Consider the following 132,671-nt stretch of genomic DNA (forward strand, 5'->3'; position numbering starts at 1 on the left):
ACACTCCATTCATGAAGCCCTGTTCCTCATGTCTGCATGTGGGACAGCCATGTCGGAGTGGGAAGAGCATGCTATCTGAAATTCCAGATTTGCGTTTGTGGCTTGCTTCTTTTTCTCTTTTTTGATCAGGCTTCAGTCTCCAGAAAATCATCGGCTGTGGTTGGGTACATTCATTCCTGAGCTTCTGTAGGTGCTCAGGTGATTTTCAGGAATGGGAGCCATGGTGCAGATTCAGAGGAAGTGGGGTGTCAGGGGAAGTCATCTTAGGGGGCCCCAAAGCAGGTCCCTGGAGAACAGGAATAATGACACTCTGGGTATGCTCCTAGCACTGAAGCCTCTTACACCAGACGGTCTTTCACGGGTGCGTGGCCACCATCACATCCAAGTGGTTCACAGCGGCATCTGGCTCGGGCCCAGATCCCGTGTCCAATCAGCTGCAGTAAGGTTGGCAGGCCTAGCCTCACTGGATTTACATGACCCACGTCCCACTGATTTCATGAAGCAAGGTCAGCTGAGGTCTGCCAGCCCTGGGAGATGGCAGACAGAGGTGCAGGCCCTCAGCGTCAAGGTTTTTGTGTCTTCCTCCTTGTGTCTCCATTTCCTTCCAGTGTTTGACAAACGAAGGGTTCGGACCAGTCGATCTTCAAAGGTGTTTCCAACTTTGACTTTCCAGGAATGTATTATTATTATAGTTTGGCTGTACATCAGCTCCTACAAAATGACATATCACATCTCTGCTCGAAGGTTTCAAGTTGTGAGATTTATTAACCAGAGAGCAGCTGCAGGAAACAGAAACCTATTTTAAGCAGAAAAGGCTTTGATACAGGGAATCAGATGTTTAAAAAAAATAGTTGGGAGGGCTGGAGGAGTGGGCTCCAGGGATGAGCCCCAGAAAAAGACCCCAAAAGAGCTGCCAATTGGTGCAATCATGAAGTTGGTGAGACAGGAGGCCGCTTCTAGAATTCTTGTGTTAAAGAACGCACCAAGTAAAAAGACAACCCACAGAATGAAAGCATTTGCAAATCATATATCTATCAAGGGACTCATAACCAGAATATATAAAGAAGTCTTTATAAATCAACAATACAAAAATCCAAATTAAAAATGAGCAAAGGATTTGAATAGATATTTCTTAAAAAAAACTTTTTCTTTCTTTATGTTTCTCTTTGGCTGTGCTGGGTCTCATTGCTTTGTGCAGGCTTTCTCTAGTTGCGGTGGGCAGGCTTCTCATTTCGGGGCTTCTCTTGCTGCAGAGCATAGGCTCTAGGTGCACAGGCTCAGTAGCTGCAGCAAGCAGGCTTAGTTGCCCTGAGGCATGTGGAATCTTTCTGGGTCAGGGGTCAAATGGTGTCCACTGCATTGGCAGATGGAATCTTATCCACTGCACCACCAGGGAAGTCCTGAATAGATATTTCTTCAAAAAAAGATATACAAATAGCCAAGGAGTACATGAAAAGATGTCAACATTATTAGTCATTAGGGAAATGTAAATAAAAATCACAGTGAGGTACCACTTCATGCCCAGTAGGATGGTTATGATGAAAAAGACAATAACAAGTGTTGACAAGGATGTGGAGAAATTGCTGTACTGCTGCTGGGTAAAATGGTATAGCCCCTGTGGAAACAGGATGGTGGTTCCTCAAAAAAATAAACATAGAATTTCCCTCTGATCCAGCAACTCCACTTCTGGGGTACATACCTGTAAGAACTGAGAGCAGGGTTGAACAGATGTCTGTGTACCCATATTCATAGCAGCATTATACACAATAGCCAAAAAGTGGAAACAAACTAAATGTCCATCAACCGATGAACGGATAAGCAAAATGTGATGTATACATACAATAACTTTACGATATCCAATGGAGTATTACTCAGCCAAAAAAGAAATGAAGTACTGATAAGTGCTACAGTGTGGATGAACCTTGAAAACCTATGCCAAGTGAAAGAAGTCATACACAAAAAGCTACCTAATGTGATTATATGAAATGCCCAGAATAGGCAAATTCACAGAGAAAGTAGACTAGCTGTTGCCAGGCCTGGAAAGAGGGGGGAAATGGGACTGACTAATAGCAAGCTACTTCAGGGGGTGATGGCAATGATCGGGAATTAGTAATGATTGTTGTACAACTTTCTGAATACATTTAAAATCTGAGTTGCACACTTTAAAATGGTGAATTTCAGACCTTCCTTGGCAGACCAGTTAAGCCTCTGTGCTTATACTGCAGGGGCCTTGGGTCCCATCCCTGGTCAGGGAACTAAGATCCCGCATGCTGTGCCAAAAAAAAGTAAAGTGGTGAATTTCATGTTAGGTGAGTAATATCTCCATCGAGAAATAGGATGGTTAGCAAACACACACGGCACTGTGGCTGCAACCCGAGGATCAGGGGTCAGAAAGCTACCTCTGCTGCCGCCGCCGCTGCTTCCCAACGTCACGAAGCTAGTGTTTGGACATCAGGATGCTCTGTCGTTACTCAAGGTTGCCACAAACACGAAGCAACAACCACACAGCTGGGAGATGGCCTTCGCCTTACTTTTTCCTCCCAGCTCTTATATAAGTGGATGCAATTTATAGACCCTAATTTGCATGTAAAATGTTAACTGCAAGGGATTCTGGGAAGTGCAGCATTTAACTCTGTGGCTTTGGCAGTATGAGAAAAAGATTGGAATGCATGCTGATAACCAACTCACCACATCTACACAAATTCATCCTTTGACCAGTTAGGAGTCTAAACACCCTTCCTAGAAGGAGAGATCCAAAATTCCGTTAGTCCTGTATCCAGCTCTGGGTGATAGTCATTCTAGCTCTGTTACAATCCTGCCTCGTCAATCTGTAACCTAGGGCTTCCCTGGTGGTCCAGAGGTTAAGAGTTTGCCTTGTAAAGCAGGGGAAAGAGGTTCAATCCCTGGTCTGGGAAGATCCCACTTGCTGCAGGGCAATGAAGTCCATGTGCCACAACTACTGACCCCGTGCTCTAGAGCCCGTGCTTCGCAACAAGAAAAGCCTCTGCAATGAGAAGACCCCGCACCACAGTGAAGTGTAACCCCTGCTCACTGCAACTAGAGAAAGCCTGTGTGTAACAACAAGGAGCCAGCGCAGCCAGAAACTGACTTAAAAAGAAACAAGCTGCAACCTAAAGACTAACTGATCAAGTTACCAACACACTTGATGATACTAGGCAAAATGTGGTGGGAGTTGGGGGGAGAGAAATGGGTGGATATCTATAAATATATATATGCCAGAGAAAGGTAAAAATGTGAAATGCTAATATAGTCCTCACTTCTCTACCTTTCATGAATTCTTTACATTCATAAATATCTTTCTTTACTACTTACGAAGTTCCTTTTCCCACAGTCAGTACCTCAGCTGGATGAGGCTCTTTATCTGGTGTGGTGACCCAAGTCTTCATTTCTAAGGGACTTAAGCCCTCACTGGAATAGCCTTTTAACCTTGACTCCTGAATACAGCAGTACTAGAAGTAGCCCTAGTGGCTCAGTTGGTAAAGAATCTGCCTGCAATGAAGGAGACCACTTGCAATGCAGGAGATAAGGGTTCGATCTCTAGGTCGGGAAGATCCCCTGGAGAAGGAAATGACAACCCACTCTACTATTCTTGCCTAGGAAATCCCATGGACAGAGGAGCCTGGCAGGCCCCAGTCCATGGGGTAACAAGAGTTGGACACGACTTAGCAACTAAACCACCAGAAGTAGCCCAGAGGGCCCTTTAAATTCTAGACATAATCCTTCCTGCCCTCACCGAGCAACAACAAACCTATCTCTCTTGATAATCAGGATCAATGACTGCATCTAACACAATTGTCCTTTTTTAGGCTATTAGTTCAGTGGATGAGGAGCACAGATTTGCCAAAAAAACTTACAGTTCAGTGGACTCATTATTATTAGCCCTGGTGGAAGTATTTCCCCTCTGGGGATTAAGACATCTTAAACTAACAAAGACCAAAGTCACAGGGGCAAGAAGCAACTTCCGTGAAGGGGTTATACGTAGATCACTGTTTCAGAACACATACCACATTCTATAGGACAGAACTTCCTTCACAAAGTCTTGTCTTTCAGTAGTGCCATAAATGAGTCTTTAGTAAACCATTTAACTGTTGTGTGAGGCCAGCTGCTTTGGGGTGATCACATGGGTCTTAGCCCATTGCCTCACTTGATGAGAGGAGGTGTTATGTGGAATACAGGATGAATAGACATTCAGTAAATTCATGGATAGTGATGATGATGACGATGATAAGCATGGTAATAATAAGTGAAAAGAATGACACTAGCTAATGTATATAGCTCTTACTACAGGCTGTGCCTGCTGCATGCTAAGTCACTTCAGTCGAGTCCGACTCTTTTCGACCCTATGGACCATAGCCCAGTAGTTGACTCCTCTGTTCATGGGGATTCTCCAGGCAAGAATACTGGAGTGGGCTGCCATGCCCTCCTCCAGAAGATCTTCCCAACTCAGGGATTGAATCCATGTCTTTTCTATCTTCTGCATTGGCAGGCAGATTCTTGACCATTAGCTTCATCTGGGAAGCCTACAAGCAAGGCATTGCTATTTGCATTCATTTAATCCTCATAGTTCCAAATGAAGACATGGAGATAGGAAGAGTTAACAATATGCCCAAGGTCATAAGCTACTACCCTGGAGAAGGAAATGGTAACCCACTCTGATAGTCTTACCTGGAAAATCCCATGGCCAGAGGAGCCTGATGGGCTATAGTCCATGGGGCTACAGAGAGTTGGACACAACTGAGTGATTGAACATGCATGAGCATAAGCTGTTTAAGTAAATGGTGGAGTTAGAATTCCTACCCAGGCATTCTGGCTCTGGCATCTATCCTCTTAACCACTGTGCTTGTCAAAGTTAACAAATAATCAAATTTAGAATAATTGGGGTGGGAGGTCTTTGGTTTGATAATAATTGGTATTTTTCTCATGTAGGATTTTTTCTTTATATTTGAGGCTCGGTATACATGGAAACAATTCATATCTTGAGTGTCTTTTCCAGTGAGGACAAATCCCTGACTACTCTGTGATGGAAGGGAGCTGATCTGATATTAAGTGCCCAGCTGGTCCCTCCAGAGCTTGGAGCAGGGCTCAGTTGTGAGCCAACATCAGCTTCTCAAAAGGAGAATTGCCAAAAATAGCCTGGCTTGACTCCAGAATCTGAAAGCCCTGTGCTGTTTTTCTCTTATGTTTGCCACGGTGTATATAAAGTAGCCCCATTTGCCAAGGCATGCGCACACTACTGGATGTGCTAGATCATAAAATTCAAACTGCTTACACAGCACCCTATACCAACTGGCGACCATCCTCTTTTTCTGGGCCCATTGAAGTTAGTAGCCCTCATGGGTTACTTGGAAATTGGGTCAGTGCAGCATAATCAAACGTGGTATGCTACCTCCAAAACACAGAAATCCACCAAATGCTTGGGATTTTTCTTAGTGGGAGGCGATGTACAATGCAACAGCTTATCTTTCACTTTAGATAAATTGTGATCACCTAGGATTTCCCTGGTGGTCCAGTGGCTAAGAATCTGCCTTCTAGTGTGGGGGATGTGGGTTTGATCTGATCCCTGGTCTGGGGGGAATTAAGATCCAGCATGCTGTGGGGCAGCTAAGCCCATTTGCTGCAACTAGAGATGGCAAGGAAGACCCAGTGCAGCAAAAATAAAAAACAACAACAAAACTAAAAAACCAACAAATAAAAACTGCCATCCTCCAGATTTCTGTTCTGGATTCCTAAAAATTTCATGGAGGTAGAAGTGCCCTTAAATGTCTCTTATCCTCCAGAACACATGTGTTTTCCATGGCATTTAGATATCTGCTACTTCTTGCTTATTAGGTCCAAAAACACATCATCACATAACAGAGTGATGTTCTGGGAAATGTGAAATGATTAAAATGCCTGCACATTAGATTTCAGCAGAGCTGGAAGGAAAGTTATGACCAACCTAGACAGCATATTAAAAAGCAGAGACATTACTTTGCCAATAAAGGTCCATCTAGTCAAGGCTATGGTTTTTCCAGTAGTCATGTATGGATGTGAGAGTTGGACTATAAAGAAAGCTGAGCGCCAAAGAATTGATGCTTTTGAACTGCGGTGTTGGAGAAGACTCAGGAGTCCCTTGGACTGCAAGGAGATCCAACCAGTCCATCCTAAAGGAAATCTCCTGAATATTCATTGGAAGGACTGACGTGGAAGCTGAAACTCCAATCCTTTGGCCCCCTGATGCGAAGAGCTGACTCATTTGAAAAGACCCTGATGCTGGGAAAGATTGAAGGCAGGAGGAGAAGGGGACAACAGAGGATGAGATGGTTGGATAGCATCACTGACTCAATGGACATGAGTTTGAGTAAGCTCCAGGAGTTGCTGATGGACAGGGAAGCCTGGCGTGCTGCAGTCCATGGGACTGCAGAGTTGGACACAACTGAGCGACTGAACTGAACTGAACTGGAGAGGTGCTACTACCCAGAGGTATGGCAGTAAGCAGTACTGTTGACTTTGACAGGTAAAAGTAATCTGCTTTTCACAATTTCTATTCTTTGGGTGAGAGAAAAACATCATATTCCAGGTCAATAGCTGTATGGCTGCAGGTGCTGGGGCAGGTATTGATTTGCTTCAAAGTGATTATATCTGAAATAACAGCTACAAGTCAAGTCTTGCAAATAATTTAAATATAGATAAGATTTTCCAGGCAAGAGTTCTGGAGTGGGTTGCCATTTCCCACTCCAGGGGATCTTCCTGACCCAGGGATCAAACCCAGGTCTCCCACATTGTAGGCAGAAGCTTTACTGTCTGAGCCACTGGGGAAGTACCACAGATAAGATAGGGATCACCTTTGGAATTTCTCAAGTCTTTGATAGTGGTGGTAGTATTTATCATGCCCTCAGGGATACACTATTGCTTTTGGCTTATAGTTCTGGTGGAGGAGAGTTCCAGGGGCTTTCCTTTGCTTTTCTTCTCACAATAACTTGCACTCTATAGGTCAATGTGAAGATTCTGCCCGGTGCCAAATACACCCATTACAACTGTGCTTATAGGAACTGGGAAATAACCAGGGTGGATATGTGAGATAGATCCAGGCTGAGATTCCTTATAAATTACATGATCCTTGTGTATTACTTTGCTAGGTATGCAACAAAGGACTACAAATTGACTGACTTAAGCAACACGAATTTATTGTCTCACAGATCTGGAGACTAGAAATCCAAGATCAAACTGTCGACAGGGCTGGTTCCTGCCGAGGGCTGTTAGGAGGAATCTGTTCCATGCCTCTCCCTAGCTTCTGGTGGTTTGCAGGCAATCTTTGGAATTTGGTGGCTGGTTCCACCACATCATCCCGATCTCTGCCTTCATCTTCACATGGCATTCTCCTGGTGTGAGTGACTCTTTGTCCAAAGTTCCCCTTTGGCCCAATCATATTGGATTAGGGGCCCACTCTGCTGCTGCTGCTACTGCTGCTGCTACTGCTGCTAAGTCGATTCAGTCATGTCCGACTCTGTGCGACCCCATAGACGGCAGCCCACCAGGTCCCACCGTCCCTGGGATTCTCCAGGCAAGAACACTGGAGTGGGTTGCCATTTCCTCCTCCAATGCATGAAAGTGAAAAGTGAAAGTGAAGTCGCCCAGTCGTGTCCGACTCTTAGCGACCCCATGGACTGCAGCCTATCAGGCTCCTCCATCCATGGGATTTTCCAGGCAAGAGTACTGGAGTGGGTTGCCATTGCCTTCTCCATAATTATATCTACAACAACCCAATTTTCAAATAGGGTAACACTCTGAGGTATTGGAGATTAGGACTCCTACATATGAATTTTCAACCCATAATACCTCATAAGGATAAATATATATATATGGCTCAGACGGTAAAGCGTCTGCCTACAACGTGGGAGACCTGGGTTTGAGCCCTGGGTCAGGAAGTTCCCCTGGAGAAGGAAATGGCAACCCACTCCAGTATTCTTGCCTGGAAAATCCTATGGACGGAGGAGCCTGATGGGCTACAGTCCATGGGGCTGCAAAGAGTCGGACACAACTGGGCGACTTCACTTTCACTTTTCACTTTCATGCATTGGAGGAGGAAATGGCAACCCACTCCAGTGTTCTTGCCTGGAAAATCCCATGAACGGAGGAGCCTGGTGGGCTACAGTCCATGGGGTTGCAAAGAGTCGGACACGACTGAGCGACTTCACTTCATGTTTGCTTGCACCGTATGACTTGCAGGATCTTAGTTCCCAGACCAGGGATTAAACCTGTGCCCCTGCAGTTGGCTTACCTCATAGCTCAGTTGGTAAAGAATCCGCCTGCAATGCAGGAGACCCTGGTTCGATTCCTAAGGGCTAGTCTACCCACTCCAGTATTTTGGGGCTTCCCTTATGGCTTAGCTGGTGAAGAATCCGCTTGCAATGCAGGAGACCTAGGTTCGATCCCTGGGTTGAGAAGATCCCCTGGAGAAGGGAAAGGCTACCCACTCCAGTATTCTGGCCTGAAGAATTCCATGGACTATACAGTCTATGGGGTCACGGAGTCGGACACGACTGAGCAACTTTCACTTCACCTGCAGTGGAAACTCAGTCTTAACCACTGGAATGCCAGGAAGTCCCAAGCCTCTATTTTAAACTAGTGGTCCACAAAGACCTTTTAGTTTCTTTGAGATTAGTACTGGTTTAGGGTTTATAGTTTCCAAGTATTTCCTAAAGGCTTGGGTATTTTCATTTCCTTAAGCACAGCACATAGTTAATTGACTTAAGATTCCTTTGGGGAAGACTAGAAGATTAACAGTTTAGTTACGGTAATAGTGCTGGGTGCTTCCCTCAGAGCTTTGGTCTGAGAATTCAGTGAGTGTCTGTGACCCTCCACTTAGTGACTTAAAACAGGCCTCCCTTTGCCAGACTTCTGCTTTGTGTTCAGCACACCGAGTAGGACCTTGGTAGGTTATATTTCCTCACTCCTGCTCTGCTGCCTTTGCACTGCTTCTTGGCCCCTGCCGCTCTAGGATCCTGTCATCTCTACTGATATCAAGGATTCCATTTCAATGGCAACATCTCTAAGCTTCATCCCCGGCCAATAGGGGATATACACTACAGCATTTTCAAGGTGAAGTGTCCCCTTACCTATGTACTTTGTGTGTGTGTGTGTGTGTAAGAAATGTCCTCTGAGCAATTCTGGAGGCAAAATTAGGAGACGAGTAGGTACACATGATAAACCTCCACCAACTCTACTATCGCTATGTTTCTGCATTCATCTTCTAATACTATAGTAAGAAATTTTTAGTAAGTGTTCAGTTCAGTTCAGTTCACTCAGTTGTGTCCGACTCTTTGTGACCCCATGAAGTACAGCACTCCAGGCCTCCCTGTCCATCACCAACTCCCGGAGTCCACCCAAATGTCCATTGAGTCGGTGATGCCATCCAACCATCTCATCCTCTGTGTCCCTTCACCTCCCGCCTTCAATCTTTCCCAGTATCAGGGTCTTTTCAAATGAGTCAGCTCTTAGCAAGTGTAGACCCCTCTTAAGTCCAGGTTTCATCCAACCAACCAGCTAAGAGCCACTTTTAGCTGCCAACGCCAATATACTAATTCCAGAATCTCTAGAATGCCCATATTAATAAACTCAACCAGATGAAAATAAAATTATGTTAGTTTCTTCCTGGTCTAATACCTTTAGAATCCAGTCCACACACGTTCATTCCCCAGGTTTCTACTGATTCAAATGAGCAAAATCTTATAATTCTGTAACCTTTCCTTCTCTAAGGTCAGATTTTGTGGTTACCCACTCCAGTATTCTGGCCTGGAGAATTCCATGGACTGTATAGTCCAGGGGGTTGCAGAGTTGGACACGACTGAGTGACTTTCACTTCAATATGCTTCAGAAGCATATTGGGATCTGACTATAGCCACAGATCTGATAGCAATAAGGGGCAGCAATAAGCATTTCCTTTCAACTCAACTACCCAAGGTCTCCAAGTAAGATAGCACTAGCCCTATCAACAGGGGAAAGAAGGGCTGCTTCTGCTGGTAAGAGAAGCAAAGTGTAGAGTTTGTGGGTTCAGAACACTAGGATTTATCCAAATCTACTCAAATGTCCCGATTTTCACTTTACTCTTTCCCAAACAGGATCCTAATTTTCACCTAAGAGACCTGGTAAGCTAAGAATTTAACTTATGTTGTAATTCAATAACCCAGAATCTCGCCTTGATTTTTCATGTACATCAGCCTTGTGGCTACAAGACAGCCCTGAGCTGAAAATTTAAAAGCACTTGAGACTTTCATTTTCTTTTTTTAACCTCTCTAGCAAAAGCACCGCCATTTAAGTCTTCATTTCTTACACAGTGGTCCATTCTGGCAGCCACTTGGTCTATCAAAGTCTTTTATCCATGACAGTTCATTTAACATGACCACAAGTGTAAATAATCTTTACCAGTTTACCATTTTCCAATGACAACTAGATTCTCACTTCCTTCAAATCCAACTTAGTCATAACTATGCAAAAATCTCATTTTTTAGGGCCTGTTATCTATAACCAGTTTTGGAACCAAATACTGTATCAGTTAGGGTTCTGAAACTTCAGGAAACAAAACTGTTCCACCTCTTTTAAGTAGAAGAGAATGCAATACAGGTAAATTAGGCGCTTACAGAAGAACTGGAAAGCTGGGCAAGTGGGCTCTAGGCTGGGCGTCCAGGAGACTCCCAGATTGGTCCACTACGGGAACTGCTCCCTTTGCCACCACCGGGAAGAGGAGGAACCAGGAGGCGAGCACTGGCCCACTGTGAGGACATACATCACAAATGGTTATTTATGGGTCAGGAAGCCCTTTGACACCCACACAGATACTGATGGATACTGGTGTACCGCTGGAGGGAAACCTGTCTTCTGTGTCTTTGCAGGAGCAATAAGGTTGCTAAAGATCCCTGAATCACTTCCTCCTTCAGCATCCTTGTTTGTACATCTAACTGGCAAAACAGATTACATTCAGAACCTTGGTTTCAAGGAAGTGTAAGACGTGCAGTTTTATACAAAAAAGTACATTAGAAAGTGGTCAGAGTGAATAAGTACCCATTTATCATTTCCATAAATTTCTTTCATTGACCCATCCAAGTAGGGTTGGTGACCAGACATGCCCTCTCCCAGTTTTAGCCTTTTAAAGTTGACCACAAGCACCCCATCTGTCTGGCTTTGAAGATGACTTCTCCTGGCCTCAGAGGAACCTAAAATGTCCTTGTCTACACAATCTTGTCCTCAGCCACCTTTTCAACCTTTTACTACCCTCCTCCTTGGTCCACTCTGTTCCATTCATTTAGGCCTCTATGCTGTAGGTGTGTGTATGTGTTTAAACAGACTAAGGATGTTTCATCAAAAGGTGTTTGTACTTTATTCTTCATGTCCGGTATATTCTTGCCTAGACACATGGTTCTTTCTCATTCAAGCCTCTAACAAAATGTACCTTTATCAAAGAGGCCCGCAGTACCTACCTAATGTAGCGCCATCTACTACTCTTTTTGCTTTCCCTGCTTTCTTCACTGCATTTATCCTCATCCAGACATTATATCGATTGCCCTTTCCCACTACAGGGTGAGTTTCACAAGGTCAGGCATTTTTGTGTTTTCCTTATTGCTGCATCCTGCACCTGAAACAGGTATTTCAGAATGAGTGAACACTGCTGTACAAAGAAATTCAGCTTTCCCCATTTTCTAAGCCGAGCATCAACTTTTCCCACGCATTACTCATGTTCTCCTCCAGGTGGTGCTGAGGGGTCTTTTTGTCTGCTAATGTCTAGGAGATACAACAACGTTCCAAAGGATTAGAATAAGCTTGGTTTTTCATGGCCTCTGGTCTAGAGTTGTGAGCTTTTTTTAGATGGCATCCATAATCTCCCTTAATTTTTTTCTTCTTATTCCTACCAGAGGAAAAAAAATACACATGGGCCTTTAACAAAAGCCATTTTTGGTACTCCATCTAACAATCTTTACAACTCCCCACTTTGGCTAAGTGAAAACACACTCACACAACTCACACAGCAGTAAGAACTGGAATCTGGGTAAGAATACAGCTGTGGCTGCAAACTCCTGCCCCTTCAAAAGACTTTCTTGATCTTATCCTGTTAATTGCTCCCTTGATGAGGCTCTGAGAGAAATACAAGTCTTTGAGTTGATAATTTGCATTTCAGAGATTCCCATACTGTCTGCCTTTTTCCCAACAAGCTCCCTTTTTCACACAGACACCCTCTCGGGCATTCTTTCAGAGACCCAAAGTCCGCCAACAGCACTTCCCGGCCCAGGTGCAGGGCAATGTGCTAAGAGCTAAGAATCTTCCAAGCTGGCTGTGGTCCAGACTCATCCTCATCGTAGTAAAGCACAGGCCAGGAAGACAAAGAGCAGGTGCATCTGTGAAAGGAAACAGAAAGCCATCTGGTCCTCGGGGAAAGGATGTTTTCAATTCTTCCTCTGGGCCCAGGGTTAAAGTGACAGAGAAGTTTGGCACTGGAAGCTCCTTAAATACTCACTTACTGTCTGAGAGTCAGTAAATTAGGGGCATGAGAGTAACTGATTCAAACAGTCACAAAGTAAATTACTGCCAGATTTGGAAACTCACATCAGGTCTCATGAATCTTTTAATTTTTCTGCTATACTATGTATGAACATTCATTTCTAAGACCATTATTCTCGACAGAGCCAAAACCAAGGAGTAGCTCAATTCTGACAAATTTATAAGATGAGATAAAATTAAATATGCTGTGATTTTGATGGCATGTCTCCTCTCTCCTTTCATTACAAGTTCTAGTCAGATTCCTTTGTCCCTTACTTAAAACTAGATTGGCAAAACTAGAAAGTTGTTTTTTGCAACAGGGAATGTGTACTGGAAAGCGTAACAAACACCTAGGTATTGCTTGGTGATTAAGCAGAATAGGTACATTTCTTCATCTAGGAAGAATCCTCTGTTCCCCAACGTACAACCATGCAACATTCACTGGGATTTCTGAAGAGCCAGTAGAACTGACACCCCTTCCCTCCTTGGAAGCACATTTCTAACAGTGAGTATAATGCAAAAAGGGGTAAATACAGCTTAACAGGAAAACTGCACAGCTGCCTCTAGAGGGCATCTGACTGACTCCAGCTAATTCTTCAGTCTGACTACACAGTCCAAGACAATCTTGGCTTTGCTTTCTGTCATGCTAGGAGTCGTGGGTTTATATATGAATGGCACCCCACTCCAGTACTTTCGCCTGGAAAATCCCATGGACAGAGGAGCCTGGGAGGCTGCAGTCCGTGGGGTCACAAAGAATCGGACACGACTGAGCGACTTTACTTCCTTCCAGTCTGGTTAGAATACCATCTTTCTTCCCTGGGATTAGGAAAGTTCAGATTTATAGACTGTTAAAGATGTAGTGGTCTGTTTCAATCAAACACTTGGCTCTGGAGGACTATCCAAGCCAAGGAAAATGAGAGGAGCTGAATTACGACAGAAATTTTTATTTATTAAAATGTGTCCTTCAGTAATATGTTAGCATACATACAATATACACACATACATCTGTACACTCTTTGACACACCTCACGGATTGCCACCATAAGTTTAACCAATAAATTAAAACTAAAAAAGGGTAGGGGGGGCGGAGATGTGGGGATGCATGGAACTAAGGGCAAAATTTCCATGTTTCATCTGGTAAGAAACTGCAAATTTCTCAGAATTTCCCTGGGGAAAACCTGTGACCAGAGAATCTCTGAAATAAAAGTACAGAAATCCCTGCCCCCCAAAAAGATTCCAAAAGATGCAGTTACAAGTGTGCTTCTCAAAACAGGAGCATTCATTCCACTTCATACTCTGGCTTCTGCATCTTCTGGCCTCAAGATAGTCTTGCCCTCAGCTGGGGCAGAGAGGTTCATATGGGCACTTGGGCTTGGTGCACTGGGGGCTCTGGGTGTTGAGGGGCAGGCTGCGGCTTGGGAGCGAGGGGAGCCACACTCATCTGAGGTGATGTCTGGCACGTCATCTGACTGTGTATCAGAGCTCTCAAGGTCACTGCGGATGCTCTCGGGCTGGGCCAGGCTGATGTCCCAAGGTTTGCTGGCCAGGCAGTCTTTCTGTTCACAGCTTTGGTGTTTGCAGGGGGGGTCCTCTTCACCGTTGCCACTGCTGCCGGAACTACCACCGCCGCCTTCTTCTTCATTCTCTGCCATCTGTGCATGAACATGGAGTGAGTCCTCTGTACTGCTGCCACTCACTAGCTGATAGTGACTTGGTTTGGCTTCAATGTCCACTTGGATTTCCATATTGTTGCATTCTCTGTGGAGACAAAATCCACTTTGCTGAATCATGCATGGGTCATGCTACACCTGTTGGTAAAAGCAGTTTGTGGGTTCAGGATTAGAAAGTCCAAAAAAATAGGTAAATAGTAGACTAGAGCTCACTTTTAGAGAAAATAAAATTTAATCTAGTACTCAAATAAGATGGAGAAGAACAATGAGATCTCCTTGCTGATTTAAAATACGCACACAAACATCTCTGACAATTTATTTCTTTTAAAATTTTTATTGGAGTATAGCTGATTTACAATGTTGCATTAGTTTCTGCTGTACTGCAAAGTGAATCAGTTATACCTATACACATAGCCACTCTTTTTAAAGATTCTTTCCCCACATAGGTCATTACAGAATATTGAAAAGAGTTTCCTGTGCTATATATCCTTATTAGTTATTCTGCCAATTTCTTTAAACAACTAAAAATGAGCTTCCAAAATTCAAGTAAGGATCAGAACCTCACACTATCTTCCTCAAAATATGAAAGTGAAAGAGTCACAGCTTTTTACTTCTCCGCTACAATGAGAAGAAACCAGAATCTCTCCAGTAGGGAGTGCTGTAATCACACCATACCAGATACACGAGCTTCTCAAAAATAGAGAAATAGGCTACAAGGAGCCACGTCAAGCAAGGATCAACGTAAGAGCAGAAACCATAGAGCCACAGACATCAGTGAATACCCATCTAGCCTGTTAAGTTCCATGTGAATAATTACACTGTTAAAACAGCCAAAAAAAAAAAGAAAAAGGAAGAAAAAACCTCTAAAAATCAAGTGCTAACAAGAAGAATCAATCAAGAGATGCCAAACACTCCCATACCAAGAATGTGCTCAATGAATTCACAGGGTATACACACCATGTATCCCACTGTATGGTACACAGAGCCCTAACATGAGGCATTGAGCTTCTAGGGCCAAAACTCAACCAAAAAATGCAACTTCTCCTAGGCATCTGACTGTTCACATACCTGTCCTGTGGGTTGTAGGAACTGATTATGGAACCGGCCATGGCACGAGTGCTTGCGTTGTCACTAATTGCACCAAGACTGGCTGTGTCTTTAGGGAAAATTTCCTTTTGGACATCGGCTTGGACTTCTAACCTGTGTAAAGAGGGGACGTTTAAGTTAATATGAGACCTGGGTATTCCAAGACAGTCTGCTTCCTGGCACATACCTCTTACATTATTCTCTTGCAAATTGAGTTGATCTGATCTTCTCCAAATGCCAAATAGCTCAAAGAGATGCCCACACATTTTCTCTCTTAAAGTTATCTTTTGAAATCGTCCCCTCCTTTCCATCCCCACTGCTACTGCTTAACTTCAGGCTCTTAACAGCTCCCGCGTGGGTAACTGCAATTGTGCTGTCTCCAGTAGCCATAAGTTCAAGTCAAACAACTTTCAGATCAGTGCCAAAGTGGATAATAACCTAATCACTCTAAGAGCCCCTCTCTTGGCTCCCTCTTACCATTGGGCATTTAAGGTCTACCTGATCTGCCTCCAAGCTCTGTTTCCAGTTCCACCTCTAACCACAGATCCTAAATCCTAATCACATTGGATTTTTTCCCCTTACACACCTATACACATTGTATACCTCTCTGACTTTGCATATGCTAGTCCCTCTCTTTGAAGTTTCCTTTCTCTATGTGACAAATTCATACTCAGTTCTTAACAACAAAGGAACCATTATCTCCCTCCCTTCTTCCGTCAAACCACTTTCTGCAAAGTGCTTCACAGCAACTACCTATGTATTAAATCAATTTACACATCTCTCTCACACTCAGTTGTGAGCTCCAAGAGGAGAGGCCACATCTCATTTACACTTTACCCTCCATGTCTTCCATGTACTAGGAACTTAAACATTCAGCTTCAAGGACACGTAAGAGTCAGCCTCCAACAACGGCAGCAAACTTTCCCAATGGTGTCTCAGAGGACCCATAGCTTTTCCTATCTTGGCTCCAATATCATTTGGTTGCACATTTAAGTATTTCCTCATAATGGGTTTCACAGTCAAACCCATCTGACTCATTCACTTCCTATAAAAGGCTTTCACAGAACTGGAACAGCTGGCCTGGCTAAGCTGCAGTTTCAGCAAGTCAGTCCCCAATTATGTCTGCTTATTTACAGGGGTGTTGGTTTTAACAAAGCACAGCAGTGAATTCTCCAGCATGTGGAGGCGGGATCCCCTAACAAGAGAGAACCACAGTCAGGAGACACCAACAGGTCAGCAGCAGCCTACAGCTGCACATTCAGTCAACCTCCATCCTGCTGTCTGAGTCTCTGCTCTGCTCCTCCAGCCTTAGATGCCCTTCAGGAATGTGCCTTAGTCCAGGAAAATGAAGCAGTGTAGTGGGAAGTGCATTGAGTCAGAGACCTGGGTCCTAGTTTCAGCTCTGCCATAGATCACTCTCAGAACTGGAAGAGGCCTTTCACAAAGGCCATCTCCTTGGGTGGTTCCCAGAAGCTGGTCTGTGCAATGGTTATGCTAGAATCAGCTGGGGAGAATTTTCAAAACAGAGATTCCTAGGTCCCACTCTGGGAGATTCTAATTTATTAATTCTGGGATAGGGCACTGCAATCTATTTTTAAAAGGCTCTCAAGCGAGTGACACGCATTCAGGTGTGGGATCCAGCCCATCTGCCAACTGCTGCTTGACCTCCTAATAGCCAGTTGGCCCTCTGGTCTCACTTCAAATACTTCCAGAGGTACAGAGCTCAGTATCTACTGATATAATCCATTCCTTCTTTGGACTTTATACAGATTTTTCCTACAGTCACTGTAATGAAACAAAATTTGTTTCCCTCTAGCCTCTGCCGAATCATCTTAATCTATCTCTTGGCATGAGGCAGAAGTCTTAATCCTTCTTTCCACTTCAAGGCCCTTCCGATACCTGAAGGTAAGCATCTCCTCTACCTCTGTACCTTGTTCTGTATCACCTTTACCCCTCCTCAGGCCTCTCTTCTCCAGTGCATTCAAATAACTGCTTCTCACGTAACATCTGCTATGCTCCTCTGAATGTGTTCTGTTTTATCTACCTGGTGAAACAACCAACCAAGTCACAACCATTTTAGTCATAAAGACTTACATATTCTGAACACAAGTGTATAGAATTGATTTTTCTTATCAAATGGGAATCAGAACAGGAAGGTTATAAGGTCACAGTACCAATAAGCCAACAAGATACAGCATAAATGCTGTTCAACTAAAAGCCAGTGACAAGCCTAATGGAGGGCACAGTCTTGGGAATTCTACAAAAATGCATGCTTCCCCTTCCTAAAAGAGGCAGCCTAACACAGTAGAGGGAGGATCTGAAGTCAAGATTATTCTTTATATGGAGTCACTATGGTACAGTGGGAAGAAAAACAGAATTTTTATGTTGTGTCACTCAACCTTTTTAGCCTGTTTTCTAATTGCAAAAGTTAAAAAAAAAACCAAAACCCCATTGATGATTAGATTAAAATGAGATGCTATATGAGACGTGCCTGGTACAGAGAAATGGCTCAACATGATATGTTACTTCTTATAATTCCAACTAGTTCTGTCAGAAATCGCTTACCTGCTGTATTTTCCCTTGCCACTGGAAAGAATGCCACCACTCAGTGTGCCCCCTGAGAGGGCTGCAAAGCTGGCTGTTTCGCTGTATGGACCTTGCATAACGCTGAGTCCATCGGTAGGGCTTCCACTGGTGCTCAGTACGCTAGTTAGACCTTCAATGCTGCTTTCCCCAATGCTGGGATTCTTGAGGGCTCGCCAGGCATCTGCCACTGGGGATGGAACCAAACATCACAATTGAAGATAGCACAACATCAAAACAGGGTCTGGCATCTTCTTGCAATGACTCTTTAGAGTAGAGAACAGTCATATAGAAAAACACTCGTTTATTCACTTAATGAATAGCATCTACATGCAGCCACCATGTATCAGGTATTTTAACATATGCTCACATTTAATTTTCCCAAGAAATAGGGACTAGTAACCTCAATTTTAGATGAGGAAATGAAAGCTTAGAACTAAATGCCTTGTCTATGGTCAGTCACACAATACTACCATGTGATTCTGAGTCCACTATTCTTTCCATTATGCTACAGATGCCACCTAATCAAACATAAATATTTCCAAATACATTTAGGTCATGTGCTGATTCTAGTAGGAAGTCTGAAAAATCTCTGGGGATCTCTGTGTCTCAGGCTAGTTAATATGGTAAAGTGGAAACAATATCAAAGCATAAGTCAGAAGACCTGCTACAGTTCCAGCTCTTCAGAAGTTCTTAAACCCATTTAACAGATGTTGAGACAAAGGCATAAAGAAGTTCCAGTTAATCGGGGATAATAACAGCCCTAGTCCTCTCTCTTCAGAGCTATTGTAAAAACCAAGTGAAATAATAACTGTGTAAAGTCTTCTGAAAATTATAAAGTATTGTGCAGATATAAGACTTTATTATACTTATATAATTTACTATTACCAGCATATTTAAGAGTTACTTGGAGTACCTGCCACACAGAGGCAAGTACCAGAGGAATTAACCTAATAACTCTGGAACAAAGAAATTAAAAGCTAAAAATACTTTACCTCCTATAAAGCTCATTATCCAAAGTAATCCAATGTCAATCTCTCTGTAAAATGTGCTGAATTTCACTGACTTTTATCTTGTGTCCCATAAATTCAAAGGGAAATGAAAATTCTTTTACCTGTGATTGGACCATCATCTTCATCAAACTCAATTTTCACTCCCTTTCCATTGGCTGTACTAACTCCACAGCCACCTCCTCGACAGAGAGAAATAGGCACAACCCCATAGACATAAGCCAGCATGATAGGGACGCCAATACCTGGGAAGAGAAGGAAACACGTCAGCAAGCCATCGGGTTGCAGCTGTCCTGAATTCTCCTTCCCATAGGTGAAGACGGACAAACCACTTTATAAAGGGTCAAAGAAAGAATATGACTGTGCTAAAGACGCAGCCTGGTCTAACAGAATGATGACTGGACTTGGAATCAGAAAGGCCTGGGTTACCATCCTGGATTCAATTTACCAGCCATTACAACCTTGGACATGTCTTCCTTGGGCTGCCAACGATCAATGCATGCATAGGGCCCAGCACAGCACATATATGTTGCTTTCGTTTCCCCACTTCCCTTCATTGCTGAGATGCTAATCCCAGAACAAATTAATAATCAAACATGAAATAAGTGACTGAGGGTTTAGGATCCCTGCCCCACCCCTGAGTGTTAATTCTAAAATCTTACTGCTGTGGAAGGCAGAAAGGCTTAATTGTTAAGAGCCCAGACTCTGAAATCAGACTGCCCTGATTCATGTCCCAGCTAACGGGACAACTTACTATACCTTCTGTCACAACTATGCTGTTGTGAGGATTAAATGAATTAATACAGGCAAACCCTCAGACCTGCTCCTGGCAAATGGAGTTATCTTATTATTATTCTAAAACAAACCCTCATGCCTCCCAAAATACTATGAGGCATTAAGTATATAAAAATTTTGTTTTGTGGGTTTTATGGCAAGTGGAGAGGGAAGAGAAAAGGTGAAAACCTAGGCCTTAAAGTAATATCCTTTAATTCAACCTTTTTTTATGTGCCAGATGGAGTTCTAGGTACTAACTTAAGAATAAAAGATCCCAAACTCTGATACTTTAGCGTGGCTGATAATAATAACGAAAGTGAAGTGTTATTTGCTCAGTCATGTCCGACTCTTTGAGACCCCTTGGACGGTAGCCTTCTAGGCCCTTCTGTCCATGGAATTCTCTAGGCAAACATACTGGAGTAGGTTGCCATTCTCTTCTCCAGGAGATCTTCCCGACGCGAGGATCAAACCCAGGTCTCCCACATTGTAGGCAGGTTCTGTACCATCTGAGCCACCAGGGAAGCTTGATAATAATAATAATAACAGTGCCTACAAGAGTTAACTCCCAAGGTGGGTCTGACATAAAAATGTAGGAGCCTCCAGAGGTGAAACATCTGGCCAGCTGGCTAAACTGTGAGGCCAGAAAGCTGATTGGAGTAGGTGGGGTGGGGTGAGGCCAGGTGGTAGAGGGAGTCGTAATCTTGGCTAGCTTCTTACCAACGCTAACCGCAGCAATGACAGGGGATGCGATGACCGACAAAGTCACTCCTCCTGTGATCGCCAAATTCCTCTTATGTTTGGAGGTTTTCCTTCCCTCATACCTGCTATGAATCTAAGAAGAAAGAAAATACCTGTCAGTGAGTTAGGACATCAATCTTTTTGCTGGGGAGAAAAAGGATAAGTAAATATTCCCTTATAAGTTATCTATATTAAAACATAGTCCCTCATCTCAAAGAGACATCTTTCTCACATTTTAATCTAACTCAGACCAGGAAGGTATAGTTAAGTTGCTCAGTCGTGTCTGACTCTTTGTGACCCCGTGGACTGTAGCCCACCACGCTCCTCTGTCCATGGGATTCTCCAGGCAAGAATACTGGAGTGGGTTGCCATTTCTTCTCCAGAGGATCTTCCAGACCCAGGGATCGAACCCAGGTCTCCCGCAATAGAGGCAGACGCTTTAACCTCTGAGCCACCAGGGAAGCCCCAGGAAGGTATAAACTAATATGAAAAAGTTAATACAAGAGACAATGTAGGGGAATGAAGTAAGCATTTCAACCTTTAAGTCACTGAGACAAACCAGGCCCAGGATGTTAAAAAGAACTTTTAGATCTCTTGGGGGTTTATGAAAATCCATCTAAGAAATTAATGTTATTATTCAAGAACCAGTTGGCTTTTAGGCAGCTCTGAAATATAAGCTCCTCCCCATTTCCTTCAAAACTCTACCAACAGATCTGAAGATGGAAGAGGGACAGAACTCAACATCTTACCTTCCTACCAACATAAACAGGAATGCCGATGACCATGGCAGGAATGGCAATGCCAGCAATGAGGGAAATCCCCACTGGAGCACCAATCAATGTGCCCAGCTGCCACAGAATTTTCTTCTTACGGCTCCATGGCTTCTTGCCCCAGAATGTACAGCCAGAGGGGCTGCAGAGGAAATATGCCAAAGTTAATGTCAATATTACAAATGCTGCTGTTGTTACCAGAGAGTTTGATAAGAGCAAGAGTTAATAGTTATAGAAGGTTATAAGAAATGAATATATTGCATGAGGGGAAACTATTTAGAGTTCTGGCTCTTTATTTTTTTTGTAAAGGCAGGTCTCTAAACTTGAAACCTCTTTTCCATTCTTTTCTGCTGAACTCCATCCTCTCTAACCCACCAAAATGAACCTACTTCTTTGTGTGATACTACACAGGAACCTGTAAGTCTATACACTTGACATCTCATCCAAACATTTTGTATTCTGCAGTGAAGGAACTCTCTTTGATTTGCATAGTTTTCTTGGCATATATAGATACTGCAAATCATGTTCCTGGGATAAGATATAAAAATATTTCATCACACCCTTTACAGCAGTTTCATACTCTGAGTTTGCCCACTTTTACACTTAGTCGTTCTGAGTCCAGCCATTTTTGTTTACTCCCTTTGTGCTGTCTTTTCTACTAGACAGGGTAAGCAATTTTGAAAGTTAGGGGTCACGTCTTATGTACTCCTAGGTCCGTAATAACTGGTATACTGTAAGTACTCAAATGTTTGCTAAATTGGAAATGAAAGTGTTTCATCTACACAATGAATGTTAAATTTGTAAATATTACCTCCTTCAGGACAATATTTCAATGACTACTACATCCAAGGTACTGTAAAAAGGTTAACATCGGCCTAAGATTCATAATATAGCTTAACAAAATTAGACATGTAAACGAAGTAACAGTCATAGTGTTTATAAAGGAACATGTAAAGAATGTCAGTAAAGAAGAATGAGGCAGAAGAAGCTGGGGGAAGGCATCACAGATGGAATGGCATTTAAAGTGGCTCTTGAAGACTTGATAAGAACTGAACAGGTTGAGATAAAATGGGGTTGCTGGGAGGTGAGGTGATTAGAAGGCATTCCAGGCAAAGGAAAGAACATGAACGGTCAGGGAGCTAAGAGCACAGAAGAGACACAGATAATCTGGGATACAGTATGTATGAAAGCAAAATGGAAAAAAGTAAAAAGTATATTGGGGCCAGACTGTAAAAAAAACCTTAAAAACCATCCTAAGGAAGTTGAACTCTATCTGGAAGGTAAGGGAAAACAGTCACTGGAAGTTGCTGAGCTGGAGAAAAACATGATTGGAAGGGTGTTTCAGAGGAAGTTTTTATAGCTTCCTTATGCTGTAATGGCATCTGGTCCCATCACTTCATGGGAAATAGATGGGGAAACAGTGGAAACAGTGTCAGACTTTATTTTTTTGGGCTCCAAAATCACTGCAGATGGTGACTGCAGCCATGAAATTAAAAGACGCTTACTCCTTGGAAGGAAAGTTATGACCAACCTAGATAGCATATTAAAAAGCAGAGACATTACTTTGCCAACAAAGGTCTGTCTAGTCAAGGCTATGGTTTTTCCAGTAGTCATGCATGGATGTGAGAGTTGGACTGTGAAGAAAGCTGAGCGCCAAAGAATTGATGCTTTTGAACTGTGGTGTTGGAGAAGACTCTTGAGAGTCCCTTGGACTGCAAGGAGATCCAACCAGTCCATTCTAAAGGAGATCAGTCCTGGGTGTTCTTTGGAAGGAATGATGCTAAAGCTGAAACTCCAGTACTTTGGCCACCTCATGCAAAGAGATGACTCACTGGAAAAGACTCTGATGCTGCGAGGGATTGGGGGCAGAAGAGAAGGGGACGCAGAGGATGAGATGGCTGGATGGCATCACCGACTCGATGGATGTGGGTCTGAGTGAATTCCAGGAGTTGGTGATGGACAGGGAGGCCTGGTGTGCTGCAATTCATGGGGTCGCGAAGAGTCAGACATGACTGAGCGACTGAACTGAACTGAATGCTGTAATGAGAGGACAGATGATGTCTCTTTGACATCCTTTACCCTCAATCAGTAAGAGATGAAGATTATAAATAAAAACAATGGACCTACTGTTTTTATGGTCTTGTTCTCTTACTGATTTACGTAAAAGGATGTCAGAGGGAAGGGTGAGATGAACTGGGAGAGTAGGACTGACATACATACACTACTGTGTGTAAAGCAGAGAGCTAGTGAGAAACAGCAGTATAGCACAGGGAGCTCAGCTTGGTGCTCTGTGATGACCTAGATGGGTGGGACGGTGGAGGCAGAAGGGAGGTTCAAGAGGGAGGAGATATAAGTGTACATTTTAGCTGATTTATTTACTTCATTGTACAGCAGAGACTAACACATTGTAAAGCAATTATACTCAAAAAAAAAAAAAATTATTCTCATCTCACCTGAGGTAATGCAAATCTGAGATCTCTTTCATACAAAGCCAACAGAATTCACAGCCACACACTGCACAGGTCATATGATTACAGCTTCCATCATTCATCTTGATAATGTAAGCACTGCATCGTGGGCATGGCTTGATGTCATCTGCTGAGGGGAGGGAAGAAGAATGGGTAGAAAAATACCCCTATTTAAACCTAGTTTGGTTTTATTATTCCCAGGAGTATGCATAAGAAATGAGACAGTCAAGAATTTCTGACTGAGGATTCCAGATTGTGCAAACCCACTTCGCTGGAAGGCTGGCTACGTCTAGACCTCAGGAAATTTCATAAAATGGATCCTGTCTCATATTGAGCTGCCTATCCCCCAAACTGGCATCTTACACAGCACGTGAGCCACACTCTGAGCAAAGAGACTTCCCTAGGGAGAAAGATGGTTCCAAGAAAAATGGAATTTCAGCAGTCAATAGGCTGGCAAATTAAAAGCACAGTTCTACAGGAAGAACAGTCTGTAGCCTGCATTTGGCTTTAAGTCTTGAAAAATCTTAGTTCAGGAAACTCCTTTCACAGGTTCAACAAGTATTACTGTGGTTTGTTGTTAACACACTCCACAGCCTCTTGCCATGATACTTTAAAATTCAAAACCTAAAAACACTGTGTGTGCTAAGTAGCATACACCTGGTAATTTTCACAGCAAGCTAGGAACTAACCTATTAAAAACAAAAAGGAGATTAGGTTGTGCCAGGAAAAAGTGATTGGTAAATCTTTCCTACTAGCTTTTCCCAAATGACATCAGTGAAATAAAGCACATTTATAAAAGTTAGTAAGCCCACTGACATTTTAAAACAGGTTTCCTTTGACATGGCAAGGTTGAAACTGAATGTGTGATATTCCTCCTTTTAAGGTTAATCATTAATCCATACTAACATCATTTGCTTTCCTCAAATCTGTACCCTACTTCCAAAAACAGTGATGTACTTAAAGCTAGTAGGAAAACAGGATAGGTCTAATACTAAATGTCTTTCTGCTCATGATGAAAGGACTGAAAATGCCCCTAGCAAAAGTACCTAACTGCTCTCCAATTTGAGACATATTACTAAGAAGGTAGAAACTACAGAATTCAGTTTTGCTTTATTCCAATTCACCTGGGTTGGACAGCCTATAAACGGCCAGAGAGAGAAGCTACATATTAAATATAGTATTGAGAGTATTAGCAAATAGTTTCTGCTTTCTAATCCTTGAATCATACATTAAGGTAATCTCTCCCAACTTTGGGCTCACATTATGAAATATCAAATAAAGAGACAAATGAGACTACGCCAACTTATACCTGGTCCAGATTCTTGTCCATAACTGAGACCTGAAGTGTGCTTGGTGCGGACTCGCAATGTCTGTGCCCTCTGCTGACGGGCCATATCGCATGTCTGATTTGGATGCCATATTTGCTTGCAGTGGTAACAGAACTCAGTCTGGCAGCCTTCCCTCTCACAGGTCAGCTTTGGGCAGCTGGCACAGCCATAGGCAATAACTGCATACCTGGGTAAGGAAATAGGACAAGATATAAATAAGCTAAGACATTATGCATTGGTTCCAGTGGGGTAACACTGTTTGGTGTACCCCACAGTTCATATGATATAGAGGAAAGAACACACATATGTGTAACACGCACGCATATTCTGTGTGAGAAAGTTCCAACCAGAGTTTGAACCCATGTCCCCTGCAGTGGAAGCACAGAGTCTTAACAACTGGACTTTCAGCCTGAATTCCTAGCATGTATTCAGTCATAGTTTAAGCTGCTTTGGGAACAGTTTGTCATAGCAAGTTTCATAAATAAGGGTACAAAACTATTTCCTTTCGATGGTTTGCTATATTTAGAGAAATCAGAATTTATTTAAAGGACAGAACATTTGTATAATCAAGAACAATAGAAAAAACTAAAGCAAGTATACTTTTAAAAAAACTGTGGTATAGTTCATGTACAATATTATATGTTTCAGGGGTACAACAATGATTCACAACTTTTAAGCTGTATTCCATTTATAGTTATAAAATTTTGGCTATATTCCCTGTGTTGTACTATGTATCCCTGTAACATTTTAAGACATAGTAGTTTGTACCTCTTAATGCCCTGCCCCTATCCTGTCTGTCCCATATCCCTCCCCTCTCCCCCAAGGGTAACCGCTAGTTTGTTCTCTATATCTGTGTGTCTGTTTTTTAATAGTCACTAGTTTATTTTTTAGATTGCACATATAAGTAATATCATCTATATTTTTCTTTCTCTGGCTTATTTCATTTAGCATAATATCTTCTGGGTCCAACAATGTTGTTGAAAATGGCAAAATTTCATTTTTTATGGCTGAGTAGCATTCTATTGTATATGTACACCATATTTTTAAAATCCATTCATCTGTTGATGGACACTTACGTTGTTTTCATATCTTAAAAGTGAAAGTCAAAGTCACTCATTCATGTCCGACTCTTTGTGACCCCATGGACTATACAGTTCACAGAATTCTCCAAGTCAGAATACCAGAGTGGGTAGTCCTTCCCTTCTGCAGGGATCTTCCTAACCCAGGGGTCGAATCCAGGTCTCCTGAATTGCAGGCAAATTCTTTACCAGCTGAGCCACAAGGGAAACCCAAGAATACTGGAGTGGGTAGCCTATCCCTTCTGCAGCAGATCTTTCCAATCCAGGAATTGAACTGGGGTCTCCTGCATTGCAGGCAGATTCTTTACCAGCTGGGCTATCAGGGAAGTCTTATATCTCGGCAACTGCATATCTTGGCAACTTTCATATTTTGGCAACAGCAAATAATGCTGTTATAAATGCTGCTATAAAGGTGCATGTATCTTTTTCAACTGGTGTTGGGTTTTTTTTTTTTTTTTTTCAGATAAATACCCAGGAATGGAATTGCTGGGTTCCAGGGGCTTCGCAGGTGGCACTAGTGGTAAAGAACCTGCCTGCCAATGCAGGAAACATAAGAGACACAGGCTCCATCCCTGGATTGGGACGATCCCCTGGAGGAGGGCAGGACAACCCACTCCAGTATTCTTGCCTGGAGAATCCCATAGACAGAGGAGCCTGGCAGGCTACAGTACACAGGGTAGCAAAGAGTTGGACATGACTGAAGCAATTTAGCACGCATGCACACATGGTAATTCTATTTTTAATTTTTGGAGAAATCTCCATACTGTTTTTCATAATAGTGACACAATTTACATTGCCACCAACGGTGTATGAGGGTTCCCTTTTCTCTGCATCCTTGCCGGCATTTGTTATTTGTGGCCATGTTGATGATAGCCATTCTGAGAGGTGTAGGTAACATCTCACTGATTTTAATTTGCATTTCTCTGATGATTAATGAATGATGCTGAGCATCTCTTCATGTGACTGTTGGTCATTTGTATGTCTTCTCTGGAAAAATGTCTATTCAAGTCTGCCCATTTTTCAACTGGACTGTTTTTGTTTTTTTGATGTTGATTTGTATGAGCTGCTTATATATTTTGGATATTAACTCCTTATCACTCATATCATTAGAAAATATTTTCTCTCATTCAGTAGGTTGTCTTTTTGTTTTGTCAATGGTTTCCTTTGTGGTACAGAAGCTTTTAAGTTTAATCAGGTCTCATTTATTTTTTTTAAGAAATACTTTTTAAAAAAATTACTTATTTTTTTTTTGGCTGTGCTGAGTCTTTGTTGCTGTGCACAAGCTTTCTCTAGTTGCAGTGAGTAGAGGCTCCTCTTTACTGCGGTTCGGGGCTTCTCACTGTGGCGGCTTCTTTTACTGCAGAGTACACTCTCCAGAGCATGGGCTTCAGGAGTTGTGGTATGCGGACTCAATAGATGCAGCTCATGGGCTCAAGAGCTTGGGCTCAGTAGTTGTAACAAGTGGGCTTAGTTGCTCCCGGGCATGTGGAATTTTCCAGAACCAGGGATCGAACCCATGTCCCCTGCATTGGCAGCTAGATTCTTATCCACTGGACCACCAGGGAAGTCCAAGGATCATTTATTTTTGCTATTGCCTCTGCTTTAGGAGACAGATGAAAAAAAAAATACTGCTACAATTTATGTCAAACAGTGTTCTTCCTATATTTTCTTCTGGGAGTTTTATGATTTCAATACTTTTTCGTTTTTAGGTTTCACAGTGAAATTGACCTGATGACAGACTGAAAGACAATTGAAAGCTCATTTTATCTTTCCATAATTTTTTCCAACTTGAATGTACACCTTGAAATATCTTCTTTCTTGACAGGTTCCAGAATCCAAGAATACCACTCATCAGTCTTATTAATCAACATGGAATATGGCGATTATTTCCTCCTAATCCCTTCTGATAAAATATTCTTAGTTATGAAACACAATTCAGAATCTATCAGCACCAACCAGAATTAACTGTTTCTTACAATTCATGTTTATTTAGCAAGAATTATTTTCCTACAAACAATCCAATGTATTTACAACTATTAGCCTTTCTAACTCTAAAAATCTCAACTAAATGCACGGGCTACCCTAGTAAGTGGATGCATTTAAAATAAGAATTTTAAAAAAAAAGTAATTTAAACAAACGAAGAAGGGAAGACAGCAGTAGTGAAAGTTCAAACAATTTTTTTTTTTTTCAAACAATTTTTAAACAAGTCAACGATTGCAGGCTTGGTGTTGTCATCCCCTATTCCATGCTCTCCTCCAACAGCCAAAGACCTCAAACAACTTAAACAAAAGAATAATAGCATTTTCTTAGATCTATTTTACAGTTTGCTTATTTGATTGTACACTAGATATTTATGACAGCAACTTAAGTTCCAGGCTTATCATAGATTTTGCAAGTTGATTTGAGAATGACACTGAAAATATCAATGACAAGGTTTCATCTATGTTACACAATACAGGCTGTATTAAAACACTTTTCAAAAAGAGCAAAGTGAGTTCAATGTATAAATGCAAATGATTCATATCCTGTAGGAGTTCTGAGCAAATTTATCCCACCTAGTTGCAAAATAACTACTAAAGATAAACAACATTTTTCTTGAAGAAAGTGATTTGCTTGCTATTTTGTGTTAAATAAGAAAGGTACTAGGTGATCTCAGAAAAAAGTATTAAGTCAACTTCAGACAAGACAATACAAATTAGACAGATTGCCAGTCAGGAAGCCTTTGAACATTTCATGATACATTTCTACCTCACATAGTGGAAGTAATATTTATTAACAGATTTTTCTTTTTCTTTTTTTTTAAAGAACATTTGATAGGACTGACAATATCAATTTTGGGTGTGGAATTCTGAAGGAAGTAAAATAACCTCAAATACTCATGAACCTACAGCAACCATTATTGTGACACAGAATTACTCAGGGCACGAGACTTGGCATTCCGGTTTTTGGGTGCCTGGTCTAGGCTCTTTGCCCCTGACTCATACTGCATGACACTGAGCTAATTAAAATCTCCCAACTTTAGATTCTATCCCTAAAATGGAAGTATAGGTGCTTGCCGCTTTCAAGTGTAACTAAACATGTTTTAAAACTGCATTTGAGATCTTGCCCTGAAAGTTATGGTATAAATACACAGCACATGTTGTCGTACTTCCTGGCCTTTGCATATTCTATTCCTTTCTGCCTTGAAATGCCCTTTGCTTACTTCTTGCCCTGGCAAATACTAATCTGTTTAAGAACCAGCTCAAATGTCATCCTTTCTATAAAATCCACTTAACCTCTCCAGGCAGTTGGTTGCCCACTTCCTGTCTGTGCATAATTACTTCACAATACTTAACACATTATACAGTAAATATCTGTTTTTATGTATGCTTCTTCCAACCAGACTAAGCAAGAAAAAATACCAACCATTTTTTAATCTCCAGGGTCTAGCACACTGATTCATGCTTAAAACACCTGTTTTGAAGGAATGATATAGAGACCCTCTCCTCTTTGGGTTTTTTATTTTACCCAGGTCTCTTCTCTTGGGCCATTACATTTCCCTAAAGCAATCTTTTAAACTTATCTATGTATCTATTGGCTTTCTATATGCCAATTATTGTAACTTAATCCTAAAATTCTGTATAAGCCCTTTTGAGGAGTAAATTCCTATATTCTGAATAGGGCAATCTCCTACTCTAGGTAGTCAAAAAAAGAAAAGAAAAAAAAAACTGTTTTGTTCTTTCTCTTCTCTGGCCTACATTGGATCTCTCTCCTACTCTGCTTTCTTAGCTCAACAGAGCATTCAGGTTTGCTAATTAGAAGCTAAATGTAAGGTCTAGGAAATTACATGATGCCAAGAAAACAGAAGCATCCTTTCTCCCTCTTAAGTTCATACAACTTATTAATTCTGTCAATTTGCCATCTTCAGAAACATTATAATGTGACAGGCTAGACCACAATACCTTACTCTAGCCTGGGGGATGGAAATCCCATTAGTATAAATTTGATTAAGTGCCAACAAATCCTGGTAGTTAAAGAAATGTGTTCCTATATTATGTCTATACTTCACTGTTCCAGGCCATGTAACTTCTTTACAAACAGACTCTGAACATATATAAGGGTGGATGACACAGGCCGAGTGAGCCATACTATCACTACCTTCCTTTTTACTGCCCTAGTTCAAAACCATGTCATCTCTTGAACAGACAACTGTAAGACTATCTGGTCTGCTTATTCCCTACTCCAATCCAAATTCCAATGCCAAAAGTTTATCTATCATAATGTTACTCTTTTGCTTAAAATCCTTCAAAAAAAAAAAAGAAAGAAAGAAAAAATTCCTTCAAATCTATACTTCTTTGCATGGCATACTTAGACCTACCAATTTGAATCCAGTCTACCTTTTCAGATCAATCTCAAGTCACTTCCCAGATCATGCTCCCCACACTGCACATCCAGAGGCAAACCAAATTAGACCGCAGACTTAGTCCTGAATTTACATACCTCCACGCATTTGCTTGTAACATTCTGGTTTAAGACGCCTAATTTTCTCTACCCTCATCTTTGTTTGAAGTGAAGTGAAATGAAGTCGCTCAGCCGTGTCCAACTGTTTGCGACCCCATGGATTGTAGCCTACCAGGGTCTTCCATCCATGGGATTCTCCAGGCAAGAGTACTGGAGTGGGTTGCCATTTCCTTCTCCAGGGGATCTTCCTGATACAGGGATCGAACCCGGGTCTCCCACATTGTAGACAGACACTTTTACCGTCTGAGCCACCATAAATTTCTACTCATATTCTTCAAGCCCTGATTAGGTATCACCTCCTCCATGAAGTCTTTAGTGACACAATCATGCAAAACCTTTCATTCATCTTCTAAGAACACTTGTATTTTCTTCAATATCTATTACACTGCATTTATAACTATCTGTCTGTCTCCTCCACCAGGCCAAACATCCTGTCAAGAGGACCATGTCTAAGTTCTTTTTGCAATACTCAGACCTCACCTAAGGTTCAACACCATATGATTCCGAAAAGGACCGCTGATTACCTGTCTGTCCTCTTCTTGCCCACCCTTCTCTTATCTGTTTCTCCTCTCAAAACTGTGGTGTTTGTATTCTTTACCTCCATTATCAAAAATTTAACTACTCATACCATTCTTTTGGGACCTAATTGAAAGACTTTGTTCAGAGTTGTAGAAAAAGTTGGAACATAGATATCTTAGTCTAGAAGAGCTCTCAATTTACTCAGAGCACAAGATTTAGTGTTAAATAAGGACACTAACAGAAGACAGGCCAGAATAACTGTTAAAGGAGCTCAGAGAACTACAAACAACCAAAGTTTCAGGTCTGCTTTAAAGATGTCATCAAAAAACAAAAACAAACATGTTTCTTTACCCTGCATATTAGCATTAACAAGATTTACAGTGTATATCAGAATTGTTTAAAGGGTCTAAGGAGCTCAGAAATAAGGGTTGCTTTATTTTGTTCAATCCAACATTTCCCAAGCTTATTCAATCCCAACACATTTTTCTTTTCAATAATACCTATACCCTGAGGAAATACTGATGTAGGTGAAAAATAGAAAATAAGATCAAAAGATGGTTGGAAACCATAAAGGCTCTTAAATCATAAGGATAGATCATATAAATAATATGTTCTTAAAGACATAAGAAGTCATCTTATAGGTTAGGTATGAGCAGTTTTAAGCAGGCGACTGATATAAAATGTTCTGTTTTAGAATGAATACTTCGGCAAATATGAGAAAGATACATTGGGCTGGAAGATGATGTAAATGGTGGATTGTAGGGGATACAGAGGTGCAAAAATGAAGCTAAAGAGCTAAATTAAGAGAAAAGATTCAAGAAAGCTTCAGAAAGGAAAAATCCTCCTTCACTGACTGAGAAATCTGTCTAGCTCAGGGAGCTTACTCTTCTCTCATAAATGTATTAGGGACAAACAGAAGCTTCCTGTTTTTAAGATAATTCAGTCCAGTTGTCTAGGAAGGCCAATAGACAATACTACCTTCTGGGAACAGGTATGCAGGGGGACTCTGCAGGAGACAAAGGCAGCAATGAGAGGCTGAAGTGGTGGACTGCACAAAGAATTTAGGTCAAGACAGTCTTATCTCCTATTCATCTGTACAGAAGATCTGCCCCCTGTATGCCAGGAAATATTCTGTTGTCTCCTTTGCCAAACCCTCAAGTCTTCTAGGACAAACCTAGATAGTGTATAGTCGAAAAAGGTCCATATAGTCAAAGCTGTGGTTTTTCTAGTAGTCATGTATAGATGTGAGAGTTGGACCATAAAGAAACCCAAGCCCTGAAGATTTGATGCTTTCCAACTGTGGTGCTGGAGAAGACTCTTGAGAGTCCCTCGGACAGTAAGGAGATCAAACCAATCAATCCCAAAGGAAATCAACCCTGAATATTCATTGGAAGGACTGGTGCTGAAGCTGAAGCTCCAATATTTTGGCCACCTGATGCAAAGAGTTGACTCAATGGAAAAGACCCTGATGCTGCGAAAGACTGAGGGCAAGAGAAAAAGGCGGGTGACAGAGGATGAGAAGGTTGGATAGCATCACTGATTCAATGGACTTGAGTCTGAGCAAACTCAGGGAGCTAGTGAAGGACGGGGAAGCCTGGCGTGGTGCAGTTCATGGAGTCGCAAAGACCTGGACATGACTTAGTGACTGAACAACAACAACAATCTAGAGCTTCTGAAAGATTTAAAGACAGGGCACTTGAGAGGAAAACATTACATGTTTACATGATTTGGAGGTTTCTGAAAAGACCCTGTGCTTAAGTAGAGACTCTAAAGGATAGCAGATCAGTTGTACTATTTATCAACTGTGAGACACTGGGTCCCACACTTAAACTTCTCTGAACTGCCTTCTCCTTTATCAAATGAGTTTACCACCATCTACCTGCATAAAACAGTTACAGTCTGAAGATTATAAAGGACTATAAAAATGTCAGTTAACTGTATTCTGAATGAATTTTATCTCATTTGAAAGCATGTTTTAAAGGTTATACTTGGTGGGAATTGCCTGGTGGTCCAGTGGTTAAGACTCAGCAGCTTTCACTGCCATGGCCTGGGGTTCGATCCCTGGTCTGAGAACTAAGATCCCACAAACTGTGCATGCACAGTAAAAAAAGAAAAGAAAGATTACCTTCAGTAATACTGTACTTAATAATATTAATGTGAAAGTTTTCCCACAGAAATTGGTTTCCTTATTTATGAATATAATAAAATTGTATTCAAGTATAGGAAAAGAAAAATTCAAGACTTTTTTCTATGTTCCAAAAATATTCATAAGCAAATAATCTTTTAACATATAGTGCTTTTATCATGAGCAATCACAGAGAAACTAGTGATCAGAACTCTGTAAGATCACTCATATGCTCCCCTCACCCCACCAAATAGACACACACACACACACACAGAGTAAAGAACTTGATAAATTTGGCTGACAGAAACTTGATCTGTGGTCAGTAAGATGATCAGGTATGAGAAGAAATAACTGGGGTCTTAGGCTTCTCTTCTAGTTCTCATCCATGACTTTTATCTGACCCAAAAGAACAACAGTTTGATTAAAACAAAACAACTATTTTTCTCATGACATTAAAAAGAGATGGCAAAACCACTGGCCACATCCCCACCTATTTGAGAAGTGATAGAAATACAAAGTTACTCCCTGTTTATCTAATATCTTCACCTGAATTCTCAAAACACTCTGAAAATATCAATTAGGCCTCTCAAGGAAGGAAAAGATTAGGCCTATATTAGATAAGAAAAATAAAAGTAGGTAAGAGGCAGTTAACAAGAAGAATCAGAAAAGAAACCAGATTCTAGCCTCTTTGGCTCTCTCAATGTTGTAGGCCACACTTGATGAAATGACCCAAACAGTAGCATCCCCAATAATGCTGATAAGCTTGTGCTTTCTAAAGCTTTGAGAGAAAAGCATACTGGCCTTGGTTGGAATTAACACCAGTGTTCCAAGCCTGGTTCCACCACCCACTAGTTGTATGACCCTAAGTAAGTCACTCAATTCATTTAAACTTCAGTTTCCTTATCTGTAAAACTAGATCAAATGTATCTTATTATGTTGCAAGGAGCAAATTAAATTATGTATGCCTGGCACATGGATACTCAGATGCTAGTTTGCTTGCTCTCCCTACACTTCACCTTCTTTAAACCCACAGATTTAAAAGTTATATTAAAATTGTTATAATTTTTTAACTAATTAAAAAAAAACTCTGGATGATAATATGATAGTAATTCAATACTTGATTAATATAAAAATGGCCTAATACTTTAATAACTTCCAAGTCAGGAATGGTGTAGAGTTATCATCAAGATTGTAAGTTAATTCCTGTCCATTTTAATTGATGTGAGCAAAGACAGAGATTGACTCAGAGAAATAAACAAAAAGAGAACTTTCCCAGAAATAAAATGTCAGTGATCCCACATTTCTCAGTTAAAATTCAAGGAAATTCACATCTCAAAAAGGAGATAATATGAACCAAATTTGGTTCCAAAATGAACCAAATAGTGTTCTCTTAAGTAAATATTCCCTTAGTTCAGAAAATAGATCAATACTGTCTGTAAAACTTCAATACCCCATAAATTAACCTCTTAAGGCTAGGAAGACTACCAGATCTCCAGATAAAAGCAAACTTTTCCAAGGGCCTACAAGGTTTTTTTCTGATACTTATTATTAATAACTGAAAGTGAAAGTGACCTACCATAGACAAACACCTCAACCTTTGACCACCACATTTCAAAGTAATTTAGAAACCTCATCTCAGTGAGCTTAAATAACACATACATTCTAAATAAGTTTGGCAGAATAGAAAAATAATAAGAAATTAACTCATCTTACCCCCCTAGACATGGGCTTCCCTGGTGGCTCAGACGATAAAGCGCCCGCCTGCAATGCGGGAGACCCGGGTTCGATCCCTGGGTTGGGAAGATCCCCTGGAGAAGGAAATGGCAACCCACTCCAGTATTCTTCCCTGGAGAATTCCATGGACAGAGGACCCTGATAGGCTACAGTCCATGGGGTTCCAAAGAGTTGGAAACGACTGAGCAACTTCACTTTCACTTTCACCCCGCCTAAACACTCTATGACAGCTTCTTCTGAAGGAGACAAATAGCAGCATCATGGAAATCATGAAAGAGCCTTGATATATAGGCTATGATTAAAAGCCCTTAGTTCTTTTGAAAGAAAAGAACATACAGCTTTTTACTAGGAGTCCCTAGCCCCTTTCTGTCCTCAAGACATGACACACAAGAATAAAATGATCCGGCCAAGGTCACAGAGCAGGTAATGACACACTCTGATGTCCCTCTTTCCTGCAGGCAACCATTTATGGGATGTTATTATTAACTTACTATTACTGACAGTAACACAATCAGATTTTTAAAAGTAAAGGGTGGGGGCGGGAGGCGCCGGGGGTGGGGTGGGGGGCTTTCCACTGAATTCTCTAGATGGCAAAATCTGGTGGTATTAAGTCTCTGCATCTACACAGTGCAACATCAAGAACTCAAGATCGGAGGAGTTGGGAAACCACATTTTCTCTTAATCATATCAATCTCTGGGCATCCTTCTCAGTGCCCCCATTGCCTCTCTGGACAAAGAAAGGGTCTGTCCACTCCACACCCTGCCCAAGGCAGCAGTGTAAGGACCACTGGGGTGGCCACACAATAGCCAGGCACAGAAGACACACCACAATGCCCAGGTTGCCCCCAGAGCGCTGCCAGTGAGCTGTCCTTTCCCGCTAGAGCCATTTCAGTCACCTGCATCCCAACTTTCAGCAGTGGTGGTCTCAGCAAGAGCACACCTTCTCCTGCAACGCTGCGAAGTTTGCCCCTAGTCAATTGGACACACCCCTCCAAAGCGCTGCCCTTTCAGAATGATGTTCTTATTCCGTCCTTTGCCAGATATCCCCTCCCTGTCCTCATTCAGAGATACCCGCTTCCTCTGGAGAGGGGCGTTCGCCGGACCAAAAACAGCCTCTGGCTGCCTCCTGACTTGATGGACAGCTCCCTTCTTACCCACTGCTCGACCCCCACCTCAAGTCCTCAGGCAGGGGTTGGGTACTGGGTGCGTTCACCTCACCCGTCTGGGCTTGCCAATGGTTACCGGTTACCCGCCGTAACTGCCGCCTGGCCTCCCTTCCTCTGGTCATCCCTCACCTCTCCCTCCACGCTGGGACACGGACACACACACACACGGTGCGTGGAGGACCGCCCCTCACGTCCGGCCACACGCAGGGTCTAGCCTTCGGCCCCAGGTCCCCTCCGCCGCGGCCACCGCCCCAGGGCCACGCCCCCGCGCTCACCCGCAGTCCGGGGCTGGGCACCAGCGGCAGTCGGGGTCCGAGGCCAGGTAGCGGCGCAGCATGAACTCCTCGTACTTGTGCATGAGCGGCGGGTCGGCGAGCAGCAGGCGGATGTCGTGCGGGTTGAGTCGCTCGCTGCACTCGGGGCAGCTGATGGGGACCCGGCTCTCGCTGATCTCCAGGCGCAGGTAGTGGCGGAGGCAGTCCCGGCACGAGCGGTGCGGGCAGCTGAGGAGGCGCGGGGCCCGCTCGGGCGGCAGCCGCACCAGGCACAGCGGGCACTCCACCTCCTCCGGGCCCGAGCCACCGCCCTCCGCCGCCTCCTCATCGTCTAACCCGGGCCCCACTGTCGCCGCGGCCTCCGCCTCGGCCTCGGCGGCTGGCTCGGCGGGCAGCGCCTCGGGCGGCGAGGCTTGGGCCGGGGTGGGCGGCGGCGGCGCGGCCGGGGGCGGCGGCTCGGCCTGCGGTTTGGCTCGGGCGCGGCGGCCACGGGCCGAGGAGGAGAAGACGCTGTGGAAGGTGAGGCGCCGGCGCCGGCCGCCGCTGCGGCACTTGGGGTCGGGCGCAGCCGCGTGTAGCGATGTAGAGCGCGGCGACTCGGAGTCTTTCTCAGAGCCCATGGTCCCCAGAGGCCGAGGGGCGAGGGGCGCCCAGCGCCACCACAGCTCCCGCCTCAGCGCCCCCACAGCCGGCGCCCCGGCCGCCGCCGCCTCAGCCGCCCTCCCAGAGATAAAAACCGAGCAGTACCGACGAAGTGGTTATAAAGCCTCCGCCCCGCGCGCCGATGCCCACTGCGCAGGCGCTTCGCGGAGACACCTCACAACCCGCACCGCCCATGCCGGAGGGGGGGCGCTGGGCGGGGCCGAGCCGGGTGGGGCGTGCTGGGCGTGCTGGGGCCGAGCCCCGCCTCCTCGGAGGGCAGGTGACTCCAGGGCCGCCATCTTGAGAAGATGGTAACTCAAATAGTTTACTCGGCCTCTTTCGTCAAGATCATCTCCCTTAGCGGCATCGAACCTGCGGCAGAGTTTTCGGTTTGCCTTTCCTCGAGGTTGGGCCGACTGCTGCTTCCAGCAAATGATATTTCATTTACTCCATCTGTAAAAAGCTGATGAGGGTAAATCAGATAGTGATTCCCAACTGGTCTACCTTCCAATACATCTTTTGATGTATATTAAGCAGTAATTAATAAAGAATATATTCATTGAGCTTCTATTAAATGGAGGCATTACTAGGTGAAACAGACAGGATCTCCCTATCTGCGAGAGGTTTACAAAATCCAAATCCCTCCAATCTAGCATTCAGTACTTTCTGTGAGCTACTAAACTATTCCTAGGTCCACAGCCCATTCTAACCTTCTGGTAGTTTGGTTACTTACAAATTGTGGACGGATGCCCAGCATTTTGGGGGGTGCCTGGAAGTGCCTTTCTTCTGACCCCCCACTGGTCTGACTGGGGAAAGATACGGAATCAGCCTTACAAATGGGAGACATGGGAGACAAGCAAGCCGCTTTAACAGCAATGGGAAGGTGTCAGGTTAGGATTAGACTCAGTTGCAAATACCAAAAATAAATAAATAAATAAATAAAGGCTTATGATAGAAATTTATTTCTCAATTCATGAGAAATAATTCATAGAAGTTCAAGGCTGCTCTGCCATTCTCAGCAATTAGTTTCTAATCTTAAGGTCGACACATTATGGCCCACATTCCAGACAGTGGGGAGGGAAAAGAGAAGAAAGGTACACTTTTCCTTTTAAGAAGACTGCCTTGAAAGCCCGGCACATATTTGCTTACATCTCATTAGCCAATGCGTAGTCACATGGCCATACTGGGATATGTAGCACAATCCCAGTGGGGATTTTAACTGGGCACAATGTGTCCCTAAAAATAGGTTCTCTGTTATTAATAAAGATTGGTAGAAATTGTACTAAAAGATAACCAGCTGTCTTTCATGGGTGGTATTTAAAACCGTGAGAAAGGTCCCTAGGAATAAACCCTGGGAAACTTCAAACTTTTGAGGTAAAACAGTGGAAGAAAAGCCAGCGAAAGAAACTGAGACGCAGGGGCTGTGACACAGGAGAAAATTCAAGCTGGCATGATGTCACAGACACCTAGATAAAAGGTTTCCAGGGGGAGTGGTCAATTATGACAAATCCCACTGAGAAATCAACGCAGATAAGAACAGGGAAGTGATCACTGGATTTAGCAATACCAAAGAGGTCCATAAGGAGGCGAAATGTTCCTCCTCAAGGAGGAAGGAGATTTGATGCTAAATGGCTAAAACAACAATTGATTTCTGTATACTGGTCAAAGTATGCTGGGCTCTGCTGTGGTAACAACCCGTATATCTCAATGCTTCAACACATTGGTATATTTCTCCCACTCATACAAAGCCTGCCTATTGGGGCAAGGCACTCTTCCAGTCACTCAGGGAGGTCCATGGCACTTTCTTCCTGGGCTCAGAGAAGGCAATGGCACCCCACTCCAGTACTCTTGCCTGGAAAATCCCATGGACAGAGGAGCCTGGTAGGCTGCAGTCCATGGGGTCGCTAAGAGTCCGACACGACTGAGCAACTTCACTTTCACTTTTCACTTTCCTACATTGGAGAAAGAAATGGCAACCCACTCCAGTGTTCTTGCCTGGAGAATCCCAGGGATGGGAGAGCCTGGTGGGCTGCCGTCTATGGGGTCGCACAGAGTCAGACACGACTGAAGCGACTTAGCAGCAGCAGCAGCTACCATCTCAACCCAAGGTCTTAAGGATGGCCTCAATAGGGGAAAGAGAGCTGGAGGGTGTGTGTGTGTGTGTGTGTGTGTGTGTACACACGCGTGTTCAGTCATGTCCAACACTTTGCAACCCCATGGACTGTAGCCCATCTGGCTCCTCTGTCCATGAGCTTTTCCAGGCAAGAATACTGGAATGGGTTGCCATTTCCTACTCCAGGGGATCTTCCCAACCCAGGGATCGAACCTGCATCTCTTGTGTCTCTGGCATTGGCAGGCTGATTCTTTACCACTGCGCCTCCTGGGAAGCAGGAGGGTTGTGCACCAGCAATTAAATACTTCAGCCTGGAAATGACATATGTAACTTCCACTCATAGACTATTAGAACTTGTGACACAGGCTCAATTTAATTGCAAAGGAGGCTGAGAAATGTAGGGGGGAGGCACGGACTATTTATAATAGTAAGTGACCTTATCTCAGCCACAGTTCCCTATAATCATCATTGACTCTCTTCTTGGTGACCAATGTTCTGAGCAGTTGCTTGGAGGAGATGTGTGCCTGTTGTAGGGATGAAAGATGGGGGAGAAGGCTGCTTTGTTCCTTGGGTTAGAGTGTGCTGAAGGACCTGGGGACCTGTGATTCCAGACAGACCCAGCTGGCTTTGAGATGCTTCCTCCTGTGCAGCTGACAGAAACAACTGTCAGAATTGTTGAATAGCTTGCTGAAAAGCTCAACACACCAAATGCTTGCTTGTCTTGGCTCTGGTTCTCAAACAAACCCTGCCTCAGCTCAAAGCTGCCACCACCAGTGCTTTGGCAGGAAAGTGACCTCTCATAAATATCACTGGACTTTGCTATGACCCCATTTCTTCTGGGTTTTGTCTCCTGAACCCATCACCCTTGAAGCAAGGGACTAAAGCAATTCCTGTCACTTTTTCCTCTGTGTCTCCACTTGATACAAGCAGAGCAGTGACTCAGGAAGATGACAGGAAAGAGAAGGACTCTCATCTGTTCATTCAGTAAACATTTATTATACTTACTTTGTGGAAGGCTGTTTGCCAAGCACTAGGGTCATGGAGAGGAACAGTCTAATGGAGTTGTAGATAAGAAAGCTTGTGTCAGCCCTTCCTCAAAACTTTCTACAGTTCCCACAACCAGCTGCATCTCCTTCCATGCATCTTGCTTCTTTGCAAATGCTAATCCCTCTGCTTGTAATCCCATGCATGCTTTCAGGTTCATTTTCATGGTCATCACCCTCCTTTCTACTTTCAGACTCACCTCCTCTCATGTCCCCAGGACATGATGTAGATAATCCCAGTGTCAGTCAAACCTATTACCAGGATGACCACGTGATTTACTGTCCAAACCCAGGACACTTTTGAGAATGAAAAGTGAAACATGAAAGTGAAAGTGGTTCAGTCATGTTCAACTCTTTGTGACCCCATGGACTATAGTCCATGGAATTCTCCAGGCCAGAATACTGGAGTTTGGTAGCCTTTCCCTTCTCCAGGGGATCTTCCCAACACAGGGATCGAACCCAGGTCTCTCGCATTGCAGGCGGATTCTTCACCAGCTGAGCTATGAGGGAAAAAGCCCCATTTGAGAATGAAAGGGAATGCTATCATCAATTGCTTCAGCTCAACAGGTGTCAATCAATCTGTTCCAGGCAAACTAAAAATTATGGTCACCCACACCTATACCCAACGTCATAAAACCTGACACTTGATGCTTTCATGTCTCAGCCCTTTGAGATGATATTGCTATCCATATATTTCTAATTTTTTTTAAATGTGGACCATTTTTAAGGTCTTTATCAAATTTGTTACAGTATTGTTTCTGTTTTATGTTTTGATTTTTGGCCGTGAGATATGTGGAATCTTAGCTCCCGAGACCCTGGGTTGAACCCACACCCCCTGCATTGGATGGTGAAGTCTTACCCACTGGACTGACAGAGATGTCCCATTGTTATCCCCATTTTTAAGATGAGGAGATAGAGCCTCAGACAGAGAAGAGACTTATGGTCTCACACCAAGAAGGCAGCAAAACTGGCCTGGGAAGTTAGAACATCAGATTTCAAATCTTGGGCTCTTCTGACTCTAGAGATCGGTAGGTACCACCACACCCGACTCCCTAGTACCACAGAGTCTTACTAAGTTAGTCATGTGTGGTTCTCCTCCAGATCCAAGATGTAGAGGGAAGGTAGAAATGCAGTCTTACTTATCTTGTGCACCAGTTCCCCCCAGCCCTTGGTGTAGAAAAGGTCTTAGGGCATGTTTGTTGGAAAGATGACTTCTTGAGGTTAGAGCTTTATGTTTCATCTTTTAAAAAATATTTATTTGTTTGACTGTGCTGGGTTGTAGTTGCAGCATGCGGGATCTTCCTTGTGGCACAAGGGATCTTGAGTTGCAGCATGTGGGATCTAGTTCCTTGGCCAGGGATCAAACCCGAGCCCTCTGCATTGGGAGCTCAGATTCTTAGCCACTGGATGACCAGGGAACTCTCTGTGTAGTTTCTTCTTAAAATCTGAGCCCCTTTTTCACACCTGGTACCTAGCACAGTGCTTGCTATGCATCTGTTCATTCCAGTAACACCTATTAATCACCTACCACGTGCCTGGTACTGTGCTGGTGATGCAGCAATGAACAAAATAGACAAGGTCCTGGTTCCCATGGGGCTTACAGTCCTGTGGGGGAAAACGTACAATCACAAATAAACACAGTTACAAATCAAGATAAATGCTAAGGAAAAATACTAGATACTGAATTTTAAGAGCTATTTTGGAGGTACATTTTGTAGGTTTTTATCATAGATTGGATGGCTGAAATAGATGAAGACAAAAAGAAGACGCAGTTTGGAAAGAGAAAAATGTCGGTTTGGATGTGTGGGGCTGGACGTGCCTGTGGGGTTTCTGTTTTAATCTTCCCACGTCTAGCCAGGTTAACTGATTTGCTCCAAACTGAAAAATTGTGGCAAGGGAAAGAAACCCCCTTCAGCCAGCCCAAAGAGAGCTGGCCTCCAGCTAGCATGGTGGTTCTAAGAGGGGCAGAAGGCAGAAGATAAGCAGAGAAAGGATGTGCTCACGGAAACAATAATCAGACCTCCCAAGCTGCAGTGAAGAAGACCGCGGCAAGCAGCCAAGGACCGGGCTGCGTTACATCCAACGGAGAGAGCAGGATCGCCGCGCCACCCTCCTCCTCTAGGGGCCAGCGCACCCCCGGGCGCTCTAACGAGGGGAGGGGACTGCTCCGTGCCTGGAAACCCGAGCCGTGCGGCTGGCTCCGCGGCAGGACCCGCCAATCGGGCTGTGCCTGGTGGCGGCACCACGTGACTCGCCTCCCCATCTCCTCCCCTCCTCGCTTTCCAGGGAAGACGGGCATCCCCGTCATGGTGCCACCCCGGCCATCCCGCCCCCCACCCCTCGCGTGCCGCAGCCGCGCGGGCGTGAGCTCCCGCGAGCCTCAGGGATTCCGCCGCAGTCCGCTGCGGCGCGGGGGAGGGGCGGGGAGGAGAGCAAGCTGCAGCCGCAGCGCACGCAATTTTTTCCCATCAAGGTCAAGCGTACCCACTTCCCGGCAAGGCTGCCTCGGGAATCCCTCCCAGCCATTACCGCCACTGCAGCCACGCAGGCGGGCCGCAGCATCCCTGGACCATCTGGACCACTGCCGCAGGCTCTCACTGGGCTTCCTGCAGGAACAGCGGGGAACAAGAGGGTCTCAATCTATCCTGCCCCACTAGCTTCCCAGTCACACACCTCATGTTGTGTCACCCAGCTTTAAACCCTAAACTGGCTCCCGATAACCCTATAGGGGAGCATTAAGGCCCCTCATAGCCAAGCCCGGGGTAACCCTTTCCAGTCCCACGGCCCCCTTGCATTAGAGACCCAGTCCCTCTGGATCTCCTGCCCTTTCAGGTCCAGCCATCACTTACATACTCAAGTGACTACTCTTACTGTACCTCGTGCCTAGGGTGCCCTTTGCGAACACAGCACATTTACAAGACCCAGCTTTATTATGTTGGAGAAGACTCTTGAGAGGCCCTTGGACTGCCAGGAAATCCAACCAGTCCATCCTAAAGGAAATCAGTCCTGAATATTCATTGGAAGCACTGATGCTGAAGCTGAAACTCCCAATACTTAGACCACCTGATGCAAAGAACCAACTCATTAGAAAAGACGCTGATGCTGGGAAAGATTGAAGGCGGGAGGTGAAGGGGACGACAGAGGATGAGATGGTTGGATGGCATCCCTGACGCGATGGACATGAGTTTGAGTAGACTCCGGGAGCTGGTGATGGACAGGGAGGCCTGGCATGATGCAGTCCATGGGGTCGCAAAGAATCGGATACGACTGAGCGACTGAACTGAACTTTATTATAATTCTATGGAGGGTGGGAACTGGTGCTGAAATGTCTCAACAAAGATCACAAAGTTGAAAGACTACAGGGTTAAGTAGGAGAAATAAACAGGGCCAGTGGGCAGAGGCATAAGAAAATCTTATGCCTAAAGGGCAGGGACCCAGCCCTCCACTGAGGCCAACACGTTCCTTGGGGGACTGTGGACCCTATGATGCCAGATATTATGAGTTTGCAGGAAAAACCACAAACCCAGATTTTTATGTGTAATCACTCACTTTTAAAATATTAATTTAAAATTTTTTAAACATCCCGTGGACCAGATGCAGCTCATAGACCTCAGTGTATGACCTCTTCTCTTTAGGAAAGAGGATGCCTTTCGCTGGGAAAATACTTTGAAAAACTCTTTAAGAAGGTGTGATTCTTGAAGCTTTCAGAGGCAGCTGTTGTGGAGGCAATGAGGAAGAGGATTTGGATTTGAATTTGTTCCTAAAATGATTCTAGATGTTTTAAGCTACTGAGGACTCAGAGAATCTATCAGAAACTGTAGCACTGAGTTTGGGAAATGGGCAGGAACCAAGAGTAGGGGTCAGGATTGTGGGAGGTAGAAGTGAGACAGCAGGAAGCCACCCTGGGGGACCCACCCACCAGCATCAACCGCTGTGAATGATAGCAAACATTTCCTCCCATCCTCATGGGGGCCCGCTTGAGGGCCAGGGAGGGGCCCTGCCAGGGAGGGGCTTGGACTTGCAAAGGGTGGGGTGAAGGGGGTGACCTGAAGACAGGAGGGGAAGCCAACTCCCCAACTCCTAAGGCTTCACACAGTGGGGTAATGCCTGGAAGGGAAATTGGAGCTTTCTTCGGAGCTCCATACGGCAGATACCCATGACCAGGAGATAGGAGTTGGCCACAGCTGAGGAATAGTGTGGAGGGAAGCAGAAGAGCTGTTAAGGCTGTCTTGGGAACCAGTGTATTACTAGTTCACCCCAAGATCTTTTTTTTTTAATCATTTCTTAAAAACCATTTATTTGGGCACTAAGTGATGGTCCAGTGATTAAGAATCCACCTTGCGAAAAAAAAAAAAAAGAATCCACCTTGCAATGCAAGGGACACTGGTTCAATCCGTGGTCTGAGAAGATCCCACATGCCATGGAGCAACTAAGCCTGCGTGCCACAATTACTGAGCCTGTGTTCTAGAGCCTGTGAGCTGAAACTACTGAGCCCCCGTGCTGCAACTGTTGAAGCCTGTGCACCTAGAGCCTGTGTTCTGCAACAGGAGAAGCCACTGCTATGAGAAGTCCACACACTGCAATGAAGAGTAGCCTCCCTCACTGCAACTAGAGAAAGCCCAAGTGATGCAATGAGGACCCACCACAGCCTTGGCTGTGCTGGGTCTTAGTTTCGGCATGGAGGATTTAGTTTCCTGACCAAGGACTGAACCCAGGCCCCCTGCATTGTGATTGTGGAGTATTAGCTACTGGACCACCAGGGAAGTCCACCCTGAGGTCTTTTGTTGATATAACTATGATGTGGTCTCTTCCTCTGTCTCCCATTCCTGGAAATCTTCAAAAAATCTCCTGTATTCAGAGGCTGCCTCAACTGGAGTGTTTGTGAAAAGGGCTGAAGGGGCCAAGTTCTCCATCTGTTTTGGTATCGTGCTGACCAAACACAGTACAGGCTGAATCAATAGCTGGACCACAAGACATAAAGCCTCCCAGGAATTTGCAGTAATCTTGGAGAGGGTTTTGGAATAGGTACTTGGATTCGTCCCATGATCTCAAGGGGTCAGGAGATCCCTGGCTGACATCTAGGTTACAGTAATAACGAACCAGCTATAATTTACTAAGTGGTTACTTGCACCGGACATTGTGCACGTACATACATTATCTCTACAATCCTCACAGTGACTGTATGAGATATTATCATAATCTTCATTTTACTGATGAAGAAATTAAAGCACAGAAAGATGAAGTGAGTTGCCCAAAGTCACAGAGATAGGAAATGGTAGGCTGGACTTGCTCTCCAGCCGATTGCCCTGAGCAGAAGAAATAATCATCTTCTTTGGGGTTTTTCTGGACGGCACTTAGTATGCAGAGTTATAATTATTGTTTTAATTTGTGTGTCTGTCCTTCTCATTCATCTATAAGGGGACAGGAGCCAAGCCAGTAATTTCAAGTGCCTGACACACAGAGGGGGTGTTGAGTACACGTTAAATCAATTAGTTTAAGGAAGACCAAAAGCAGCGCCCTCAAGTCTAAGGTGTTCGTGCTCTTAAGGAAGTGATTCACCCTTTCTAGGTCTCAGTTTTCTTGCCTGTGGAATGGGGATTATAGATCTCACAGGTTTATTGTGAGATTTAAATAAGACCAGGTCATGGAATTTCCATACAACTAGCAGCTGATGATAATGATAACATGAGGATGATGCTGGAAAAAGGAGCAGGGAAAGAAGTTATCCAGAAATGATTTTGATAGATAAAGAAACTATTCAGAAAAAAAAAAATCCAGAAATTCCAGAACTGTATCAGTTCAAAGAGGAATTCTTAGGAGGCCCAGCCACTGTGCAGTTTCCAAGACTACAGTGTCTTCATTCGTTCATCATTGCTGGAACACATACTATGTGCCACTGCTTGATTACGTTTCATCTGAAACTCTGCAGAACAGATACTCAAGTTATTCTCACTCTACAAGTGAAAAAAAGATGAGGTAAGAAATATGATGTGACTTCCACAAAGAGAACACAGCTACGGAGTGGCAGAAGCGGGATTTGAAGTTAGATCTGTGTGGGTCTAAACCCCTTGTTCATTCTGCTTTCGATGCCACAGCTTCTTCAGTCTTCTCCTGATTCACCAGCACATTTATCAAACATCAGCTAAGTACTAGGGGATACAAGGCCTAGACTATCTGAAAGTCTTTTCCAGGACAAGCTGGGAGGCAGACAACTCAGTGGATATTTAAAAATTCAGCCTGATAAGCTCTGTGTTGGGGTCAAGTGTGAGTGATAGAGTTGCAAGGGGAACCCCTTCCAGGGTCCAAAAGTGGGCCCTTGTCTAATATTCAGAAATGAATTGTCCAAAGAGACACATGTGCTGACAATGCAAGAGACTTTATTGGAAAGGGGTGCCCAGGCAGAGAGCAGTAGGGCAAGGGAACCCAGGAGGACTACTCTGCCACACGGCTTGAAGTCTTGAGTTTCATGGTAATTAGGCTAGTGCCTGGGTTGTCTCTGGCCAATCACTCTGATTCAGGGTCCTTCCTGGTGGCATATGCATCACTCAGCCAAGATGGATCCCAGTGAGAAGGGTTCTGGGAAGTTGGTAGGCGATATGAACTGGAGTCTTCTCTCCTTTTGACCTTTCCTGAATTCTTCCAGTTGGTGGTAGCTTGTTAGTTCCACATTCCTTACCAGGACCTCCTATTTAAGATTGCTCATGCAAGCGGTTACTCTGGTGTCTGGCCAGGGTGGGCAGTTTCAGTCAGTAGTTCCTCTAACAATAGAAGAGAGTGCTACCTGCCATTCTCTTTGGTCTGCAGACCTCAGGTACATCTCAAACTCACTAGGTTGTTCCCTTCAAGTCTACCACCTCTCTCGGGTGGAGGGGGTTTTGCAGTGGGGACCAGAGAATAACCAACAATCCTCTCCAAAAGAAATCCCTACTAACCAGCCTCTCCTCTCCCTTCATCTCTGTTTCTGTCTCTGTTTCTCACTCTCTGTCTCTCACAGACACACAACCTCTCATGAGGTGGGTGATGGGGTACTGCTGGTAGAACCGGTTTCTCCACCCTTCAGGCATGCCCTGCCTGGGTGGTCCATGGTTCATGGCATTTGTTACCTCTGCCAGAATGACAGGAAACTTGCATTTAACATCCTGTTACACATTCATTAAAAAGAAATCAGGAAGGAAAGTCACCCAATCAATAGTGATTATCTCTTCGTGGTGAAGTTATGTGTAATCTCTATTTTCTTCTTCTTACTTACTTGCTTACATTTTTTTCTACCATGGATTTACTACTTTTGTAATCAGTAAAACTATTTTCACAATTATCTGTGGCCTCATAGGTGTGGGGGAAGGTCTATGAGAAGCAGTCTCAGAAGGGGATTTGCCCTGAGTACAGAAGGGACTGGACAAGGTGACACATGGGAGAGGTGAGGAAGTGAGAGGTCATCGAGGATTAAAAACAAGGGCCACCATTCCTTGACGTGCGATTCTCAGTTAACCCTCAAAACCAGCTTAGGAGATAAGCTATTATTTCACAGCTGAGGAAACCAAAAGCCAATTTCATAGAAAAAGAAACCAAGACTCAGAGAGGTTCCATTACTTGTCCAGGAACACACAGCTAGAAAGTGATGGAGGCAGGATTTGAATCCAGATCAGGGTATTTTTAACTTCTGGACTCGGGGGCCATTTCAAGACCTTCCAGTTGCACAACATTTACATATTCCCAGTTCTTCACACACACTAACTGATACTAGTACAAGGCAGAGGGGTGGGTGAGATAAAGATCACTGTCCTGTTTCCCAAATGAGAAAAGGCCAGAGAGGAGACTTGCTCAGCATAGAGTCACAACGTGGCGGCGCTCCGAGAATCCTCCTTTCTGTCTTTGGGCAGCCTTCCTCCTTCCGCCACCTTCTGCCAACTGCAGGGGCTTCCTTCTTGAAACAAGTGACTTAAGGTAAATTGCTGGACTTCCCCTTTCTCAAAACACAGGAAGTCTGTGTTGTTTGCAGCAGTGAGAGAACAATTTCAGGTCAGTTACAATATAGGCGGGGCCACGTAGAAGACTGTGTCTTGTGGGGGTGGGGGAGTGGGGGTTGGGGGAGTGGGGGTCTGAAGGGGGAGGCAGGGCTTCCTGCCACCAGGGCTGTTCAGAAGGACCTGTATTTTTCCTTCCTGAGGGTCATGTCAGTGTGTCTGCCCAGGCTTGAAGTCATACCCCAGATCCCTGGATGAACTATTATGGAGTTTAGAAAAATGAGCCCACGAGGAAAGAAGACGGGGGCCCCCTTCAATAATAATGATGCTAATAATGATGGTGATGATGGCGATGATAATGATGGCCCATGTTTATGGTACAAAAACCTTTATACCAGGCACTAAGTGGCTAACACAAGTGAACTCATTTGAGTCTCATAACTGCCCTAGGAAGAAGATTCTATAGCTTTGGGGTCAAATAAAATCGGGTTCTAACCACAGTCATGCTGCTCCCCAGCTGTGTGACCTCAGAGACCTTACTGACATTCATTCAATAAATGTTTTTGAACACCTACTATGTGCCATACTTTGTTTAGTGAACAAAACAAAGATTCGTGCTCTCACGGTGCTTACAAGGGAAAGCAGACAACTTGTAACCACAGTCAGTAAATTATGTCAGAAAATGATAAGGGCTAAGCAGGGTGAGGGTGTCAGGGAATGCTGAGGAGGAAGGAGGGTGCAGTGTTAAACAGGGGTGTCAGGGAAGTGAGCCTGAGGAGCATCCCCCCGGTGCACGCTGCCCATCCTGCACCATGTGCTTGCATTCTGAGGGTGTTGTTTCTTTGCCATGTAGCCTCCCAGCCTGATTTTCTGGCCCTTTTCTGCTAGATGACCTAGAGCGGACTTGTTTACAGTTAATAAAACTAACTGATCCAGGTATCATTCTGAGTACCCACTTCCAGGCCTGGTACTTTACATTCATTATTTCATTTGCTCTTTATCCAGATGTGAGAGATAGATATGATGAACCCCACTTTACAGATGAAGGAACCAACTCAGAGAGGTGGAGTGACCTGACTAGGGTCACTTAGCCAATGAGGCACTCTCGTAAGGTGCCTCCCAGTGGTGATGGAAAGGCCCCGGCTGGCTTTTCCTCTCCATCACTTGCTGCTGTGTGTGCTGACAGCCCACAGCTCAGCTCTGCCTAGAGGGAAGGCATCGTGGGAGTCTGACCCTGAGCTGGAAAGACAGACAAGTCTGCGATGCCTGGGAGGACCGCTAGAACCTGGAAGGGAACTGCCTGTGCCTTGCCCTGGTCAGTGCTTCAGAAAGAGAAACCTTCTTGCCAACTGTCCCATAAGCTAGAGACTTTTCTCTGAGGTCTGAGCCCAGTCACTGGGTGGCCTGATTCCCATGGAAGTGTGGAGATAGAAAACATGTGGGACTGCTGCAGTTGCCAGGCAACCACCAGCTACACACTCTCTTGACCGAGTCAAGAAGGCTGCCTGATGCAGTCAGAGATTCTTGGATCTGAAACCGAAAGATGTCAATTCTAGTTCTCATTTGCTGTGTGATCTTGGGCAAGTCCCTGTCCTTTTTGGGGACTCAGTTTCCTATCTCTTGTATAAAGCACAGTCAGACTGTCTAAGCTGCAATATGAATAGACACCAGATGGTCAGAATCAAAGTGGGGTGGGACCAGAGGCTCAGGAGCTGGTCATCGGTGAGTGAAGACTCAGTCCTCCTCCTGCCCATTCTGTCCTAGCTGTCCTGGCCCTGGTTACCAGCTGAGGGCATAGACATTTCCTTTCCCACCCTGAGCTATTTCAGGCCACCCAGACTCCATCCCAGGCCCACTCCTACAGCTCCGTCTGGGAATCATCTTTGTACTCACAAGTTAGTGCAGCCACCGCCCACCCATCATAACTTTCCCCGTGGGGAGTTTCCTCTGTTCCTGCCAAATGCAGCTACCCAGTTCTGGGTGTTTCCCTGAATATCCATCAGAGGACCTTCTGACGCTGTTTGCCGAGATTGCACTGGTGGTAAACCCTGAGGGTGGTGCATTCTGCAGAAATCAGCAGAGTTAACTCATTCCATTTCACAACCATAACAAAAAATGACTGCAGCTGCAAGGGCAACAAATGCTTTATGTCCCTGATCTCACTTAATCCTCGTACAATCCAGAGGGATGGGAACAAAGGCCCCTGTTTTACAGATGAGGAAATGGAACCTCAGAGAGGTAAAATGACTTGCCCCAGGTCCCAGTAAATAGTGGAGTCAGGACTCCCATTCAGAGCTAGTGCCACAGCCTGGGGTTTCAAACCACTGTAGGGTGCTATTTCTCCACAATCCCAGAGGAGGGCTCAACCCGCTTTACAGGTGGACAAATCAAGGTCCAGAGAGAAGTGACTGGCCCAAGATCACTCGGCGAGTTAATGTTAGGACAGATTCTAGGACCAGTCCCTGCAGAGCCTCACCACACAGTAGAAAACAAACAGTTCCTCATGTGTGAGCAAAAAATCCCTAGTCTTAAGAAGTCCCCAGCAGTTCCTACAAAGTGGAACATTGCCTAGGGTTCACTGACAAGGATCTCTAAAAGTCTCAGTATTAGGACAGCGTGTCCCAGAGTTTCTTTGGGCAGCAAAAGACTGTGGGTGTCACTGTCTTGAGTCTACAGAGGAGGTCTCAACTCTAGCCACATCTGAGGTACTTTGGTGTGTCTGGAATATTCTCCCAGTTAGTGGTATTGCCTGGTTAATGTTCACCTGTCCACCTGACCTGTAGGTATCAGTTCAATGTCACTTCCTCTGGGAAGACCTCTGTGGGACCCCATGCTTCCCCTACCATAGATTTTCATGGGTTCAGCTCTTTTCTGTAATAATGCTGACCACAGTTTGCCCTGTAGATTCATATCCAAAGCACATTTAAAACATCAACTTACCTTCCCTCCATCAGGCTTCCCTCGTGGTTCAGACGATAAAGAATCTGCCTGCAGTGCAGTGCAGAAGACCAGGATTTGATCCCTGGGTCAGGAAGATCCCCTGGAGAAGGGAATGGCAACCCACTCCAGTATTCTTGCCTGGAGAATCCCGTGGACAGAGGAGCCTGACAGGCTACAATCCATGGGGTTGCAAAGAGTTGGACACACTGAGCAACTAACACTTTCACTTCAGTTTCATCCTCCAAGTGACCCCTAAAGATGCAACTCCAGAGTTTGTATTATCCTCATAAAAACAAACTAATCTTTGAACATTCACTAAGATGATAGATGCTTAATATAAAGACAGATTGGAATCACCCTGCAGCTGCCAGGAGCACTCCCAAATTCTCTGCCCAATCTCAATTCACCCCTAGAGATAGGATCTTTTTCTTAAAGGCAGAGTGGCTTCAATGTGCAGATATCTTAAGACAGCCTTTGCTTTAGTCACTCCCTTTGGCTGAGTTCTAAGATCTAGGCATACAAAAGAATTACTGTGGGGAGTTCTTTGGTGGCCTAGTGGTTAGTTTATGGCACTTTGATGGTGGAGGCCTGAGTGAGATTCTTAGGGAACCATCCTGGATGCCACATGGCACGGTCAAAAATAAATAAATAAATAAATAAAGCTGCCATTCCTGGGGGAAAAAAGAACAATCAGGCAATCAACATCATCAGTTTAAAAAAATTATTGTGCATTATAGGTAATTTAAGGGTTTTCAAATGTAATTGTGAATGATATATGCTTTCCACATGGGTGCTGACTTTTGAATCGAGCCTGCTTCTGAGACACCCACACTATAATTACGAACGTGAAAGAGTATTGCACCTCTGGACCGGAAGCCCACAAGGATTTGATTGCCTCATCTCTCATACCCATATCCAGCATGAAACTGGGCACAGAGCAGGTACTCAGTAAATGTTTATTGAGGGAATGAATCACCTTTGCTTTCTTACTTACTGAAAGACAGACCAGAAGAGGTCTGTGTGGGTCCAGATGGCTACGGGTACTCTCACTGTTTGAGGCCAGAAGCCACTGAGGCACCTGTCTGCACCTGCTCCTCTACATGCACAGGGCAGAAGCCATATGAGTGTGAGTTTGGATGTGTGCATGTTTATTGGCTCACACATTTCTGTGACAACCAGAGGCAGTTTTCTATTTGCAGCACTTAATTTCATAACAGTTTCCTGTAGCTTCTGTAACACATTACCATAAATTTAATGGTTTAAGACAATATTTTTATCTTATAGTTGGAGGTCAGAGATCCAAAAAGGGTCTCGCAGGGGTTAAAATCAAGGTATTGACAGGGCTTGCGTTTCTTCTGGAGGCTTTGGGGAAGAATCTGCTTCCTTGCTTTTTCAATCAAGCTAGAGCTGCATTCCTTGGCTTGTGGCCTTTCCTCCATCTTCAAAACTAGCAGCATCACATCTTCCAGTCTCTTTCTCTGTGCTTGCCTTCTCTCCTGGAGGATCCTTGCGACTGGTATAGGTCCACTGCGATAACCCAGGATGATCTCCCCATTTTAATTTTCTTTTACAAGAATTTATTTTTAATTTGAGGATAATTGCTTTACAGTGTTGTGTTGGTTTCTGCCATACAACAACGTGAATTAGCCATCACTATGCATATGTCCCTTCCCTCTTGAACTTCCCTCCCACCTCCCAGCCCTCTAGGTTGTCACAGAGCACCAGGCTGAGCTCTCTGTGTTATACAGCAGCTTCCCATTGGCTGTCTTGCACAGGGTAATGCGTATATTTCAATGCTGCTCTCTCAATTCATCCCACCCTCTCCTCCTCCCGCTGTGTCCACAAGTCTGTTCTCTATGTCTGTGTCTGTGTTCCTGCCCTGCAAATAGGTTCATGGGTACCATCTTCCTTGATTCCATACATATGTGTTAATACATGATATTTGTTTTTTTCTTTCTGATTTTCCTCACTCTGTATACAACAGGCTCTAGGTCCATCCACCTCACTACTCATCCACTGACTCAAATTCATTCCTTTTTATGGCAGATTAATATTCTGTTGTATACATGTATCACACCTTCTTTACCCATTCATCTATTGATGGACAGCTAGGTTGTTTCCATGTCCTGACTGTGGTAAATGCTGTGGCAATGAACATTGGGGTACAAGTGTCTTTTTAAAAAACATTTATTTGTTTATTTTAATTGGAGGCTAATTACTTTACAATACCGTGGTGGTTTTTTGCCGTACACTGACATGAATCAGCTACCGGTGGATATGTGTCCCCCATCCCAAACCCTGCTCCCACCTCCCTTCCCACCCCATCCCTCTGAGTTGTCCCAGTGCACTGGCTTTGAGTGCCCTGTTTCATGCATCGAACTTGGACTGGTCATCTATTTCACGTATGGTAATACACATGTTTCAATGCTATTCTCTCAGATCATCCTGCAGAGTCTAAAAGTCTGTTCTTTATATCTGTGTCTCTTTTGCTGTCTCATGTATAGGGTTGTCATTCCCATCTTTCTAAATTCCATATATATGTGTTAATATACTATTTTGGTGTTTTTCTTTCTGACTTACTTCACTCTGTATAATAGGCTCCAGTTTCATCCACCTCATTAGAACCGATTCAAATGCATTCTTTTTAATAGCTGAGTAATATTCCATTGTGTATATGTACCACAACTTTCTTACCCATTCTTCTGCTGATGGACTTCTAGGTTGCTTCCATGTCCTGGCTATTATAAACAGTGCTGCGATGAACATTGGGGTACACGTGTCTCTTTCAATTCTGGTTTCCTTGGTGTGTATGCCCAGCAGTGGGATTGCTGGGTCATATGGCAGTTCTATTTCCATTTTTTTAAGGAATCTCCACACTGTTCTCCATAGTGGCTGTACACTGTACCACCAACAGTGTAAGGGGGTTCCCTTTTCTCCACACCCTCTCCAGCATTTATTGTTTGTAGACTTTTTGATAGCAGCCATTCTGACTGGCATGAGATGGTACCTCATTGTGGTTTTGATTTGCATTTCTCTGATAATGAATGATGTTGAGCATCTTTTCATGTGTTTGTTAGCCATCTATGTGTTTTCTTTGGAGAAATGTCTGTTTAGTTCTTTGGCCCATTTTTTGATTGGGTCATTTATTTTTCTGGTATTGAGCTGCATGAGCTGCTTGTATATTTTTGAAATTAATTCTTTGTCAGTTGCTTCATTTGCTACTATTTTCTCTCATTCTGAAAGCTGTCTTTTCACCTTGCTTATAGTTTCCTTTGTTGTGCAAAAACTTTTAAATTTAATTAGGTGCCATTTGTTTATTTTTGCTTTTATTTCCATTACTCTGGGAGGTGGGTCATAGAGGATCTTGCTGTGATTTATGTCAGAGTGTTTTGCCTATGTTTTCCTATAGGAGTTTTATAGTTTCTGGTCTTACATTTAGATCTCTAATCCATTTTGAGTTTATTTTTGTGTGTGGTGTTAGAAAGTGTTCTAGTTTTATTCTTTTACAGGTGGTTGACCAGTTTTCCCAGCACCACTTGTTAAAGAGATTGTCTTTTCTCCATTGTATATTTTTGCCTCCTTTGTCAAAGATAAGTTGTCTGTAGGTGAGTGGATTTATCTCTAGGCTTTCTATTTTGTTCCATTGATCTATATTTCTGTCTTTGTGCCAATACCATACTGTCTTGATGACTGTAGCTTTGTAGTATAGTCTGAAGTCAGGCAGGTTGATTCCTCCAGTTCCATTCTTCTTTCTCAAGATTGCTTTGGCTATTTGAGGTTTTTTATATTTCCATACAAATTGTGAAATTATTTGTTCTAGTTCTGTGAAAAATACCATTGGTAACTTGATAGGCATTGCATTGAATCTGTAGATTGCTTTGGGTAGTATACCCATTTTCACTATATTGATTCTTCCAATCCATGAACATGGTATATTTCTCCATCTATTTGTGTCATATTTGATTTCTTTCACCAGTGTTTTATAGTTTTCTATATATAGGTTTTTTGTTTCTTTAGGTAGATTTATTCCTAAGTATTAAATGTGTCTTTTTGAATTACAATTTTCTTAGGTCATATGCCCAGTAGTGGGATTGCTGAATCATATGGTAGTTTTATTCCTAGTTTTTTAAAGAATCACCATATTGTTCTCCATAGTGGCTGTATCAGTTTACATTCCCACCAACAGGGCAAAAGGGTTCCCTTTTTTCCCCATCCTCTCCAGCATTTATTGTTTGTAGATTTTTTTTTTTGGTGATGGCCATTCTGAAGAGTGTGAGGTGATACCTCATTGTAGTTTTGATTTGCATTTCTCTAATAATGAGTGATGTTGAACATTTTTTCAGTGTGTTTATTGGCCATCTGTATGTCTTCTTTGGAGAAATGTCTGTTTAGGTCTAAGATTCTTGATATAAACACATCTGTTAAGTTCCTTTTGCCATATAAGGTAACATTCATAGCTTCTGGGGATTAGGACCTGATATCATTGGTGGCCGTCATTCAGCCTACCCTGCTCAATCGAACAAGATGGTCAATGCACATTTGGTATATTGCATCCTAAGAAAGGGAAGAACAACTGCTCTAGCAGAGAACCCACAGCACAAGATCCTGAAGCTGTAAGAACTGAGAAAACTTGGACAAGGTATATCCAAAGTCCCTCTTCCTCCCTCAAGGCATTGCTCTTTCTGTACCTCTGAAACACTGGCAACTCCTGTCAAGCTTCTTCTGGGGATCAAAATTTTGACTTTTTTTTTTTTTTTTGATAACTCCAAGGAACAATTTATAAGTTTGTTACCAAACCATAGAATCTTTTTAAAAATTTTATTGAAGTATAGTTGATTTACAATGTTGTGTTAATTTCAAACAATGCAATCTTGATTTCTACTTATCAATTAATTGAAAAAAAAGAACTGATTGTTTTTGTTAAGCATGAACTTTGGAGTCAGGAAAACCTAGATTCAAATCTAGGTTCTGGCACTTACTAGCTGTAAACAGTAATTTTGCCTCTGTGAGGAACCTCAGATGATGTGTTTTGTTTTGTTTGTTTTTTGATCTGTAAAATGGGGATAACAACAGAATCTCTACTGCAAGGTGGTTGTGACAAATAATAAGATAAAGTATATTGTGGTTCTCAAAGTGTGGTTCCCAGACCAGCCACATTTAATCACCTGTGAATTAGCCCCGCTCCTGACATACTGAATCTGCAACTCTTGGAGTGGGACCCAGCAGTCTGTGTTGCAAGAGGCCTTCCAGAGGAGTCTAGTATAGATTGAATTTGAAAGCCACTGATTATATATACCAACCAGGCCCTTTATGCCTAACTACACACAAACACACACAGACACACACTTGTGTTCGTGCTAAGTTGCTTCAGTGGTGTTTGACTCTGTGTGACCTTCTGGACTGTAGCCTGCCAGGCTCCTCTGTCCATGGGATTTCCCAGGCAAGAATACTGGAGTGGATTGCCATTTCCTTCTCCAGGGGATATTTCCCACCTAGGGATCAAACCTGCATCTCCTATATTGCAGGAGGATTCTTTTACCACTGAGCCACTTGAGAAGTTCCAATTATATAACATACCATGTATTATATATAATAATCAACATAATTAGTATTATATATTGTATATAATTACATATATTATAATGTATTATATATAATGTGCTAGGCACAAAGAGTCTGGCAAACACCAATTCTCATTATTGTTATCACTATTGCTTACTGTTAATAGTTTCAGCACATTCCCTCTGAGATATTGAGTTGGGGATGTATCTCTTCCTACTCCTATTCTACAAACATTAGGGAGGTCTCCTAATGTGATCAACTAGTGAGATGGGCTTCTAGCCTCTCCTTGCTCACTATTTCTCCAGACAAGTTAAGCCCCCTTGGTCACCCTGCCCATACCTGCATGCCAACTGTAGGTGTATTGTGAAGACCTCTCCCCAGGTGCCTCTTTTCCAAGGTCCTTCAACTGCACTCAGGTTCTCCTCAGCTGCAGGGCAGCTCTCCAGCCCACCTAAAGTCTGACAGCCCTGGGGTGCAAGGGAGGTTTCCTTCTCCAGTCTGGGACCTGCATTTCTACTTGTCTGCCCAGTGTTTGGCAGCTACTTCACTGGGATGACTCACTCTGGTATGAGGTCAACCAAAACCCCCAAGCCTTTTTCTCAGGAACTGTCTGAGCTCTAGTTGTTCGGATCACTCAGTCCTGGATGTGTGCAATTCATTTCTTAAAAATAGCATTTGCTTTCGAATTACAAAGGTAATATATGCTTGATGCAGTAAGTTAGGAAAACACAGAGGGAAAATAATCACTGGAAATGATTATTTTTAAATGGACTGATTTTCAAAAATGACCCTATATTTTTGTAATCAAGGGGAAAACACCACTGTCAAGCAATTTCCATTTCTAGAGAAAGAAAAAAGAATTGGAGAAAGCAAAACTAATCTGCCATAGGGAAATTGTGAATTCTAACATACATAGATATCTCATCTCATACATAATTCAAATGTATAATAATATAAATTCATCTCCCAGAGACTACCATTGTTAATATTTTTGATATAGCCTCCAGGCCTTTATGTGTAACATTCTGTATTTTTAAACTTAAATCTAGGTCTAAACTCAGATATGGACCTGGCTCAGATTCTGGGTTTTGTATTTATTGGTTATATCACTTTGGACAATTGATTTAAACTCTTGAAGCCTCAATTTTCTCATTTGTAAAATGAAGGTGATAATCTCTACTTCCCAAGATTGTGATAAAGATGAAAATTAATGGAAATAAAGCACATAGTTGTTTTAGTCGCTAAGTTGTGTCCCACTCTTTTGTGACCCCATGGACTGCATCCCTCCAGGATCCTCTGTCTATTGGATCTCCCAGACAAAAATATTAGAGTGGGTGGCCATTTCCTTCTTCAGGGGATCTTCCCCACCCAGGGATCAAACTCGCGTCTTCTGCATTGGCAGGCAGATCCTTTACCTCTGAGCCACCGGGAAAGCCAAAGTACACAGTAAGAGACTGAAAAGAGCTTACATTTGGGTTGTTACTATTGCTACCAACCTAGATAGCATATTCAAAAGTAGAGACATTACTTTGCCAACAAAGGTTCTTCTAGTCAAGGCTATGGTTTTTCCTGTGGTCATGTATGGATGTGAGAGTTGGACTGTGAAGAAGGCTGAGCGCCAAAGAATTGATGCTTTTGAACTGTGGTGTTGGAGAAGACTCTTGAGAGTCCCTTGGACTGCAAGGAGATCCAATCAGTCCATTCTGAAGGAGATCAGCCCTGGGATTTCTTTGGAAGGAATGATGCTAAAGCTGAAACTCCAGTACTTTGGCCACCTCATGCGAAGGGTTGACTCATTGGAAAAGACTCTGATGCTGGGAGGGATTGGGGGCAGGAGGAGAAGGGGACGACAGAGGATGAGATGGCTGGATAGCATCACTGACTCGATGGACGTGAGTCTGAGTGAACTCCGGGAGTTGGTGCTGGACAGGGAGGCCTGGTGTGCTGCGATTCGTGGGGTCGCAAAGAGTTGGACACGACTGAGCAACTGATCTGATCTGATCTGATCTGACTATTGCTAACTCCACCATTGGCCAGTTGTTGCTCCCTTCCTGATCCAGGTGGGACACCACTCCTCTCTGTAGCCTTGCCTGGAATGCTGTTACACATGACGCTTCTTCACTGTTTCCTTGCTGCCTTGTGCCCATCCTTTACAGTACCAGACACATGCTGCTGTGCCCCTTGCACTACTAAACTCCTCCAGGTCAGAGATTGTGTTCACCTTATGCATTGCTGTGTCCCCAGGGTTCAGAAAAAGGCGTGACCCAGTTTGGCTGTCCGGAAGAGTCTAGTGAGAGAATTAGCAGGTTCTGGGGTTTAAGAATTTGCCTAGGAAGTCCATGAATAAACATCAGGGAGGTTGAATGAAAGAATGGATGAGTGTGAGTCAGTAACTGCTGGCGACACCTACCAGCCATACCTTCTTTCTTCTAGGGGGAGCGAACCTTTCGTCTCCCAAGGTGGGCCTCCGCAGGTAAAGGGGCAGAGCTTCGGCCTGGCCCCGCCCCTTACACCTGTCGCACCGCTGGGGGTGGAGCCTTTCAAGTCTCAGGTGCTTGGCGTATAGGTGGTGGGCCGGGGGCAGAGCTGGAAGGGTCAGGGAGGCCAGCGGGGGCTGGAGGAGCTGCCGGCGCCCAAAGCGGGTGGGGTCGGACTCTTTCCACCCACAGAGATCGACGGGTTTCAGCACACCAGGCTCCCACAGTCTGCGGCCCCACCGGAGGCGTGAGCTCTGGAAGGGCCGAGAAGCTGAGGCCTTAGGGATGGGAGGCGGCAGGCGGCAGCCCGGGTGTCAGGGTACAAGCCTGGCAGGTACTTCCCGCCGCCAAGTCTGACCCCAGCCAGTTAGTTCACTTGCCCTGTGTGAACTTCGCTAAGTCAAGTCTCCTTTCCTGCTCCGGTTTTCCCAATCCAGGGGGCTTCCACTTTGGAAACGACGGGTGAGGCTCGGCTCTTTCCCGGGCAACTTCCAAAAAAGTCTGCGAAAGCTAAACAAAACTCAGAACCTGATACTCTGCTGATACACTACTGAGCAGACCCTTAGGAGGAACAAATTGCTCAGTCAGACGGAAAAGTCGTTATTACTCAGAGCTCCTTCCTGCTTTCACTTTCCTTACCTGGAAAAGGGCCATTGGTAATAACTGTTCCGCCGCTGCGGGTTGGCTGGGAGGATTAAGTGAGCTCCTGTGTGTGTGAAGCCTTTGCAACCGTGGGAGTGTGTGACTCTTCCTCTCAGAGAGGGGCTAGCTTCAGGCCCCGCCCAGCCTGGGGCCAACCCGGCACACACCCTCTGTGGCCGTGGCAGAGGTAAGAGGGTCTCCTGGGACATTCCTGAGCCCAGCCTGGCTTCAGCCCGAGAAGCTAGTCCCTCTGTGTTGAGAAGAGCCTGGCTGGCCTCCGGGCCTGTGGGGAAGGGAGTTTTTAGAGAAGGAAATGGTTGTGGTGAGACAGGATGATGGAGCAACTTCTCTCGGGGATCTGAGTGGAAAGCCCCTCTGTCCTGGTGCCCTCTCATGGTGGGATGTGGGGTGAGTGCGGGGGCCGGGCCCATCCTCCTCACCGCCAGAAAGTACCTGGTGTTCGCCAAGTGCTGAGGTAGGGCAACAGCAGGTCTCAGCTGATGGAGCTTGGGGCCAGCCCCTTGCCGTCTCTGGGCCTCAGAATCTTCGTTTCCCCAGAGACGTTTCCCAGGGTCACCCAGAGGCTGCTCCCACCACCCCTCGAGCCTCTATCCTGCCACTCTATGGGACAGCCCAGGGAAATAGCCGTTGACCTTAGACCCTGATTTTCCGGGTGACGGGAGGTTGTTTCCCCTCCCTGGGTCTCAGTATGCAGTCAGGTTGCATCTGGTTCCGCAGTGGCATCATCTTGAACCAAAGATACAGCGGCCAAGACAAGTATTTTGGAAACTCTGGGCTTGAGGACTGTAGAAAGGCCTGGTTCTGTGGAGAGATGAAAAAACACTCAGGATGTTTGGAGGGCTTGATCACTATTTACTGAATAGCTTGGAAAAGACCCAACCTTCCTGTGTTTCTACTTCCTCATGGGCAAAATGGGGACCTTCCCCTCTGGGCCTCTTATTCTTTCTCTGTAAGGTAGGAGGGGGATGGGCTCCAAGTGATTCTCTTCTTCCCAGCTGTGACCCCAGGCACACACTTCACTTCCCTGTGTTAGTTTCTTCATCAGCCCAATGGGGAGGGGTAAATATTGTGGACAGGGAAGAAATATGGTGAACAGGGAAGAAAGTGGGCACTGATGTGGGCAGAGTCTGGCTTCATCTCCCCTACTCCCTGAGGAATCTGGCGGTGCTGTTTCCATGGTGCTTACTGGGAGTGACCTTTTTTTTTTTTAAGAATTAAAAAAATTATATATTTGGCTGTACCAGTTCTTAGTTGCAGCACGCATAATCTTTTATCTTTGTTGTGGCATGCAAATGCTTTCTTGGTTGCAGCATGTGGGATCTAGTTTCCTGACCAGGGATTGAACCCAAGCGCCCTGCATTGGGAACTTGGGACTCTTAGCCACTGGACCACCAGGGAAGGTCCTGGAAGTGACTTCTGGAATCATCTCTCTGAGGATCTGTTACAGACCTGCAGTGGCTCTCCACTGCCAGAAAGGAATCAAGGACCAATCTCAGCCTCCATTCCAAACCTCCTACCACTCATACCTAATTCTTCCTGCTCTCCAAGACATACCAACAGCCTTCCCCAAACAAACCTTTTACTTTTCCTTCTCCAGACCTTTACTCATAATTTCAGGGTCCCCGCTGTGCTTGTCATCTTCCCTTTAGATTTGCACTTCTTCCAGCTGTCCTTCAAATTAGGGAAGGATACCCCCATGTACCCAGGAGCTGAAGCCTGGAACCTGTCATGTTTTATCCTCCACTTCTTTTCTCTCACCACCCACCTTTATACTAGCCCCAGCCCATGAAGATTCTGTTCTCTGTGTCTCTCGTAGGTACCCTAGGACCTTGTGGGACATGTGGGGACTTTACTGAATAGCCGGCACACACACCTTTTCTATGCTAGGCCCTGTGCTCACTTTGGAGGTACAGAGGTGGGTACATCTTTATTCCTTAGGGGTTCCAGGCTGGTGGGGAGAGAGTCACGTAACCGCTCTCTTGGACTTGCCTCTTCTGTTCCTTTACCATCTGAGCCTCTACACGGTAGAACGCAGTGAGACCTATAAACATGGGTTGACAAGAACTGAATTGGCTCAGTGGGGAAGCCCGTTGGATCTCTGTTTTGCCACCTGCATAATGGTGTGGAACTGATTTGAAGAAGGGAAGATTGGGGGCTTTTCCAGTTCCAACAATCTTGAAAGCAATGACTCTCTAGGTCAGGGAGCAGGAGGTGGGGAGGGAGACAGAGGCACAGCTGTTTAGACATCTGATGTGAGCAAAGGAGGTCCTGCTCCTGCTGGCCAGTTCCTTTGGAGCCCCAACCCCCTTGTCCTCACCTGGTCACCCAAGAGGGCGTGGAACCCTTTGTAAAGCCTTGCCTAAAACAGAGAAGCTGTTGTTTAGTCCTTCCCCAAGCCCCGCTTGGTTATCTCTGGCTGGCCCATGGCCTGACCTGGCTGGTAACTGGCTGCTTCTTTCCAGCTGGCATGAGGCTGGAGATCAGGCTGGGAAAGGAGAGCCCTGGATCTCTGCCCAGAGGCTGCTGTGGCAATGTGCTCTCGAGTCAGATAGTCCTGGGATCGAACCTGAGCCCTACCACTGTTTAGCTGTGAGGATGTGATAATTTTATGTGCCAATTTGACTGGATCACAGGGTGTCCAGATAGCTCCAGACTTGAACTAGAATTAAACCATTAGCTCCCCTGGGCCTCCAGTTTGCTGATTCACCCTGCAGATCCTGGGACTTGCTGGCCTTCATAACCGCACAAGCCAATTCTTTACAAAAAAAATCTCCTATATATGCGTGTGTGTGCTAAGTCACTTCAGTAGTGTCTGATTCTTTGCGACCCCATGGACTGTAGCCCACCAGGCTCCTCTGTCCATGAGATTCTCCAGGCAAGAATTCTGGAGTGGGTTGCTATGCCCTCCTCCAGGGGATCTTCCCGACCCAGGGATTAAATTTGTGTCTCTTTATATATACTGCATTGGCAGGTGGGTTCTTTACAACTAGTATCACCTGGAGAGCCCCATATATATGTGTGTGTATGTGTGTGTGTATATATACACACACTTATAATAAATCTTATATAGATATAAGTATAAATATTTACATATAAAAATATAAGTGTGGCAATATACATATCTCCTATTAGTTCTGTTTTCCTGACTAATACTGAGGCTTTGAGCAATTTGCTTCCTTACTCTAAGTCTCTATTTTGAAACTTGTGAAGAATTGAAATAAGCATTTCTTGCTTAAGTACCACTTCCCTACTTTAGAAGTTTTGTTATTTACTGAAAAGAACTCCAAATCTTCTTAGTAAGCTTTTCAGCACTGTTTGCCCTGCCGTGACTCCCTTGGACTGCAAGGAGATCCAACCACTCCATCCTAAAGGAGATCAGTCCTGGGTGTTCATTGGAAGGACTGATGCTGAAGCTGAAACTCCAATACTTTGGTACTTTGGCCACCTCATGCGAAGAGTTGACTCACTGGAAAAGACCCTGACGCTGGGAGGGATTGGGGGCAGGAGGAGAAGGGGACAACAGAGGATGAGATGGCTGGATGGCATCACCGACTCGATGGACATGAGTTTGAGTAAACTCTGGGAATTGGTGATGGACAGGGAGGCCTGGCGTGCTGCAGTTCATGGGGTTGCAAAGAGTCAGACACGACTGAGCGACTGAACTGAACTGAACGGAACTGACTGCCTTGCCAAGACTCATTTGCCCATCCCTGACTGGACTCTCTGGCTCTAGCTGGATGTCATTCCCTCTCCAGGCCCCCTGCCTTTGCACCAGCTGTTCCTGCCTTTGAAATGCACATATTCTCTTTTGTCTACTTGGTAAACTCTCACACCTCCCTCAGGGCCCATCTCCAAGGTGTCCTCCTCTCAAGACCTTCTCTTTCTCCCTCAGGAGTTGTCTGTACCCTCACAGCGCCCGGCACACCCTGTGGCCGTCACACTAACCATGCCATGTTGGTCTGTGTGTCTGTCTACCCAGACTGTGAGCCCCTCAGAGGCATGATGTTAAACCACTCATCTCTGTACCAAACAGGTGGTGTTTTCCCTGGTTTGTGTCAGTTCAATGTTTTTCAGTTTACCAAGTACTTTCAGATCCATGATTTTACTTATTTATTTGGCTGTGTTGGGTCTTCGTCGCAGCATGCAGGATCTTTAGTTGTGGCATGTGGGATCTAGTTCCCTGACCAGGGATTGGACCCAGGCCCCCTGCATCGGGAATGCAGCTTCTTAGCCACTGGACTACCAGGGAGGTCCCAGACCCAGGATTTCACTTAAACTCCTAGCAAAGCAGGGAAGGAGGCAGAGTCAGGATGAAGGTCTCCAGTTCATCCCACCTCCCCAGACAAGGCTTTTTCAGAAAGGAGTAGGGAGTAGGGGCTGGTTATTTGGCTTCTAAGGCCTGCTGCTCAGCAGGAGTTGGAAAGGCAGGGCCAGCTGGGTGGTGGGGGGTGGGGGGGAGGGTGCAAGGGCAGATGGAGGCCCCAGGACAGGATAAGGTCTGATTCCAGATGTGTGCTTCTCTAAGGGGATTTGGATTTAATTTTTCCATCTTCAGTCTCTTTGGCGCCGTAAGATGAAGCTCTGAGGGCCAGTGTGGAGCATAAGACCATCAAGGAGTGCGTGCTCTGGGGATGAAAAGAACTGAAGCAACTCCATAGATACACAGCAAATACATGCAAACACTTCAACTGTTACCATGATTCTGACAAGTGATCTGTTATTGTTTGAACCCCGTCACCAGGGTCCACAGTATTCAAAGACTCCTCATTAAAACCCCAAAAGATCCATCTGTAATGGTCTAGAGGTCTTCCCACTGGGACCCAGAGGCCCCTGAATGGGGATGATATCCCCTTGGGATCCAAAGATACTCATCCCTCTTCAGGGCTTGAGGGCCCTGTGCTCCAGGGCTTAGAGCTTACTACAGTTTACAGGTCTTTCTGAAGGTGGTGCCTGTGTGGCCTAGAGGCCTGTCCAGCCCTTGCTTACACTCCATTTCATTCAGCAGCAGTTCTGTTTGAAACATCAAGGGCAGAAAGAATCATGGTCCAAGTGTTTGCTCTGAGCTCAGGGCTATCAGTAAGGGAGGTTCCTGGGCACGCTAAGCCCAGGAACATGGACTTAGCATGGGGCTGCCCCAGAGCTGAAAATATTTCTTAGCAGCTCTCATGTCCCTCAAGGAAGTTGTTTTCCAGGAAAGCCCCTTGGGTGTCTGTCATTCCAGGGATGGTCTGGTCCAAGGCAAAGCTGGGAAAGACAGCATCGAATTTCCTCTGTGATCTCATCGGGTATCTCAGAGCCCAGACATGTGGGTTCTTGCCCTAGATCTGACTCGCTGTGTGGACTTGGGTGAGTCACTTGGACTCCCTATGTTTCAGCTTGCCTCTAAATGGGCAGGTGGGCCCTACCTCAGGGAGGATCCAGCAAGATCAAAGATATGGAAATTCTTTACTGGTGACATCTGAATAATTAGAGAAAAATCCTGATGGGAGGAGGACTGTGAGACAGTGGACCTGGAGTCAAATCCCCTTTGTGAACAGAGGACCTGGGACAAGTCATTTGGGACTTGGTAACATTCTCCCCACTCCTGCTTCAATGAGTAAGCCAGCAACACTGCTTCCTCAGGCTCAGACTGCAACATTACTTCTCAGGAATGCCTTCTCCGTCTGCCCGGAGAGGTCAGCTCCCTCTTATAAAGTTCTCCAGCTACATGTATTTTTCATTTATTTATTAATTTATTTTTAAATTTTTGAATTAATTTTATTATTTTTTGTTGCAAAAATTTTTTCACTATGTTTTTTTAATCAGAGGATAATTGCTTTACAGTGTTGTGTTGATTTCTGCCATACGACAACTCAAATCAGTCATAATTATATATATCCCCTTCCTCTCGAGCCTTCCTCCCCCTTCCCATCCCACCCTTGAATTAATTTTTAAAATTGGATTATGGTTGCTTTACACTATTGCGTTAGTTTCTGCTGTATAGCAAAATGAGTCAGTTATACATACAGGTATATCCACTTTTTTTTTAAGGTTCTGTTCCCGTATACGTCACTACAGAATATTGGAGAGAGTTCCCTGTGCTATTCAGTAGGTTTTTATTAGTTACCTGTTCTATATATAGGAGTGTGTGTATGTCAGTCCCGATGTCCCAGTTTATCCCTCCCTTTTCCCTCTGGTAACCACAGATTTGTTTTCTACATCTGTGACTCAACTTCTGTTTTGTAAATAAGTTCATTTGCATCATTTTTAAAGATTCTATGTATAGGTGGATATTATACGATGGTTGTCTTTCTCTGACTTACTTCACTTACTATGGCAATTTCTAGGTCCATGCATGTTGCTACAAATGGCATTATTTTCATTCTTTTTTTATGGCTGATGTGTTTTTCTAAACAACCAAAACAACAGTAAATAATTAATTATCAGCATGCTCCCCCGTTTAGCATTTGTTCTCCCAGCCAGTCTGTGAGCTCCTTGCAGGCATCCTGTCTGGCTCCTTCTCCAGAGATTAACATGGGGACTGACCCACAGGTGCTTAAAACTGTCTCTGCACCACCTGGTGGCTTTGAGCCTCAGCTGCCTCACTGGACTGCCAAGGAAACCTAGAAGATAGAGGATGAAGCTCCCAAGGATGAGGTGCTTGAGATAATTGGGCTGCTCTGTGAAGGGCTTTGTCTGAGATTGGAGGGGATGGAGTGCCCTGAACAGGAGGGCAGGGTGACTTTTGGCCTTGGAAGGTAGGAGGAACCGGCCACCTGGGGCTCCAGAGGCTCCTTCCCAGCTGCCCACGAGGCCTGTGTGTGGGCTCTGCTCCTGGCCGAGGAGTCTTCAGCTGCGCCTTGGCAGCCTGGGACTCAGTGCAGCCCCATGCTGCCTCCCACCTGCCCCTTCAGCCCCATTTCCTTGAACACATACACACTCCCCTCCCCACCACCTGCCATATGATGCTCACCTTTTCCTCAACGGACCAGTCTTTTCTGCCTCCAGGCCTTTGCACAGGTTGTTGCCTCAATAGGAACGCACCCCACCCCCTTCTCGACCTGGAAGATGCAGGGTGCAGTTCCCTGTTCTTCCTATTTGGAGGCCCTCCCGGTCTCTGCAGACAGAGCCAGCTGCTCCCTCCTTGGAGCCCCACAGGTATCCTTCTCTCTATGCAATACAGTACCTACCACACTGGGCTGCAATTGATTTTACTGTCTGTCCCCCAGTCCCACAACTAACTGGGAACTGCTTGGAGGCAGGAGTCAGCTCAGCCCTGCTCTGTGGCCTCAGTATAGAGCACAGGGCCTGGCACTAAGGAGAGATCCTAAGTAACGTGAGGGTCAGCTTTCCTGGCAGAAGAGATGACTCTGTGGTACTCCCAGTGCCCTGCCCATCACAGGCCGCGTAAGGAAGGGGCAAGTTTTACTCATTCACCTTCTAGAAAACTGAGGCCCACGGAGGGGTAGGGATTTGCCCAAGATTCCATAGCACATCAGTGACCAAGCTGGGCTCCTAATGCTGGGTCCAACGCTATGGGCTCTAGCAGCCTTGTACAGTGTCCTGGCTTTAAGCCAGGGTGTCTGGAGGCCCCTGGGGCCCAGGCCCCGCAGCTGCCCAGGCCATACTGGCTCAGCCGTTCTGGCTGGGCTGTCGGCCAACTGCAGCACGAGGCTCTGGATGCCTCTGCCAAAGGTCACTGTCAGCAGTTTGGGGAGGTGGCCAGGTCACTTCCCTCTGAGTGGCTTGGATACAGCAAGGCCTGGAGCACTGTCTCCACTGGACTCTGGGCTCTGGGGATGGCCTTCCAGCTGGACAGTATCCTCCTTGCCAGCCTGATTAGAACTTGATTAAACCTGAGGTAAGAGTCCAAAGTTGAATATGCACTCGGCAAACCTCATTAGCATAGCATTATTATTATTGCTGTGATGCTAGTGAGAACCCATATAGCACAGAAACTGAAAGCACAGGCCCTGAAGTGTGCCACCATGGTGCAAATCCAGGCTTCACCACTTACCAAGTAAAGCAAGGTACTTAACTTCTTTACACCTCAGTTTTTCAGTCTTTGAAAGAGGGTCCTGGGAGAATGGGATCTGTATAAGGTAATTAGCATGGAGCCGAACAGAGTGATGACTGAGTGTTAACAGTATTGAGTGGCCCAAATCCCTGGACTAACAGCTTCCTCTCGGGCTTCTATATCCCCTCTCCCCTCTACATTGAAATGCAAACTGGGACTTCCCTGGCTGGGGCCCAGTGCAGGGGGCCCAGGTTTGATCCCTAGTCAGGGAACTAAGGTCTTGAATGCCTTGCTCTGGGGCCTAAAAAACAGAATCCCTCAAACTGACCATGTCACTCTGTTCGTTTGAAGATCTTCAGTAACTGGCTCTAGGATGTGTATGTGTCTAAACTCCTTGACATGAGGGTGAGGTCTGCTGCTCCTTGGCCCCGGCCTGCCTCCCTAGCCTCATCTCCCATATTCAGCCCTCCCACCCATCCCCCCGCCACTAGCCATTCCTCTCAGGCTCCAGCCATGAGGAATACTTTGCTGTCCCTGGAGCATGCTATCCTTTTTCATGTCTCTGTGCCTTGTATACGTTTTTCTTCTCTCACCATCCAGCAAACTCCTGCTTTGCTTTCAAGGCCCAGCTTCATGTTGGCTACTCCAAGTCTTCTCCAGTGCACCCAAAGTTACAGGTATCCCTTGTTTTTCAAAAGTTTGCTTTCCACCACTTTGTTTATAGAAGACCCACATTAGTACCTGTTTTTGCTAACCAAGAGGAATCCGAAGGGGATTTTCACTTTTACAAAACAAGGCAAAAAGCAAAAACAGCATTCAGTGTTTGCTCTGCACCCAGCTGTAGAGGCAGTGGGCATCCAGAGCAGAGCAGAGAGTGGCACGACGAAGCTCCTTCTCCGGGCACCCCACTCAGCGTCTCAGCATCAAGCTGCCATAGCTTTCACCTGTGTCTGTGAGCATCTGTGCTCTATCTTGTGCGTCCTTGTGTCCTGAGATAACTGCTTCTTTGCCTTATGCCATTTTGGCTTATGAAAGGTTGCAGTGGAAAGCCCCGATTTCAGATATCAGGGGAAACCTATAATTGCTCTCACTTGTTTTCCCACCGTATCACCCAATGCTATAATTACCTGTTAATGTGTGTTTCTCCCTGAACGGTACCCTGTGCTTCTTGCATCCTCTATGCCTTGCTGACCGCCAGCAGGCCAGAGGCAGAAGCCCAATGTTGGCTGAAGAAGTGGACTTTGAACCATTCATCCAGAAATGCAGCCCTGGGTCAATCCTATGCTGGACACTGCGTAAACCTACTTTTTGTCTTTGAAGAATCCTCAGTCACTCCTCAACATAGGTTGAGTCTGTGTATTTATAAATAAAAAGGTGTCCAGGTGGCTTGTGGGCCCAATCACGTTTCCAGGAGATGAACTGGAGGTTGCCAGGTGGATGTGGAGAGGGAGGGGACTCAAGGAGGAGAGACAGGTTGATGTTGATCTCAGGAACCTTTAAGAGGTTCTGTTGTGCCAGAGTGTAAAATACAAGGGGGATATGAAGGTGAATGGGCCTCCGTGTGGTGGGCTGGTGAGTCTAGATTTTGCCCTGCAGGTGGCTACACCTCCCTTGCCCCTTGTTCTAGGAGCTCTTGGCCTGGAGATGAGTTTCTAGCGCATTTCTTTGTTTCCTCTGTAAGCAAGGTGGGCTGAGGTAGGAGCTAGCAGGGCCAGGCAGCCCAATTAATAAAACACATTTGACACAAAATCTGTCCCCCACGGCTGCCTGGCAAATTTGCACTCATATTTCAAGGTGTGGCTCAGATGTCCCTTCCTCTGAGGTCTTCCCAGATCCACCTAGGCTAAGCTCTTCACCCCCTGCTATGCTCTTACTGCTCCCTCCACGTGTCTCTGATTTTACATCTGTCTCCTCTACTAGACCGGGAGGTCCTTGAAGGCAAGCAATCTCATTTGTTTCTTGGTGCCCAGAGCCCAGTACAAAAGAGTAAATATGTTGAATCAATAAATGTGTTTATTTTGCAGATGAGGAAACCGAGGCTCACAGAATGTGAATGATACATATTAATAAAAGCTGCCTGGTAAGGGGCAGAACCAGGACCAAGCCCAGGTGTTGGGAGTCCATCCAGTGGGAACAGAAGGTATGATTTCAGACAGCTGTGCTCAGAGCTTGGTGAACTTTCAAAGGCATCATGCCTCGGTTCTGATCCCCGCTGCCCAGACAATGGCACAGCTGAGCGAGGAGGGGAGAAACATATATTGAGCACCTACTGTGTGAAGACCTAGCATGGGACACTCTCATATATGGGATTCTGTTTAATTCTGAAGAAGGCATCACTGTCCCCATAGTACAGAGGAGGAAGCCGAAACACACAGGACTAAAGTGACTTGTCCACCATCCCCCAGCCAGGGAGACACAGAAGATGGGGAGTCAGGGGCTTATATGAGCAGGAGCAGGGGTTGGGTGGCGGCTCTCAAAAGGGGATGACTTAGTATATCTTTTGGATGGGCGGGGCCCAGTCATGTGATTGTGCCATCCAGCCCTGGGAGCACCTCCACCCCAGAGACAAAGGACCTTGCATTCTGGGTGTCTGCCCAGGGCTGTCTGTTATTCCTGCTGCCTTCTTGGTCTGGCACAGAGCATGTGAGGGACCACACTGCAGCTCCACACCTGTGCCAGCCTGAGGCGGAAGCAGGGAGTCTCAGGGCCTGGCCTTGGTGGCCTCAAGCCAGTGGGGCAGCAACAGGTGGGGCTCTGACCTACAAGGGAGTCATATGAGCCCAAGCCAGTATCTCAAAGGAGGGGACTCTGGCCCACCTCCACCCCAAAGTCATCACAGCGACTTCCTTTTGGTCTCTCAGCTGTTCTGAAGGGAAGATGTGTGGACTGGGATGTGGAAGAGGACAGGAGGATTCTGAAGGCCCTGCTGGGTGGGGCTGGTGTCCATAACTTGGATGACGAAAGCCTGCATTTCCTGCAGAATCATCATGTGCCAGGTTCTGTGCTGGAAACTCAAAAGAACTATTTCTCACAACAGCCCTGGGAGGAGGCTCCATTATAACCCCACTATACAGCTGAGGGAAATGAAGCTCAGAGAGGGTAAGTGACTTGCCCAAGTCACACAGACTGGCACAGAGAAACTGGGATCTGAGTTCAATCTGGTTCCAGAGCTAATAATGCTCTTCAAGCCATATCCTTTTCGAATCCCAGGATCCTGAGTTCTAGACTTAACTGGTTCCTTGGGAAAGTCCCAACCTCTCTGGCCTATTTCTTTTCCTATAAAGCAAGAGGATTAGATAAGGTAAAGCTGAGGGCTCTAACAATCTGTGTCTTTGATATCCCTCCAGTCCTCAGAAGAGGAGGTCACCATGGCAACCATAAAGGGCTGTTCACTGTGTCAAGCCCCCAAATACAAAGGTGAAGTGCAGTTTTTGTGAGGAGCTCACGGAAGTCTAGTGAGAACAGTCTCATGCAGTTCACATGGGCTAGGTGTTACAATGTATTAGGGGGCTCAGGCCATGAAGGAGTAGGGTTTAGAGAGGGATGGGGAGAAGGAACTCCAGGTGGAGAAAACAGCATGAACACAGGCTGGGAGATGAAACTCTGGAGCCTCGCTTCACACTCTTAACTACCTCTGTGATGATCTCTGAGGTCAGGCCACTCCACTAGCGCACACACACCTCAGATGGCCTCAGCCCTCTTCACTCACTAGCATCATGGCTCCAGAGCCAGACAGGCTGGGTCCAAGGCCCAACGTCAACAATTACCGTGTGTCCCCTGGGTTTCAGATTGTCACCTGTAAAATGGAGACAATGAAGATACTAAATTTGCAGGTTGTTGTGGTGATTAATGGAGAAAATGCCTAAAGAGGGGTTAGCATGCCGTCTGGCACATGGAAACGCTCATGACATCTTCACAAGAGGTCCTTCCCTCCTCTTCACTGCCCCCCAGCCCACAACTCTCCATTGCCTAAATCATTCATCTCAGGTCTTAGTTCAGGCTCTTCTCCTCCTCCGTGAAGCTTCCCTTCTCCGGCTGCTGCAGCCCTCACTCACTGCCTTCCCTTAACTCTTGCAGCCTATGTCTATTCCACACAACTCAGCAACTGAGTCAGATGCCTGCTTGTTACCTCTCCAGGACCTAGACTGCTTTTGCCTTCTCAGAAATCTCAGTTTCCATTGGGGTTCCACATGATTTCAGGAAAGCTGATTCTACTCCCTCCTGCACTTGTTCTAATGGTAGGGCACATGATCTAAGCTAAGCCAATAAATAACCCCTCCCACTAATGGCCAGTTCACAAGTGATCAGATGATCTTTGTGAAGAAGCTAATCAAACGCGAAGAGCTGACTCATTGGAAAAGACCCTGATGCTGGCAAAGATTAAAGGCAAAAGAAGAGGGTGGCAGAGGATGAGATGGTTAGATAGCATCACTGACTCAATGGACATGAATTTGAGCAAACTCAAGGAGACAGTGAAGGACAGGGAAGCCTGGTGTGCTGCAGCCCATGGGGTCACAGAGTCGGACATGACTTAGCAACTGAACAACAGATGATCTTAGTCCACAGTGAATCCTGCTGGGAACTCTTGGATACAGAGTCTCTCTCTGGCTCCAGATGGTACAGAGTGTAGATGTGAGGTCTGGAACTGCTGCAGTCCTTTTGCTGTCATGAGAGTAGCCAACCTGAGGATGATCCTGAGAGTACAGAGCTAGGGGATTAGCAGAGAAATAGATCAAATCATGCCTCCCAGCCTCCACAAGACTTTTCAGCTGCATGAGCCAACAAATTTCCTTTTCAAAGCCAGTTTGCTGTTATTTGCAACTAAAATCATTCTGATTCAAACACTATCTATTAATAAACTACTTTTACAAAGAGATGTATTTTCTTCACTACATATTGATTAGGCCCCTGCTACATATCAAGTTTGGAGAAGGCAATGGCACCCCACTGCAGTACTCTTGCCTGGAAAATCCCATGGACAGAGGAGCCTGGAAGGCTGCAGTCCATGGGGTCGCTGAGGGTTGGACATGACTGAGTGACTTCACTTTCACTTTTCACTTTCATGCATTGGAGAAGGAAATGGCAACCCACTCCAGTGTTCTTGCCTGGAGAATCCCAGGGACGGGGGAGCCTGGTGGGCTGCCGTCTGTGGGTTCGCACAGAGTTGGACACGACTGAAGCGACTCAGCAGCACATATCAAGTTCTGTGCTAGGTGTTGGGGATTTAACAATAAACAGTACTGATGTGGACCTATCCTCCTCAAGTTTATAGTTTAGTGGAAAGAATCAGGAATTTAAGCAACTGCTTTGGGACCTGACTCTGATGTTGTATTTATTTTTAACCTGCTTAACATCCAACCCCACTCCCTTGGACAATAGAACTCTGTCTTTTCTTTGGACACCATATAAACGCCTGGTCAGCTGACCTAGGTCTGGCTATCTGGCATAATCCATGACTCTGCCCACAGTGACTCAATCAGTAATGGGCATTAGGGTCAACTCTGGGGCTGCAGACTTTAAAAACAGTTCCAATACTTCTGCAGGGGTCACCCAACTAGAGAAACATAAGCCTGGGGTTTCCTTGAGTTGAGAGAATGCTAAGACTAGTTGTGAAAGTTGGTAGCAATAAAATTCTTTGATTTTACTCATTCATTCAACCAGAATTCAGTGCCCCCACCCAAGCTGCAAGACTGGGGAAAAGGAGATGAAGAAGACACGGCCCCTCCTTTTGAGGTCAGTCTAAAGAGGACAAATGAATAAATAATCACAACACAGCCTAGCCATACTAGGAGTCACCAGAGAGACACCACCTCAGCCTGAAGGTATTAGTTTTCTGTTTTTAAGTATGCGATAATTATACACAGAAAAATTAGAAGACCCAAGAAAGCTTTTTAAAAACTCCATAGTTTCAACACTCAGCTATGATCACAGTTAAAATACTTTCATCTGTACCCTCCCATGCTTTTTCTGTGTGTATAAACTTAAAAACAAAACAAAACAAAACAAAAAACAACCCTAAATGCAATGTAATATATTGGGTTGGATCCTGGAACAGAAAGAAAGGACATTAGTGGAAAAACTGGTGAAAACCAAATAAAGTCAGAGTCTAATAATGTACCCACGTTTGTTACACGGTTATGTAAGATGTTAACATTTGGAGAAGCTAGGTGAAGTGTATGCAGAAACTCTCTGTACTATCTTTGGAATCTTCCTGTAAACTTAAAATTATTACAAATCAAACGTTTACTTTAAAAAATGGACCCATTCTCTATTGTTTAATAGATTTTGTTTATTCACTCAATAGTTTATCATGAAATTTTTTTGTCTTGGAATGATATGATAGCATTCTATTTCATCCCTTGAATGAATCATAGCCTATCCCCCCTATTGTTGGAAATTTAGGTTGTTTCCAATTCTTACCCTGTCATACAAATGCTTGTGAACACTTAGTCATTTCCTTCGGATATTTAACAAAGTGGAATTGCTGAGGTGGAGCTGCCAGCTAGGGAACACATGCCGAGCACCACGGGCTCTAACACTATTCACAAGGGTCTGATATACATAAACTTGATCGGCCAACCACAAGGGGGAGGCACCGCTCTCATTCCTTTAGGGCAATTTTCAAAGGTTTTCAAAGGATGAGCCAACAAATTCTCAGCACTCTTTCAGCCCAGTCCAGCACCTCCCTGGTGCCCCTGCCGTGGACGCACACAGACCTCTCTTGCTCTTTTGCACTCCTTCTCATTCTGGCTTCCAGGAGGGCAGTTCCTGCAGGCAGCCAACAGGTGGTCCGTGGAATAAAGGCAGGTACCAGAGGTGGTTTCGGCAAACACTCCAGTGTCAAGCAGCCTTTCCTGGTTTGGTGTGGTAGCCATGGGGGGTGGAGGTAGCACTGGGGAGTAGGAAAGGGTTAAGACAGACATTCTGAAATATACCTGGTGGCTATGGTAACGTCCTTTTATCCTCAGCAAGTGGCCACGGGAAAGGAGAAAAAAAGGGTCATTTATTGGGCAGCTGCTATATTTCACATTGACTCTGCCCACCCATAGAAAAGTGCTATGATCCTCATTTTACAGTAAGTTTGTTGAGGCTTCACAACGAAGTGTCTCCCCAAGGCACACAGGGGAGCTACAGTCAGTGCCAAGATCTAACAACAGGTCATCTTCGTCACCCCCAACCCAGGCCCACAACCACTAGGCACATGACTGAACACTGAGCTACAGTAAGACAGGGATTTCTCCCTCTTCTGAGGGACTGCTGTGTCCCACAGCAAAGAATCACACAATTCACGGTCAAAGCACCCATGCGGAGAGTTTGGGGGAAGCAGAAAGAAGGGTGGCCTGTGGTTGAGCTTCAGTGGGCCCTCAAGCCTACATGTACATGCCCCTGTGCTCTTCTGTGTTCCTGACATTACTTTTACAAAAAACAATATTTATTATTTATTTGGCTGTGCTGGGTCTTAGTTGCAGCATGCAGAATCTTTGATATACATCTCGGCATGTGGGATCTTGAGCTGTGGCATACAAACTCTTAGTTGCAGCATGTGGGATCTAGCTCCCTGACCAGGGATGGAACCTGGGTCCCCTGCACTGGGAGTGCAGTGTCTTAGCCACTGGACCACCAGGGAAATCCCTCGACATTACTCTTGAGCTGAAAACCTTCTCTTCCCTGTGCTTGGTTTCAAGCATATTTCTAACCAGTTGCAGATTTCCCAAGAATTCTAGAGGCTCACTAGGTAAAAGCTGCCAGTAAGTGCCAGCGGCCTCTGTACCTCCCCTTGGGCCATGACCCCTGTCTGGAGTGCCCATCCTCCCTCCACAGACCCACCCCGACCCACCTCCTCCATGAAGCTACCCGCTTCTCTGCAGTCTGACTTCCTGCACCACATAATTAGCACTTCTTCCACATCCCATTTCTTTTCCAAAACAGACTCAAGGCAGTTTACAACACACATGGGGGCACAGAACACTAAAATTACAAAAGCAGAGTTTGGGTGAGGTGGAGTAAGAATCTCATTAAGAAACAGTGGCAGAGGAAAGCATAGCAAGTGAACATTAGGGGAGCTTTCTTACATCGGGCAAAAAGGAAACAGTAGAAAATGAAGCATTCCTTTATCTAACTGAAGAGTGCAGACCAGCTAAGTAGGAAGCAAAAGGATCTCCTAGCTCCAAGCTCAGAGAGGTTTGCCCCCAAAGTCTTTATCTAAGGGACCCCATACAGAGTAGTCATTTGCTATGCAGCAATGTTACCCTCAAAGTGCAGCTCTATTTAGCCTAAGTTACCAGCATAGGGTGGGGGGCCTAAGTCTTGTCTTGCCTTTGCTCTCTGACACCTGTCTTTCTCCTCCCTTCTGCTCTTTGCTTGGGGGCACCTCATCCAGACTGGGTACTTGGAAGGGGCCTTCTGTAAGGGCAGCTCACCATCGCAGTGCCCTGGATGATTCCAAACACAGAGCCGCCACATTCCCAAGACATCAGCAGGGCAATGCTCCCTCTGGGGTGTGAGAGCCATGAGACGTGCGAAGCTGCAGCCAGAGAGGAAAGACTGCGAGGCAGAACCTCCTGTTGCCACCCTTCCCAGAAGCAGGGGTTATTCCAAGAGCTTTGCAAATCCAACACCTTAGCACCTTCATGCCCATAACAAGGAAGCAAGCAAGAAAAACAACACAGAAAACAACTTTACCCTGAGGTGGCACTCCTGACCCAGGCCCTTCGCTGGGACAGAGCAAACCTACTTAGCTTTCTTCTCTGTTCATCCAGGCTTCTCTGTATCACAGGTGCCTTCAGAATCTGTCTTCCAGAAAAATGTCGAAGAAATTGGCACAATGGTGTTGTATGGAGTCACAGACCAGGCTTAGCCATTCATAGGTATATGAGCCTCAAAATGCATACATATGAGATAATGATAGTACTTACTTCCACATGGTCATTGAGAATAAATGAGATAATATATGCAGAACCTACCAAACAGTAAGCATGAAATGTTAATATACTATTAATTATGAATATACAAAAATGCAGAATTCTACATACAATTTCAGGCATCCATAGACTTCTAGGAGATCTTCAGGTTAAGAATTCTTGCAAATTAAATGTCCATCAATGGATGACTAGATAAAAAGGATGTGGTACACATACATAATGGAATACGACTCAGACATAAAAAGAATGAAATAACGCCATTTGCAGCAACATGGATGCCACTAGATTATCATAATAAGTAAAGCAGGAAAGAGAAAGACAAATACCTTATGAAATTATTTATGTGTGGAATCTAAAACATGGCACAAACGAAGCTATCTACAGAACAGAAACAGACACACAAACACAGAGATCAGACTTGTGGTTGCCAAGAGGGGGAGAGGGTGGGGAAGGAAGGCTGGGGAGTTTGGGATTAGCAGATGTAAACTATCATATATAGGATGGATAAACAACAAGGTGTTACTCGATAGTACAGGGAATTATCCAATCTCCTGGGATAAACCATAACAGAAAAGAATATTAAAAAGAGAATGTGTATATATGTGTGTGTGTATATATATATATATATATATATATATAAATATATATATAAACAGCCATTTTGTTGTATAGCAGAGATTGGCACATTGTAAGTCAACTACACTTGTTTTAAAAAAGAAAAAAACAGAAGAATCTTTAGCCTAGCCTGGCTCCTGACTCAGGAAAACAGCTCTTGCCCACACCCACATTTTCACTGAGCTCCATCAGCACACAATGAGCGCCTGCTGCATGCCCACACAAAGTCTTGCTCGCCAGTGTCGTCAGCACATCTGAGGGGTGGAGATCATTCCCATTCAACGGCTAAGGTGCAATGATTTGCTGGAAGGCTGGTGGTGGAGGAGCTGCTGCTGAAACCTGTCATTTCTGACTCATGTAGCTTCTTCCTGAGAAAAGGCTAGTTAGGCTTCCAGAGGACCGAGCCTGCTCTTCACCCCGCTCCGTCCTGTCTGTGACATTTCGTGCACATGAGATCCTAAACACATACCTTGGGTCCTCAGACTGTCAATGATTTACCCCAAACTGGCTCCGGCGGTGTGGGGCGTCCACGAAAAAGAATCCATCTGGAAGGGCCCTTTCTGCTACAGTGGCACTGCATCACTGGATCACTTCAGCAGCAAGGTGTCAGAGACTGTGAGTCCTGACTCTGCTTACGGTGCCCTCAGGAATGTGACCACTGCTGAGGCCTGGTCTCCTTCCCTGAGACAGAAGACAGCACTGACCACCTCCGGGGCTTTGCAGGGGCCGGGGAGAGGTCAAGCAAGGCCGTGGGTGTGGGGCTGCTGCACAGCACCTGACGTGTCAGTCTTCCTCATCCAATCTCGGTTTCCAGAGAGGAGGCCAAGCCCAAAGGAGCGAGCAAGAGCTCACCTGGTCTTCTTCCAGTTTATTCTTTCCACTCATACCACGTATCCTCCCAGGCTGCTCTGACAAAGATTTCCCTCAGTTTGTTGCATGACGATCAAGGAACAGAAGAAAATTTTCATGGGGTATTTAAATACTTTGGGGGATGAAAAGATCAAGGCAGATAAATCACGTGAGAATGACCCTGCAGAGGTGCGGGACGTGGTAGAGCAGGAGAGGGAGGAGTTGGAAGAGGGAGCAGGAGTTCAGACACCAGAAACAGGCCTGCCTCTCTCCAGAGTAAGAACACCTGCCTGGAGCAGGAAGGTACTTCCAGCTCAGCTCCATCTGCTTTCAGCAATAGCAGTCACTCTCAGAAACCCCAGTGCAAAGGCAGCCCATTCAAAGAGCACAAGAGCTTCAGTTTGGACAAATGATTTAACCTCCTTTTTGCAGGGGAAGAGATGGATTTACAAAGAAGCAACCAAGGGTATTAAAGAGGCAGCTGAAAAGGCAGCCAAAAATCTGGCTTAGGGATTAGAAGCACTGGCTTTCTAGGCTGTGGACAACTGTTTGCTTAACGATCATTCACCCTGGCAGGAAACAGGTTATTTTTCTATGTATCCTCGGATTCAGCTAGCATTTATCCAGTCTGTTGTGTGCCAGGTACCAAGTAGAAACCTTCTCCTTATAAACTTCATTAACTGCCAAATGAGTCTGAGAAGGTAGCATCACCAGCCTCTTATTAAAAATTATTTATCAACTTTTGGCTGCGCTGGGTCTTGGTTGCTGCCCGTAGGCTTTCTTCAGTTGCGGAGAGCACAGGCCACTCTCTGGTTGTGTTGCGCTAGCTTCTCACTGTGGTGGCTTCTCTTGTCAAGGAGCACAGGTTCTAGGGCACGTGGCCTTCAGCAGTTGCTGCATGTGGGCTCAACAGTTGCACCTTGCAGGCTTCAGAGCACAGGCTCAATAGCTGTGGTACATGGGTCCAGGTGCCCCACGGCATGTGGGATCTTCCCAGACCCGGGATCGAACCAGTGTCCTCTGCAGTGGCAGGTAAGAGTCTTAACCACTGGACCACCACTAGTCTCTTTCTCACACAAGGAAACAGGAGCAGAGTAAATGATTGGCTGGGATTTGTTGTACATCCCTGAACCCAAAGCACAGCACTGTCTCCATTGGCCCAAGCTGCCTTGTCCCTGGGCTCAAGAAAATCCTGCAGATGAGCTGAAGGCCAAGAGGGAGCAGACTCTTCTTATGAACACACTCTTGGACCTTTCTGCCTTCTTATGACTTCTAATGACCCAGAAAAGGGCTTCTAAGTCAGATCCAGAATTCAGCATCATTTTACTAGCCCACAGCTCCTTAAAAAATGCCACAACAGGGGATACAAACTTTTAACACACTTTATTTAAGGGCCAAACAAGGCAGCATTTGGACAGTTAAGAAAGGCACCTCATTGAAAATAATACATCACAGTGTTGTAGACTGATCCCAGTCATAGGATTTGAGGATGGAAAGGACAGTCTTTGGATAATGTTGCTTAGGACACTTGCTCATTGATTAAAAAGAGTCCTTTCACACGATGTGGATGGAGGAAGGCAAGAGCGCAGGACTGTGGCGTATGCTGGGTGGCTTCCGAGGGCTCACCCGTGAGGGCAGGTGGGCTGGTAAATCAGTGGTGAGTATGGAAGGGAGGGACACCAGCCTGCCCCATGACTCCAGTAAGCCGGATTTGTTGAGACGCCGCCCCCAGGAACACATTCCATGTCTATTGCACGTGGGGAGATGACGTTCTGATTTCATGGTATGGGTAACCAGGATTAGTAATCAACTCCTGCCCTGTTCCAAGCTATGGGTCAGACAGGACAACAGTGTGATTTCCCGCATTCCTGGGCTGGCATGAGGTTCTGATCAAAGCTGAGGTCTCAGGGCACTGAGACCTGTCCAGTTGTCACCAGTCCAAAGTAAATGAAAGCATGATTCCTTAGAAATAATATTGCATCTCCTTGTTTCTATTTATACCCTCCAATCAAGTGTTTTAAAAAATTAATTTTCCCCTTTGCTTATGCTTTTAAGAGTTCTACTCCACGTAAATGAAACTGCTTCATGGCAACACAGCTCCTCTCCCCCGCTTGGGCCCTCACCGCTCCTCTGTCCCCATCCTTACCCTGACCGCCCCTCCCTCTGCCCAGCACCTAAGAGCAGGGATCATGCCGTGGGGTGATGAGTAGTGGTGCAGTCCCGCCTGGCCTTCTGTTACTAGGCTGAAATAAAGAGGAGACAAGAGAAAACAAAATGCATTTTTAAAAACCAAGTAACCATCAGAGAAGGTTGGCATGCACACCCCAGTAACCAAATGCATTAAACACCGGACATTTCTCTGCCAGGTGAAAGCTCTCATGCCTGCTGAGGTTAAGGCTCTGGAATTAAGCAAAGCAAAAATTGAATTCTACCCACCCCCAAGAGGACATATGCACCCCCGACGACCTTCCCTTTCCCATTGGCAGCCCAAATATCACATGTATATGTGTGCACGTGTGAATGCACACAGACAAATATTTGAGCACAGATCATGCACACGCTATCAGCAATCATTCAAGGACCTCAACTTTGAGGCCAAGTGCCTGCAACTGTCCCCAGTCAAAAGAGAGTCAACTCTAAGATTCATGAGGCCACCTCACCCAGAGCAGCAGCCCAGATCCCTGCAGACACAGCAGACAGTTTTGGTTTCACTCCCTTTCCTTGTCCATTCTCAGAAATCATGTGCTTCCCAGAAACATCCCATGCCAGGCTGGGTTTCCGTTAAGAATGGGTGGAGTTAGTCTCCAACCAGGGAAACAAGGCAGAGCAGAGCCAGCAGACACTCACTTGAAGCAGACAGAGAGGGACACAGGTGGCCACGTACCGCAGCCAGTTTCCAGGCGGACAGAGGACAAGCCCTCTGGTGGTCTCACAGACAGCAGGAGAGCTCAGGTCAGGTGGGGGCTGGGCACTTCCGAGGCCACTGCACTGAGTCAGCAGAGTACCCTGGGCAGGTGGCATTATTTACTGGACCTGTCACTGACTTTTTAATGGTTTTTCCAGAGCCTGCTGTTTTTGTGGTCCCTCATAGCAGTCTATTAATTCCTCCGTTTGCCACAGATCAAACCAGAGACCAAAAGGCACAGTGTGGATCTCAGGAGATGCCTAAGAGCCGGGAGCCGAGGTTAGGAAGAAAAGCTGGTTACGGCCATAGGTGATCTTATTTTGGGGGTGGTCCTTTCTTGGGGAGACTGTGGCCACCACCGTCATGACATAAGGGGTGAAGGACTAGATATGGAAGGGAGAGGGCTGAGTTCAAAAGGGATATATGTGACTTCATATCCTGTAGAGACTGGGCTTGAATAAATGCTAATCAACATGATCCCCAAATGATCCTCAAATCACCGTTTTGTTCACACTTGCAAACAGAGCAAACATTGAAAATAAAGACAAATCTATCCTGCTGTCTTTGGGGAAGTGGACTGGCTGCTCTCAGATGCCTAGCCTGGATGTTCAGAAGACAGTCTGAATTCAAGAGGACCTTTCACCTGGTTTAATTCTTTGGCATCAATTTAGTATTCAACACAGGTGCCGAATGATTCCTACTTTATAGAACCATGGGGCAGATCACAAAAATAATTCAACTTGGCCAGGCTCTTTCTATGGTGATACCCTCTCCCAGTAATTTCTGGAATCTATAAAGTAAGTGCCTTTTCATTCCTGTTTAGGGGGAAAAAATTAATGATCCCTTTCCACAATGACTCAATGACTTTTCATTATGGGTGAGAAAACAAGTGGAATTTCTGGCCAACAGGCTGCCATCAGGAACTGTAGCCCTGCCTGACTCCATGTGACCCAGGACTTCTAATTAGCTGCTGGAGATGGAAAAATACCCAGGAACTTGTCTGCCTGGCGGATACTTGAGTTAGTTTATTTTGGTTGAAAATAAAGTGAAGTGAAGTGAAGTCGCTCAGTTGTGTCTGACTCTTTGCAACCCCACGGATTGTAGCCTACCAGGCTCCTCTGTCCATGGGATTTTCCAGGCAACAGTCCTAGAGTGGATTGCCATTTCCTTCTCCAGGGGATCTTCCCAACCCAGGGATCGAACCCGGGTCTCCTGCATTGTAGACAGATGCTTTACCGTCTGAGCCACCAGGGAAGTCGAAAATAAAGAGTACGGCTAAAGAAGTAAACAGTCTCGCTTACAATTTAAGAAGTATAAGAGTGTACACATACTTATACTGACACACGTGTGTGCACGTGCACGCACATACACACCACACACACACACAGATGAGATGAGACTTGCGCACACACCAAAGGTACATGAAGCAAGTGCTTTTTTAATCAATACATCAAATGATATTCTTGCTGGCCTGAGGAAGCTTCCCTCTGCCTACTCTGCCATTCCCACCCACTCGTTCAACAGGGAAAGGAAGAAGAAAGAAGTTCCTTTTTGGACCCAACATTAAATAAACATAACCAAGTCTTTACATGTGGCTTTGGAGAATGCTGCTAGGATGCTTGCAAACACGACGTCAGGGGTCTGGGACGCATCGATGGCGGAGTGGATCCCCCGTTTACTGTAGTACTCCACCAGCGGGGTGGTTTGAGTGTGGTAGGCTTCCAGGCGGATTTTCAAGGCCTTCTTATTATCATCTGATCGGCGGATCAACGGTTCCCCAGTGATCTGAGAACAAGAAGAGGGCAATGAAAGGCTGGGACTCAGCAAGGTCTCCTAATCCAAGGCCAGATGCAGATCTGAGATGCTGTCTGATCCCAAAGTCCATCACAGGGAGAGACAGACAATCTAGACCTCCTTCAATAGAGAACTATGAAGACCTTCACTATTCCCAGCAAGCTGGTCCCAGGAGCAGACCACCTGGTCCAGAGAAATCGGGGAGCCTGAAATAGCAACTGCGAGAACAGGGCTGAGGGAGGCGATGGGCAATGTCTTTATCTCATAGCTGGTGCTCAGGCTGTTCAGCTTCCACGACAAACACTTGCAGGGTGAGAAACAAGAAAGAGAGGCCCCTGAGACCAGGAGAATACATCAAAATCAGAGCTGCAGTAGAAATTACGATCTTAACTGCTTCAGTTTTTTACCAGGCCATCAACGTTCTAAACGTGGCAAGTGGGGGGGGGGCTGCTGAGTGATAACATTGCAGATCTGAAATGCGACAGAGCTGACAGATGGCTTTGCAACCTGTGTGACCTGATGAACTTGTCTCATTTGATAAGGTTAAGTCCAGGAAATTCATTCTGTTGTGGCCTGCATGTTCTAAAACAGACTAAATGAACTATTTATGCAAATATTTCAGTGACTATGTATGAGACCCTCCCTTTTACATCTGCAAACAACTGAAGACTGTCATAGGAACTTGGCAGTGTTAACCTGGCCAAGCCCTTCTGGAATCTGCAGGGCACAGTAGAGTCATTAGAGAGAGGATATTCTTCTGAAGTGGGGCTGGTCAACAAACCTCTCTTCAGTCCTGTCCTCCCAACCCTGGCTTTAATTCAGGCCTCCAAGCAGCCTTCTCCTCCTGATTAGGTCACCACTGAGGTTCCCATGATGCCAGGAAGGGGCTGCTCTGGACAAAACAGGTACAAACTGGGCACCATCAAGTAGCTGGCACTGGTGGCTACCTCAAGGTCAAACAGTAAGTCACCTGGAGGGACACTCTAAAGACGAGCCACAGTCCATGTGATTTACGTGACAGTGATACTTCGCATAGTTTAATGATGGTGGGAGGAACAGAGGGAAGATGAGAAGAACAAAAGGAAGAAAAAGTGAAGAAAGAAAGAGTAAAGAAAGAAAAGGACGTTTCCCGTCCTCAATTTACATACATCATCTTTCATGGGTTCCTTTGGGGGATTGAACTCCTCGTGGTAGGAGCGGCCACTCTGGGGGTGAATCAGTCTGCAAGACAGCAAATGAACGTCAATCAGGCCGCTGGAACTCCAGGGGTCTCCAAGACCACAGGCACAGAGAAGCTGGATGCAACGACTTTAATCCAGCAGAGAAACCAGTTACAGGCATCCTTTGCTTAGGAAAGTAACTGGGCATATACCAGAGCGAGTATCTTTTCTCTTTTGACCCAACATTAAAATAAGTGTCTGTCTGGCTGGAGGCTGGCATGACAGCCTGTGGGCTGTGTGTCCCATAGGTCTCACACAGCCACCCATGTATTCACCTGTTCGTTCAACAAGTGCTGACTAACTGCCTAGTCCAGTTCAGGTCTTGAGCTGAATCCAGGGGCTACAGAGAAGTGAGTCAAGATCCCTGGTCACAAAGAGTGCTTAATGTAGAGAGGGAGACAAATGTGGAAATAAGTAACTACAGTAGATGTGGTAATCCTTTAACAGAGACTTGGACAACGTGCCATGGGGGACAGAGGACAGAGAGACTACCCTTATTTTCTAACCTACTTTGGGTAAAAAACAAGAAAGGCGCTATAGGAAAAAACACGTGCTATGGACGCAGATGTCACCAGACAACGTCGCATACCTCTGACCACAGAGACACAGACAGCCCAGCCATCAGAGGGCAATGCTCAAGGTGTCAAGAAAACTGACACATTAAGTCACAGAACAAAGAGCTCAAGAAGCAGCTTCTATCTGGCACGGGATATGTAGCTGGCAGCTGCATCTCTGCCATGTCCCCTTAAGCAATAAGCCCACGCCCCTGACTGGCAGTGGCCACACCACAGGAGCCCCGAAACCTAAGAAGGGAAGGAGGCAGGCCAAATGCTGCTCCGCGGCTGGGGCCCTCTCAAATTCCCGTGGTCTCCCAATTCTATGCCAACCAAGATCTGCTTATTTAACCGATGGCTGCTCTCTTCATGAAGTCTGTTAGACCAGAGCTTCCCAACATTTTCTACCTCTTGGCAGGCACAGAAAGTACTCAGCGTGCTTGGTCTGGTGGCAGAGGGGGTCAGTATTTCAGCACATCAGTTGGGAAAGTCTGAGTCAGACTTCTGAAGCCACACAAATTTGCAAAATGTGGCACTGTGTTTCCATGACAGCATAATTTTGGGGGGCCAAGGGGTCCATTTATAGAATAAGGTGGTCAGGGGACAAGTGACTGCAATCACACAGCCCAAGGTTGAGCCTTTCTTTGAGTTGCTGGAGGGGTTCCTCTGGTGCATTCACTGGAAATGATGCCCACTGGGAGACCCAGAGAGAGGAAGAGCAGGAGCTGGGGCTCGACTACAGCTTTCTCTTTGGGAAGGGCTGGGGGCATGAGATGGGGACCATGTTTTTTTTTTTTTTTCTGGCTGAACCTCGAAGGATGTGGGATCTTAGTTCCTCAACCGGGATCTGAACCCATGCCCCCAAGCATGAAGTCTTAACCACTGGACCACCAGGGAAGTCCCTGGACCATGTTTCATCACCTTCTGAATAGCACAGGGCATATAGCAGCCAGGCAGCAACAAACACAACTCTCTCCTCTCCATGTCTCTACATCAGCTCTCGCTCACTCTCAGATTCCCTCAGCCCTCCAGTTACATATAAATACACTGCTCCTTCTCCACCCTCAAATATCATTTTAAGAAGAATGCAAGACTCATTTTTTAGAAGGGAAAAGAAATCAATCTCCAAGTTCTTAAAATGGGACTGGTCTCAAGGACCAAAGTACCAAAACAGCTCTTAGACCCACTGAGCCTGGCCTGGAGGTGAAGATGTCGGGGGACCAGGCTGGGATGCTACAGCCACTGCTGCCTTGGCTGAGATACTTCAGACACCTGCGTTCTCATCCACAGAATGGCAATGGCACAAGACATAAGAAACCAATGAAACCAGAGAGCCAACACTGAACAGGTTAAACAAAACCCACCAGCCATACTTATGGCAAGGAATAAAATAATCACCCATAAAATTATTAGAAGTGAGGCCTGAGCCAATTCAATCTTATCGTGTCAAATAAGATCCATATTAAACTGGCTAGTTCCTGACTCTTTTTCTGGCAACCATCAGCACAGTGGACGATGAGGCAGAAAGCAGGCTTTTGGTGCCTGTTCTGCCACTGACATACGTACAAATGGACTTGGAAAAGCACTTTCACACAGTCTGACCTGTTCTGTTTCCTCCTCTGTGAGGAGAGCACTCACTTCCAAACCGAGAGACTGAGCCTTCCCTCTTTCGCCCTCTACAATTGTGTAGTTTGTTTTCAGAATCTCTCGGTTCCCCACCAGCCAACTTCAGCCTCGTCACTCCACAGGTGGATCACACGAGGCTCCTTGGTGGGGTCCTTGTCTGTTTCTTCTTTCCCTCAACTGAGCCTGTATCCCAGGACCAAGCCAATATTATTACAATGCTGTATCGGCCACAGCACCTAGTGGCTTAAGAACATCCCATGACTCCTGACTCAGGCAGGTCTACCCTCTCTGCTCCTTGGCAGACCTTGCAGCTTCCCAACCTCTCTCATTCTACCATCCAGCCTCCCAGGCCATTTCTCCAGCTCTGGACATTCTTGCCTCTACTTCCTTCTGGGAAAACCTCAATAAAATCCTCTCTACCCAAGAAGGTCAAGTCTCACTTTATGCCTCTCTCCTAGCCAACCTTCCCTCTCTGCCCACAGGCTCTCTTACTGGACTCCTATTGCACTAAACAGCCCATGTTTCATGTAGGGTTTGTGGACACTCTGAGGTCAGAGATGGGCACTGGTATATCCTCTCTTGGTCCCTTGCTCCCAGAGCTGTGCTGTGCACAAAGCAGGCACTTAGGAAGCTGGGCCAATCAGATCAAAGGTCCCTTGTGTCATCTAGTTCTGTTAACATTTACTTTGCAATGTCTGGGACCCCAGCCCTGGTGATGTCCCTTCCTAACAACCCTACTGCTTCTTGGACTGTATCAACTTTGCCTACTCTGTGCCAGTGCAAAGAAACAAAAAATCTGCACTGAAGGAGCCTATGCAATAGCTGGAAATATGAAACCTGGACATTTGAAAAGGAAATTAATACAAGGTGCATTCCCCTGTATCCAACACCACCTTCCAGAACACATCTAACACTTATTCTGCTGCCTGAGGCTCTCCTTAAAGACACGAACTGCAGACACACGGGGGAAAATGCTCAACCTCATTAGGAAATCAAAGTAGTACATTTATAATAAAAAAAATCATGTCGCCCTTAATTACTAACTTACATGTACTACAATGGTCAGAGCATCAGTTTGCCAGTAGACAACTAGTAGAAACACAAATATACAACAACTAGGGAATAATGAAGTAAATGATGGTTCATCTACTGTGAAACAACATGCAGCAATGAAGAATAATGGTCACAGGAGGCTGGTTCAAGATGGAAAGCTGACCACCTTCCTGAGATTCCATTAAAATGACTAAAGGGGGACTTCCCTGGCGGTCCAGTGGTTAAGACTTTGCCTTCCAAAGAGGGGGCTTGGTTTCCATCCCTGGCAGGGGAGCTAAGATTCCACATGCCTTGTGGCCAAAAACCAAAATATAAAACAGAAACAATATTGTAACAAATTCAATAAAAGACTTTAAAAATGGTCCACATTAAAAAAAAAAAAAAAAAAAAAACCCAGGTTTAAAAATAAAGTGTACTATTGGTACAGTAATAGACAAATGAATTTTTAAAAAAATAAATAAAATGACTAAGGGATAAAAATAAGATATGGTCTATAATAAAGATAAGAATGGGAGGGTCTATTAGTAGTTGGAAGCTTCCCGCGTATCTCTGGAAGGCAGCACAAAGCAGATGTAGAGTGTCGGTGAAAGGGTTAAGTAAACTGTAGCCTGGAGCAACGGCACTCTTTAAGAGCCACTCGCACTCTTTAAGAGCCACTCGTCAGAAGCTGAAGCGTTTCTGTGTTCAATGTTAACCCCTATAGAGAAGTCAGCACTTTAAAACAAAACACACAAATAAATTAGTGTTTTTTGCTAAGCTGGCTGTACAGTGAACAAAATTTCTTCAATTTTCTAAACTCTGTGAAGATGGTCCTACTATTTTTATAAGAAATAAAAAGCCTACAGCAAGGTATGGCAACTCCAACTGAAATCAAACTTAAAAAGCACTGAAATGGAGATACACATGTAAGGAATTTAGTATTTCTTAAGCACCCATGTCAGCAAGGTTCTGAACTATGCACAACAAGCTATCTATCATGCACAACCGTTCCTTGAAGCAGGTACTATTACCCCCATGCAACATAAGGATACAGCCTTAGAGAGGTTAAGAAACTTGCCTAGGGTCAGAGTTAAAAGGTGACAGGACTGAGCTGCTGCTGGACTTTGGATCCCTTGCTCTTCTTTCCACATCCCCATCCCATGTCACCAAATAAGATCAATCCCCCTGGAAACGGCACTAAGCTTCATGGCTGGGATTAGGCCAGAGCAGTTCCTGTGGTCTGCCAAAGCTCTGATGAAGCATGAAAAGAAGGGACCTTCAGGAGACAAATACCTTCCTGTGATTCTCCGGATGAGCAGAGAGTCTGGGATGCTGAATTCAATCACAGAATCAAGCTTCTCTTTCCTCTTCTCCATGAGGTCATCAAGCTGTAAAAAGAGCATGTGGCCCACCTAAGCTACCAGAGCTTGATAAGACCCATTTCCCTCAAAGGAATAAAGAGATAAAGGACCAGGATTTGCTTTCCTGGCTTGGTGTTACAAAACCAAGTCACTCACCATTTCTGCCTGCCTCACGGTCCGAGGGAAGCCATCCAGAAGAAAACCATTTTTGCATGGAGGGGTCTCCAAATTCTTTTCAATGAGCTCCAAGACCATTTCATCACTCACCTGGAAGTCAAGAACAAAACAGTTGTTGGGGTTATATCCATTAACTAGGTGGCAATAGCCCAACTCCAGGGTTATTTAAGTCTGTGTCTGTATAGCCTGATTACTAAACAGGTTCTTGACCCCAAAGAAGCAAAAATCAGAGCAACTATGGAGTGGCTCCCTTTGGAAGATTCAGTTTCATGATTATTTCTGTGCTTGCCACACACACATTCTCTTCCCTTGAGACTCTCCTGTGTCCCAGTAATCAGGGAGAGGAAAGAGGATTCCAGGATTCCATCTAGAGACCTCCAAGTCTTAGGTCCCGAAGGCCTCTCTGGCTATTAGTCAGAGTCCTAACCATCAAATAACAGCTTCTCGGCAATTAGCTGTCCTCCAGACACAAGAAAGTGAGGGTACACGGCTGAGAGACCACCTGAGGGAGGCTCCAGGAGAGAATGAGCGTTGACCAAAATGTCAAAAGGCACCAACTTAACCTGTTTCACAATTTTGATTAGGCTAACAGTAAAGGGACCCAGGCCACCTTGGACAGGAAGCAACAGAGAAGTTTACTGACCTGACAAGACTGGGTCAGAACCAAGGAGCCAGCCCAACGGCCTCTGAGCCTCTCTGAAAACTCTAGTGAGGACCCTCTTTGGCTTTCAAAAACTGGTTATCCTGGGTTATCACTGGAAGAAAAGCTCCCTGCCAGTGTTAAAGTGAAGGCTGCCCATTTTGGTAGCTAACGCTCTTATCTCCTGGGACCAGCTGTGAACTTGGGGACAAAGTATAAGCTCTACGACTAAGTGAAGGCTGGAGATAAGTAATCTCATTGCCACATCCCATTTTGTTCTCACTACAGGATCTTCTATCAAGGTCCAAAGTCCAAAATACCCAGCTCTCAGGAGTGACTGACGGCCTCACTCACATGAAGGGCAGGCCAGAAGTAAAGGGGCAGTGGGCGCGTCAGCAGAGCTAGCCCAGATCCACAATCTCAAAGCCTGACAGGAGGTTAACTCAGCCCAGCACCTGCCCTAACCAACATACTAAGATATGAAGACCAGAGGCCCAAGCACAAAACGATTCTTCCCAAAACCAAGTCCCAGAAAAACTCAGTTACAATTAAGCTCTGGCACCTGGGTGGTGCTGGTGGTAAAGAATCCGCCTGCCAATGCAGGAGACATAAGAGATGGGGGTTCGATCCCGGGGATGCGAAGATTCCCTGGAGGAGGGGATGGCAATTGACTCCAGTATTCTTGCCTGGAGAACTCCATGGACAGAGGAGTCTGGCAGGCTACAGTCCATATGGTTGCACAGAGTCAGATACTGCTGAAGCAACTTAGCACACACACTAACCAAAACGATCTAGTGGATAACAAATTGTACTTCTCCTATCAGATCAACTGGACTAAAAACAAGAGAAAATGCTATTATATTCTCCAAATAAGAAGGATACTTTTGTTAACTGCCAAGCAACCCCTCTGTTAAGAGACACAGAAGAGAGTCACAAAAGTAAGTAAAAGCACCCTGTGCCTTCTTGAGTCCTCTCTTGAAGGACCCTTGAGTTCTGGTCTAAGGATGTCAATTTTGTTTCTGGCTCTAAAAACTAGGGTTGTATTACAAAATACGCCAGCACAAAGGAACTTCAAGAATACTGTGAATAAAATCAGTGCCATAAATTCAGAATGAACCAAGCAGACTTGCTAATGTAAAAGTTCATATAATCTTCCAGTTTGTTAAAACACCCCACAGCACAGGGCTGTCTGACAGAACTTTCTACAATGATTAAAATGTTCTATCTCGGGGCTTCCCTGGTGGCTCAGTGATCTGCCTGAACGAATCTGCCTGACAATGTAGAAGACAGGTTCGATCCCTGATCTGGGAGGATCCCACATGCTGCAGGTCAACTAAGCCCATGTGCCACAACTACTGAGCCTGTGTTCTAGAGCCCAGGAGCCACAACTACTGAGCCCACATGCCACAAGTACTGTGGAGCTCATGCTCAACCACAAGAGAAGCCACCGCAACAAGGAGCCTGCACACCGCAACGAGAGTAGCTCCCACTCGCCCCAACTAGAGGAAAGCCTGTGCAGCAATGACGATGCAGCACACCCGAAAATACAGAAATACAATTATAAATATTAAAAAGTTCTATATCTGTGTTGGATAGCAAAACCCTGAAATGTGGCAAGTGAAGCTGAGAAAGTTAATTTTAAATTAAAATGAATTTCAATAGCTGCACGTGGCTGGTGGTCACCCTGGCGGGGCAGACCTGGACTGAGGAAGATCAACATTCATTGGTCCCACCGAACCTACCAGCTTCCCGGCATCCATAGTCGCCTTCAGCTTCTTTCCCAGCTCTGAGCCGGAAGCCACCATGGCCCTCAGCATGTCTCCAGTAGCCAAATGGCAGACACAGAAGTTTTTAGCCAATTTGGGTGCCTGTGGAGGGCAGGACAAAACACGGGATACGGTTAACAGTGCAGGCCTTGGAGTTTGACTGCTGGGGTGTGAAGCTGACTCTGCCACTTTCTGGGTGTGTGCAGAAATGCCAATTTCCTTACCTGTAACAGGGATAAAACTACCTTATGTTATATTCTAACCCATGATTATAGGGTTGCAGGAAGAATTACATGAGATAATACATGGAAGCACTTGCAACAGTGCACCTAGCACAGGAAACTGTCATAAATATCAGCTATTATCGCTGCTTTCACTAGACACACTAGTGACACTTAAGCCTCAGCTTCCCCATTATGAATGGGAATAGAAACAGACAGTTGCTCTGAAGTTTAAATGAGTTCACATATATAAAGCACTTGGCACAATGCCTGGCATGTAACATGCTGAATGAATATTTGCCAAAGGAATGGATGTGTGGATGTCAAGTACTGTGGTCACTAGTGTGGGAGGCGGCTGGGGCCAGATGCAGAAGTCTCCCCCGGGCAGACTTGGCCTTCCCCTTCCCTGTCACCAGGTAGCTGCATTACCTGCGCCAAATCACTTAACCTCTCAAGAGGCACAGTTTTCTAATCTGTTTAAAATGTAAGTACAAAAAAAATAATAATAAAAAATAAAATAAAATGAAAGTACAAAGGCTCCATCTCAAAAGGTAGCAGTGAGCATCAGATGAGCTATGTATGAAGACCACCTGACAAGCAGTGGGGCTTCCCAAGTGGTGCTGTGGTAAAGGAGTGCAGGAGACGTAAGAGATGTGAGTTTGATCCCTGGGTCGGGAAGATCCCCTGAAGAGGAAACAGCAACCCACTCCAGTATTTTTGCCTGGAGAATCCCATGGGCAGAGGACCCTGGCAGACTACATTCCATAGGATTGTGGAGTCAGACACGACTGAAGCAACTTAGAACAGCACAGCACCTGGCAAAGTAAGCTCTTGGTAGTTCTAGTAGGCAGGACAGCCTTTTGGTTAACAGCATGGGCTGCAGAGTCAAACTGCCTGGGTTTCAGACACCAGGTCCACCAAGCCTGGATATGTGACTTGAGAAAAACTGTATCACTTCTGTAAATTTTAAATTCCTCTAGGTAAAATGGAGATGGTACTATCATCTCCTGTATCACTGGATTGATGAGAGATTATGAAGGATCACTGTAAGCGTTGAGGAAGCATCAACTGTTACTGTGACCCTTGCCTTAATTCCATGTTCACTCATACGCCTCTTCCTAGAACCTCGCTGGGAGCCAGCGAAACAGATGAATAGGAGACACAGACTCTGTCCTGTATGAGCTCACAGTTCAGTAGACTACACAACTGAATGAATACCAAAGAGGAAGAGACCCTGGACAGTTCTACGTTGGTTTCGCAGAGGCAAAAAAGAATGTAGAATTCAAAAGGAATAGAATCAGTTCAAAAGCCTAACACTTACCTTTCTGGTTCAACTGTTATAGAAAATAAGTAGGGTGGGGACCTTGTTCAAACTAGTTGGTTGGGAGTTTTCTCAGATGCACATGATAAAAGCCAAATAGGGTTCAGTGCAACAAGTGCTGATTTGTGAGTCACGGACTGATTCAGCTCAAGCAAAGAACTGATTTCCGAGCAAAACAGAATCCAGGTGAGGTGTTAAAAACAGCACTTTAGAAAAGCAATGAAAGTCAGGCCCCTCTGGCAATGGAAAGTCTCTGGTCCTTTGGGTTGGCACAGTGGCCACAAAACCAGAAGGCTGTGCTTTTCTGGCGATCTTTCTTCTTGGTTGTTGAAATTAACTTGGGTGGAAAATTTGGAGGTCACGCCTCTTCCAAGGGAGAGACTAACCAAAACACCAGCGAAGCGCTGTCAGCATAGAACCTAACCATCCTATTTTTATCACCCCAAACCACAGGACACTTTTGTGCTGTTCCAGGCGACTGGACTCTGCAGCTCTGTGGAACAACACTCTCAGAGGGAAAGGGTGGCACGGAGGAAGACTAACTCCTTCATTTTTTGCTGGCTGCACAGGAATCATTGTGGTGGGCTGCAAAGAGCATGAACCGAGGAGTCAGACAGATCTGCATATGAACCTGGCGGCCCCCAAAAGCTGGATGACCTTTGGCTAGTTACTTAACGTCTCAGAATCTGTTTCCTCACCAGTTAAATGGGGGATGATGTCTACTTCACAGGGCTGTTGTGAGGATAAAATGAAATAAAGTACCCAAAACATCAGACACACTCTGTGCGTGTGTGTGCACTCACTCAGTTGTGTCTGACTCTATGCGACCCCCAGGCGGATTCTTTACCAGTGCGCCACCTGGGAAGCCCCAGACACTGTAGGCATTCAGTAATTAGAAGGCCTCCTTCATGGTCTTCATTTCTTACACTATTCTTTAATTGCAAACTATAGAAGAACCCTAATGAAATGGTTGTATTATATTCCCCTGACTTCACGCTTATACTTTAAAGCAACGCTTTTTCTACTCCAAACCACCTAAGGGTGCTGCTAAAATACAGATTCTAATTTAGTAGGGTGGGGCCTGAGCATCCGATTTTAAACACGCCACAGGACTGGCTATGCTGCTGACCCCTGGGCCATATTCTGCTGTGGCTGAGGCCCTGAGCCACATGTCTCACTAGCCAAGGGCCACTTTTGAGCCCAAGAAATAGGCACCCCACCTGTGTGAGAAACCTGTGGTTGGGGAAGGTGTAGGTCAGAAGGCTCAAACTGTTAGGATGGGAGGCTGCACGGTGGGGCTGCTGCTGCTGCTAAGTCGCTTCAGTCGTGTCCGACTCTGTGAGACCCCATAGACGGCAGCCCACCAGGCTCCCCCGTCCCCACTCTCCAACTTCAGTGTGTTACCACAATCATCTAGGGCACATGCTAAAAATACAAAGTCTGGCCCCTCTTTAAAGTGTATGATTGAGCGACTTTCAGACCTGTTATGGGGACTTGATAAGATTATATATCCACAAAATAATTCAGCACAGTGCCCGACAACTAGGGAAATAAAGGGAAACTGATAGTCAAGATAGTCAAGATTTGATTTAATCAAGATCACTTGTCTTCTAGGGGGCTTCCCAGGTGGCTCAGTGGTAAAGAATCCACCTGCTAATGCAGGAGACGTAAGAGACACGGGTTTGATCCCTGCGTTGGGAAGATCCCATGGAGGAGGAAATGGCAACTCCTCCAGTACTCCTGCCTGGAAAATTCCATGGACAGAGGAGTCTGGTGGGCTACACTCCACAGTGTTGCAAAGAGTCGGCCTGAGTGACTGAGCACACACACTTGTTTTCTCGCCTCACAATCGGCATCCGTGCAGTCTTTCCCACTTTTACCTCCAGTGCCTCTGCACGTACAGTTGCAATCATCTAAAATACTGTTGGACGCGCTACCACCCCGCAAACCACACACACATTCAGAAGCCTCAACGTTCCCCTTCCTCAACTTCTGAGCATCTCTCCCCCACCAAAAACCTCCCCAACTGTCCTTTCTTCCTCTGAGAAGGAATCATCAGCTAACTCGGTGTTTGCAAGATGCCAAGCAATTTTCCCATGCACTGTTTTACAGTATGTATAATACGTAACTGGAGAAGGAAATGGCACCCCACTCCAGTATTCTTGCCTGGGAAATCCCATGGACAGAGGAGCCTGGCGGGCTACCGTCCATGGGGTTGCAAAGACTTAGACATGACTTAGCAACTAAACCACATTAATACACAACAAATACAGGAGGTAGTAACTAGTTTTATCTGTGTTTTACAAATGAAACTCAGAGGCTAAGTTGACCCAAATTGCAAAGTTAGTAACAGCAGATCTGGTAACTGGTCTCAAGACTGTCAAGCCCTAGCTCTTATCCATGACACTAAATAGGCTTCTTTACCCTGCAGCTCTAGCAAGGAACTTACCTAACAAAACATGCCACCACCACCCCCAAAGCCTTAGTGGCTGTCCTTGGGGAAGGTGTGTATGTGTGTGTGTGTGGAAGGGAGTGCAAGAAGCCTTCACAGCGCTGGCAATGTTCTGTTTCTTGATATGGGTACAAGCTACACAAGTGTGTTCACATGTGAAAATTCATCAAGCCGCCCTCTTAAGATGTCTGCACCTTTCTCTGTGTGTGTTATACTTAAAGTCATTTAAGAGCACAGAAACCTGGTTTGAATTTCAGCTGTACCTTTTAACTGACCATGTAACCTCAGGTTAGTGATTCTTTGAGACTATTTCTTCATCTATAAATTGGGTGTATCAGTGGGTAGGTAGGAGAAAGAATGGAACATTCTTCACTGGGAGGTTAGGAGGAAGAATAGAAGATTCTCAACAAATCATAAGTGAAAGTGGCTCAGTCATGTCCGACTCTTTGCGACCCCATGGACTATACAGTCCATGGAATTGTCCAGGCCAGAATACTGGAGTGGGTAGCCTTTCCCTTCTCCAGGGTATCTTCCCAACCCAGGGATTGAACCCAGGTCTCTCACATTACAAGCAGATTCTTTACCAGCTGAGCCACAAGGGAAGCCCAAGAATACTGGAGTGGGTCACCTATCCCTTCTCCAGCAGATCTTCCCGAAACCAGGAATTGAACTGGGGTCTCCTGCATTACAGGCGGATTCTTTACCAACTGAGCTATCAGGGAAGCCCTCAACAAATCACAGTCCTTGTTCTAACCCTGAACTATCTGAGCAGTTGTCAGTCACTCATCAGTACTTCCCCTGTGGTACTCTGCACTAGTAAGTACTGCCTGCATGTATGTTGGTTTCTGCTCCTACATTTAAGACTGCAAGCAACAGGATGCTAATGCTGTTCAAGAAATCAGTCACACGTTCAAATCCTATCTTCGCTACTTTACCTATGTCCTAGGGCAAGATACAGACTGGGCCTCAGTTTATCAGTAAAAAGGCAAAGATAACAACAGGACCTTCCTCCAAGGGCTGAAAGATTAAATCAGATGACATTAAATCTGGATTAAAAGGATTAAATCTCTGGCTGGGGGGTGGGTGGTGGAGATGGGGGGGAATACGGGGAGTCTGTCACAGAACCCAGGAAAGGGTGACTATTTTGCAATACTACACCCTCTTGAGGGCTACCCTGCAGCTCTAGCAAGGAACTTACCTAAGAAAACATGCACAGGGTAGGAGACAAATCTAACCCAGGGCAGCAGAAAGAGCAGGAGCTCCAGAGTCATTCAGATGCAAGAGCAGCCAGTTACTTGCCCTGTAACCTAGAGAACAAGCTATTTGGGCTTTAGTTTCTCTATCTGTAAAAGGGGGAATAGGAACGTGGGTCTCACTGAGTTTGCTTCTGCACTGGGTTAGTGCACAGACATTAACTGACCAAGCCTGATCTGCAAGACGGCAGCTGACAGCCTACACGTGCTGGCCGTGAAGAGCCGGTGTCAGCTGGACACATGGAAGAAACTATGAGAGGGGTTAGCAGAGGAAAACAGGAAACACACTGTGGTTTTGGCCGCACCCTAAGAACATCCAACCCCAAAAGGGAGACAGGGAAATAAGGTTATTTAAACAAAACAACAAACCCACGAGGTCCAGATATTTTAGACATTATTATGGAGAAAGCAATGGCAACCCACTCCAGTACTCTTGCCTGGAAAATCCCATGGACGGAGGAGCCTGGGAGGCTGCAGTCCATGGGATCATGAAGAGTCAGACACGACTGAGCGACTTCACTTTCACTTTTCACTTTCATGCATTGGAGAAGGAAATGGCAACCCACTCCAGTGTTCTTGCCTGGAGGATCCCAGGGACTGCGGAGCCTGGTGGGCTGCCGTCTGTGGGGTCACACAGAGTCGGACACGACTGAAGTGACTTAGCAGCAGCAGCAGCAGCATGCTGATGCAAAAGCAGGCAGCTTAAAAATGTTTACCTATTTCAGTTAAAACTCACTTTTAAAAGGAAACAATTATTTCAGCCATGCCAACATTAAATACCTAAGATACTGAGTTTATACAGGTGTAAAAGGAAGCACCAGTGGGAAGAAAAAAATTACTGAGTAGGTACTAGGCACTAACCCAAGGTACAGGACAACCTGTAAATTGAAAGACTTGAGGGACTTCCCCAGTGGTCCAGCAGCTGACTCCAAGCTCCCTATGCAGGGGGCGCGGTGTTCAACCCTCAGTCAGGGAATGAGATCCCACATGCTGCAACTAAAGATCGAAGATGCTGCGCGTGGCCACTAAGATCCAGTGCAGTCAAATAAATACATAAACACTTAAAAAAAAAACTAATAAAAAAATGAGACTTGAAATGCAAATGAATAGAAACATAAACATTTACTCCCACTATTTATTTTTTATGGAATATTATGTTTATTTACAAAAAAGAATGTCTTTTAGATACACACTGAAATATTTACAAATGAAACAGTATCTGGGAGCTTCTTTAAAATCATTTGTGAAGGGAGACCAGATGGGGAAGGAATGGCCACCAGCTGATGGTAGCTGGGCCTGGACGTGTACCTGGGGGCTCATTACACCATCCTGTCATCTTTTGTGTATTCAAACTCTTCATAATTCAAAGCTGGGGTGTGTCTGCAGGCTACAAGCTGCTGCAGGCTGCCACTCTGCAACCTCTGATTTATGAACAGTTTTAATTCCTTAAAACTACAACTGCCAGTATCCCTATGGTTCCCAATACCTTAAGAAAGGTGTACAGAGGTTAAGCAACTTGTGTAAATTTTACCCTTTCAAGTCCCAGCTAAAGTCACATCTCCCTGACTTCCATAAGGCCTTCTCTGACCAACTCTCATCATATATACACCCTTGTAAGTCAGCTCACAAGTAGAATTTCCCTCAAAACTTCCTGAGTACATCACCCTTTACACTGAGCTACAACTGAGTTGGGGGTTGAGGGAATGTATTATCAATTAAGATGAGTGAGTCAACAATTAGTGAACACCTACTATGCGCCTGGTTGTCATCTAGGTGTGCTTTACACACACATAATTTTCCAGTATCCTTGTTAACTTTTGGTCTAGAGGGACAAGGACCTTCTCTGTCTTGTTTACTGTTCTATCTCCAATGTCTGGTGCTCAAGAAATGCTGACCGCATAAGCATTATCCCCATTTTTCAGCTGACAGCAGTGAGGCCTAGAAGTTACAAGTCTGTTAAACTGTCAAGCCCTTGCCTCAGCACTGAGATTGGCTGCCCATTTCACAACCACTGAAATTATTAACCTCAATATGAACCAAGGGAAAAAAAAATCAATGCATTTGAGTTACCTTGTTTATCTTGGTCACTCACAGCAGAAGTCCATAGAGTTTGGGATTAAATATACCTAGCCACAGGTTACCTAATAACTGAGGGTGGCAGAAACAGGAAAGAGGAACCTTCCGTATGAAAGGACAAGGGGATTAGGCTAACTGTGAGCCTCAAGGGCAAATCGGCTCTGCCTACAGAGAGAAAAGGGAAAGTGGTCTTTCTTGACTGAGTGCATGCGTGCTCAGTTATGTTCAACTCTTTGCAATTCCATGGACTGCAGCCCACCAGGTCCTCTGTCCATGGGGATGTTCAGGCAAGAATACTGCAGTGGGTTGCCATTCCCTTCTCCGCAGGATCATTCCCACCCAAGGATCACTGGCAGGCAGATTCTCTACCATTGAGCCATTTTGGAAGCTTTTCTTGACCTAGTAGCCAGAGCCAAAAAGCAAAGTCACAGGAATGAACTGAATCCTCCCAGACTCCCCTTCTCGGCATCATCCATATCTAGTAAACTCATCAAGTGCCAAGTAATGTGCTGGGTGTCACAAGAGTTCCAAGAAAGAGTAAGACAAATTGTCTGCCCAGACTTTGTAATCTTTGCAAGGACTAGGACTAGAAGAGGGGGCACAGAGCAGCATCCAGAACCTCATTTCCTTAGGAGCTCAGATTTTCAGGAATTCTCTCTTTAGACCCTAACAACCAGCAAAATCCTGAGGTCTGGGAGGGGCGGGGGCAATTCCAGGAGGATAATAACCCAATCTATGGGCTTCCAGGAGAAGGCAGTGGCACCCCACTCCAGTACTCTTGCTTGGAAAATCCCATGGACGGAGGAGCCTGGGAGGCTGCAGTCCATGGGGTCGCAAAGGGTCAGACACGACTGAGCGACTTCACTTTCACTTTTCACTTTCATGCATTGGAGAAGGAAATGGCAACCCACTCCAGTGTTCTTGCCTGGAGGATCCCAGGGACCGCGGAGCCTGGTGGGCTGCCGTCTGTGGGGTCACACAGAGTCGGACACGACTGAAGTGACTTAGCAGCAGCAGCATGGGCTTCCAAATTCTGAGATCATAAATCTCATCCCTGATCTATGGGCCCATTATGTCCCAGGTGCCAAGAGAGGCCTCACAGTCAGCAGAAGGTGACCTCACTCCAATCACGCAGAACCTTGAGGTTCCAGGCTCCTTGAGGTCAATTTTACTAACTTGGGAAAGTCATCTGACCTCTCCAGGCCTGTTTTCTTACCTGTACATTGAGGTACCCTCTCCTATCCACCTAACTTGGCTCAGACAGGTCATATCACTTCTCTGAGCAGTTCTCCTTAGCAGCAGCATACTACAGCTGGCGCTTTCCCCCACGTCCGGGAGATGCTCCTCCGCCTTCAGAGTCAATACCAGAAACGTGCCCCTACCGCGAGTGCCTGGAACGTAACCCTAGAACGTAATCCACTGTCAAATCGCACTGAATCTAGGGTCCCTGTCTCCAACTCGGGTTCCGATCTACATGCCTCAGTCCAGGGCTCACACTTACCCTTCAAATCTTCTCAGCTTCTAAACCCTAAAGGAATCTACTCAGTCCTTTGATCCCCTAACACAGCACCCCAGGCCTGGGGCACTCAAGAACTCTAACTCAGACTCCCTCGACCTCCAACTTGGACCCTCCCCAAAACACCTGCCAGAACCCCAAACGCCAGCCAGGGAACCCCCCGTCCAGGCCTCAGCCCGCGAGGCCTGAGTCTGGGGCGAACCGGACCTTCGGCCGCCCTGACCTTGAAGTTTCACGGGCTCCACCGACAAGCCCGGCTCAGCAGCTCACCTGGGTACCCTTGCCGGCTCCGGGCGGCCCTAAGAGCACGGCCCGGACGCCTTTAGGAGACTCCGGGACCGGTTCGGCCGCAGGCACGTTGGGAGCCATGGCCGCCAAAACCTCGCACTGCTCAACCCGCCCGCACACCTCTCAGATCCAGCGCTTCCAGGCCAGCGCGCCACGCACGCCACGCACGCCTCGCTCGCCGCTCACACTGGTCCGTTGCCATGTCTGTCAGTCCGCTCCGCCCGCCCCTGAGCGCGACGGAAACTTCAGCTTACCAACCACGCAGCCAGAGTGGGGAAAGCTGCTTTTGATTGGACAGAATCGGTGAGTGAGTAGGAAGGGGCGGGCCACTATGCACGAAGGGGCGGGGCTCGCGCCGGGTGTGCGGAGTGGGCGGGAAAACGTGAAGCAAGCCTAGAGGCCTGCCTCCGGGTTCTAGGTAGGCTTTTGACAGTTAATGGCACGGGCAACCCGAGTGAAGTCCTATAAAATTGCCCGTGGGAGTACAAATGAGTGCAATCAGTTTTAGAAGACAAATTGGCTAATATGTATCAAATATCCTTTGGTCTAGCAATTCTACTTCCAGGAAATCCAAGGACATAATCTAGGATATATGTAAAGACTTGTTTGGAGAAGGCAATGGCAACCCACTCCAGTACTCTTGCCTGGAAAATCCCATGGACGGAGGAGCCTGGTGGGCTGCAGTCCATGGGGTCGCTAGGAGTCGGACACGACTGAGCGACTTCACTTTCCCTTTTCACTTTAGTGCATTGGAGAAGGAAATGGCAACCCACTCCACTATTCTTGCCTGGAGAATCCCAGGGACAGAGGAGCCTAGTGGGCTGCCGTCTATGGGGTCGCACAGAGTCGGACACAACTGAAGCGACTTAGCAGCAGCAAAGACTTGTTTAACAAAAATATTAGTTGTAGCACTTAAAACGGTCCCCAAACCTAAAACACATAACAACAACAACAAAGGCAATATCCTAAATGTTTCAACAATAAGCTGAGTTAAATAAGTAGCAACAGGTTTGTATACTGAAAGCCGCTCTCCCCGTTGTATATTTAATCACATGGGAAAATGGATACAAAATTGCAGTTACAACAAAATCACAGTTTTGTTTGATAGTTACAAGTGATGATCTCTACCGAGTGTGATTACCAGAGCTTCTTCCCTTTTCTGTGCATTTTTATATTTTCAAAAAATTCTGTAATGAATTCTGTAATAAGCAGGAAAAGGGAGTTTTTCCTCAAAAGAAATGTCCTTTTCTTGGACAGTTTAAATCCTAAGGTCCTCTCAAGATCAGCCCCAAGGGCCCCTTTGGACCTTTAGACCAGAGTGTGATTATGAAACAGTTTTTTTTCTCCACAGATTATGGCAACTCACTTCCTTTTTTTTTTCTTTTTTTCCCCCTAGCTGTGCCAAGTGGCATGCAGGATCTTAGTTCCTCAACTTGTAATAGAACCCATGGCCCCTGCAGTGAAAGGACAGAGTTTTAACCACTGGACTGCCAGGAAAGTCCCACAGCGCATTTTCTACATCCTGGAAATGAATTTGCTAACTTTTCCGCTTGGTTTCTTCTATTTTACCTCACAAAAGAAGTTGACATTCATTCCTCATGCCCATACTCGTCTTCTACAAGGTTCCTGACCTTAGAGAATGCAGTGACGGTTATGCCATTTTATTTAAAAAAATGATTTATTTGGCCACACAGGTATTAGTTGAGGCGTTTCAGCATGTGGGATCTTTTGTTTCAGCGCGCAAACTCTTGGTTGCAGCATGTGGGATCTAGTTGCTTGACCAGGGATTGAACCTGGGCCCCCTGGGCCCCCTGCTTTGGGAGCACAGTGTTTTAGCCACTGGACCACCAGGAAAGTCCCATTATGCCCATTTTTTCAGGAAGATATGCAGTGACCAGCCCAAAGCCATACAGTAGAGGAGTCACAGTTGACACTGAGAACGGCAAGCTGGTGCCCCAGGGAGCACAAGATTCATGGAGGTGAGAGTGGAAACCTCTGTGTGCCTGAAATTCACTTCAAGAAGGTCAGAATTGATTGAGGTCTGATGTGTTCAGGACACTAGAACAAGAAGGAATTCTTATTCCTTTCCCTTCTACCATCAATCCCTACAATGATTCTAGCCAGAGATGGAGCTCCCAAAAGGGAAAACAGCTAAGATTACACAGAAACACACAAAATATCAGAGGTATTCATTCAAGTTTTTAAAATGTCCTAGTCTTTAGGCATACTAAGGATCATAAAGGGAATATTGACAGCTCAGGGGAAGGAGAGAGTACCTCATTCTTTTTTCACTCAACTATTAAATTTTAATAATAACTGCTGTCATCTACCTATTATTGAGTACTGTGTGCCAAATTGCATGCCGGCACTATGCTCAAAGGAGAAGGCAATGGCACCCCACTCCAGTACTCTTGCCTGGAAAATCCCATGGACAGAGGAGCCTGGTAGGCTGCAGTCCATGGGGTCGCTAAGAGTCGGCATGACTGAGTGACTTCACTTTCACTTTTCACTTTCATGCATTGGAGAAGGAAATGGCGACCCACTCCAGTATTCTTGCCTAGAGAATCCCAGGGATGGGGGAGCCTGGTGGGCTGCCGTCTATGGGATCGCACAGGGTCAGACACAACTGAAGCGACTTAGCAGCAGCAGCAGCAACTGTGCTCAAAACTTTATATCCATTGTCTCATTTAATTCTCACAACAGACTATATATGGGGTCACTGCTTTATTATCTGCATTATTTAAATAGAGGAAACAAAGGCACAGAGAGGTTAGATCTGACTGGCTAGTACCCAGCACTGCCAGGTGAAAAGACAGTTTCTGTAGATGTGAGACACACAGCGCAGCTGGGTTCCAGTCAGAGGAATCATGGAGGTTTCTGTGAGAGGTCTGAAGATTACTGAGGACTTGGCTTTGGGGTGGGGGTACTTTTCAGGCTGAGAGAACATTTGGAGCAAACCACCAGAAGTGAGAGAGAGTCAGGGGTGCCGTGGGGTTCATTCAATGGGTTTGGGGGAATCAGGAATTTTCTTAGGTAGGATAGTCATGATCAGATTCACATTTTATAAAGATCTGGAAGACTGGAGATGAAAGAGATGAATGCAAGAAAAGCTAAGAAATCTTTCTGTTAGTGTTCTGTGGTAGACAAAATAATACCCCCCAAAGATATCCAGGTCCTAATCCTGGGAATTTGTGATCATGTTACCATACTTGGCGAAGCAGACTTTGTAGATGTGATTAAGTTAAGGATTTTGAGATGGAAAGATTATCCTGGATTATCTGGATGGGCCCAATATAGTCACAAAGGTCCTTCTAAGGGTAAAAGGGAGGAAGAGAGCCAGAGAAGATGTGATGACATTAGCAGAGGTCAGAGTAGTGTGATTGTTGGCTGCAGACCACAAGTCAGGGAATGATGGCAGCTTCTGAAGCTAGAAAGGCAGGGAGACAGATTCTCCCCTAGAGCCTCCAGAAGGAACACAGTTTCTGGTCACACCTTGATGTTAGCCCCAGAAGACCCATTTCAGACTTCTGACCTCCAGCATCGGAAGATAATACATTTGTGTTCTTCTTTTTTTTTTTCATTTGTGTTCTTCTGAGCCACCAAATTTGTTAACAGCAGCAATAGGAAACTAAAACATGTTCTTTGGGTGCAAGCAACAGAAACAGGCTTTGACTACACTAAGCAAAAAAAAAAAAAAAAAAGGAATTAATTCAGAGGATACAGTTGTACAACTTTGAGCCTTAGGGATGAGAGGAGCCGGAGGTGCTTTGGGTAATCTACGTGTCAGGAACAAGGGGACAGTGCAGAGGGGAATGTTTATTTCCTCCTCCAGCTTTTTCCGTGTGGAGAGACCTCTTTCAGATAACACTCTTGTCTATTGCCTCCCTACTTCATCCATCTATCTTCCCCAGAGGGGGAGGAGGAGGAGTGAATTATCTGATTGGTGAGTTTAGGGAGAATGAATGGAGCTCAACTCAGCTTTTCCTCCTTCTTTCGGACCTACCTGCCCACAGGAACCTTGGTTTTTTATGCCCTTCCTCAAAGTTCTAAATTTCTCAGGGTCTGATCCTTATAGAAAGGGCTATGATATTCCAGCACTGCCTGAGACTGGGTAGAGGAGATTATTTTGGGGGTTCAGTATTAGTAAACCCACATGTCAATCGGACCTAAAGGTAGGTTCCCAGCAACTTTGTCAGTAGCAAAGCTGATATTCTGATCTCCCTCTGCTGAAGCTCTCCCAGCTTCTGTAGCTATCTCTCTTTTGTTTCTAAACTTGGATGAGAACCAAGTTCTACCCCTCAAGTACTATCCCCAAACTCAACAGTTTCTCATGGATGCTATGATTGGAATGACTCAGTTCAACTGTCTTCTATACCTGTGTCATTCCACTCAATATTTAAAGTCCTGGCTTGGTTTGGATCTCATGTTCACCCCTTGCCAAAGGTGGAGAGTACCTTGACTGACAGTTCCCTCAAGACTGAAAGGAGGGAGAAGTAGTTTTTCAAAAACAAATGATGACAGTTTCCAAAACAAGAGGGAAGAGCTGTTGGGCATGCAGAAGTGACAGATGTCAAGTCAGAAGTAGCTATGGTAAAGGCCCAGGAGAGAGAGAACACGGGACTGAAGTGTGCAGGTAGAATTAATGGGACTTGGCACCAGACCAGATGGGGATGACAGCGTCCCAGGTGATTAGGGGGATGGTGGTGCCATTAACTCATCTCATTCATTCCTTAATTGACTCATTCAATATACATTTATTGAGCATATGTTATGTGCCCAGTATTGTGCTGGGTGCTAGGGATCGGTTCCTGCATCTTGGGACGAAGAGATCAGTCATAAAAGTTGCAGTCTAGTGGGGAAAAAAGACAAGATGGTGATTTCAGCACGGTGATGGAGGTTATGCTGGGGAAAGTACAGCCTGCAGCAGAAACACAATGGGTGGGAGCACCTAGCCCAGATTTGAAGGGACGTGACATCTAAGACGTGAACTCTCAAGAATGTGGAGGAGGACATCCCTGGTGGCCCAGTGGCTAAGACTTTACGCTCCCAACGCAGGGGGCCTAACTTCGATCCCTGATCAGGGAACTAGATCCCACAGGCTGCAACAAAGAGTTTGCATGCCGCAACGAAAGATCCTGTGTGACACAACTAATACCTGGTGAAGCCAGAAAAAAAAAAAGAATGAGGAGGATTTGCCTGGAGAAGAGGGAGGGGAAACGGGGGAGAGTGTATGTAAAGCCCTGGAGGCAAGAGAGACTGTGGAAAGTTGAGGGGAACCTTGGTACTCTGAAGAAGAATGTCTCTTTTATGCCATGGAAATTCTGTCCTGCAAAGGGCTTGGGGAAGAAGGAGCCAGCTCTCACCTACAAAGCTGAAAGGGTGGCATCTTGATTGCCTTCCTGGCAACTGGGAAATGAGCACATGACCAGGCCTGACTAGTGGGATATTTCTGCCCAGGACTTCGACCCTTGAGAGAGAGAGAGAAGTGAAGTGTCACTGCCTGTTCTTGGAGGGGAGAGTCCCGCCGCAGTGTGTAGCCAATGGCCAGTAGTGGCTGTCCAACCAGGCTTTTCCTGTGTTACGTCTTTGCCTGTGTCCTTAGCCTAACTGCTTTTGGTTCCTGTCTACATTTGGAATTTGTAAATCCCCCACATTATTCAATAAACTCCTTCACTGTTTAGGTTAGGCACCAAAACCCTGATCCTACTGAGCTGAGAGAGAGTCAGTCTGGTTGCAGCTACCACAAGAGGGAAGAGAAAAAAAACAGAGAGAGTGTGAAGAGGCAGGGACTCAGAATTTGCTGGGAGCTTTTATGGAAGACTTTCTTTTACAGTAAAAAGAAAGATGTCCAGGAGGAAAATGCCCCTTCCTGCTTGCCTCTGTATGTTTGGGAAGCATGCAATGCTTAGCTTAATAGCCATCCTGGGAGCATTAGGTAGGAACCAAAACTCTCAGAGAAGCTGACCCAGAGTCGGACATCACTGAGCTGCTCGGTTAAACAACCTGATACCTACCACTGCCTTCCTCTAGGTCCCTTGTGATGAGAGATAAACTCATGTTCAAGCCACATTTATTTGGGTGCTCTGACGTCTGCTGCTAAAGGCACCCTATGGGACTTTTGGGACTTATTGGGGAAGATACCTAACCTCTCTGGGCCTCAGTTTCTCTTTGCAGAGTGAGGATGATCATACCTGCCTCACAGGAGCATAGTAAACATTGAACTAGATAATTTGTTGCTGTTGTTCAGTCACTAAGTCCACGCTTTGTAACCCCATGGACTGCAGCATGCCAGGCTCATCTGTCCTCCACTATCTCCCAGAGTTTGCTCAAACTCCTGTCCGTTGCGTCGGTGATGCTGTCATCCTCTGATGCCCCCTTCTCCTTTGTCTTCAGTCTTTCCCAGCATCAGGGTCTTTTCCAATGAGTCAGTTCTTCGCATCAAGTGGGCAAAGTATTGGAGCTTGAGCTTCAGCAGCAATCCTTCTGATGAATATTCAGGGTTTATTTCCTTTAGGATTAACTGATTTGATCTCCTTGTAGTCAAAAGGACTTTCAAGAGTCTTCTGCAGCACCACAATTTGAAACCATCAATTCTCCAGTGCTCAGCCTTCTTTATGGTCCAACTCTCACACCCATACATGACTGAGCATCATTTCTGCTTTAGCCCAGTTGCTTCATTCTTACTGGAGCTATTAGTAATTGCCTTCACTCTTCCCCAGGGGCATATTGGACACCTTCTGACCTGGGGGGCTTATCTTCTGGTGTCATATCTTTTTTGCCTTTTCATACTGTCCATGGGGTTCTCCAGGTAAGAATACTGGAGTTGGTTGCCATTTCCTTCTCCAGTGGGCCATGTCTTGTCAGAACTCTTCACTGAGACCCATCCAACTTGGGTGGTCCGGCATAGCATGGCTCATAGCTTCATTGAGTTATGCAAGCCTGCAAATTATTCACCACAACGAAGCTGTGATCCATGAAAGTGGAATTAGATAATGGATGTTATGTATTTATCACCGTGCCTTAACTATTACTACCTGCATCAAAACCAGGGAGCAGATGAGTTTGTCTTGGGAGAGGGTAGAGAGAAGAGAAGGGGAATGAAAACTAAATCGGGGAAACCAAACTTTAAGGAGAAAAAGGTAGCCTGCAAACGATTAAGGGAATGATTAGAGAGTTAAGAGGAAAACTTGAGGGACTTACCTGGTGGTCCAGTGGTTAAGAATTACCTTCCATCCCCAGTCGGGGAACTAAGATCCCACACTTCATGGGACAACCAGGTCATTGTGCCACAACTAGAGAGAAGCCCGTGTCCATGCCCTGCAATGAAGACCCAGCGCAATCAAAATTAAAAAAAAAGAGAGGAAAACTTACCCTTTTTTATCCGGAAAACTCCTACTTATCCTTTAAAGCCCAGTTTACTTATTCCCTTTCTGTGAAGTCTTCCTGGGCACTTGACCACAGCCTCACACTCTGAGTTAGTTGTCCTGATGCTCTGGCTCCCACAGCGTGCTGCATGTCCATGTGTGCTGAATTTGTATGTGCTCTGTTGTGTCTGACTCTTTGCAACCCCATGGACTGTAGCCAGCCAGGTTCCTCTGTCCGTGGGATTTTTCAGGCAGGAATACTGGAGTGGGTTGCCATTTCCTTCTCCAGGGGATCTTCCTGACCCAGGGATTGAAACCTCATCTCCTGCACCTCCTTCATTGGCAGTCATGTTCTTTACCAATGCAACAGCTGGTATTCCTCTTTTCTTGCACCTGTCATGATTTGTTGTGATTTTCTGCTTTTATTGTGATTGCTGCCTCAGACTGTGAATGAATTCCCTGACAGCAAGACTGCCCTGGCTGCATCTTTTGCCCCTAGTGTGGGGCCTGGTGGCTAGGGGAAATAATATGTAATACAAGTTAATACTTGATGATTGATTACCCTGTGCCAGGCATGCTAAGTGCTTTGTATTTATTAAATCATTTAATGCTTATGACAACTTTTATAAGGTAGATGCTATTATTAGTTCCATTTTACAGATGAAGAAAAGGAAGAACTGAGAGGTTAAGTAGTTTACCGAAGGTCATAGCTAGTCAATGGCACAGCTAAGCTGAACTGTGAATTTTGGTGGCCTGGCTCTCTAGCCTGTGCTGTTAACCATATGCTACAGTGTCTCTCATATGTCATGGACAGTGATAAATGTTTGTTAATTGAAATGATGAAGAGTATTACTGAAGCCAAAGAAAGAGTTCAGTGAGTGCATTAGTCAGCTTCAGCTCAATCATGCTGCAATGACAAATAACCCCAAAATATTAACTTACAGAAAAGGGTGCATGGCAGCTGCAGGTCAGCTTTGGTTCTGTTGTACATCAGGGCAGCCCCTATCCAGACAAAGCTGATCTCAGGTGAGGGGGAAGTGGTACATGTGTTTGTTAGAGATGGCTTGTACTACTGACAGCCGAAATGGTATGGACCCAACAGAAGGAGAAGATATGAAGAGGCAGCAAGAATACACAGAAGGACTATACAAAAAAGATCTTCATGACCCAGATAGTCACAATGGTGTGACCACTTACCTAGAGCCAGACATCCTGGAATGCAAAATCAAGTGGGCCTTAGGAAGCATCACTACAGACAAAGCTAGGGGAGGTGATGGAATTCCAGCTGAGCTATTTCAAATACTAAAAGATGATGCTGTGAAAGTGCTGCACTCAATATGCCAGCAAATTTGGAAAACTCAGCAGTGGCCACAGGACTGGAAAATGTCAGTTTTCATTCCAATCCCTAAGAAAGGCAATGCCAGAGAGTGCTCAAACTACCGCACAATTGTACTCATCTCACATGCTAGTGAAGTAATGCTCAAAATTATCCAAGCCAGGCCTCAACAGTATGTGAACCATGAACTTCCAGATATTCAGGCTGGATTTAGAAAAGGCAGAGGAACCAGATATCAAATTGCCAACATCCGTTGGATCATTGAAAAAGTGAGAGAGTTCCAGAATAACATCTACTTCTGCTTTATTGACTACACTAAAGCCTTTGACTGTGTGGATCACAACAAACTGGAAAATTCTTCAAGAGATGGGAACACCAGACCACCTGACCTTCCTCCTGAGAAATCTGTATGCAGGTCAGGAAGCAACAGTTAAAACTGGACATGGGACAATAGACTGGTTCCAAATAGGAAAAGGAGTACGTCAAGGCTGTATACTGTCACCCTGCTTATTTAACTTACATGCAGAGTACATCATGAGAAATGCTGGGCTGGAAGAAGCACAAGCTGGAATCAAGATTGCTGGGAGAAATATCAATAATCTCAGATATGCAGATGACACCACCCTTATGGCAGAAAGTGAAGAGGAACTAAAAAGCCTCTTGATGCAAGTGAAAGAGGAGAGTGAAAAAGTTGGCTTAAAGCTCAACATTCAGAAAACGAAAATCATGGCATCTGGTCCCATCACTTCATGGCAAATAGATGGGGAAACAGTGGAAACAGTGAGAGACTTTATTTTTTTTTTTTTGGCTCCAAAATCACTGCAGATGGTGACTGAAATTAAGCCATGAAATTAAGAGATGCTTACTCCTTGGGAGAAAAGTTATGAGCAACCTAGACAGCATATTAAAAAGCAGAGACATTATTTTGCCAACAAAGATCCGTCTAGTCAAGGCTATGGTTTTTCCAGTGGTCATGTATGGATGTGAGAGTTGGACTATAAAGAAGTGCTGAAGAATTGATGCTTTTGAACTGTGGTGTTGGAGAAGACTCTTGAGAGTCCTTTGGACTGCTAGGAGATCAAACCAGTCCATCCTAAAGGAAATCAGTCCTGAATATTCATTGGAAGGACAGATATTGAAGCTGAAACCCCAATACTTTGGCCACCTAACGTGAAGAAATGACTCATTTGAAAAGACCCTGATGGTGGGAAAGATTGAAGGCAGGAGGAGAAGGGGACGACAGAGGATGAGATGGTTGGATGGCATCACCGACTGAATGGACATGAGTCTGAGTAAGCTCCCGGAGTTGGTGATGGACAGGGGAGCCTGGCGTGCTGCAGTCCATGGGATCGCAAAAAGTCGGACACAACTGAGCGGCTGAACTGAACTGAAGCACAGCAATAAAAAAGGACAGTGATGTTGGTTCTTAAAGCTTCTGCCCAGAAATGGCACAGGCTGTGGAAATGCCACAGGTCACATGCACTCACATTTTATTTGCAAAAGCAAGTCTCCCGGCCATACAGCAGCCAAGGAGACTGGGATATATTTCTCTCACTGGGAGGGCCCCGGTAGGAGGAGCAGTGAACATTCATGAACAATAATATAATCTGCTTCCTGAAGGAATCAAAATGAAGACTGAGAAAAGCTCCTTGGAATTGGCCTCAAGGAGTTTGTCCATTACCTTTAACAAGGGAGCAGTTTGAGGTGGGGGAGGTGTGAGTCAAGATTCCTCATTCTTGAGGCTGGGCCAGGAAAGGAGGGAGACAGTGAGCTGGCAACCTGAGGAGTGGCCAAGTGGACACTGGTGACGGGTGAATTAGAAGAGGCCTTGAGAGAGTTACAAGGAGCTCAAAGGAGAGACCTCTGTGGACTGATGACTGGAAAGCAAATGGGGACAAGGACAGCCCTACAGGCCCTCTCAGGAGGAGCCTAGTGTGGTGGTCAGCTGCCGCCACTGCTATTTTTATAGGCCCACAGTCCCTTATCTAGGACCAAGTGTGATTCAGAATTTGGAGTTCTTTTGGACTTTAGACAAAGGTGACATGGGGTAGAGCAGTGCATTATGTAACGCTGTAAGTGTGGTCGGGGGCAGCCCCGTGTAATAAAATACATGAATATTTCTGCATTAAATGTATGAGATGCCTAAGGATTATACTCATATCCTTCCTTCAAGTCAGAATGTCTTTCAGGTCAGATTTTGCTGTCAAGGTACTTTTGGGGCCAAATTTAAAAAATCTTTCCTAAGGCAGTCCTGGGAGTCAGCCTGCCTCATTCCCATCCCTCCCCCAGATCTAAGTGGTCAGCAAGTTGTATCTGCCCTATCTCCTTAACACCTCTCACGTCTGTGTCCTTCCTTCCATCCCTCTGGCTCCATCCTGGTTTAGGCCACCTTCCCGTCTCACCAGGATTATCTCAGCTGCCCTCTGGCTGGCCTCCTATAGCCTCCAGTTTCTCCCCGGTATTGCTCTCAGAGGAGCTGCTCTAGAATGCAAACTTTTGGCCTGGCTGGGGTGTTCCATCAGGAGACTGAAATGATTAATGAAAAACACCAGCAGAACTGAAGAATGCCAACTTTTCTTTAATGGCCCAGCGTATGGAAACCTGGGCTTTCCAGGTGGCCAATGCACCCAGCTGCTAACGCAGGAGACTTAAGAGACGTGGGCCCAATCTCTGCATCTGGAAGATTCCCTGGAGGAGGGCATGGCAACCCATTCCAATATTCTTGCCTAGAGAATCCCATGGACAGAGAAGCCTGGCAGCCTACAGTCCATAGGGTCACAGAGTCAATCATGCCCGAAGTGACTTAGCACCCATGGAAATCTATCTATTGGAAGTCCACTAAGCAGGAGACATTATGCATGTTCCCAGATAGAGGTACAGGGAGCTGAGGCCTCCCAAATCCACACTGAGATGTAAGCTGCTGCTCCCCCACAGAAAGAGGGTTCTGCTAGGTGTGAGAAGCCCCCATCTCCTCCTGGCTTCTGGCTGACTGCTTAGACAGGAGCTGGTTATGTGTCTGCCTGGTATAGGTAACTAGCACAAAATAAACATCTCAGAGTTAATTTCTCAGGCCTAGGAGGACCAGGGTTCAGTCAGCCTGAGAGCTCTCCTTGCAACTCCCAAATCCAATGCTGACCTCCAGAGGGCCTGGCTGGCTGGCCACAATCACGGTTCTGTTTCACAGGCTGCGTCGGCCCAGCTGGCAAGAACCAAAGCAGGCCAAGAGGTCAGCTATGCCTGCTTGGGCCCATAAAGGTCAAAGGCCTTCTCAAGGCAGAACAGCAGCCTTTGATCCCAGCTGCTGCATGTATGAAAAAAAAAAAGAGAGAGAAATGCAACTTAGGGTTCTTACTGTTCTAACTTCAGTGATCCTGCGTGATCACGGGGTTTCCATTTCACTCTCGCTTTTTGGCTATAATGGTTCTCCATAATTTAACTTTAAAATCATTTTTTGTTTATTTTTTGGCCTCAAGGCTTGCAAGATTCAATTCTCTAACACAGGGATTGAATTGAGGCCCTTAGCAATGAGAGCACGGAGTCCTAACCACTGGACCGCCAGGGAATTCCCTGAAGAATCATTTATTTAGCAAGTATTTATCCCAAGCCCTGTGTTTAACTTTCTGCATATAATTTTACTGAGTCATCACACCTCTTGGGCTGTGTCAGAACTGTCACTATCCTGTTTTCTGTTTGGGAAAATCAAGTTCCAGCCTGGTTGATTGCTTGCTTGAAATCCTGCAGTTAGTGAAAGCTTCCACCAAATGGCATTTTCTTTGGTGGTAGATCACTGTCATTCGAAGATAATTTCTGCCTCTCCCTGTTACATATCCCTGCTTTGTGAAACTTCAGCAAGAGCGTAGGACTTGCTTTGGCCAATGAAATGTGGGCAGAAGTGACATACATGGCTCTTCAGGGCAGAGCTTTTGAGAGCCAGTGCAGAGTTTCTATGTTCCCTTTGCCCTGCCTCTGCAGACACAGAAACCTGTGTTGAGACGGATCCTCTCTTGGACTAGGTCTCTGAGAACCTGCCTTGAGGTAAAACCCCTATTTGATTCACGTGAGTGGAGAGTATGAGCAAGACTTTATTTTGTGGACTTTCCCTGGTGGTGTAGTGGATAGGAGTTCACCTGCCAATGCTGGGGACCCAGGTTTGATCCCTGGTCTAGAAAGATTCCACATGCTGCAGAACAACTAAGCCTTTGTGCCACCACTACTGAGCCCGCACTCTAGAGCCTGTAAGCTGCAGCTACTGAGCCCATGTGCTGCAGTTCCTGAAGCCCAGGCACCTGGAGCCTACAGCCTGTGCTTTGCAACAAGAGAAGCCTCTGCAATGAGAAGCCCACACGCTGCAATGAAGAGTAGCCCCGGCTTGTTGCAAATAGAGGAAGCCTGTGCACAGCAATGAAGATCCAGCACAAGCAAAAATAAGTAAAGTGATTTATATAGAAAAGAAATTTATTTTGTTGTTTCCAGCTACTGAGGTTGCCCCTGTTGTTTCTTACTATAGCAAAACCAAGTCCATCCAAACTGATCTATCCCTCACTGGGGTTAAAACAAAGTGGCTGGACAAGAGGTTCTTGCCAAGTGAACCAAGACCTACTTACCATAGACTTTGGGTTTCAATTACCCATCCCCCATCTACCAGAGCACACCCACTGTGCCTTCCTGGGGCTCTACAACCTCCCCTGACCTGGTGCCCACTTCCCAGTCTCTGTAACTTGCTTCCTGTCCCTTTGCCATCCAAACCACAATGCTGAGATATAGTTTTCTAAAGAACTGGCTAAGCCCAAGCCACTTCAACAAGCAAAGCCTTTCAACTCTCAGTGTTCTGAAGTCACAGTGGCCAAATGTTAATTTCCATAAATGCGGCTAGCCTACCAAGAAAAGGCTTATGTTGTTAACAGCAACCAATACGCGCTCTGCGGGGAAGGCTGCACATTGGATACTGCCTGTGAGAAATGAGCTAGAAGTTCTGTCGGAAAATGATGCAGAACAGAGGGCAGTGGGTTGGAATTGCTCCTAGAACAACGTTTACTAAGCACCTACTATGCCTAGTGGTCAGAACTCCGTGGTCCCTGTGTCAGGGATCTCAGATGACAGTGGACACAGACGAGAGTGAGCAGAGGAAGATAATATAGTGTGATAAATGAGGTAGGCTGGTTAATTTAGTCATTCATTCATCTGATGCATATTTATTGGGCTCTTCTGATATGCTAGAGACTGGACATTTAGTGCAAACCAGACAGGGGCTCTCACTGCCCTGCTGATTTTTTTTTTATGCTTAAATTTTTTTTTTTTTAACTTCTGGCTGCACTGGGTCTTTGTTGTGGTACACGGGCTCTTCATTGCTTCGTGCACGGGCTTTCTCTAGTGGTGGCGAGCGGGGGCTACTCTCTAGTTGCTGTGTGCAGGCTTCTCATTGCAGTGGCTTCTCTTGTTGCAGAGCACAGGCTGTAGGCCATGCAGGCTCGGTAGCTGTGGTGCATGCGCTCAGCTGTCCCGCAGCATGTGGAATCTCCCCAGACCAGGGATAGGACCGCGCCGCCTCCATTGGCAGGCGGATTCTTAACCACTGGACCACCAGGGAAGTCCCTGCCCTGCTGAAGTTCCTAGTCTACCAGACACCAGAGAAATATACACAGTGTACTAGGGAAGCATTTAGTAGAGGTGAATAATCTGGGATTGGGGTGGGCGTTCTGGGATAACTTTACAAAGGACATGATTCCAGAACTGAGTCCTGAAGGATGAGCAGGAAGGAGGCAGCAAAGAAGAAGCAGGAAGGGCATTCCAGGAAGAGGGAACTGTTTAAGCAAAGGCCTCGAAGCATGAATCAGCTTAGTGCACTTAGTAAGTGCAAGTAGTTTGGTGTGAGTGAAGCATAGAGTTTATACTAAAGAAGAGAAAGAGATAAGGTGAGAAACTAGTCCGACAGGCACTTTTTATCTCAAAGAGTCCTAAGTTCTGGGTTCATCTGCTTGGACTTAACCTGGGAACAGTAGTTTGAGTTGGAGAGTTTATTAATTAGAAAACAGGCTCAACTACTATAACAAAGACTCCAAAATAACTATGGGTTAAACAAGATAGAAGTTTACTTGTCGCTTACGTAAAAACCCAGGTAGGAAAGCCAGAGTGGGCATAGTGGTTCCACAATCCTCAGGGACCCTGCCTGGCTCCTTCCCTCCTGGTGCCCAGACATCCTTAATATACTGCTTCCTTCTAGTGGTCCAAGAGGGAGCCTTCAGCTCCGATCATCACTTCTGCATTTCAGCCAGCAGGGAGGAATGAAGGGGCTGTGGAAGACACACGCCTTTCCTTGAAAGGCATCACCTCCAGCTTGCACATATCACTGCCATTCATTGCTCCATCCAGAATGTAGTCTCATGGCCACCCCTGGCAGCCAGAGTGCCAGGAAACAGTTTTAATTCTGGACAGACATGTGCTCATCTAAAATCTAGAGACTCTTACTAAAGGAACGATGGACACCGGGGGACAACGAGCTGTCTTCATCAGGGAGTGATAATCCTATTTGCCTTTTGGAAAGGTCTCTCTTGGGAAGGGTGGAGAACAGACTGGATGGTAAGAGGTCAGAGCCAAAAGTATAATCCAATGAGAGCTACTGAGGCTTGAGCCAAGGCAGAAACATCTAGGGTCGGAGAAGTGGACAAAAAAGGCTTAGGAGATATTTGAAAGTTGAATGGACAGGTCCTGGTGGTCAACTGACTGAACTTCCAATTCACTGTGCTTACCATAATACTGTGCCTAGTACAGTGCCTGGCACACAATACGTGCTTATGAGTGAATGAATATATGAGGTGAAAGGGGAGTGAAAAAGTGAGTGAATGAATGAGGCGAAACAGGAGGAGTCAAGAACAACAACAATAATAATGGCTTCAGCAACTAGTTTGAGGAATATCAACATTTAAAGGTATATATCAGATAGTTTGAAGAAGGCGATGGCACCCCAGTCCAGTACTCTTGCCTGGAAAACCCCATGGATGGAGGAGCCTGGTGGGCTGCAGTCCGTGGGGTCGCTGAGGGTCGGATACGACTGAGCGACTTCACTTTCACTTTTCAGTTTCATACATTGGAGAAGGAAATGGCAACCCACTCCAGTGATCTTGCCTGGAGAATCCCAGGGACCGCAGAGCCTGGTGGGCTGCCGTCTATGGGGTCACACAGAGTCGGACACGACTGAAGCGACTTAGCAGCGACTTAGCATCAGATAGTTAAAAAAATACCAGCTCTAACCTATCACTCCTCCTTTCCTGATAGGCTCTTGCCTCCCCCCACCTCCTATGAAGTTGCCAGCTGGTTCCAAAACTTTCAGTCATTTTTGGTTTTTAGTGCAGTCTCTCTCTCTCTCTCTCTCTCTCTCTCTCTCTCTCCTGTTTTCCTATTTTTTTGGCTGCCCCAGGGGCATACCAGATCCCAGTTCCCCAACCAGGGATGGAACTCCCATCCCCTGCAGTGGAAGTCCAGCATCCTAACCACTCAACTGCCAGGGAATTCCCTAGTTTTTAGTGCAGTCTTTAGTTTGAGACATTACCTTGGTTTTTCCTTTCTTAAAGATCAATCTCTATTGGATTCAAAGTTGCAGCAGGCAGGACCTGTGGCAGGAGAGGAGACTGGAGTGCTCAGATCTGTCTCTTCCCTGCCCTCTGGTGGAGGAACGAGAAGGGGAAAAGGAAAAAAAAAAAAAAGACTTGTTTCCTTAGTTGTCTCTTGCTGACCCTTGGCTGACCCTTCAGTGACTGCTTATAGCAAGGCTGTGTTCCTGTCATCACAGTTGCTCAACTCATTCATTATCTACAGACAGGGTGCGTGGAGGTGCTCCCCCCTCCGCAAGGCCATGCTGTTCAAGGACTCTGTGACAAATAACCTCCTCTGCTGGCAGCCTCAAACTCCCTGACAAGGGTTGCTCTTAGCCCCCACTGGCCTGCTGCCCCCAAGTTTCTGCTCTCTGCAGCCCCAATCCCAGGGCCCATGGACATGGGCAGAATTAGTCTTTCTTCGTTTTCTTGCCCATTTGCCACCTGGTCACTTCCTTGGTCGTTTCTTTTCATTGCCCTTTATTTGGGCAAATGCCAGAGACTCAGTTGACACCCACGGGGAATGAGCAGTCAGACGCCCTCTAGTGGCATCTGGGACTAGATGAATAATTCTCTTGGCTCTGTTCTCATTATCTTGTTGTTTAGTTGCTAAGATGTGTCCCACTCTGCAATCCCATGGACTGTAGCCCTCCAGGGTCCTCTGTTTATGTAATTTTCCAGGCAAGAATACTGGAGTGGGTTGCCATTTCCTTCTCCAGGGAATCTTCCCAACCCAGGAAGATTGAACCTGTATCTGCGGCATTGCAGGCAGATTCTTTATTGCTGAGCCACTGGGGAAGCCTACGACTGTGTAATAGAGCACCCTGAGCTTCATGGGGGCAAGCAATCAGCATTTGATCATGCTCAAGGATTCTGTGGGTCAAGAATGTTACAGGGCACAGGGGAGATGCCTAGGCTCTGCTTGCCTCAGGTAGCCTCCAAGATGGTTCCCGATGACCCCTGCCTTGTGTGGTCCCCTCCCACTTTCCATCAGCTTGGTTTGTGTAACCAACAGTACATGGCAGAAGAGATAGGATGTCACTTTGGAGTCTAGGTTCTAAAAGATACTGTGGTTTTTGCCTCTCTCCCTCTTTTTGATTTACTTTTCCAGATTTAATACTCTCAAATCAAAAACCTGCTATTTCTCCCAATGAAATATAACACAGAGAATTTCCCAGCATATCCCAATAAGGCTAATAGAAATGACTTTGAATTCGGCAGAATTTTTTCCCTGAGGAAACCTGGTAATTGTGTTGAATACACTCAGAGGCTGTGCCTCTCTTTTCCGGCAAGAAGCCAGCTACCATGAGTGAGGACACTCATATATGGAAAGACCCTTCTAGGGAAGAACTGAGGCCTCCTGCTGACCCCAGAGAGAGATGACTGCAGCCCTAGGCCAACAGCTTGACTGCAACTTCACTAGAGACCCTGAGTCAGAACCATCTAGAGGTGCTCCTCTCGGATTCCTAACTGTCAGAAACTGTGAGATCACAAATGTTTGTTGTTTTAAGCTATAGCATTTAGGGGATAATTTGTTATACAGCGATAGATAACTAATACATTGCACCATGATGTCTGGACCCTTTGCTGGCAATATTCAAATGGGTGGGGCTGGAATTACCTGGAGGCAGCTTCATTCTTGGGGCAGGTGCCTGAGCTGGGATGGCTTGAAGGCTCAGCGGACTCTGTCACCTTGAGGTAGGAGATAGACCGGCTCCAGGTTGAACATTTACGATCAGCCACCCTTCTGTTTGCATTTCCTGAGATAAGAGATACGTGGGCTCCAGTTGAGGAATTTATAACAAGCCTCCTGTTTGCTCTCAGAAATGGAAGTAACAACAGAAACAGGTAAATAGCCAGTCTTTACCTCTTGTAAACACCTCAAGGGAATAATCACAGAAGGACAGTTCAGTTCAGTTCAGTCACTCAATCGTGTCCAACTCTTTGCGACCCCAGGCACTGCAGCACGCCAGGTCTCTCTGTCCATCACCAACTCCTGGAGTTTACCCAAACTCATGTCCTCTGAGTTGGTGATGCCATACAACCATCTCATCCTCTGTCGTCCCCTTCTCCTCCTGCCTTCAATCTTTCCCACCATCAGGGTCTTTCCAAATGAGTCAGTTCTTTGCATCAGGTGGCCAAAGTATTGGAGTTTCAGCTTCAACATCAGTCCTTCCAATGAATATTCAGAATTGATTTCCTTTAGGATGGACTGGTTGGATCTCCTTGCAGTCCAAGGGACTCTCAAGAGTCTTCTCCAATACCACAGTTTAAAAGCATCAATTCTTTGGCACTCAGCTTTCTTAATAGTCCAGCTCTCACATCCATACATGACCACTGGAAAAACCATAGCCTTGACTAGACGGACCTTTGTGGACAAAGTAATGTCTCTGCTTTTTAATATGCTGTCTAGGTTGCTCATAACTTTTCTTCCAAGGAGTAAGCGTCTTTTAATTTCATGGCTGCAGTCACCATCTGCAGTGATTTTGGAGCCCAAGAAAATAAAAGTCTGTCACTGTTTCCATTGTTTCCCCATCTATTTGCCATGTAAGAGTTGGACTGTGAAGAGGGCTGAGCGCCAAAGAATTGATGCTTTTGAACTGTGGTGTTGGAGAAAACTCTTGAGAGTCCCTTGGACTGCAAGGAGATCCAACCAGTCCATTCTGAAGGAGATCAGCCCTGGGATTTCTTTGGAAGGAATGATGCTAAAGCTGAAACTTCAGTACTTTGGCCACCTCATGCGAAGGGTTGACTCATTGGAAAAGACTCTGATGCTGGGAGGGATTGGGGGCAGGAGGAGAAGGGGACGACAGAGGATGAGATGGCTGGATGGCATCACTGACTCGATGGATGTGAGTCTGAGTGAACTCCAGGAGTTGGTGCTGGACAGGGAGGCCTGGCATGCTGCGATTCATGGGGTCGCAAAGAGTCGGACACGACTGAGTGACTGATCTGATGGGACTGGATGCCATGATCTTAGTTTTCTGAATATTGAGCTTTAAGCCAACTTTTTCACTCTCCTCTTTTCACTTTCATCAAGAGGCTCTTTAGTTCCTCTTCACTTTCTGCCATAAGGATGATGTCATCTGCATATCTGAGGTTATTGATATTTCTCCTGGCAATCTTGATTCCAGCTTGTGCTTCATCCAGCCCAGCATTTCTCATGATGTACCCTGCATATAAGTTAAATAAGCAGGGTGACAATATACAGCCTTGACGTACTCCTTTTCCTGTTTGGAACCAGTCTGTTGTTCCATGTCCAGTTCTAACTATTGATTCCTGACCTGCATACAGATTTCTCAAGAGGCAGGTCATGTGGTCTGGTATTCCCATCTCTTTAAGAATTTTCCACAAACTGTCTTGTTTATGGAGAGAGACCAAAACCCTGTCTGAGTAAAGGATATGGAAGACATTACACAGGTGCAGAAAGCCTTCTTGGAGTCAAAAGTCAGGTGATAATTCCAGACCATAATGAGTCTTGCTCCTTCCAGAAGCCTTCACTTTGAGATCCATCTTGGCTAAGGTGTGGGGGCGCACCCCAGGGAAGGGTCCTGAGACAAATTAACTGGGGGATGGGGGACACAGCAAGGTGATTGGCCTGAGGGAAGACAAAAATCCAAAAAACTGCCCCTGTATAAGGAGTTAAACTTTCCAAAGACAGACTCTCTCTCTGTGAACTCGCCCATGTGCCTTTCTACATATACTTTTCTTTTCAATAAACTTTTTACTTTACCTTCTGCCTCCTCGCCTGAATTTGTTCTTGACTAGGCAAGCAAGACTAGGGACCTTAGCCCTAACTGCTGGCTCCTGTGGTCCAGTGGTTAGGACCCCTGGCCTGGGAAATTGAGACCCTGCTTCCAGTTACCACTCACTGCTGCTTGCTGCAAGCTGCTGCTTACTTCTGTACACGTCCAAAATTAACCCGGAGGGACAACACACGGCCAGTTCACGTGGCTTGGCTTCTCACAGCAAAGTCACTGGGTTCTTGGAGAAGGACTGTCTCAAGAGGGACTGTCTACGGAGTGAGCTTTCCAAGAGACTAAGGAAGAAGTTGCAAGGTTCCTTTTGGCCTTGTCTCAAAAATCACCTGGGACACTTGTATTCTATCTCCAAGGTCAGCCCAGATTCAAGGGGAGGGGATGTGACTTGTCCTCTTGATGCAGGAGTGATCAGGTCACATTGCAGAAGGCCCAGTGGGAAGAGACATACTATGCGGGGCATAGTTGGACATAGCTGCCCAGATGCAGGGAGCGGAACCAATCCATTGCTCCCTGCTCTGCCCAGGGAGAGAGGGACACACCTCCACCCTGTGAATAGTTCTGGGTCTGCTTAAAAGGCGTTTCCTGCCAGGCCCTGTGGGGAGCCAGCAGTCCTCCAAGCTTGGAAGGTGGAATACTTTTTGCCTTTTGATCTCAGTCCTGGCTTCTGGTGTTAATCCTACCTTTCTGGATAAACAGAGACGGTCCTGCGTGGTATCTTGTCCCACCAAGTCGCATTACCTTTTCTCTGCCAGCTACTGCACTTAGCACTTTATCTTAATCGGTCCTACACTCACTCTACTAGCTATCACCCATTTTACGGACAAGGGAGCTCTCTAGCCAAAGTCACATAGCCGGAAGGTGGTAGAGGAGGGCTTAGCACCCTGACCCCTAGGTCCATGCTCCAGGGGCCCTGAGATTCCAAAAAGCCTACTGGATGTTGGAAGCTTAGCCCTGGTCTTTCTCAAGGCTCTGCCAAGGGTGAGGCCAGTGTGCAGTGTGAGAGGGAGGGGCTGAACAGAAGTTCTCAGAGAGGCCTGGCTTCCAACCTTTGCCTGAGTGTTGGGGCTAGTTAGCAGGTATGCTGTTTGGGTGAAAAGGGAGGAAACAAGAGAAGGATAATCAGGATTTACCATCTTATTGAGTCAGTCCTCAACCAGTGAGATTTTCAGTGGCCCAAGGTAACAGCCCTGGACTCGGGCCCTTCTGTGTTTGTTGGCCTGGAGGCCCCTCTCTGTCCTAGAACCTCTGGGTGGAGATCTCTTTGAGCTCCCGAGGCCTGGGGATTCTGGATCTTGGAGTGATTTCTGGCTCCAGTGGCCAGGTCTCCCACCAGTGTCCAGCCTGCCTGCCCCACCACTTGGCTCCCTGTTGACCCCTACTTCCTATCATGCCCCACTTTCAAGTTCCCAGCACTCACTGTCTAGTCAAGCACTGAGCTCATATTGTGTGCTGTGCTAAGTCACTTCATTTGTGTCCAACTCTATGTAACCCTGTGGACTGTAGCTGGCCAGGTCCTTCGTCCCTGGGGATTCTTCAGTCAAGAATACTGGAGTGGGCTGCCATGCCCACCTCCAGGGGATCTTCCCAACCCAGGGATCGAACACACATCTCCAGTGGCTCCTGCCTAGGAGGCAGATTCTTTGCCATGGAGCCACCAGGGAAGCCCCGAGCTTATATTGGGGACCCTTAAATAAATGAGATACAGGGACTTCCCTGGTGGTCCAGTGGTTAAGATTCTGCTTCCACTGCAAGGGGTGAGGGTTCATTCCCTGGTCAGGGAACTAAGATCTTGCATGCCACATAGTGCTGCTAAAAAAAAAAAAAGAGAGAGAGAGAGACAGCCTCTGTCCTCAAGCAGGTCACAGTTCAACAGGAGGAAAACATGCAGAATTCACTGCCAGCTGTCAGGAATCAACTGAAGAAAAGCACAACCTAAAAGCTGAGAATTATGATTTATTCAGTGGACATATTGAGGACTAAAGCCTCTCAGATACCTCTGAGGGACTCTTCTGAAGAGCTAAGGGAGGAGACAGGACATATAGGGTTGCAAAAAAAAAATCCCCCAGGTAGTCAGAATATCAAATGATTAATGTTAATTAAAGAAAAAGCTAATAAATTTAGCACTTTCTTGTACATGGGAAGATGCAAGAGTCTGGGCTCCTTGAAATCACTCTTTTGATATGCATCTTAAATATCTAGGGCCAGCATCCTCTTTATCTCCAGCCTGAATCCCCTCAGGGTACACAGTTGGGGCGGCTGCAGTGGCCGATAGCATGATGGCCTCAACAGCCTTTGTTTACTGAAATGGCAGGTGACATTCTTTGTCCTCACACGTCCCAGGGCACACTGAAGAAGGGTAAGACTCACACTGAGGCGAGAGTGCCTCACTCAGCAGTAAAAAGGAACGAACCACTGACACACGCAACCACGGGGATGAATCTCACAATCATCATTCAGAACGCAAGAAGCCAGACACAAAGGAGTACAGGCGGTCCAAATCCGCGTTTATGAAGTTCTAGATCAGGCACAAGTGTGGGTCGGGTATAGGTAGAAGTAAGATCAGCGGTTGCTTGGGGGAGAGAGGACCCACCCTGACGAGGCGTGAGGTGACGGCTGTTCTGGGGAACGTTCTGAGGATGTGGGGCATTGTGAGGGGATGGACACATTCTAAACCTCGACAGGAGTGTGAGCTTCAGGAGAATATTTGATTGCTAAAACTCATCAAACTGGGCTTGGGCTTCCTTGGTGGTCCAGTGGTTAATTTACCTGCCAATACAGGGGACACGGGTTCGACCCCCGGTCCAGGAAGATCGCACATGCCCCCATGGGGCAACTAAGCCCATTCCCCACAGCTACTGAGCCCGAGCTCTAGCGCTACCGCGAGAGAAGCCCTCACGCCACACTGAAGAGTAGCCCCGCTTCCCTGCAACAAGAGTAAGCCCAGTGAAGACCCAGTGCAGCCAAACATCAGTCAATCAATCAATCAACCACATGGAGGGTCAAATATATATTAAAAATCTGATCAAGCTGTATAGCTAAGATCTATGGATTTCATTATATGGAAATTATACCTGTGATGGGCAGCTTTCAAAATAGCTCCCAGGGAGCCCTGCCTCCTCGTGTGATCCCTGCGTGCACCTTGTATCAGGCTGGTCTGTTGGTGACTAGAACGTGGCAGAAATGATGGCATGTCACTTTTGAGATTAGGTTATAAAAGATGCTGAGGTTCTGTCCTGTACTTTCTCTCTTTTATTTTGCTTATTCTGTCCAGTGTTAGGCATCCCCTGGGAGAAATGCACAAGGCGAAGAACCCAAGCTTCCTGGCTATGTGACTGAGCTTCCAGTAAGAGGATCCTTCAGCCTCAGTTAAAGCTCTCATTTGTTTGCAACCTTGGTTGACCACAAACTCATGAAAGACCCTGAGCCAGGCCACCCAGCTAAGCTGCCTCCTGATTGCTAAGCCTCAGAAACAGTGTGAAAGAATATATGTTTGCTGTTTGAAGCCATTATATTTTCAGAGTTATTTTGTTTTGCAGATGTAAATGACAAATACAATATTTCAACAAACTAAACATGTGGGAAGAACATCTTCTAAGGGCTCCTGGCCCAGAGAGCTTTCCCAGAGACTTTTTCAAGTGTTTTCTGTGACTCAGACTTCTGGGCTCCATCTCCGAGGTGGGGAAATGAGAGGCCTGAGCATCAGGAACTGGTGTCTCCAGAACAGCCACAGCCTCCACCCATGTCCACCGCAGGAGCCAGCTGCACACAGTGCCCAGGCCCACACCTGCAGAGCAGAGAGGACTCCAGAAACGCGCCCCACCCAACCTCAGCCATGTGCACCTGCAGGGATCCACTTGGGGCTCAGAAGCTAACAGCAGCTACTATTTTTAGAACACTTTCTGTATGTCAGGTGATGTGCAGAGCTGTGTGCATCTTTTAATTTACTCTTCTCAACAACTTTCTGCAGGAGATATTACTAAACCTGTTTCACAGTGGAGAGAGCTGAGGTTCAGAACACTCAAGCAAATTGCCGGGTCATAGAGTTACTTCGGTGTGGCAACTTTAAATTTAAATTCCGCTGTGTTTAGGTCCCAAACTGGGAGACTAGGAAATAGAAGCTTCTGACCTGAAAATACTTTCATCATCCATTCCCTGTAAGAAGAAGACACACAGGCTTCCATCAGAGAAAAGGGTACCATCTCAACCTAGATTTCCCAGGGCAGAGATGTAAAGAGATTGTGCAGGATATCTGAGCCACCGAGAGTCTCAGAGATGGAGTCATGAAGGAGGGAGTGTGGACCCACAGAGGAAAGTGACTTTTCCAAGGGTTCCTGCCTGGTGCTCTTTGCACAGAACTGCCCTGTCCCTGACACACAAGAGGGGAATGGTTGCCATGTGGGGAAATAATACTGGGGTACAGGGTAGCTTTGGGGTGGATGAAGGAGAGAAAAAGAGGAGCCAAGGTAATAGCAAAATGGACATCTCGGTTTTGTCTTGGGTCATCCCCACCTTGGCTAGGGAATACATAAACCAGCATCATAGATTGACCCATGGAGAGCCTGGGCACCTCAGAGGACATCACAGAAAAGCTCCAAGAACAGAGCCAGGCCCGTGGCACCACCTGCTGAAAAGCACTGTGCCATCATTGCTGTGACTCCGAGTTGGCTCATTCATTCATTCAATAAATATTTATTGACTATCTGCTTTGTGTGAAGTACTGTTTTAGGAGCTTAGGATATTTCAGTGAACACAAGAGACTTGCCTTTATGAAGCTTAAAGTACATAGACTTAATATATAAATTCTAAGATTCTGGAAAGTGGGCTGCCATGCCCTTCTCCAGGGGATATTCCTGACACAGGGGTCGAACCCGGTGTCCTGCATTGGCAAGTGTGTTCTTTACTGCTTACACCACCTGGGAAGGCCCTATATAGCCACATGGCATCTGTGAAGGGGTTTGCCCAAAGGATGCAGGCCCTCTCATAGATATCAGGCAGGGCTGGAAGCCTCAATGGTGGTTTAGTCACTAAGTCGTGTCCAACTCTTGCGACCCCATGGACAGAGGAGCCTGGCAGGCTACAGTCCATGGGATTCTCCAGGCAAGAATACTGGAGTGGGTTGCCATTTCCTTCTCCAGGGGATCTTCCCAACCCAGGAATTGAAGCTGGGTCTCCTGTATTGTAGGTGGATTCTTTACCAACTGAGCTACAAGGGAAGCCTCAGAGACAGAGGCAAGTACTTACTCTCTGGCTCCCTCTGGAGAGGATTTCACTGACCCTGGCTTTGACCTATTACTTGACCACAGTCTCCGTCTCTGGTTGGCCAATTAACTGGAGGTATATGGATGCTCTGTGATTCTACTGGCCGTGGGGCAGGGGAGCAGGAACCCTGAGGTACAGACATGGCTACCTGGCCACTCTGGGGGCGAGGGAGCAGTTTTCAAGGGGAGACCATGACACTACAGCAATTTAGGAAGAAGCCCAACTTGGGTCAGGCTTCCATGACTCAGTAGCCAGCACACTGGTGCTGCCCCTGTGCAATCCCATGGGGTTGGAATGGAATTCCATTACCCATCCACCCATCCCCTCACACTGAGCCCTTGACCCCTGCTGGGTGTTCCTCGGCTTGGGTCCCAGAGCATTCCTGTGGAGCTGCTTCTCCCATCCTGTCCCAGCAGTGTGGCTCTGACAATTTTAGTTTTTGACACAGTTTAGGTTTTCTCCTCTGGTCCCCTGCACACCCCGGCTCAGGGTAATAATACTAACAGCTACTATGTAGAATGCATATAAGAATGTGTGTGCCAGATACTACACAAGAGCTTTATTAAAAATAATTTTATTTATTTAGGTTGCACTGGGTCTTCATTGCTACAAGAGGACTTTCTCGAGTTTTGGCAAGCAGGAGTTACTCTTCTTTGTGGTGTGCGGGATTCTCGCTGTAGTGGCTTCTCTTGTTGCGGAGCACAGGCCCTAGGCTCACGGGCTTCGGTAGTTGCAGCACTTGGGCTCAGTAGTTGTGACTCATGGGCTTAGTTGCTCCTCGGCATGTGGAAACTTCCCGGACCAGGGACTGAACCTGTGTCCCCTGCACTGGCAGGCAGATTCTTATCCACTGCACCACCAGCAGAGCTCTAGGCAAGAGTTTTTATAAGTTTATGAATTTCTGACATCAATGCTAGGAAGTAGTTACTATTATGCCCATTTTACAGATGTATAAAGTAGGGTGGGGCAAAAACCTACCTGGGCTAGCCAAACAGCTATACAGTTTCTAAGTAACAAGAACAAAATTCGTGAGTATATAAATTTTGCTCCATTTCCTGGGTGCACACTCACTGGCTGTATGACCTTGGCTGGTGGCTCAGATGGTAAAGAATCCGCCTGCACTGCAGGAGACCTGGGTTCAATCCCTGGGTCAGGAAGATCCCCTGGAGAAGGGAATGGCAATCCACTCCAGTATTCTTGCCTGGAGAATTCCATGGACAGAGGATCCTGGCAGGCTACAGAATTGGACATGACTGAGCAACTAACACTTTAACCTTCAAAGTGAGGCTCACACAAAATAAATAAATTTTCCAAGGTCACACAGCCAGTGAGTGTGGCCCCAGGAAACAGAGCAAAGCTTATATACACATGCAGTGTATTCTCTTGTTACTTAGAAACTGTACAGTTGTTCGGCTAGCCCAGGTAGGTTTTGGGCTCACTCTACTTCCCTACCAGAGAGGGGATAGAGTTAAGAGCCTGATGAGATTTTTCAAGGGTACGTAGTTTTGACCCCTTTGCCTGCTGTACTTCAAGTTCATTTAGGGCTGCTGCTGCTGCTGCTAAGTCGCTTCAATCATGTCAGACTGTGCGACCCCATAGACGGCAGCCCACCAGGCTCCACCATCCCTGGGATTCTCCAGGCAAGAATGTTGGAGTGGGTTGCCATTTCCTTCTACAATGCATGAAAGTGAAAAGTGAAAGTGAAGTCGCTCAGTCGTGTCCGACTCTTTGCGACCCCATGGACTGCAGCCTACCAGGCCCCTCGGTCCATGGGATTTTCCAGGCAAGAGTACTGGAGTGGGGTGCCATTGCCTTCTCTTCATTTAGGGCAGGGGTTCTCAAAGTCTGGTTCCTGGGCTGGCAGCATCCGCATCACCTGGGAAATGGTCAGGAAATTGTCAGAATGCATATTCTCAGGCCCACCTCAGGCTTACTGAATCAGAAACTCGAGGGCGGGCCCCAGAAATCTGTTATTTAGCAAGACTTCCAGGTGCTTCTGATACACACTCATTTGCGAACCGTTGAAGAATGCAGAAGAATCAACACCCTTTCCATTCTACTCCCAGGGGACTCTGGCCAAAGCAAAAACTTTCATCTGAGTATTTTTTATGTTTAATTTGGTTGTTGTTGTTGCTTTCTCATCACATTTGTTAGAAATGACTCAGGGCTGGCTTGAGAGATAGTGTGTGAATCCTTAACTGTTGCATACTATTATTATTATTTTTCACATTTGTGTTCAGCCTAAAAGAGTGAAAATAAACGTAAAGAAATCCAAAGGACCAAATTCAGCATCTTAGAATCCTGTCTGTCTAGGGAAGGTCTATGACTATAATCCCACATTCAGCCCACACACTCAAGCTTTGCCTCCTTGGTGCCCAGTCCCAGGCTGGGCTCTGAGGCACACATGGGTCTCTTTCCTGCCTGACTCTGTGTCAGGGGCACAGACAACTCACTAACTAGAATTTGGGGGTTCCAAGACTTGGGGTTCAGAGTCTGCTCCAATATAACTCTGGGCTGCACCATTTCAAGTTCCTTACCAGAACATCAGAGAAGGCAATGGCACCCCACTCCAGTACTCTTGCCTGGAAAGAGTACAGAGGAGCCTGGTAGGCTGCAGTCCATGGGGTCACTAAGAGTTGGACACGACTGAGGGACTTCACTTTCACTTTTCTCTTTCATGCATTGGAGAAGGAAATGGCAACCCACTCCAGTATTCTTGCCTGGAGAATCCCAGGGACGGCGGAGCCTGGTGGGTTGCAGTCTATGGGGTCACACAGAGTCGGACACAACTGAAGCGACTTAGCATGACTTTGCATTACCAGAACATAGCCCTGAGTTTGGGTCAGGTTCTGCCACTTACCAGTTGTGTGATTTTGGGCAAATCACCTGGCCTCTCTGGGCTTCAGGTTCCTCCACTGACAAATGAGAGAAATAATTTCCACCTTGCTGGCTTGTTGTGAGGATGGAGGAAATGTATGTAGCATAGTGATGCCATTCATTAGCTGCATGACCTAGAGCAGGTTTGTTAGTCTCTCAAGCTTGTTTTCTGCCCTGCCATACCCATAGCATGAATTTACAACAAAACTGCAGGATAGTAATTACTAGTAGTAAAATGTTAGTAGAATGTTAGCTCAGTTCAGTTCAGTTCAGTCACTCAGTCATGTCCGACTCCTTGTGACCCCGTGGACTGCAGCACACCAGGCTTCCCTGTCCATCATCAACTCCTGGAGCTTGCTCAAACTCAAGTCCGCAGTGTCGGCAATACCATCCAACCATCTCATCCTCTGTCGTCCCCTTCTCCTCCTGCCTTCAATCTTTCTCAGCATCAGGGTCTTTTCCAATGAGTCGGTACTTTACATCAGGTAGCCAAAGTATTGGAGCATCAGTCCTTCCAATAAATATTCAGCACTGATTTCCTCTAGGATTGACTGGTTGGATCTCCTTGCAGTCCAAGGGACTCTCAGGAGTCTTCTCCAACACCACAGTTCAAAAGCATAAATTCTTCGGCACTCAGTTTTCTTTATAGTCCAACTCTCACATGCATACATGACTACTGGAAAAACCATAGCTTTGACTAGACGGACCTTTGTTGGCAAAGTAATGTCTCTGCTTTTTAATATGCTGTCTAGGTTGATCATAACTTTCCTTCCTAGGAGCAAGCATCTTTTAATTTCATGGCTGCAGTCACCATCTGCAGTGATTTTGGAGCCCCAAAAAGTAAAGTCTCTCTGTTTCCACAGTTTCCCCATCTATTTGCCATGAAATGATAGGACTGGATGCCATGATATTAGTTTTCTGAATCTTGAGTTTTAAGCCAACTTTTTGACTCTCCTCTTTCACTTTCATCAAGAGGCTTTTTAGTTCCTCTTCACTTTCTGCCATAAGGGTGGTGTCATCTGCATATCTGAGGTTATTGATATTTCTCCTGGCAACCTTGATTCCAGTTTGTGATTCATCCAGCCTGGCATTTCACATGATGTACTCTGCATATAAGTTATATAAATAGGATGACAATATACAGCCTTGACATACTCCATTCCTGATTTGGAACCAGTCTGTTGTTCCATGTCCAGTTCTAACTGTTGCTTCCTGACCTGCATACAGATTTCTTAGGAGGGAGGTCAGGTGGTCTGGTGTTCCCATCTCTTGAAGAATTTTCCACTGTTTGTTGTGATCCACACAGTCAAAGACTTTGGTGTAGTCAGTAAAGCAGATGTTTTTCTGGAATTCTTTTGCTTTTTCAATGATCCAACGGATGTTGACAATTTGATCTCTGGTTCCTCTGCCTTTTCTAAATCCACCTTGAACATCTGGAAGTTCACAGTTCATGTACTGTCGAAGCCTAGCTTGGAGAATTTTGAGCATTACTTTGCTAGTGTGTGAGATGAATGCAACTGTGCGGTACTTTGAGCATTCTTTGGCATTGCCTTTCTTTGGGATTGGAATGAAAACCGACCTTTTCTGATCCTGTGGCCAATGCTGAGTTTTCCAAATGTGCTGGCATATTGAGTGCAGCACTTTCACAGCATCGTCTTAAAGGATCTGAAATAGCTCAACTGAAATTCCATCACTTCCACTAGCTTTGTTCATAATGATGCTTCCTAAGGCCCACTTGACTTCTCATTCCAGGATGTCTGGCTCTAGGTGAGTGACCACATCATCGTGGTTATCTGGGTCATGAAGATCTTTTTTATATAGTTCTTCTGTGTATTCTTGCCACCTCTTCTTAATATCTTCTGCTTCTGTTAGGCCCATACCACTTCTGTCCTTTATTATGCCCATCTTTGCATGAAATATTCCGTTGGTATCTCCAATTTTCTTGAAAAGATCTCTAGTCTTTCCCATTCTACTGTTTTCCTCTATTTCTTTGCATTGATCACTGAGGAAGGCTTTCTTATCTCTCCTTGCTATTCTTTGGAACTCTGCATTCAGATGCTTATATCTTTCCTTTTCTCCTTTGCCTTTTGCTTCTCTTCTTTTCACAGCTATTTGTAAGGCCTCCCCAGACAGCCATTTTGCCTTTTTGCATTTCCTTTTCTTGGGGATGGTCTTGATCCCTGCCTTCTGTACAATGTCATGAACCTCCATCCATCATTCTTCAGGCATTCTATCAGATCTAATCCCTTGAATCTATTTGTCACTTCCACTGTATAATCATAAGGGATTTGATTTAGGTAGTACCTGAATGATTTAGTGGTCTTCCCTACTTCAATTTAAGTCTGAATTTGGCAATAAGGAGTTCATGATCTGAGCCACAGTCAGCTCCCAGTCTTGTTTTTGCCAACTGCATAGAGCTTCTCCATCTCTGGCTACAAAGAATATAATCAATCTGATTTTGGTATTGATCATCTGGTGATGTCCATGTGTACAATCTTCTCTTGTTTTGTTGTAAGAGGGTGTTTGCTATGACCAGTGCATTCTCTTGGTGAAACTCTGTTAGCCTTTGACCTGCTTTGTTTTGTACTCAAAGGTCAAATTTGCCTGTTACTCAAGGTAGCTCTTGACTTCCTACTTTTGCATTCCAGTCCCCTATAATAGGAGCAGCCGTGAAGAGATACCCCACGTCCAAGGTAAGATAAACCCAAGTAAGATGGTAGGTGTTGCAAGTGACATCAGAGGGCAGACACACAAACCATAATCATAGAAAACTAGTCAATCTAATCACACGGGCCACAGCCTTGTCTAACTCAGTGAAACTAAGCCATGCCATGTGGGGCCACCCAAGATGGGCGGGTCATGGTGGAGAGGTCTGACAGAATGTGGTCCACTGGAGAAGGGAATGGCAAACCGCTTCAGTATTCTTGCCTTGAGAATCCCATGAACAGTATGAAAAGGCAAAATGATAGGATACTGAAAGAGGAACTCCCCGGGTCGGTAGGTGCCCAACATGCTACTGGAGATCAGTGGAGAAATAACTCCAGAAAGAATGAAGGGATGGAGCCAAAGCAAAAACAATACCCAGTTGTGGATGTGACTGGTGATAGATAGAGGCAAGTTCCGATGCTGTAAAGAGCAATATTGCATAGGAACCTGGAATGTTAAGTCCATGAATCAAGGCAAATTGGAAGTGGCAAGCAGGCAAACAGGAGATGGCAAGAGTGAACGTCGACATTCTAGGAATCAGTGAACTAAAATGGACTGGAAGGGGTGAATTTAACTCAGATGACCATTATATCTACTACTGCAGGCAGGAATCCCTTAGAAGAAATGGAGTAGCCATCATGGTCAACAAAAGAGTCTGAAATGCAGTACTTGGATGCAATCTCAAAAACGACAGAATGATCTCTGTTCGTTTCCAAGGCAAACCATTCAATATCACAGTAATCCAAGTCTATGCCCCAACCACTAATGCTGAAGAAGCTGAAGTTGAACGGTTCTATGAAGACCTCCAAGACCTGTTAGAACTAACACCCAAAAAAGATGTCCTTTTCATTATAGGGGACTGGAATGCAAAAGTAGGAAGTCAAGAAACACCTGGGGTAACAGGCAAATTTGGCCTTGGAATATGGAATGAAGCAGGGCAAAGACTAATAGAGTTTTGCCAAGAAAATGCACTGGTCATAGCAAACACCCTCTTCCAACAACACAAAAGAAGACTCTACACATGGACATCACCAGATGATCAACACTGAAATCAGATTGATTATATTCTTGCAGCCAAAGATGGAGAAGTTCTATAAAGTCAGCAAAAACAAGACCGGGAGCTGACTGTGGCTCAGATCATGAACTCCTTATTGCCAAATTCAGACTTAAATTGAAAAAAGTATGGAAAACCACTAGACCATTCAGGTATGACCTAAATCAAATTCCTTATGATTATACAGTAGAAGTGAGAAATAGATTTAAGGGACTAGATCTGATAGAGTGCCTGATGAACTATGGAGGGAGGTTCGTGACATTGTACAGAAGACAGGGATGAAGACCATCCCCAAGAAAAAGAAATGCAAAAAAGCAAAATGGCTGTCTGGGGAGGCCATACAAATAGCTGTGAAAAGAAGAGAAGCAAAAAGCAAAGGAG

General features: G+C 45.7%; 2 protein-coding genes and 3 long non-coding RNA genes across 14 annotated transcripts; 1 reads left to right on the forward strand and 4 right to left on the reverse strand.

The window, feature by feature from the left end:
• Positions 1-13,459: 13,459 nt before the first annotated feature.
• Positions 13,460-37,088, reverse strand: RNF19B (ring finger protein 19B). 8 transcript variants are annotated; one of them, XM_086334994.1, is made up of 9 exons: positions 36,358-37,088; positions 24,940-25,145; positions 23,616-23,757; positions 21,142-21,304; positions 20,372-20,486; positions 18,985-19,125; positions 17,853-18,060; positions 15,270-15,401; positions 13,460-14,289 (listed from the first exon to the last, which is right to left on the reverse strand). In XM_086334994.1, the coding sequence occupies exons 1-9, from the start codon at positions 36,975-36,977 to the stop codon at positions 13,821-13,823; spliced, it is 2,196 nt and encodes a 731-aa protein (XP_086191120.1). In that variant the 5' UTR covers positions 36,978-37,088; the 3' UTR covers positions 13,460-13,820. The 8 variants fall into 8 exon arrangements, with proteins under 8 accessions (XP_086191120.1, XP_086191151.1, XP_086191114.1 ...); XM_086335025.1 differs by having other exon boundaries at positions 13,460-14,339; XM_086334988.1 differs by having other exon boundaries at positions 23,616-23,760.
• A 4,295-nt stretch (positions 37,089-41,383) lies between these two features.
• On the reverse strand, positions 41,384-42,520 carry LOC147377635 (uncharacterized). Its single transcript, XR_015140012.1, has 2 exons — positions 42,176-42,520; positions 41,384-41,760 (listed from the first exon to the last, which is right to left on the reverse strand). It is a non-coding gene; the product is annotated as an uncharacterized LOC147377635 (long non-coding RNA).
• Positions 42,521-59,776: 17,256 nt separating this feature from the next.
• On the forward strand, positions 59,777-72,629 carry LOC147377636 (uncharacterized). The gene is made up of 3 exons (XR_015140019.1): positions 59,777-59,927; positions 61,578-61,676; positions 69,782-72,629. It is a non-coding gene; the product is annotated as an uncharacterized LOC147377636 (long non-coding RNA).
• Positions 72,630-79,506: 6,877 nt separating this feature from the next.
• On the reverse strand, positions 79,507-100,454 carry AK2 (adenylate kinase 2). 3 transcript variants are annotated; one of them, XM_086335060.1, is made up of 8 exons: positions 100,327-100,454; positions 91,194-91,319; positions 88,791-88,901; positions 88,567-88,661; positions 83,990-84,062; positions 82,626-82,832; positions 81,027-81,148; positions 79,511-80,385 (listed from the first exon to the last, which is right to left on the reverse strand). In XM_086335060.1, the coding sequence occupies exons 1-8, from the start codon at positions 100,423-100,425 to the stop codon at positions 80,262-80,264; spliced, it is 957 nt and encodes a 318-aa protein (XP_086191186.1). In that variant the 5' UTR covers positions 100,426-100,454; the 3' UTR covers positions 79,511-80,261. The 3 variants fall into 3 exon arrangements, with proteins under 3 accessions (XP_086191175.1, XP_086191186.1, XP_086191198.1); XM_086335049.1 differs by lacking the exon at positions 81,027-81,148 and having other exon boundaries at positions 79,507-80,385; positions 82,637-82,832; XM_086335072.1 differs by lacking the exons at positions 79,511-80,385; positions 81,027-81,148; positions 82,626-82,832; positions 88,567-88,661 and having other exon boundaries at positions 83,991-84,062.
• Positions 100,455-126,211: 25,757 nt separating this feature from the next.
• On the reverse strand, positions 126,212-128,414 carry LOC147377638 (uncharacterized). Its single transcript, XR_015140022.1, has 2 exons — positions 128,191-128,414; positions 126,212-126,522 (listed from the first exon to the last, which is right to left on the reverse strand). It is a non-coding gene; the product is annotated as an uncharacterized LOC147377638 (long non-coding RNA).
• Positions 128,415-132,671: the final 4,257 nt, after the last annotated feature.

The sequence above is a fragment of the Bos grunniens genome, chromosome 2, assembly GCF_055505025.1.
Source record: "Bos grunniens cultivar Pamir isolate PY7600 chromosome 2, Bosgru_T2T1.0, whole genome shotgun sequence".
Lineage (NCBI taxonomy): Eukaryota > Metazoa > Chordata > Mammalia > Artiodactyla > Bovidae > Bos > Bos grunniens.

Excerpts from the sequence above, each read along its gene's own strand:
- RNF19B (XM_086334988.1), bottom strand. The coding sequence starts at position 36,977 with ATGGGCTCTGAGAAAGACTCCGAGTCGCCGCGCTCTACATCGCTACAC. Across the intron at positions 21,305-23,615 it reads TCAGATTTGCATTACCTCAG|CCCCTCTGGCTGTACATTCT; the intron begins GTGAGATGAGAA and ends TTTCCTCTGCAG. Across the intron at positions 18,061-18,984 it reads AGATGATGGTCCAATCACAG|TGGCAGATGCCTGGCGAGCC; the intron begins GTAAAAGAATTT and ends TTCCATCCCCAG.
- AK2 (XM_086335060.1), bottom strand. The coding sequence starts at position 100,425 with ATGGCTCCCAACGTGCCTGCGGCCGAACCGGTCCCGGAGTCTCCTAAA. Across the intron at positions 91,320-100,326 it reads GAGCCGGCAAGGGTACCCAG|GCACCCAAATTGGCTAAAAA; the intron begins GTGAGCTGCTGA and ends TGCCCTCCACAG. Across the intron at positions 80,386-81,026 it reads CCGCCTGGAAACTGGCTGCG|CCTAGTAACAGAAGGCCAGG; the intron begins GTACGTGGCCAC and ends TCTTTATTTCAG.